Source organism: Solanum dulcamara, chromosome 3 (genome assembly GCF_947179165.1).
Source record: "Solanum dulcamara chromosome 3, daSolDulc1.2, whole genome shotgun sequence".
NCBI lineage: Eukaryota > Viridiplantae > Streptophyta > Magnoliopsida > Solanales > Solanaceae > Solanum > Solanum dulcamara.
In genome coordinates, this window is record NC_077239.1 from 78,202,567 (window position 1) to 78,344,310 (window position 141,744).

At 33.4% G+C, this 141,744-nt stretch overlaps 14 protein-coding genes and 1 non-coding gene across 23 annotated transcripts; 7 read left to right on the forward strand and 8 right to left on the reverse strand.

Annotated features, from left to right (window-relative positions):
* Positions 1–7,296: 7,296 nt before the first annotated feature.
* Positions 7,297–10,572, reverse strand: LOC129883709 (uncharacterized). Its single transcript, XM_055958319.1, has one exon. It carries the CDS (start codon positions 10,570–10,572, stop codon positions 7,297–7,299), a length of 3,276 nt encoding a protein of 1,091 aa, XP_055814294.1.
* A 30,273-nt stretch (positions 10,573–40,845) lies between these two features.
* LOC129883113 (1-aminocyclopropane-1-carboxylate oxidase homolog 1-like) lies at positions 40,846–43,676 on the forward strand. 3 transcript variants are annotated; one of them, XM_055957698.1, is made up of 4 exons: positions 40,846–40,907; positions 41,433–41,963; positions 42,689–43,010; positions 43,101–43,676. In XM_055957698.1, exons 2-4 carry the CDS (start codon positions 41,461–41,463, stop codon positions 43,344–43,346), a joined length of 1,071 nt encoding a protein of 356 aa, XP_055813673.1. In that variant the 5' UTR covers positions 40,846–40,907; positions 41,433–41,460; the 3' UTR covers positions 43,347–43,676. The 3 variants fall into 3 exon arrangements, with proteins under 3 accessions (XP_055813673.1, XP_055813674.1, XP_055813672.1); XM_055957699.1 differs by lacking the exon at positions 40,846–40,907 and having other exon boundaries at positions 41,322–41,963; positions 43,101–43,191; positions 43,307–43,676; XM_055957697.1 differs by lacking the exon at positions 40,846–40,907 and having other exon boundaries at positions 41,324–41,963.
* A 98-nt stretch (positions 43,677–43,774) lies between these two features.
* LOC129883710 (uncharacterized) lies at positions 43,775–44,739 on the forward strand. The gene is made up of 2 exons (XM_055958320.1): positions 43,775–44,144; positions 44,222–44,739. The coding sequence occupies exons 1-2, from the start codon at positions 43,775–43,777 to the stop codon at positions 44,737–44,739; spliced, it is 888 nt and encodes a 295-aa protein (XP_055814295.1).
* A 3,559-nt stretch (positions 44,740–48,298) lies between these two features.
* LOC129883119 (1-aminocyclopropane-1-carboxylate oxidase homolog 1-like) lies at positions 48,299–51,105 on the forward strand. Of its 4 annotated transcripts, none has more exons than XM_055957703.1 (4): positions 48,299–48,360; positions 48,943–49,473; positions 50,202–50,523; positions 50,614–51,105. In XM_055957703.1, the coding sequence occupies exons 2-4, from the start codon at positions 48,971–48,973 to the stop codon at positions 50,857–50,859; spliced, it is 1,071 nt and encodes a 356-aa protein (XP_055813678.1). In that variant the 5' UTR covers positions 48,299–48,360; positions 48,943–48,970; the 3' UTR covers positions 50,860–51,105. The 4 variants fall into 4 exon arrangements, with proteins under 4 accessions (XP_055813678.1, XP_055813677.1, XP_055813680.1 ...); XM_055957705.1 differs by lacking the exon at positions 48,299–48,360 and having other exon boundaries at positions 48,836–49,473; positions 50,614–50,704; positions 50,809–51,105; XM_055957704.1 differs by lacking the exon at positions 48,299–48,360 and having other exon boundaries at positions 48,836–49,473; positions 50,614–50,704; positions 50,820–51,105.
* Positions 51,106–54,953: 3,848 nt separating this feature from the next.
* Positions 54,954–62,315, forward strand: LOC129883120 (1-aminocyclopropane-1-carboxylate oxidase homolog 1-like). Its single transcript, XM_055957706.1, has 3 exons — positions 54,954–55,558; positions 61,510–61,831; positions 61,919–62,315. The coding sequence occupies exons 1-3, from the start codon at positions 55,050–55,052 to the stop codon at positions 62,162–62,164; spliced, it is 1,077 nt and encodes a 358-aa protein (XP_055813681.1). The 5' UTR covers positions 54,954–55,049; the 3' UTR covers positions 62,165–62,315.
* Positions 62,316–65,892: 3,577 nt separating this feature from the next.
* LOC129883122 (CASP-like protein 5B3) lies at positions 65,893–70,908 on the forward strand. 2 transcript variants are annotated; one of them, XM_055957708.1, is made up of 4 exons: positions 65,893–66,083; positions 66,831–66,993; positions 70,268–70,400; positions 70,504–70,908. In XM_055957708.1, exons 2-4 carry the CDS (start codon positions 66,863–66,865, stop codon positions 70,696–70,698), a joined length of 459 nt encoding a protein of 152 aa, XP_055813683.1. In that variant the 5' UTR covers positions 65,893–66,083; positions 66,831–66,862; the 3' UTR covers positions 70,699–70,908. The 2 variants fall into 2 exon arrangements, with proteins under 2 accessions (XP_055813683.1, XP_055813682.1); XM_055957707.1 differs by lacking the exon at positions 65,893–66,083 and having other exon boundaries at positions 66,090–66,993.
* A 1,378-nt stretch (positions 70,909–72,286) lies between these two features.
* LOC129883123 (WAT1-related protein At4g08290-like) lies at positions 72,287–74,392 on the forward strand. Of its 3 annotated transcripts, none has more exons than XM_055957710.1 (7): positions 72,287–72,520; positions 72,619–72,681; positions 72,756–72,872; positions 72,955–73,189; positions 73,385–73,543; positions 73,624–73,775; positions 73,991–74,392. In XM_055957710.1, exons 1-7 carry the CDS (start codon positions 72,321–72,323, stop codon positions 74,028–74,030), a joined length of 966 nt encoding a protein of 321 aa, XP_055813685.1. In that variant the 5' UTR covers positions 72,287–72,320; the 3' UTR covers positions 74,031–74,392. The 3 variants fall into 3 exon arrangements, with proteins under 3 accessions (XP_055813685.1, XP_055813687.1, XP_055813684.1); XM_055957709.1 differs by having other exon boundaries at positions 72,288–72,520; positions 73,954–74,392; XM_055957712.1 differs by lacking the exon at positions 73,624–73,775.
* Positions 74,393–74,646: 254 nt separating this feature from the next.
* On the reverse strand, positions 74,647–79,061 carry LOC129883124 (transcription factor bHLH104-like). Its single transcript, XM_055957713.1, has 5 exons — positions 78,810–79,061; positions 77,085–77,162; positions 75,963–76,040; positions 75,396–75,558; positions 74,647–75,215 (listed from the first exon to the last, which is right to left on the reverse strand). The coding sequence occupies exons 1-5, from the start codon at positions 78,923–78,925 to the stop codon at positions 74,970–74,972; spliced, it is 681 nt and encodes a 226-aa protein (XP_055813688.1). The 5' UTR covers positions 78,926–79,061; the 3' UTR covers positions 74,647–74,969.
* Positions 76,456–76,553, reverse strand: LOC129883770 (U6 spliceosomal RNA). The gene has a single exon (XR_008765922.1). It is a non-coding gene; the product is annotated as a U6 spliceosomal RNA (small nuclear RNA).
* Positions 79,062–80,522: 1,461 nt separating the features above from the next.
* On the reverse strand, positions 80,523–83,923 carry LOC129883125 (electron transfer flavoprotein subunit beta, mitochondrial). Its single transcript, XM_055957714.1, has 5 exons — positions 83,732–83,923; positions 83,290–83,574; positions 82,352–82,432; positions 81,755–81,849; positions 80,523–80,940 (listed from the first exon to the last, which is right to left on the reverse strand). The coding sequence occupies exons 1-5, from the start codon at positions 83,798–83,800 to the stop codon at positions 80,715–80,717; spliced, it is 756 nt and encodes a 251-aa protein (XP_055813689.1). The 5' UTR covers positions 83,801–83,923; the 3' UTR covers positions 80,523–80,714.
* A 5,112-nt stretch (positions 83,924–89,035) lies between these two features.
* Positions 89,036–90,424, reverse strand: LOC129881852 (RING-H2 finger protein ATL16). Its single transcript, XM_055955961.1, has one exon. The coding sequence runs from the start codon at positions 90,271–90,273 to the stop codon at positions 89,221–89,223; it is 1,053 nt and encodes a 350-aa protein (XP_055811936.1). The 5' UTR covers positions 90,274–90,424; the 3' UTR covers positions 89,036–89,220.
* Positions 90,425–109,067: 18,643 nt separating this feature from the next.
* LOC129883711 (ethylene-responsive transcription factor ERF096-like) lies at positions 109,068–110,714 on the forward strand. Its single transcript, XM_055958322.1, has 2 exons — positions 109,068–109,102; positions 109,643–110,714. Exons 1-2 carry the CDS (start codon positions 109,068–109,070, stop codon positions 110,100–110,102), a joined length of 495 nt encoding a protein of 164 aa, XP_055814297.1. The 3' UTR covers positions 110,103–110,714.
* A 4,312-nt stretch (positions 110,715–115,026) lies between these two features.
* On the reverse strand, positions 115,027–115,516 carry LOC129881853 (ethylene-responsive transcription factor ERF098-like). Its single transcript, XM_055955962.1, has one exon. The coding sequence runs from the start codon at positions 115,489–115,491 to the stop codon at positions 115,027–115,029; it is 465 nt and encodes a 154-aa protein (XP_055811937.1). The 5' UTR covers positions 115,492–115,516.
* Positions 115,517–134,444: 18,928 nt separating this feature from the next.
* LOC129883712 (uncharacterized mitochondrial protein AtMg00810-like) lies at positions 134,445–134,975 on the reverse strand. Its single transcript, XM_055958323.1, has one exon. The coding sequence runs from the start codon at positions 134,973–134,975 to the stop codon at positions 134,445–134,447; it is 531 nt and encodes a 176-aa protein (XP_055814298.1).
* Positions 134,976–136,798: 1,823 nt separating this feature from the next.
* LOC129883713 (uncharacterized) lies at positions 136,799–137,458 on the reverse strand. The gene is made up of 2 exons (XM_055958324.1): positions 137,386–137,458; positions 136,799–137,071 (listed from the first exon to the last, which is right to left on the reverse strand). Exons 1-2 carry the CDS (start codon positions 137,419–137,421, stop codon positions 136,799–136,801), a joined length of 309 nt encoding a protein of 102 aa, XP_055814299.1. The 5' UTR covers positions 137,422–137,458.
* Positions 137,459–141,744: the final 4,286 nt, after the last annotated feature.

The window sequence follows — 141,744 nt, forward strand, 5'->3', positions numbered from 1 at the left end:
AGATTAAAATTGAATATAAAAGTAGACTACATTAAAATTTGATTAGGAAATAATTATAAGTAATTGTAAAAATAAAATATCATCTAATTAATTGTCAAATACATGTTGAATAAGTAAAATCATAAATTTATAAATTTATAATATTATATATGTAAAGTAAATATGCATGTACATACAATATAAATATTTGCGTATATACATATAAAATGCCATATGTATATAATACATACAAAAATAGATATGTTAACATAAACAAGTAAAAATATATAATAAACTTAAATAATAGCCCCCTTTTATATACATATGCACATAAGATCTATTAAAATAGATATAATACGTATATATTAATATGAATGAGTAAATAACAAAATAGACTTAGTAAGTAATATATTTTTTATATAAAGAAAATACTCATGTATATATATATATATATATATGATGCATCGTATGCATACTAGAATAGATATGACATACCTATTAACTAAAATTCACAATAAACTTAATTAATAAAAAAAATACTTTATATGCATATGCATATAAGTCGTATTAAAGTAGGTATGCAATATGCACAAATTAATATGAATAAGTAAATTGATAAAATATACTTAATTAAGTAATATTTATACAAAGAAAATACACACACGAATAATATATACTAAATAATGCGGAAAAAAAATATTTGAATGTACAAAGCTTGTTATTTTCAAAAAAAATGATGTTAATAATATTAATAAATAAAAATATTATAAGCTATGAAATCTAAAATATATGATTTTTTATTACTATTATTATTATTATTTTTCTTTTTTTATTTTGGTAAAAACTAAAAATAATTAACTTTATACATATATATACATATATATATATATATATATATAATTCAAGAAAATAATTTTAAAAAAATGTTTATCTATTAAGATAGTAATTCAAAAAATAATTATAGGTCGGCCAAAATTGGGTGTCAACAGCTTGCCCCTTCTTTGCTTGGGAATGAGGGAAGAATTGACGAGCAAAGAAATTTGACGGAGTAGCCGATTTTGTCCGACCGATGAGACAACCTCAGAGGGACCTAATAAAATGAGTGGGAGTTGAAAAAATATTGCAGCCGATACTTCAGTTTCAAGTTGCCTACATATCTCTGGTTATACGAGAATCAGGCCGTGTGTAGTTCTGGATTGTAGAATCAACAACAAATTTTGATCGAATTCAAAATTTGCCCCAGTGTTGGATTATGGTGACACCGAGTTCTTAAGAGGGATGAACGTATGGGGATGTTAGCACGAATAGAATGAATATGATCAACGCTCGAACCGAGGTTATTAGCATATTCTAGTATGTGGGAAATCAGGTTGGAGGTAATTCTAAGAAACAAACTCGGAATGAGAAATGCTCTATAGTAATTTCTACTAAAGACCTATGGTAGAGAAAAGAATGGGAATTTTCAAAATAAATTGCCCCAGTATCGAGTCATGGTGATGCTGAGACATGAAAGAGTTATTCAAATCCAAAACTTGGAGAATCGAGCCCAGTTGAGTTTCGAAAGAGAATCATTGGCGTAGCTAGGGATGCTTGACATTCCACTAGCTTGCTCTAGTTTGTTGCTTAAAAGGAGTTCTATGTTGTAGTGTGGCGTCCTTATAATGTAAAACCGTCGTCTGGCAGAGTGATTTGTAATGTAAACGCCTGTATCCATCGGTGTAGAGCTTGTAAATGTAATGCCTATATCCGGCGATGTAAAACTTGTAAATGTAACGCCTGTATCCGGCGATGTAAAACTTGTAAATGTAACGCCTGTATCCGGCGGTGTAAGACTTGTAAATGTAACGCCTGTATCCGGCGGTGTAAGACTTGTAAAGTAACGCCTGTATCCGGCGATGTAAAACTTGTAATTGTAACGCCTGTATCCGGCGGTGTAAGACTTGTAAAGTAACGCCTGTATCCGGCGGTGTAGAAATTGTAAATGTAACGCCTGTATCCGGCGGTGTAAAACTGTAAAGTAACGCCTGTATCCGGCGATGTAAAACTTGTAAATGTAACGCCTGTATCCGGCGGTGTAAGACTTGTAAAGTAACGCCTGTATCCGGCGGTGTAGAAATTGTAAATGTAACGCCTGTATCCGGCGGTGTAAAACTGTAAAGTAACGCCTGTATCCGGCGGTGTAGAAATTGTAAATGTAACGCCTGTATCCGGCGGTGTAGAGATTGTAAAGTGACGCCTGTATCCGGCGGTGTAAAACTGGTAATGTAAATTTAACTGTAATGTACGACGTTGTAGTATGCATGCTCCTGATCGAAGAAGTTTGATGGGGTTTGCTATGTACACCCTCCAAATGGTAGAATTTGGACTATTTGGTATATACAGCCTCCAGACGTCGAAGTTTGGACGATATTTGTTATATACAGTCTTCAGACGACGGAGTTTGAATGATGTTCGCTATATACAATATTCGGTGGATATATACAATCGAACGGTGATGGATATATACAGCCTCCGGTCAGCGGAGTTTTGAATGGTGTTAGATGGCGTTCTCCAATCGAGGGAGCTTGTTTGACGCAGTTAGACGATATTCTCCGACGGAGGAGTTTGTTGACGAGGTTAGAAGATAAGCTCCAATTGATGGAGTTATATTTGACAAAAGTAAACCATCCTATTTATCATATGGGCCCCCCTTGTCTTCAGTATTTTGATCTGGATCTCGATCGTACCTGCAAAGATTTAAAGGGAAATCCTTTAGACAGCACATCGAAGTATAAAGTATTTCTGATAAATAAAGTAAGGGAAGAATATTTTGGCTTATGATTTTGGAGAAGTCGAATGGCGTCTGCAGTCATCCTCTAGACTTGAGGTTGTCTTCCTCGATCTTCTGTTTTCCTGCGCTCAAAGAAAATTTTAGTTTGGGAGGGGGTGTTGATTTGTATCGACTCGCTGATTCAGGCCTCGTCACTGGGAACCTCCAATACCTCTATAGTCCGTCCGTAGTATCTTAACCTAGAGACTTAGTAGGTGGAATAGTAGAAAAGCAATTTTTTTTTAAAAAAAAAAAAAATATAAATAAATAAGAAAACAAATGAATAAAAATAAATAAATAAAAATAGTAGTTTGTTTTTAGACAAAAGAGTATATCATCATATATATATATATATATATATAGAGAGAGAGAGAGAGAGAGAGAGTAATCCTGGATCATCTTAAGGTTATGACATGATTTGGAGTCCATCATGCTTCTCCATATCCAAATGTAATCTTTCTTGTAGTCTTGTCTTGTGACGATGCTTCTCTTGATTTATTCGCGAGATCCTTCACGTTCTAATGATACCTAACTAAAGGAGAGTTTTCTAAGGTATGACCGAACCCTTAAGGTTGCCTACGTATCCAAGTGGAATCAGGTCAGGACGTAGTTCGAGTACAATAGAAAAGTTAAACTATAAAGGGACCGAATCCGGCAAGGATTGCCTACGTATCCCGCTGAGGGAAGTCAGGTCGAGCGTAGTTCTAAATACATGGAAATGATGTTTTTGGATTTTCTAAAAGAGGACCGAACCCGATGTGGGCTGCCTACGTACCCCACCGTGGGAAGTCAGGTCGAGACGTAGTTCTGTTTATATGGAATGTAAGAGTAAAAAAAAAAAAAAATGAAAGCTAGTCTTGATGTCTTCAGATGTAGTACTTCTTGATGGAGTCTGAGTTGATTGGCTTTGTGCTCACTGTACCGTCCATTTCTGCCAAGATTACTGCTCCTCCAGATAATACTCTATGAACCATGTAAGGACCTTGCCAGTTTGGTGCAAATTTTCCTTTAGCTTCTCCTTGGTGAGGAAATATCTTCTTCAATACTAATTGTCCTGGTGTGAACTGTCGAGGCTTGACCTTCTTGTTAAATGCTTTGGCCATTCTGTTTTGGTAAAGTTGACCATGACAAACTGCATCCATTCTTTTCTCATCAATGAGCATCAACTGTTCAATCCTGCTGCGAATCCATTCTGCATCATCTAAACCGACCTCTTGAATAATCCTTAAAGATGGTATTTCCACTTCAGCAGGTATTACTGCTTCTGAACCATAAACCAACATATAAGGAGTTGCCCCAGTGGAAGTTCTGATTGTGGTACGATAACCGAGCAGAGCATATGGTAACTTCTCATGCCATTGTCTGTGACCATCCACTATTTTCCTCAAAATCTTCTTGATGTTCTTGTTTGCTGCTTCAACTGCTCCATTCATCTGTGGCCGATAAGTCGTGGAATTTCGATGAGTAATCTTGAATCGCTCACAAATTTCCTTCATAAGATCGCTGTTGAGATTTGCCGCATTATCTGTTATAATTGATTCTGGAATCCCGAATCGACAAATGATATTGTTACGAACAAAATCTGCCACGACTTTCTTAGTTACTGCCTTATATGTCGAAGCTTCGACCCATTTTGTAAAATAATCGATAGCCACAAGGATGAAACGATGTCCATTTGATGCAGGAGGCTCTATGGGTCCAATTACATCCATGCCCCAAGAAGAAAATGGCCATGGGGAACCCATAACATTGAGCTCATTTGGTGGAACTCGTATAAAATCTCCATGTACTTGGCATTGATGACACTTCTGCACGTATCGAATGCTATCTCTCTCCATGGTCATCCAAAAATATCCAGCTCTTAAGATCTTCTTAGCTAGAGTGAACCCATTCATATGAGGTCCACATGTTCCTGCATGTATTTCTTCTAAAAGTCTCGTCGCTTCCTTGGCGTCAACACATCTTAGCAATCCTAAATCTGGAGTCCTCCTATACAAAATTTCTCCATTAAGAAAGAAATGATTGGCCATCCTTCTCAGGGTCCCTTTTTGCTTGCTGGTGGCATTTTCGGGATATTCTCGTGCTTCTATCAATCTCTTGATGTCATAGTACCATGGTCTTCCATCCAATTCCTCATCAACATGAAAACAATATGCATGTCGATCATATAACTTTACTTCAATAGGGTCGATGTAATTCTTGTCCGGATGTTGAATCATTGAGGATATTGTTGCCAAAGCATCGGCAAATTCATTTTGAGCTCGAGGGACATGTTTGAAGTCAATCTTTGTGAATCTCCTACTCAACTCCTTTATGCAATGCAAATAAGGAAGGATCTTCACATTCTTAGCAGCCCATTCTCCTTGCACCTGATGAACCAATAAATCAGAATCACCTATGACCAAAAGCTCTTTGACGTTCATGTCTATGGCCATTCTAAGTCCGAGAATACAAGCTTCATACTCTGCCATGTTATTGGTGCAATCAAACCTAATCTTGGCTGAAATTGGGTAATATTGACCCTTTTCTGAAATTAAAACCGCTCCTATTCCAACCCCTTTAGAATTTGATGCTCCATCAAAAAACATTCTCCAACCATCGTATCGTTCTGATACGTCTTCTCCTACAAATAATACTTCTTCATCAGGGAAGTAAGTTTTTAGAGGCTCATAATCTTGATCCACTGGATTTTCTGCGAGGTGGTCAGCCAAGGCTTGTCCTTTGATGGCCTTTTGTGTCACGTACACAATGTCGAACTCGTTCAACAAAATTTGCCATTTTGCCAATTTACCTGTAGGCATTGGTTTTTGAAAGATGTACTTGAGTGGATCCAATCTTGAGATTAAGTACGTGGTGTATGCAGACAGGTAATGCCTAAATTTCTGCGCGATCCAAGTCAAAGCACAACATGTTCGTTCCAACGAGGTATATCTTGCCTCATACGGTGTGAACTTCTTGCTCAAGTAATAAATGGCTTGCTCTCTTCTACCTGTCTGATCATGTTGTCCCAATACGCATCCAAATGCATTATCCATGACAGATAAGTATAGTAGCAACGGCCTCCCAGGCTCAGGTGGGACTAATACTGGCGGGTTGGACAAATATTCTTTGATTTTGTCGAAAGCCCTTTGACATTCCTCCGTCCATTTTGTGGCAGCATCCTTCTTAAGTAATTTGAAAATGGGTTCACAAATTACTGTGGATTGTGCTAGGAACCGACTGATGTAGTTAAGCCTTCCCAAGAAACTCATCACGTCCTTCCTGGTCTTCGGGGGAGGTAATTCTTGAATTGCTTTGATCTTAGAGGGGTCCAACTCTATGCCTCTCCTGCTAATAATGAATCCTAACAGTTTTCCTGCAGGTACTCCAAATGCACACTTTGCTGGATTTAATTTTAGATTATACTTTCGCAACCTCTCAAAGAATTTTCGCAAATCATATAGGTGGTCCAAACTCCTTTTGGATTTGATAATGATATCGTCCACATATACTTCAATCTCCTTGTGGATCATATCATGAAAGAGGGTGGTCATGGCCCTCATATAGGTTGCACCAGCATTTTTTAGGCCAAATGGCATTACTCTATAGCAATACACCCCCCATGGAGTGATAAATGCTGTCTTTTCTGCATCGTCTTCATTCATCAATATCTGGTGATATCCCGCGAAACAATCGACAAATGATTGCAATTCATGTTTTGCACAATTGTCAATGAGTATATGGATATTTGGGAGAGGGAAATCATCCTTAGGACTAGCTCTGTTGAGATCTCGATAGTCCACACATATTCTGATCTTTCCATCCTTTTTTGGCACTGGTACTATATTTGCCAACCAAGTGGGGTAATTTGTGACCCTCACAATGTTCGCCTCAATCTGCTTGGTTACCTCTTTTTTGATCCTTAGACTCAAGTCTGGCTTGAACTTTCTTGTCTTTTGTTTAACGGGCAGGCAGGTGGGATCAATTGGTAGTCTATGTGAAACGATATCGGTGCATAATCCTGGCATATCGTCATAAGACCAAGCAAATATGTCGACATGTTGCCTAAGCAATTCTATTAACTCCTTCTTTCTTTCGGCCTCCAAATGTATGCTAATTCGGGTTTCCTTCACAGTTTCCTCATCTCCTAAATTGACAACCTCTGTTTCATCCATATTAGGTTTCTCCTGACTTTCAAACTTCTCGATCTCCTGTGGTAGATTTTCAGGCATCATGCTTTCATCATATTCTTCTTGATCGTGTTCATTCTTTTCACTTTGCTCGATGGATTCATTACATGTCATAACCGTTGAACTAGGATTTTTAATATGAATGCTGAAACATATAAAAGGCGAGTAAAAATAAATAAGTAGGTAGAAATAATGAGATAATTTATTAAAGAAATTAAAGACTTTTATTTAAAAGCGTTCTAGCTTTTTTTTAGAAAAAGCAACCAAAACAAAGATCAAGCATGATACAAGCCTCAGCTTTGATCATTCAAATTTAAAAATACAAAACTACGTTCCACACTACCAGGACTTTTGTCGAAACAGGGAAGGACTGACGGTCCAATTCTGCAAGCTTTCTCCAGGCTTGGAATCACGGATGCTCAATTTGCGGAGATCTATCTCTTCCTCTTCTCCAATCATGGCCACGAACAAATTTCCTATTCCTTCCACTATATCATCGTCAGATGCGTGATCTAGAATCGGAACTTGCTCTGGTACGAACGTTGTCTTGATGGATAACCTGTTGTGGACTCGTCCCGATGTAGATCCATATCCGAGTCCAGTGGTACCTTTCTGATGCTTCAACTGGATGGGTTCAACTATGCCATTGGCCCTGGGTCCAAGTCCTGTCTTAGGCTGATACCCGTATTTCAACATCTCTGCTGCGACCATCTTCGCTGCCCCTGACAATTTCACACCAACCGACTCTAACTTCTCGTCAATCCTCACAGCTTGCATGATTTCTAAAGTGTGAAAAGTGGCTCCATCTAATTCCTCAGTTACTGGAACAGAATTGACAGAATAAATGGGGTGATTGAGCTCCCCATGAACAGTAACTTCTGTGTGACCCCACTCAAACTTTACACATTGATGAAGAGTTGAAGGGACTGCTTTTGCCATATGGACCCATGGTCTTCCCAGCAGCAGGTTGTAGTTCGATGACACATCCATCACTTGAAATAAAATAGGGAATTCTGCTGGTCCCACTTGCAATGTGAGATGGATTTCTCCAATGACGCTTCTCTGTGCTCCATCAAAAGCTCTCACCTTTACACGACTTTCCTCTATATCTCCCATATTCAAGCCTAAAACTCTCAGAGTTGTGAAAGGGCAGATGTTACATCCAGAACCGCCATCAATCAGAACTCGGGTCACAATCTTATCACGACATTTGACCGCGATATGAAGTGCTTTGTTGTGTCCAGTCCCTTCCGTTGGTAGCTCATTATCATGGAAAGAGATTTTGTTAGATTCCAATACTTGTCCAATTGTTGCAGCTAAGGTTTCACTTGCGGTCTCTTTTGGAATGCAAACCCCATTTAACACCTCCATCAAAGCATTCCTATGAGCCTCAGAACTCATTAGCAAAGACATTATGGATATATGAGCCGAGGTCTTCTTCAGTTGCTCTTCGACTGAATAGTCTTTCGGCTGCATCTTTCTCCAAAATTCTGTGACTTCAGCATCCGTAACATTCTTCTTGGGATTCGGCTCCTTCCCAATAACTCCTTGATCCAGATTCTCGGGAGTATAGCACCTTCCTGATCTAGTCATCCCCTGAGCCACAGCGGTGTCAATCATCTTGCCCTTGGCTTTTGTTTTATAATCCCATGGGACTTCTTTGGTGTCAAACTCAGCCTTTCTAGCAACTGTAGTGGTTACTACAACTCTCGGGAGATATGTTTGGACAGTAAGAGGTTCCTTTAGCTGAACAGTGATAATAGGTTGCACTGGAGATGCAGTGGCAGCTTCTTCGGCGTTCCAGACAGGCGTGATGGTTTCTCCCAAGTTGTACTCTTCTTCTAGAGAAATCATGTTGACTTCTCGATTCTCATGATTTGGCAAAGGGTTGTTGTTCACATTCGGAGGTGTTGGAGTGCATTTTATTATTCCTCTTCTGATCAACGTCTCAACCTGGTTTTTCAAGCCATAACAATCTTCTGTGTCATGCCCTTGGATTCCCGAGTGGTAAGCGCATCGCTTGTTTCCATCAAAATTGTAAGGGATTGGGTCGGGGAGTTTTCCCTCAACTGGCTGTAGTACTCCTGCTATCCTTAACCTTTCAAACAATTGAGCATAAGGTTCAGCAATGGGTGTATAGGTGCGAGTATTTCTGGCTTCGAGATTTGGACGTGGTCTTGGCACATATGCTGGTCTGTTTTGGTGGGTTGGTGCTTGGAGTGGGACATGTGGTCTTGTTGGACTTTGGTATGTTGGTGCTCGAGGTGGATTATAGTGTGGTCGGGTATTATACACTGGATACGAGGTGTATGGAGTATGTGCAACAATTTGGGGATTGTTTGGGTATTGGTGGGATTGTCCTCCATGTTGGTAATTGACGACTGAAACATCCTCCCTTTTCTTCTTGATGCCACCAATGGATCCTGATTGTATGGCCTTACTTGCAGCTTGCAATGCAGCCATGGACTGAATTTTACCTGATTTAATGCCTTCCTCTATAAAATCTCCCATCTTGACCAATTCTGCAAACTTTTGGCCCATCATTGACATCATCTTATCAAAGTAGATACCTTCTTGTGCTCGAATAAAGTATTTTGAGAGCTCACTCTCATCGAGCGGTGGTTGAACCCTTGCAGCCTCGGTTCTCCAACGTCGTGCATACTCCTGGAAGTCCTCCGATGGTTTCTTTTGTATGTTGGCTAATGAGAACCTGTCCGCAGTGATTTCAGTATTAAATCTGAAACGATTCATGAAATCCTCAGCCATTTCCTGCCAGTTATACCATTTGCGAGGATCCTGGCGTGTATACCAGGTCAACGCTTCTCCAGATAGACTTCGAATGAACAACTTCATTCTTAGTTTCTCATTTCTCCCTACACCGACTAACTTGTCACAGTATGCCCTCAGATGTGCGTGAGGATCGCTCTTTCCATCAAATATGTCAAACTTTGGGGGCTTGTATCCTACCGGCATGTCAATATCTGGGTGGATACATAAGTCATCATAATCTAGGCTCTCTGTTCCCCTAGAGACTTGTAGGTTTTTCAACGCCTTTCTTAGACCTCGAAGTTGAGCGTCTATTGACTCATCTTCTTTCAATCGGGCATCCTTCTCCATCTCTGCATATTGGTCCACCTCATGCGAGACCTTGACCCTAACCGGTGTCGTGAAAGTAGGGGCCTCAACAGCATATACAGGTGGGATCTGTGAATCATAAGGAGCGACGGTGTGTGCTCCAAATATCTGGTTTGTCACTGGGTAGGTAGGTGTGACGGGGTCTTGAGTGGGAAGGTCAGGAGCAGTCCTGATTGCAGACGGATGAGCTAATGGTGCTTGACCATGAACGGGAGCACGTTTAGGCATGTTTGGAGAATCTGTAGGAGGCAGGTCAGCTCTAGGGAGGTAGCTGGGCATCTTGAAACTTGGGAAGGTAGTAGCCGAAAGCTTGGCCAAGTCTCGCACTTGACGTAGTTCCTCTCTCAAAATCTCAAGCTCTTGCGCCATGTGAGCCATCTTCTCGTCATTTTGGATGTCGGCTATATTTTGAGAACTTTCAGGATTTTCTACTGGTATCATTATGTTTGCAGCAGCATTAAATTCTTCTCCACCTGTCATCCTTCCCCTTGATCGAAGGTTGTATCGTGAGTCAGCCAGTTCGCAAGTCGACACAAATCAACGTTCTTTTAGGGATTAACAAAACAAAATAAAAGAAAGAAAAAGGAAAGTATGTTAGTTTGGGAAAGATTTAAAAGTACAACAAGTATATAATACACATACATGCCAAGTTAACGACATTCAAATGTGTCCTATTCATAGCCTCTTTTTGCTAGAGGATGACCTATGTTGTAATCAATTTGATGATAAATGATCCATTAAACACATTTCGGATTTGGAATAACATAATTTTATTAATCAAAGATGCCTTGGATCTTTGTAATGAAGTACATGGGCAGAAATCTAAAAAAAAGAAATTACATGGAGGCCATAAGGCGAACAAAAGGATGAGAAAGCACATGATAAGAATGAAACTCTAAGGCCATGTTGGAGCATCGTCATCATCATCATAATCATAATAGGGCCCTGGATAGTACTCCGACAGTTCGTCAATCTGGTTCGATCCTACCTCTTCATCGAACCCTATCGAACCATACTCAGAGTGAGCTTCTTCCTCTGGGTCCTCTTCTGGATCTTCTTCCGGATCTTCCTCTTCCGGCTCCTCAGGATCTTCACTTGGATCCTCTTCAGGGTCTTCCTCTGGATCTTCTTCGATCATTGGTATCAAATGATCTACTGATCCTGGAATTATTTGATTGTACATTGGTGTTGTGAATTCAATGTGAGGGAGTACTCCCTGCTTAACCCAATTAATCCATTGGTTGTCCGCAACACCCACAATCCCCTTCGTACTTGGCCGAGCCAAATGTCTCACAGTGGTACGCCACACATAATATTCTGGCGTGCACCATTTTTCATTTCCTGCCTCTATAGTAATCATGTGATCCCATTCTAATTGCAAATTCCTTATACGCCCTACTGGGACCGAAGTGAGATCATCCTCGTGTAGTGCCATATTTGCCCATAATGGTATGTCTTGGACAACTCCGAATTGTCGTAACACTCGGAGAGGAGCATATGGCTGAATACCTCCTAGCCCGACCAGATTAATGAAATAGAGGTGTTGCGTCCTGACAAAAATCGATCCTCCCGTCCAAAAATACTTCCAGTGGATGGAATCTCCTGTGAGGTTGGTCAAAAATGGACGCCATTCTTCCTCTCCCATAGGTGCATCCCAATACCTAAGACGATCATTGTGGCTTTGGATCAAATTGCGGGCGTCTATTGTGTAGTCCCTTTGTGGTTCTCGGCGATAGAAGTGCTCTATTGCCCAGATCTGTAATAATAAATTACAGCCCCCAAAGAAGTTATTCCCCCTTGTGCATGCTGACAATGATCGAAATACTTCAGCGAGAATTATATGCACCAAGGAATAGTTATGCGGTACCGCAAAAAGTTCCATTACAATTGGCAGAATGTTGATATTTATCGAATGAAACCTCATTGGGAAGACCATAGCCCCCAAAAAGGCCATCGCAAATACCCTTGGTCTCATATGCATCCATTGTCTACGAGTGCATGCAAATTCATCTCGGTGCTTATCGAAGCTCTCGAGACGACCAAATCTTTGGAAAAGATAGTCCAACTTTACCTTCCCATTTTCTGCACGCCTTAGTGATGGCAAGACACGCAGCCCCAACAACCCAAGGAAACCTTCTGTACTTATGGTTGATGGACATATTGGTGTTCTTCCTCTTATTGGTAATTCAAGAAAAATACTAAATTCCTCTAGTGTTGGAGTGATTTCAAAATCCAAGAACTTAAAGGTCACAGTGCTTGGGTCCCAAAACTCCATCAGCAATATAATGAAGATCTTGTTGGCTCGAATTCCCATGAGCGACAACAAAGCACCTAAATGCCTTCTGATCTCAACACCATGCGCCCTACGAATGTTTTGCCACCAATTTTGTATTGTATGGGGGGCCGAAACAACCATCTGAATGTTTGGGAGGTTTTGGTTGATATTCATCTGAAAGAAAGGTAAGGTATGATAAGTATGTTTATTCCAAATCCGTCATGTGTTCTTTTTCTTTGGATCATTCATAACAACTTTCACAAAACAAATATGTCGTTAGGTGTATAACCTTTGACAAAGGGTGGATTTCCTAATTGCGAAGACGGTGCATTGGATCGCCTCGCCTAAGGTGTATGCATCATGGCCTATTTTCTAGAGTAAGATTTTTTCCTAGATATTCAAGAGTGGACTGAATTTTTGCGAGAAGGCACACTAATCTTATTGTGCAAACTCTGAAACTAAAGAATCCAAAAGAAGGTTTGGGGGAGTGTGAGACACTCCCCGCGTGAACCAGTGTGTGTATTGTGTACGGCCAAAGACTCGATAGAAAATGCAAGTGACAGTGTAAGAATATCAATAACATGTAGTGTTTTTCAAGCAAATAAGGAGCGCAAGTTTGGATTTAGCTTGCGTCCTTTCAAATAACAAGTAATATAACAAATCACAATAAATAAATTAAAGCAAATAAATGCAAGTAATAAAATGAATATCCCATAATTCTAAAACTAAATTTTACTAAGGTTAAAACCTAAAATGCTAAGCACATGGGGTTTCCCCAGCGGAGTCGCCAAGCTGTCGCACCCTATTTTCGAGCGGGTCAAAATAGTTCACAACATAAAAAATGGCTATGCCTCTGATTTTGAAATTGTTTGTTTAGAGTCGCCACCTAATTTTAAGGAAAATATTAGGAAAACCATTATAAATGTAAACTCTGTTTTGATTTGCGAAACCTGTGAGATTCTAAGTAAGGGTTTTAGTTACTCGAGGGGAAGGTATTAGGCATCCCTCAGAGCCTATCCGAAGATAGTCCTTAAATTTAGTTTTAGAAAAATGATTAGGGATATTTATTCATTTTTTGTTTTGTTTTAGAAATATTAAGAAGAAAGGTTTTATTAAATTAAAAAAATATAGTGAAAATATAAGGTATGTCATATATATACATCTTATATATGAATGACCCAAATTTAATAATAATATATTTATTGTGTAAATAAATAATAAATAATATACTTAAAATATATAAAAATACAAATGTATATTTTAAAGTCATTTAAATAATTAACTTACTTAATTTATGGTAAAATAAATGTCTAGTATTAGCAAATGGTTATTTTATTTGTAGCCACAATAGAAAGAAAAAAATGAATAAAATAATAGACAAGTGTAGATATATGAATATATAATATGTTGTAAATCTAATTTGGGTGAAATCTCTAATAAGATTAAAGATGCGAAAAATCATTGAGTTTTAAAATATTAAACTACCCCAAATACAAACAAAAATATTTAAAAGTCGACAGGAAATAAAATTATCTACATTCTTATTTTCTTCGGATCAGCGCCGGCTCATTAATCGGAAGACAAAATATATAAAGTTTTTGTCATTTTTCTGCTCGGGTCAACTTCCATCATTTCCGAAGGGCCTAATTACCCCTACCCCTCTTAAGTTTATTTATTATTATAATCCTAAAGCGATCTAAAATAAATAATAACTAACGTCCTAAAGCGTGTCTATCGACCCAACTTAATGTCCAAGAGGCATTGGATATACTATTAGGGTAGGTTTTAGACCAAAGAAAATATAGGCGTCCTAATTAGACCCATCGTCAAAACAAAACAGATAGGACAAGCAGTTAGCACATAAAATCTCAAATAAGCCTCTAAATTAATTAATTAGCATGCTTGAAAACACAGATAAGTTGTGAAGGTCATAATAATTATGTGTGTGCATATAATCAGACGTAGATATTGTAAAATATAAAACTTGAATAAGATAGACGATAAATTTCATTATTTTAATATATGAAGGCAATGTTAATTACAAAGGCGATTGTAATAAAGAAGGCATGCTTGATAATTTTAGTTATTAACTAATAGTATTTATAAATCCTATTAATATGAGTTAGTTAATAACATGCTGAAGATTTATTAAAATACTATAGATATGGTTTCTAAATGAAATGAAAATTTATTAAAATGTAGACATGGCCTCAAAATGGAATAATACAATAAATATTTGTTAGAATCTTATAGACATGATTTTTATACATAATAACGTCACATTACAGGGGATATGATTTTAACCGGCAAAATTAATTTTTTATCTATGAGTATGATTTCTACATGAAACAATGTTCTTAAAATATTTACAATCAAAAGATATGCTGAAATTATTATTTAAACCTATGAACATGATTTCTAAAATATAGAAATATGATGAAATATTTATTAAAGGCGCAGAGACTATAAGCATGATAACTACAATAACTCGTGTGAGTTCTTCCTAATATTTAGAATACATTTTTTACTACTTTGCTGAAAATCTTGGATAAAGTTTATAAATATGGAATAATATGATTTTAAATAAAGAGAATGTTCTAATATAAAATTGATTAATTAACGATTATTCAAATAGTATGAGGATTGGTAACTTTAACTCAAACGAGGCAAGATTTTGGGCATATTATTACTTCATATGTATATTTAAAGGAAGTTCAAAACATTAAACTAGATGACACGTTTTAAATGCATAACAAGGATAGTAAATTAAGATTTGGTCTTTCATCGTCCTAACAAACATAAAATCAAACCTTATTAACAAACTATTGCTTTAAATTAGATCTAAACATGATATTAATGGCATGATTTCTAAATTTTATTAAAATTATAGGTATGATTTATGGATTGACAACACACTACATTAGACATGATTTCTATATGAATCAATATAATGAAAATATTTGACATCTTATAAGCATAACTTAATTCCTATAAAAATACTAAAATATTCATTAAGTCCTATAGACATGATTTGCTATATGATATTCAACATAAAATCTCATGTACATGATTTCCAAATGACTAGCATGTTAAAAATATTAATTAAAATATTTAAATATGATGTAATTAAAATTGTAGATCCAATGAACATAATGTCTACATAAAATGACATTTAAATCTGAATATGATTATTACTACATTCAAAATTATTTAGTAGATCCTACATATATAATGCCTAAATAATTAATATGACAAAGCTATTATTTGAAACTATATTCATGGTTTTAGTCTTAAAGTACAGGTTATAATGTGGAAATATCATCAAAGTAATTATTAAATGAGATTTTTCATAAACAAAGATAACACATAAAAATAAACAAATTATTTTTTAAACATGTATGATGATAAATGATATTTAACGAACTATTCTTAGATCATTTTTATTGTTATTTTTATATATATATAAAGTAAACATCTTGTAAAACATATAAATTTTTATATCGTGAATAAATGGACCTAAGCATGTGGAAATGAGTAGTATAACTAGATCACATGCATTCAAACACATAAATTTATGATAAACTAAAAAATAAATAAATAAAGCAAGTAGCAAGTATATCCCCTCCCCATATATTTTCCCCAATTTTCATTATTTATATAGAGAGTTACTTACAAAATTATTACAAAACCGCATAGAGAAGCAAATAAATAAAGTAACATAAATTATAAATAAAAAAAATCGAAGTAGAGTAATAAAATTTCAGATCTCCGGTCCAGGCGAACTCTTCATGTCTTGAACTTTAAAGTTCAAATCCTGCTTAAAGCATAAGCAAAATACAAGCAATATACAAATATGTAGCGATATATCATGATTATACAATCTTACTACAACAAAGCAAACAAACAAAGCAAGAACATATTTCAAAATAATAAACTAATATATTGAAGAAAATGGGAACTAACCTGGATACTTCATGTATTTATTTTGACAAGATATAATATGTAAGAATCTAAAGTGAAGACAGTACAATGAAATAGGAAAAGAAAGTACTAACCGGTTAATATGAGTTTTATGTCAATGAAAAAGCGGTAGCAATATCCGAGATCCAAACAAGTTGAAGTAGCAAAGAGGCAAAAGAAAGAACTCAAAAGCAATTAAGTATTTTTGTTAAAGCGCTATCTTGTGTTCTAATGTATATTAGATGTAAAAAATGTAAAGTAGAAAACTTATTTTTTCTTCTCTGTTTTTCTCTTTTCTCTCTCTCTGTTCTGTGTCTCTTTTTCTTGTTTTTATCTTCTTCTTTTTTTTGTCTATCTCTCTGTCTGTTGTTCTTTTCTTCTTCTTTTTTTTGTCTATCTCTCTGTCTCTTTATATTGATGATCTCGTGGGTAAAAATGCAATGAAGTCAACAAGGACAACTGGCCAGGATTTTTATTTATTTATTTATTCATTTATTTAAAATTCAAACTTCAAACCAATAAGTCAGTGAGGACAAATTTTTCAAAAGGATAGTAGGATTTTCAAAGTTTTGTCCACAAAATTAAAACAAGATCAAGACTTTCAGCAACCAAATCAAAGTGATGAATAAGTCAAGCTAAAAGACAACTAACTTTGTCCAAAAGTCCCAAAACTCATGCTAAAAAAGGATCTACTACCAATAATTGATAAGAAGCTATTAGAGAACATAATAAGTTAAGATTGCAATTATCAGACCCAAATTCATCAAGTTAAGTCAAGAATTAACAATTTAATTATCAATCAAAACGCACAAAGTCAAGAATCAATAACTTTAATTTCAAAAACGTATCAGATCATAAAGGGGCATATTATATTCAAACGTATAGAAATATATTAAAGGCATAGATAACCTGCAAACAAGTTAATTTTATAAAATACATGTTGATTAAACCTTTTTTTTTTTTACAAAATGTTTTAGAACTAATTCATAGAAGACTGAGTAATAAATAAATTAGATTAACATACCTATGACGGATCTGTATAGATCCGTCTTTAACTGGATTATCATTGTTACAGCACCAACAAATGAAGAGAACAGGAGTTTTCCTAAGGATCCTTCTCAAAAGGCTCAGACCTGTACATAAAATCAAAAAAAAAAAAAAAAAAAGTGAACACCATGGCTGCTCAGATTCGCTGCTGTGGCGGCGTGATGAAGATGGTGCTGCTGCTGTACAGCAGCTTGTCGTGGTGTCGCCGTCGGCGTGTTCGCGTGTTGCCGCTGTTGATGTTCGTCGTCGCTGCGTCGTTGCTGCCGCTGGTTCGCTGTTGTGCGCCATGGCTACTGATGGCAGCGTTGCCATCGCTGCGAGCTCGCTGGAGTGGTTCGTTGTTGCAGCGCTGTGGAGAAGAGGCAGCGTGAGAGAGAGATCGAGGGAGGCGGCGTTGTTGTCTTCTTCTCTTTGGGAAGATGACCAAAAAAATAAAATGAAAAGAAAAAAAAATTCCTTTAGGTTTAGAATTTGGGTAATAATAATAAAAAATGATAGAATTAGTTATGGCCATGGATCAAAAATGTAATGTACGGTTGAGATTAAAATTGAATATAAAAGTAGACTACATTAAAATTTGATTAGGAAATAATTATAAGTAATTGTAAAAATAAAATATCATCTAATTAATTGTCAAATACATGTTGAATAAGTAAAATCATAAATTTATAAATTTATAATATTATATATGTAAAGTAAATATGCATGTACATACAATATAAATATTTGCGTATATACATATAAAATGCCATATGTATATAATACATACAAAAATAGATATGTTAACATAAACAAGTAAAAATATATAATAAACTTAAATAATAGCCCCCTTTTATATACATATGCACATAAGATCTATTAAAATAGATATAATACGTATATATTAATATGAATGAGTAAATAACAAAATAGACTTAGTAAGTAATATATTTTTTATATAAAGAAAATACTCATGTATATATATATATATATATATGATGCATCGTATGCATACTAGAATAGATATGACATACCTATTAACTAAAATTCACAATAAACTTAATTAATAAAAAAAATACTTTATATGCATATGCATATAAGTCGTATTAAAGTAGGTATGCAATATGCACAAATTAATATGAATAAGTAAATTGATAAAATATACTTAATTAAGTAATATTTATACAAAGAAAATACACACACGAATAATATATACTAAATAATGCGGAAAAAAAATATTTGAATGTACAAAGCTTGTTATTTTCAAAAAAAATGATGTTAATAATATTAATAAATAAAAATATTATAAGCTATGAAATCTAAAATATATGATTTTTTATTACTATTATTATTATTATTTTTCTTTTTTTATTTTGGTAAAAACTAAAAATAATTAACTTTATACATATATATACATATATATATATATATATAAATTCAAGAAAATAATTTTAAAAAAATGTTTATCTATTAAGATAGTAATTCAAAAAATAAATTATAGGTCGGCCAAAATTGGGTGTCAACAGCTTGGCGACTAACTGTTATGCCCTATTTTTAACCGAGGTTAGATAAAGCACAACATATTGACTCTAAAAGGATTGATTATTGAATAGAGTCGCCACCTAATTTATTAAGGAAAATAAGGAAAACCTATTTGATGCATGACCTGTATGATTCACGTTTCGATCTACGAAAAACCAGTTTAGATTCTAGGTAAGGGTTTACATTATTCCAAAGGGAAGGTGTTAGGCATCCTTTGAAATCCACAAAATGTAGTACCCGGCTAGACTTAATTTATCAATGAGGGAGGGATAATATTACTATTTTGCAAGTATAACACATATATATGTAAAAAATATTTATTAAAATTATATAAAACATATGTATAAAAAGAATATGAATCAAATAAATAATGTATGTTATTGTCAATTATATGTATAAAAATATGAGAAAATAATATAAATGTATAGAAAAAAACTCTTTTACCATATGAAAAGAAGAACACTATTGAATATTATTTTTTGTAAAATATCTCTGAATACAAACGCTTGACAAAATATTAGTAGAGAATAATTAAAATAATTTTTAAATATATGTATCTTTATATACACTATAAAAAATAGAATTCTATTATATGGTGGGTTCAGATGCGTAACTATAATAACTGTTACATCCCTATATTTTATTTTTTTGCAAATAAGGAGCAATGTCATGGTGATTCGTAAAAAAATCAATTCGATTGTTCAAAAATAGTTTAATTTAATGAGTCAGCATAATTTTAGGATAATTAAAAAAACCAATTAATTATTTTAAAATGCCTGCAAAACCAATGGATTTATTCCGAAGAGAAGGTATTAGCATCCTTCAAAAATCCACAACTGTGAATCCCAACTGAACTCATTTTTTAAATTGAGGAGATAAAAAATATTGCACAAATATATAATGAAATATACATAAGAGTAAATTAAAGCAATAATATAAGGAACGGCCTAATATTTGTCTAACGTCAATAATATACACAATAATAAATTTAAAATATTATTCGAACTTAATTCGAATAGCTTCCTCGGAAAGCAGTTCTGAATACCTGTAAAAGACTTGATAAAGTGTTAGTGAGGGATAAATATTAATAATGATGATGATTATGATAATAATAATAATAATAATAATAATAATAATAACTAAAAATAGCATTCGTCTTATAAACATGGAAGGCCTTGGAAATCGACGGTAATTTCTTCATCGACCGTTTTAACTTGTAAAAATCTAATACATAATGTAAACTTAAACTAAAATTTCCGTCTTTAAATGGGGAGGCCTCAAAAACCGACGGAGAGATCTTTTCATTGGCCACGATGGTGGCTTTGGTCTTGGAAGAAAGCTGAGCGTAGTCATTGATGCAAATGCACTCAGAAAAAAGGACGGGATCAAAAGGGATGGAGTCAGAAGGATGACGGTTGTAAACTGAGCAAAGAGACTGGTAAAGATGTTCTCCAAGAATGAAGTCATTGGAAGTAAAAGAATAGGGAGAAGCAGAGGGCTTGAATCTCAATCTTTTGTTGACTGAAAGGGGGAGAAGGGTGGAATCACTTGCTGGCCTGTGGATTGCAGAGATCAAAGAAGAAGGTTGACAGGACAAGTGGAAAGGTGAGTCCAAGTATGGGAATTGTGAACTGCTGTCATCTCTGTATAGCATTTCCTTGAGATCAGGATCGTGAGCCGGAAGGAAGAAAGCAGCCAGGTTTTCAAAGGTCTCTTCAGGGTAAGATGGAGTAAAGGGAGTGCAGAAGATGGAGTCGCACAAAGAAGCAGAGGCCTCAGAAGGGACCCCGCTGACTAAGTCGGCTTGCAAAACTAGCCGAGTTGGTGGTAAGTGTAGAACGTCCAGGCGACGTTCTTCATGAGAGCCGAAGAGGGGGGAACTGTGGTTGATGACATCACGATCATAGTCAACAGAAATGTGGGGAGGCTTAGCTTTGGATTCCAGGCGAGTGATTTCCTCTTGAGAAGTATCTCCGCCGGTGAGCCTAACTCTGCGGGACTTAATGGGCTCGTAAATCCTGGGGAGAGAATCAAAGAGCCGCGGGAAGCACTGAGACATGCTGATTTCCTGAGAAGCCAGGGCGGCTGAGAACATATAGTTGTTGCCGAAGTTGTTGGAAGCCACGGAAAGATTTCCGAGAAATTCGACTCCCTTTTTGGAGCGGGTGAGGGCAACAAAAGTATTAGAGCAGGAGAGAAGAACAGTGTGGCGGTCGAGGAGAATTGACACTTGTTCTTTGAAGGTCATGCCTTGACTGCTGGAAATAGTGAGGGCGTGATGCCCGAGCTGGTGCATGGTGTTGGCGGTGGAAATGCTATTCACCAAGTTTTTTCCGTTGGGTCGGTGAGAAGTGATGGTGGAAATGAAGCCTTCTTCAGGATTGAATGTCTGCACATTGAAGAGGCGGGCAATTTGTTTTGGGATTCGATATGACCACCAGCAATAGCAGTCGATGAATCGGGAAAGTCTTGAGACCTCAGATTGAAGGCGGTTGTTCGAAGAATGGGGACTGGAGGAATGGTACTCGCCTTGCAAAGGATCGCCAAGGATGACAACAAACTCAATGGATGGATCGGCGATGATGCTGAGATCTAAATACCCTCTTGGGAGTTTGTAGATCTCATCAATGACAAGGATGGGTCCTTTTTTCAGAAGGGAGGACTCCCAAGTGGAAAACTTCCAGAACTCCTCGGGGTTTGGCTTCATATCAGCTTTCCATTCATTGCGGAGCTCTGTGGTGGGACAAGAGACTCGAAAGTTGCTGAATGCCCTAGTTTTAAGCAGTTGCTGCAGTGGATGAGTTTTCCCGCAGCCTGGGACGCCGGCTATGTGAACTAGATCGATGCAGCGAGTCTTGGCGACATCGCAGATTGAATCGAGCGCATAGATTCGCTCGCGAGGTGAGGGTCCAGAAGAAGAACTGGGGGTGTCGATGGTTGAGAGAATTCCATCGAACCCATTTTTCATGTTGGAGATGAGGTTCTTGGCGTGAGAGAGAGAGGGACTGAATTTGTGAATCCGCTTGAATGGAAGGTAGCAATCATTGTACTTGAAGCGGAGCATGAGTCGTCCATAATCAGTGGTGCGATCGGAACTCGATGCACGCGGAGCGCCACCGACAATTCTTCGGTAACACGAGTAGTGAGCTGGGGGGCCAAATTCGTGTTTCAAATAGTAACAAGTGGAGGCGTTGGACAGACCATAGTAAAGCCAACCTGAAGCAGAGAGAATGTGCACTTGGAAGTGCAAATGGTAGGACAGTGCAATAAGGATGTCGGAAGAAAGCCCGAACTGCTCAACTTCAGGATTGGAAAGGAGGGAGTCAGGCAAAATTTCCTGGAGAAAATTCCAGAGCTGATCGACACTGTAGTTGGATGACTCGCTGAGGGCGGTTAGCAGACAGTGTCTGGCTGGCATAGGAAGATGGGAAGAGGGATGAACTCTCAGCCGAGTTTGGAAAGAGGGAGTTTCGTGGAGATATGAGGCTGGAAAGAGCTCTTCAAAAGGAAGTACGGGCCCAGAGCAAGTTGGGTCATTCAAGAGAGAACTCTGTGGGGGCTCAGGGCTGGGAGGCCTGGGATGCACGACTTGCTCATGCATTGTCAGAGAGCCGTCGGGATTGACAGTTGAGACAAAGGGAAGAGAGCCGAAGGCCAAAGAGACTGGGGAAGTCGGCTCTTGGAGTTCGGCCGAAGAAGGGAGCACAATTGCGACTTGTTCAAAAGATGGAAGAGCTTGGGGCTCAGGAGTTGATGAAGGAGAATTTGAACTCTCCAAGTTCAGGGGGAGGAATGGATGAATCTCTTCGACTAGGAAGGATGTGAGCTCCCACTGGAGGCGAAACTGCTGAGGGTGAAGATTGTGATGGTAGAGGTCGTGGTAAGACTGATCTTGAGTTGGACGGGTCAAATGGAGGAATGCAAGTATTGTTTCCGGAATGAGACCCAGACTCAGCATGAATTTCCAGTTTGGGAGAGGAAGACTCCCTTTCTTGAGGCTCATTCGAGGTAGAAGTGGACTTTTGGGGTGCAGGGGAACGCCCAAGAATTCCAGGACCTGAATGATGGGCTTTGGGAGAATAAAAGATTTCCTCTGAAGAACATGAGGAAAGGCTGTGGGTTGGAGAACCGGGATTGTTAAAGAAGGAGGTTCTCGGATGAGGCTGCGTCCGGCGATGGACAGCTTTGAAACGACCGGAATGGGAATTCGGCAGCCTAGGATTTTTGGAAGAAGCAGCAAGGCGGACATCAATGGTGCTGATCGACTGAAGATTAGCATTGAGTGCTGCTTGAGGTAATGAATGATTTTTTGGATCGGGTTGTCCAGGAAAAGATACCTTGTCTTTTGTCGAACGTTTGCGTTCAGAAGAGCGAAGGTTTGGAGATTGTCCCAGGCGCTGGGAGTTACCCAAGAGTATTGGGGCTTGTTGCTTTGAGTGCGAACGAAGCCGGCTGGGTCGGATGTCCGAAGAGTTCGGACGGCTCTTGTGTAGGTGAAGAGGGAGTTGTAAACTTGAACAGGGACAAGGCGATGCCTTAGTGGCTGATTCAGAAAGGAAGCGGAAGGTAACTCGAGAGCTTCCGGGATTCTGAATGAAGCTAGTGCTGTGGGCACAAGCTGGAACCGGTTGAAGAGATCCGAACTGGATGAGATGATGTCCGGGGACGCACGAGCAGGGTGTCGTGAGGGCAGCCCCCGTTGAATCAAGATGGAGTGGAGGGGGCCCCAAGAGTCCAAAATGGTCACGCTGAGAGTAGTGTGAGTGCTGACTATAGAATGAATTTTTAGCCAGCTGAGAGCGCTCAGGGGTTGATTGTAAGAACCGGAGGAGTGATTTTCCGGAACGTAGTGAAGAGTTTGACCTGAGATTTGGTAGGTGTAAATCTCGGGATGGAGAGAGAGGTCCGTGAAGCTGGATTCGGGAGGAATTACTAAGCTGCAGAAGAGCTTCTGGACATTTGGCGACTTGAGGAAGAGGTCGCAGATCTGACTTGGATGGAAGTACATGAGGGCGTCTTGCATGAAGACGGACTCTGTGCTTGGGAGAGTGAGGGAGGTGGTTGGGTACCGAACTGTGTCGGAGGACGTCAGTCGGTAATTTTTCAGCTCCTGGAAATTTGGGTTTTTCCTTTGGAGCTTCTGGAACTTGGAGGGTTTCATGAAAAGAACGGTGGAGGGAGTGACGCAAAGGAAACTCCAGTGTTGGTGAAGGAGAAAGGTCTCCAGAGTCTTGTGAATTGGATGGGGGTGGGGAGTAGTCCCGAAGGATGAAGCCGGAATTCCCTGGCTGTTCAAAAACGGGAGAGCTTCCTTGGGAAGAAGCCACGGATATGTCTCCAGAGAGTCTTGGAGAGGTCGAACAACTGAAGTCAGAATGGGGTGAGAGACCGCATCCCGGTGAGTTGTTGAGTTGAGTGCTTCGAGAGCAGATTGGAAAGACATTTTCCATTAACTGAAGGACCGAAGTGGTTCAGCTTAGAAGGAAGATTTGTTAGGCTCCGAAGAGGGTAACAAGTAGAAGGGAAGAGTGGTAGAGAACAAGGTTGCTGAAGAGCAAGGTATTGTTCTGGATAATTACCACTCTTCCCTTCTACTTGTTACCCTCTTCGGAGCCTAACAAATCTTCCTTCTAAGCTGAACCACTTCGGTCCTTCAGTTAATGGAAAATGTCTTTCCAATCTGCTCTCGAAGCACTCAACTCAACAACTCACCGGGATGCGGTCTCTCACCCCATTCTGACTTCAGTTGTTCGACCTCTCCAAGACTCTCTGGAGACATATCCGTGGCTTCTTCCCAAGGAAGCTCTCCCGTTTTTGAACAGCCAGGGAATTCCGGCTTCATCCTTCGGGACTACTCCCCACCCCCATCCAATTCACAAGACTCTGGAGACCTTTCTCCTTCACCAACACTGGAGTTTCCTTTGCGTCACTCCCTCCACCGTTCTTTTCATGAAACCCTCCAAGTTCCAGAAGCTCCAAAGGAAAAACCCAAATTTCCAGGAGCTGAAAAATTACCGACTGACGTCCTCCGACACAGTTCGGTACCCAACCACCTCCCTCACTCTCCCAAGCACAGAGTCCGTCTTCATGCAAGACGCCCTCATGTACTTCCATCCAAGTCAGATCTGCGACCTCTTCCTCAAGTCGCCAAATGTCCAGAAGCTCTTCTGCAGCTTAGTAATTCCTCCCGAATCCAGCTTCATGGACCTCTCTCTCCATCCCGAGATTTACACCTACCAAATCTCAGGTCAAACTCTTCACTACGTTCCGGAAAATCACTCCTCCGGTTCTTACAATCAACCCCTGAGCGCTCTCAGCTGGCTAAAAATTCATTCTATAGTCAGCACTCACACTACTCTCAGCGTGACCATTTTGGACTCTTGGGGCCCCCTCCACTCCATCTTGATTCAACGGGGGCTGCCCTCACGACACCCTGCTCGTGCGTCCCCGGACATCATCTCATCCAGTTCGGATCTCTTCAACCGGTTCCAGCTTGTGCCCACAGCACTAGCTTCATTCAGAATCCCGGAAGCTCTCGAGTTACCTTCCGCTTCCTTTCTGAATCAGCCACTAAGGCATCGCCTTGTCCCTGTTCAAGTTTACAACTCCCTCTTCACCTACACAAGAGCCGTCCGAACTCTTCGGACATCCGACCCAGCCGGCTTCGTTCGCACTCAAAGCAACAAGCCCCAATACTCTTGGGTAACTCCCAGCGCCTGGGACAATCTCCAAACCTTCGCTCTTCTGAACGCAAACGTTCGACAAAAGACAAGGTATCTTTTCCTGGACAACCCGATCCAAAAAATCATTCATTACCTCAAGCAGCACTCAATGCTAATCTTCAGTCGATCAGCACCATTGATGTCCGCCTTGCTGCTTCTTCCAAAAATCCTAGGCTGCCGAATTCCCATTCCGGTCGTTTCAAAGCTGTCCATCGCCGGACGCAGCCTCATCCGAGAACCTCCTTCTTTAACAATCCCGGTTCTCCAACCCACAGCCTTTCCTCATGTTCTTCAGAGGAAATCTTTTATTCTCCCAAAGCCCATCATTCAGGTCCTGGAATTCTTGGGCGTTCCCCTGCACCCCAAAAGTCCACTTCTACCTCGAATGAGCCTCAAGAAAGGGAGTCTTCCTCTCCCAAACTGGAAATTCATGCTGAGTCTGGGTCTCATTCCGGAAACAATACTTGCATTCCTCCATTTGACCCGTCCAACTCAAGATCAGTCTTACCACGACCTCTACCATCACAATCTTCACCCTCAGCAGTTTCGCCTCCAGTGGGAGCTCACATCCTTCCTAGTCGAAGAGATTCATCCATTCCTCCCCCTGAACTTGGAGAGTTCAAATTCTCCTTCATCAACTCCTGAGCCCCAAGCTCTTCCATCTTTTGAACAAGTCGCAACTGTGCTCCCTTCTTCGGCCGAACTCCAAGAGCCGACTTCCCCAGTCTCTTTGGCCTTCGGCTCTCTTCCCTTTGTCTCAACTGTCAATCCCGACGGCTCTCTGACAATGCATGAGCAAGTCGTGCATCCCAGGCCTCCCAGCCCTGAGCCCCCACAGAGTTCTCTCTTGAATGACCCAACTTGCTCTGGGCCCGTACTTCCTTTTGAAGAGCTCTTTCCAGCCTCATATCTCCACGAAACTCCCTCTTTCCAAACTCGGCTGAGAGTTCATCCCTCTTCCCATCTTCCTATGCCAGCCAGACACTGTCTGCTAACCGCCCTCAGCGAGTCATCCAACTACAGTGTCGATCAGCTCTGGAATTTTCTCCAGGAAATTTTGCCTGACTCCCTCCTTTCCAATCCTGAAGTTGAGCAGTTCGGGCTTTCTTCCGACATCCTTATTGCACTGTCCTACCATTTGCACTTCCAAGTGCACATTCTCTCTGCTTCAGGTTGGCTTTACTATGGTCTGTCCAACGCCTCCACTTGTTACTATTTGAAACACGAATTTGGCCCCCCAGCTCACTACTCGTGTTACCGAAGAATTGTCGGTGGCGCTCCGCGTGCATCGAGTTCCGATCGCACCACTGATTATGGACGACTCATGCTCCGCTTCAAGTACAATGATTGCTACCTTCCATTCAAGCGGATTCACAAATTCAGTCCCTCTCTCTCTCACGCCAAGAACCTCATCTCCAACATGAAAAATGGGTTCGATGGAATTCTCTCAACCATCGACACCCCCAGTTCTTCTTCTGGACCCTCACCTCGCGAGCGAATCTATGCGCTCGATTCAATCTGCGATGTCGCCAAGACTCGCTGCATCGATCTAGTTCACATAGCCGGCTTCCCAGGCTGCGGGAAAACTCATCCACTGCAGCAACTGCTTAAAACTAGGGCATTCAGCAACTTTCGAGTCTCTTGTCCCACCACAGAGCTCCGCAATGAATGGAAAGCTGATATGAAGCCAAACCCCGAGGAGTTCTGGAAGTTTTCCACTTGGGAGTCCTCCCTTCTGAAAAAAGGACCCATCCTTGTCATTGATGAGATCTACAAACTCCCAAGAGGGTATTTAGATCTCAGCATCATCGCCGATCCATCCATTGAGTTTGTTGTCATCCTTGGCGATCCTTTGCAAGGCGAGTACCATTCCTCCAGTCCCCATTCTTCGAACAACCGCCTTCAATCTGAGGTCTCAAGACTTTCCCGATTCATCGACTGCTATTGCTGGTGGTCATATCGAATCCCAAAACAAATTGCCCGCCTCTTCAATGTGCAGACATTCAATCCTGAAGAAGGCTTCATTTCCACCATCACTTCTCACCGACCCAACGGAAAAAACTTGGTGAATAGCATTTCCACCGCCAACACCATGCACCAGCTCGGGCATCACGCCCTCACTATTTCCAGCAGTCAAGGCATGACCTTCAAAGAACAAGTGTCAATTCTCCTCGACCGCCACACTGTTCTTCTCTCCTGCTCTAATACTTTTGTTGCCCTCACCCGCTCCAAAAAGGGAGTCGAATTTCTCGGAAATCTTTCCGTGGCTTCCAACAACTTCGGCAACAACTATATGTTCTCAGCCGCCCTGGCTTCTCAGGAAATCAGCATGTCTCAGTGCTTCCCGCGGCTCTTTGATTCTCTCCCCAGGATTTACGAGCCCATTAAGTCCCGCAGAGTTAGGCTCACCGGCGGAGATACTTCTCAAGAGGAAATCACTCGCCTGGAATCCAAAGCTAAGCCTCCCCACATTTCTGTTGACTATGATCGTGATGTCATCAACCACAGTTCCCCCCTCTTCGGCTCTCATGAAGAACGTCGCCTGGACGTTCTACACTTACCACCAACTCGGCTAGTTTTGCAAGCCGACTTAGTCAGCGGGGTCCCTTCTGAGGCCTCTGCTTCTTTGTGCGACTCCATCTTCTGCACTCCCTTTACTCCATCTTACCCTGAAGAGACCTTTGAAAACCTGGCTGCTTTCTTCCTTCCGGCTCACGATCCTGATCTCAAGGAAATGCTATACAGAGATGACAGCAGTTCACAATTCCCATACTTGGACTCACCTTTCCACTTGTCCTGTCAACCTTCTTCTTTGATCTCTGCAATCCACAGGCCAGCAAGTGATTCCACCCTTCTCCCCCTTTCAGTCAACAAAAGATTGAGATTCAAGCCCTCTGCTTCTCCCTATTCTTTTACTTCCAATGACTTCATTCTTGGAGAACATCTTTACCAGTCTCTTTGCTCAGTTTACAACCGTCATCCTTCTGACTCCATCCCTTTTGATCCCGTCCTTTTTTCTGAGTGCATTTGCATCAATGACTACGCTCAGCTTTCTTCCAAGACCAAAGCCACCATCGTGGCCAATGAAAAGATCTCTCCGTCGGTTTTTGAGGCCTCCCCATTTAAAGACGGAAATTTTAGTTTAAGTTTACATTATGTATTAGATTTTTACAAGTTAAAACGGTCGATGAAGAAATTACCGTCGATTTCCAAGGCCTTCCATGTTTATAAGACGAATGCTATTTTTAGTTATTATTATTATTATTATTATTATTATTATCATAATCATCATCATTATTAATATTTATCCCTCACTAACACTTTATCAAGTCTTTTACAGGTATTCAGAACTGCTTTCCGAGGAAGCTATTCGAATTAAGTTCGAATAATATTTTAAATTTATTATTGTGTATATTATTGACGTTAGACAAATATTAGGCCGTTCCTTATATTATTGCTTTAATTTACTCTTATGTATATTTCATTATATATTTGTGCAATATTTTTTATCTCCTCAATTTAAAAAATGAGTTCAGTTGGGATTCACAGTTGTGGATTTTTGAAGGATGCTAATACCTTCTCTTCGGAATAAATCCATTGGTTTTGCAGGCATTTTAAAATAATTAATTGGTTTTTTTAATTATCCTAAAATTATGCTGACTCATTAAATTAAACTATTTTTGAACAATCGAATTGATTTTTTTACGAATCACCATGACATTGCTCCTTATTTGCAAAAAAATAAAATATAGGGATGTAACAGTTATTATAGTTACGCATCTGAACCCACCATATAATAGAATTCTATTTTTTATAGTGTATATAAAGATACATATATTTAAAAATTATTTTAATTATTCTCTACTAATATTTTGTCAAGCGTTTGTATTCAGAGATATTTTACAAAAAATAATATTCAATAGTGTTCTTCTTTTCATATGGTAAAAGAGTTTTTTTCTATACATTTATATTATTTTCTCATATTTTTATACATATAATTGACAATAACATACATTATTTATTTGATTCATATTCTTTTTATACATATGTTTTATATAATTTTAATAAATATTTTTTACATATATATGTGTTATACTTGCAAAATAGTAATATTATCCCTCCCTCATTGATAAATTAAGTCTAGCCGGGTACTACATTTTGTGGATTTCAAAGGATGCCTAACACCTTCCCTTTGGAATAATGTAAACCCTTACCTAGAATCTAAACTGGTTTTTCGTAGATCGAAACGTGAATCATACAGGTCATGCATCAAATAGGTTTTCCTTATTTTCCTTAATAAATTAGGTGGCGACTCTATTCAATAATCAATCCTTTTAGAGTCAATATGTTGTGCTTTATCTAACCTCGGTTAAAAATAGGGCATAACAGTTTGGCGACTCTGCTGGGGATGGAGGAGGTGCGGCGGTGGCGACGTGAGGGAGAGAAGAAGAGAGTGGCGGAGGGAGAGAGTAGAAGAGGCGGCGGTTCTTTTTCTTCTCCTTTGGAGAAGATGACCCCAAAAATCTAAAACGAAAAGGAAAAAATTAGTTTAGGTTTAGGATTTGGGTAATAATAATAAAAAATGATAGAATTAATTATGGCCATGGATCAAAAATGTAATGTACGGTTGAGATTAAAATTGAGTATAAAAATAGACTATATTAACATTGATTAGGACATAATTATAAATAGTTGTAAAAAAATGTCATCTAATTAATTGTCAAATACATGTTGAATAAGTAAAATTTTAAATTTATCAAGTATTAATATTATATATATAAAATAAATATGCATGTACATACAATATAAATATATGCATATATATACATATATACATAAAACGCCCATATATAATACATACCAAAAATAGATGTGTAATATTTATATATATACATATATATATATATATATATATATATATATATATATATATATAAACAAGTAGAAATATATGATAAACTTAAGTAATAACCCCTTTTATATACATATGCACATAAAATATATTAAAATAGATATGTAATACGTATATACCAATGTGAATAAGTAAAATTATAAAAAGGACTCGGTTAAGTGACATATATATATATACGTGATGCAACATATGTATATAATGCATACTAAAATAGATGTATGACATATATATTAATTAAAATACATAATAAACTTAGTTAAATAACAACTTTATATGGATGTGCATATAAGTCGTATTAAAATAGGTATGCAATATGCACAAATTAATATGAATAAGTAAATTGGTAAAATATACTTAGTTAAGTAATATATTACAAAGAAAACACACACGCGCGTATAATATATACTAAATAATGTGAAAAAATATTTGAATGTACAAAGCTTGTTATTTTCACAAACGATAAGAAATGATGTTAATAATATTAAAAAAATAAAAAAAAAATATTATAAGCTATGAAAATCCAAAATATATGATTTTTATTATTATTATTATTTTTTTGGTACAAACTAAAAAAAAATTAACTTTATAAATATATATATAATACAAGAACATAATTTTTAAAAATGCCTATCTATTAAGATAGTGATTCAAAAAATAATTATAGGTCGGTCAAAATTGGGTGTCAACAGCTTGCCCCTTCTTTGCTTGGGAATGAGGGATGAATTGACGAGCAAAGAAATTTGACGGAGTAGCCGATTTTGTCCGATCGATGGAATAACCTCGGAGGGACCCAATGAAATGAGAGGGAATTGTGAAGATATTGGACCAAAACTTCAGTTTCAAGTTGCCTACATATCTCTGGTTATACGAGAATCAGGCCGTGTGTAGTTCTGGATGGTACAATCACAACAAATTTTGATCGAATTCAAAATTTGCCCCAGTGTTGAGTAGTGATGAAACTGTTTTCTTTTGTGACAATGGTAGAAAACATTTAGGACTAATAGAGGAAAAATGTAATGTAAAGGGCATTCGACTGGCGGGGAAAGCATGTGACGTAAATGATCTTTGATTGGCAGGACAACAAAATGTAAACGCTAGAGTGTAGATACATGCATTAAAAGGTGGGTGCATGTAAAAAGTGTATTGAAAAACCCGTATTAGAAGGTGGGTGCATGTAAAATGTATTGAAATACCCGTATTAAAAGGTGGGCGCCTATAAAATGTAATGAATACCCGTATTAGAAGGTGGGCGCCTGTAAAATGTACTGAAATACCCGTATTAGAAGGTGGGCGCCTGTAAAATGTAATGCAATGCCCGTATTAGAAGGTGGGCGCCTGTAAAATATAATGCAATGCCCGTATTAGAAGGTGGGCGCCTGTAAAAATGTATTGAAATGCCCGCATTAGAAGGTGGGCGCCTGTAAAATGTAATGCAATGCCCGTATTAGAAGGTGGGCGCCTGTAAAATGTAATGTAATGCCCGTATTAGAAGGTGGGCGCCTGTAAAATGTATTGAAATGCCCGCATTAGAAGGTGGGCGCCTGTAAAATGTAATGCAATGCCCGTATTAGAAGGTGGGCGCCTGTAAAATGTAATGTAATGCCCGTATTAGAAGGTGGGCGCCTGTAAAATGTATTGAAATGCCCGCATTAGAAGGTGGGCGCCTGTAAAATGTAATGCAATGCCCGTATTAGAAGGTGGGCGCCTGTATTTGAATTTAAAATGCTTGTATCTTGAGGCAAAAATATGAGGTTTTTTTTTTTTTTTTTTTTTTGTTGTTGTTGTTTTTTTTTTTTTTTTTTTTTTTTAAGAAATGTTGAAAAGTAAACAAGACAGAATCACATCTTGACTTCAGACCAACAATTAGTATTGTGCATAAGAATTTCATCGTCTTTTCTCAGCTAACCGAGATCAACATCAAAGTAATTCCTATAGTTTCAAGTAGTACCTCAAATATTACCTAAGTGTAAACACAATTTGTTCGTCTTGTTTCCAATCAAAATTTCGAACTATATCTGTCCCTCATGTTTCAAGTGCTCTTACCACAAAGAAAGTCCTAATTTTCACATATTTGAATATTATAATTTAGGACATTTTGGGAAGTACGCTCTCGCTCGAAATGATATTCATGCATGCAATTATGATACCATAGGCTTGGCCTTCATGTAAATCTCCACTAATGTGAGAATATTTGAAATAAAATCATGTAGGACTTGTTATTGGCTTGTAATGTAGGCTTAAGGACGGGTAGGATAGTCATTTGGGATAAAAGTGACTTAATTCCTTCTTGAGCATTGCACTGAATTTGTGTTTTCAACGTTTTGTCATGCTTTTACCGCTTAATCCTCATTATTGTACCTTTCCAGTTTGCTTTTGGACTTCTTTTGAAGATTAACTTTTCTGAGTTTTTTTTTTTTTTTCATCTTTTGAAGTTTCTCCTATTTGTTTGGAGTATTTTTCTTCTTTTGTTGCAATTTTGCTTCTCTGGACTTTTTGAGAAATTTTCAACTTTCTTTTCTTTTGAAGTCATTCTTGCATTCTAAACTTTGAAGGACTTCTCAATTTATTTTTTATTTTTTTTTGACAACTGTGAACCTTGAATATTCCTTTGTAATTCACACAACTTCAGTGCGCTCAAAAAGGTTAGGCCAAGAGAGATAGTGCATATAAGCACTCAGAAAGGATATAGGCTAAATGTGGTTGTCCAAAGAAAATACTTAGGCTCAAAGTGGGGCATGCTAAGGATTAATATCATTTGGTAGGCTTTGAAAGGCACAAACGGGTCAAAGAAGGCCTACAATCATTTTTCAAATCAAACATTACTCATGATTTCGCCTCAATAAACAATTAGGCCAAGTTCTAGATCAACATTGCAATGCAATGAATTAATCTAAGGTTCACCACACAAATGCACATGAAACAATGAGGTAGATGTCGTTCTTGTTTTAGATGTATGCAAGAGAATTTTCTCAAATGTCACTAAGGTGCAATTAAGAGGTACCAAAAGAATCTATGGTTTACCATGAAGTTGATCTTCTCCATTATAACAAATATTTCTTCCTTATGCACACTCCTAACTATGTTGGTACCAATCAAGTTCAGACTTTGATTCATTTTGTATATTTTTTTTTTTTTGGAAACAAATAAAAAAATAAAAAATGAGACCGAACCCAAATGAGGGTTGCCTACGTATCTTGAAGAAAACAAGAATCAGGTCTGCGTAGTTCAAGCATACATGGTATAAGACATATGTTTTGAACAACAATATACATTTTGAATGAATAATAAATAAAAATGAAAATCCAATGAGTCATTAAAGGGCGGACTAGCCAAACTAAAATGAGTCACATTAAAGAGCAAACTACCCAAATTTTGAAAAATATCAAATAATTTTTTTTTAAAAAAAATGTAAGAAAAGAAAATCAAAGATATTTACAAAACATAACATTATATACAAAAGTTAATATGAAGAGATAGACAAACTCGGAGCGATGCCTTGCTAGTCAGGTGTCTGAGTGCAGCCTTAGTTGAAATTTTTGAGGATTTTCCTCCAAAATTTTGTCCCTGTTCCAGCTTCAACAAACTCTGGTATTCAATCTTGTGGAAAATGTCTTCTCGTGATTTTTTTTTTTAACTTTTCAAAAATTTTGCCCCAGTTTTCGTTGTAAAATATTAGAAAGCTCATGGGGAACATGACCGAGCTGTGGTGGCGCCTACGTATCCCGTTGAAGCAAGAATCAGGTCAAACGTAGTTCCAACATAAACATACCTATGTATATTTTTTATGGCTATTATGAATTAATGATTATATTTCAAAAAGGTGAGGCTATGAGTTAGAGCTCACCTCTGAACCAATGTATTTTTAGAATGTACAAGGCAATGCGAGAACATGCATTGTAATCTAAACACACTGTCTCTAAAATTAAAGAGTTTTGAAAAGATTACGAAGAAGCGCAAGACACTTCAATCGCATGCTCAGTGTGTGATAGTGTACAATTATGACTCGATAGAAATAAAATAACCAATAGAGTGTTAATAAATATACAACTACGGTCTATAAATAAATATTAAAGTAAAAGATTGATAATAATATGAAGAATTTATGTATGACATACACAATTCACAGGATGCGAAAAGAATCAAAGAGAGAAAAAAAAATATATTAACATGTGAAAAATATGAACAACAATACCTCCCTCAATTGAAAAATTGAGCCTATTATGGTTGAAACCTGGATTTTCCCCAGTGGAGTCGCCAATGTGAATAAGTAATTGATAAGAAGGTATTAGAGAACATAATAAGTTAAGATTGCAATTATCAGACCCAAATTCATCAAGTTAAGTCAAGAATTAACAATTTAATTATCAATCAAAACGCACAAAGTCAAGAATCAATAACTTTAATTTCAAAAACGTATCAGATCATAAAGGGGCATATTATATTCAAACGTATAGAAATATATTAAAGGCATAGATAACCTGCAAACAAGTTAATTTTATAAAATACATGTTGATTAAACCTTTTTTTTTTTTACAAAATGTTTTAGAACTAATTCATAGAAGACTGAGTAATAAATAAATTAGATTAACATACCTATGACGGATCTGTATAGATCCGTCTTTAACTGGATTATCATTGTTACAGCACCAACAAATGAAGAGAACAGGAGTTTTCCTAAGGATCCTTCTCAAAAGGCTCAGACCTGTACATAAAATCAAAAAAAAAAAAAAAAAAAGTGAACACCATGGCTGCTCAGATTCGCTGCTGTGGCGGCGTGATGAAGATGGTGCTGCTGCTGTACAGCAGCTTGTCGTGGTGTCGCCGTCGGCGTGTTCGCGTGTTGCCGCTGTTGATGTTCGTCGTCGCTGCGTCGTTGCTGCCGCTGGTTCGCTGTTGTGCGCCATGGCTACTGATGGCAGCGTTGCCATCGCTGCGAGCTCGCTGGAGTGGTTCGTTGTTGCAGCGCTGTGGAGAAGAGGCAGCGTGAGAGAGAGATCGAGGGAGGCGGCGTTGTTGTCTTCTTCTCTTTGGGAAGATGACCAAAAAAATAAAATGAAAAGAAAAAAAAATTCCTTTAGGTTTAGAATTTGGGTAATAATAATAAAAAATGATAGAATTAGTTATGGCCATGGATCAAAAATGTAATGTACGGTTGAGATTAAAATTGAATATAAAAGTAGACTACATTAAAATTTGATTAGGAAATAATTATAAGTAATTGTAAAAATAAAATATCATCTAATTAATTGTCAAATACATGTTGAATAAGTAAAATCATAAATTTATAAATTTATAATATTATATATGTAAAGTAAATATGCATGTACATACAATATAAATATTTGCGTATATACATATAAAATGCCATATGTATATAATACATACAAAAATAGATATGTTAACATAAACAAGTAAAAATATATAATAAACTTAAATAATAGCCCCCTTTTATATACATATGCACATAAGATCTATTAAAATAGATATAATACGTATATATTAATATGAATGAGTAAATAACAAAATAGACTTAGTAAGTAATATATTTTTTATATAAAGAAAATACTCATGTATATATATATATATATATATGATGCATCGTATGCATACTAGAATAGATATGACATACCTATTAACTAAAATTCACAATAAACTTAATTAATAAAAAAAATACTTTATATGCATATGCATATAAGTCGTATTAAAGTAGGTATGCAATATGCACAAATTAATATGAATAAGTAAATTGATAAAATATACTTAATTAAGTAATATTTATACAAAGAAAATACACACACGAATAATATATACTAAATAATGCGGAAAAAAAATATTTGAATGTACAAAGCTTGTTATTTTCAAAAAAAATGATGTTAATAATATTAATAAATAAAAATATTATAAGCTATGAAATCTAAAATATATGATTTTTTATTACTATTATTATTATTATTTTTCTTTTTTTATTTTGGTAAAAACTAAAAATAATTAACTTTATACATATATATACATATATATATATATATATATATAATTCAAGAAAATAATTTTAAAAAAATGTTTATCTATTAAGATAGTAATTCAAAAAATAATTATAGGTCGGCCAAAATTGGGTGTCAACAATGTGCATTTAAAACTTCCTTGAAGGTATGATTGAGATTGAGCATTGAGATTGAGACTTGATTGTGATAGAGTTGATGAGTTGACAAGGTTGTAATGAGACTTGTTGATATGAGTTGATTGAGTTGATTTGATGGAGTTTTATGAGCATTGAGTCTTGGGAGGAGTATCGAGCACCGAATTGGGCAAGAGTATAGTCCATACTCGAACCCAATACCTGTGTTGCCAAACGTAGGGGGAATTGAACCGTTAAAGTCGGATGCTTCCCCGAGAGCTTTTGTCCTGACATTATAGGACCTGGTTGGATTGGATCCATGAGTGTTCGTCGTTCATGCCCTGGCAAGGTATGAACGGGCGTGGCAACGACGTCGTTTCGTTGTACCTTCACTAGCTCATAAGTGTTGGTTGTCGGTTAAGAGAAACTCTCAAATAGGTGTTGATAGTACTCTGAGTCAGATTGAGTTGAATTGTATATGATTGGTCCAGTCTAAATCATATCCTCGTTTAGACTTAGGACATTTGATTGAGTTGTCATCCCTTTTGAGTTGAGCTCCCGAGTTGATTTATTCTTCCTTGATGTTCGTTGTATTTGGCCATTTTACATACTCGTACATTCCATGTACTGACGCCATTTGGCCTGCATCGTTTCATGATGCAGAGACAGGTACGAGAGATCATCAACCGGCGCTCCGTTGAAGATCCACATACACTTCCAGCCAGTCGGTGAGTCCTCCTAGTTCCCGGAGGATATTGGGCCTTCTTGTACAGTTTTTGACTGTCTTTTCCTTATTTAGATTGTCGGTAGCCATGGGCTTGTCATTGGCACCTTTTTGACATGAGTAGAGGCTTCATAGACTGGAGTGTGGGAGGTCGAGCGGTCATCTTGAGGAGTCCTATTTTTATTGTCTTCTTTTGATTGTAAATGTTTGGCCTTCGGCCCTTATATTATGAAAAGTATTTCTTTAAATTGAGTTCCTGCTAAGAGAATGTGCTTGAATGAAGGAGTGACTGGACCAGGTGGTTCGCTCAAAGGTCAGAAATGGCCTTTGGGTGCCGGTTACGTCTAGGGTACCCTCCCGGGGCGTGACATGCAATCACAGAGCATACTCAGACAAAACCTTGGCTGTGATACCAATTGTTAGCGGAAATGTGAAAATTTAAAGAACAAGAAAGAACAACAATATTTAACGTGGTTCGAATCAGAATGATCCTATGTCCACCAGAGAACAACTGCATTTATATTAACAAGGAGATCCCAAATACAATTAGGAGAATTGCTCTATCAATTCTCTACTCTTCTAATGTATTTTGTAAATGCCTTAGAATATGAGAAGACAAGAGAGAAATATTTTTGAGGTGAATTTCAAATAAATCAAGAGCTGCCTATTTATAGGAATAAATTCTTGCTCTTGATGTCATCCATGACATCACATTTTGTCAAGATGTCAAAGTTTACCAAACTTTCACCTACCAAGTTGCTACATTAAGACTATCTAGAATCTTGTCAATTTTAACACTTTCCTAATTTCATCGACAATCTTCTTACGCCCATCTTCAACTTCAAGCCACTTAGATCCACCACCGGAACCTGTAGAGTTGACTTGGACATAGTCAACTCCTCAGCATGTTCATGAGGTGGCCTAATAAAAATTCTTGGAATCTCAACTATTCCAGAATCAACTAGTCCCTTAACACCAGCCTTTGTATCATCAATAACCTTTTTCTCAATCGATGGATCATAATCCATTTCAATCCGAATTGATGTCTTCTAGCTAGTTCAATGAACAAGATGATTTCACTCCAGAATGGAACGATAGTGGTCAGAAGACAAGCTCGTTCTGGTCTTGAGTAAGTACATAGAAATTCTGAAGTAATATGTAACGTGTTATATAATACATTTATCATTACAATCAAGATGTGAGAACAGAAAAATCAATAACCAATTCCTCATAATTATTACTTGTTTGGTCAAATAAGTATGTATAGTTCAATTTGCATATATAAAAATTTATCGTGGGCCCTTTGGGATATTAATCAACTATGCCGGCCATTTCAAGTTTTCTACAAATTATAGGCGAAGACTAATGGAGTTTGGTTTACTAAGTTAACTTGTCCGCGCGAAGCGGTTATAAAAATATATCAATGAGTTTATTAATAGATCATTTTATGAATTAGTCCATATAAAAAAACATGAAAAATACTCCAAGTAGTACACACATGTCTACTTGTTCTATTTTATACAAATTTAAATGTCCACTTGTGCACACCCAAAATTGGAGGATATAAATATCATATGAAACCAAGTTAAAATGCATATTTATATATTATGCCTTATTATTTTCCTATTTTTTCCTCCACATTCTCCTCAATATTTGTATATAAAAGCTCACAATATGTCTATTTATTAATAAATAAAACTACAACACTGCCCATTTGCTTTCCCCAAATTTTGGAAAGGGCCATCAATTTTTGGATCATATTTGATACTACCTCCGTCCTATATTAGATGGGCACTTTCGACTTTACACGGTGATTAAGAAATCATTAATACATTAAAAGACTTTATCATTTCGTCTTATTTATATCAATGCAATATACATAGAGTATAGAAATATCTAGTATTGAAAATTGTTTACATTCAAAAGACCATATTAATTGTAGGGTAAAATAGAAAAAATTTAATTAATTTTATCTTGATTTAGTAAGTAATCAAGTAATATGGAATAAATATTTTTAGTAAGATGCTCATCTAATATGAGACGAAGGTAGTAATTCAGTTTAGACTAATAATAAAAGAAAGTGTTTCTTTTCAATATTGATTCACATTAAACAACATTATTTATGAGCACTAGTTGACTTTAAGTAACTTATTAATTGCTCCAGAAACTCTACCTTCTTGAAATTAAGAACAAATATGTCCAGAAGTGCAGAGTCTCATGCTGCATTGACAATTAATGGATTTTGATCGCTTGAAGGAGATAAAGGCTTTTGATGATACAAAAACTGGGTTCTTTTGGATATTAATCAATTATGCCAGCCATTTCTAGCTTTCTATAATTATTGCTGAAGATTAATGAAGTTTGATTTTATTAGATATAATGACCTCAATATCTATATATTTGGGTGTACATAAGTAATAGACACTTAAAACTTATGTAAAATTAACATAAATAGATATATTCGTCTTATGTGTCAATTTTGTATTCTATGTGGTGTCTTATGTGTCATACATGTCAATTTTATGTCTTATGTGTATTATACAATATAGAATACGTGTGTCTATTTATTCAATTTTATACAAGTTTAAATGTCTACTTGTGCATACTCAAAATTAGAGGCATAGATGTCAGTTGAAACCAAATTAAAGAACATATTTATATATTAACTTAAATCGTCCGCGCTAAGCGGATATAAAAATATATCAATGAGCTTATTAAATTGATCATTTTATAAGTTAGTCCATATAAAAAAACGTGACAAATACTTTAACAAATTTCCATCGAGAAAAATCATGTCTAAATACTAAACTAATGAAATCTCCTTTTAAGTAAAACTTCTTAGTATTATAAAATAATACTCCCTCCGTCTCTATTTACTTGTTAAATATCTCCTAATTTGATATTCATTTTTACTTGTCCATTTTGACAAATTAAAAAAGGATATTTTTTTTCTTTTTATTATATCCTTAATTTATTAACATTGAGTTAATGTCTTTGAAAAATAGAGTACATATGTTTAAAACTCTATCAATTAATAGATGTAAAATGGTAAACTCATTATATCAATCACTGTTTTGTTAATAAGTGTGTCAAATTAAAATTTAACAAGTAAAAAGGGACAGAGAAAGTAATGCTTGTTGAAATTACTTCTAAAATTATAGTAAATCACGAAATAAACAATTTTGCTCCAAAATCTCTCACTCACCAACATTTTCTTTTATGTTCATAATCATGTTAGATAATATTGATTTATCTAATAAAGTTAGGCACAAAATAAGTGATGTGATCTATCTTCAGAAATTCATATGTATCTTTTTTCCTATTTCTTTTTCCTCTGTATTCTGCTCAATATTTTTCTATTATATAGAAGAGCGAAAAAGGGTAAAAGAGTAATTTCAATTTTTATTTAAGGGCAAATATGTCATATGATAACCTTTCTTCTTTCTTCATACTATCCATATTCAACATCTCTTTTTTTCTCTCTCTCATATTCATATATTTTTCAGTTTTGGTTCTGTCTTCTCTGGCGATATCCACTTGTAAGTTCTTCTTAGCTGATTATTGTCTTGATCTCGATCTCTTTTCATTTCACTTCTGCTCTTGCAAATCCACCATTACTAGAATTAAGCTAGTATTAATTTTTTAAGTGCTTGAATGATCAATTTAAAGATAATTTTGTGCTTAAAATAAGCTTAAAAAATTAATTGAATATGTTTGACTTAGTTTATCTAAAACAGTTTATATAAGTCGAAAACAGTCTATAAACAAAAAAAAAATAAGTTGGGCTATCCAACTCTTTTTTTAAGCTTATAAGCTACTTAAAATAAATCAAGCTAAACGGACACTAAAATAGGTTATATTACAATACAAAATTATCTTATGCCAATTCATCAATTTTTGGGTCATATTCGATACTCGTAGTTCAGAGTACTAATAAAATAGTGTTTCTTTTGAATATTGATTCACATTAGACCATATTATTTATGAGCACTAGTTGACTTTAACTAACTCATTAATTTCTCAACAAACTTTCCCTTCTTGAAATTAAGAACAAATATGTCCAGAATTGCAGGGGCTCAAGTTGAATTAACAATGGATTATGATCGTTTGAAGGAATTAAAGGCTTTTGATGAAACAAAATCTGGTGTTAAAGGACTAGTTGATGCTGGAATTGTGGAAATTCCAAGAATTTTCATTAGACCATCTGATGAACTTGTTGAAGAGTTGACTCAGGGTAATTCAACTCTACATTGTCCTGTGATAGATCTCAGTGGCATAGAAGTTCAAGATCATCGTAAGAAGGTTGTCGATGAAATAAGGGAAGCATCGGAGAAGTGGGGATTTTTCCAACTGATAAATCATGGAGTTCCTTCAAGTGTTTTGGAAGGAATGATTGATGGGATTCGTAAATTTCATGAACAAGATGCTGAGTTAAAGAAAGAGTACTATTCACGTGATTCAAAATCGAGAAGAGTAAGATATGAGAGCAACTTTGATCTTTATCAATCAAAAACTGCAAACTGGAGGGATACATTGAACATTGCCATGCTGCATTCTGGTCATATTGAACCGGAAGAAATACCAGCAGTTTGCAGGTAAGAATATTTTGATCTTCTGTTCTTGAATTTCATTTAGATCAGTTGCTTGGACAGACTTTTCGATAATTGTATGATTATGCTATATAAAATCTTAAGTTGCTAGAGAGGGTATACCTTTATTCACTTAATTGTATCTTCAACATGTCTCCTCACATGCAGGTCGGATCTTTGTTTCATGTGAATTTTCTTGTCTAATAGGTTTTGGTGAGATTTGAACTCAGGGCCTCTACCTGCTCTAGTACTAAATTGAATTTTGTGAACAACTCTTCTAAAAGCTTAAGTTGTTAGAAATGGTACTGTTTTATTCGCTTAATTATTATCTTCAAACATGACATCTTAAGTGTAGGCCAAACTTTTTCATCAGTCAATCACGTAGATTTTTTTCCCTGATGGATGCTCACGAGATTTGAACTCATGATGTCTACCTGCTCTCGTTCCGTATTGAATTGTGTGAATTTCATTTAAAAGCTTGCGAGAAAAGGGGAAAAAAAAGCAGGACAACGGAAGAATTTTTCTTAGATATGTTCCTTCAGCTTTGTCCTCATTTAGTATCTAAGATGGCTGATATGCATACTAAAATCTTTGGATATAGAGAATTCTACTCAATAAAGGTGTCAAGTCTTTTTGCAATATCAAAATTCATCTGTCCTTCAGAATGGTAGTACAATTTTTTGACATGTTAGGCTATATTACATCTCGTAAAGCTTTTTCCTAATATCCAGGAACGTAATCGTTGAGTATATAAATCATGTGACAAAGCTAGGAGAAACTATATTCAGCATACTGTCAGAAGCGCTCGGGCTAAAACCAGATCACTTGAAAGATATGGAATGTGCTAAAGGAAAATCAGTAGTATGCCATTACTATCCAGCATGCCCACAGCCAGAGCTAACTCTTGGCGCTGCGAATCATACAGATCCTGCTTTCCTTACTGTTCTAGTTCAAGATCAAATTGGTGGCCTTCAAGTCCTTCACAATAACCAATGGATCGATGTTGAACCGGTTGCACAAGGATTGGTTGTTAATATTGGTGAAGCACTTCAGGTTTGTAACGGGGAAAAACAACTTTTTCAGTCTCATTTATCTCCAATTTAGACAAATAGTCCAACTTATTTCAGCTTTGTTTCGTAACAGATCCTATCAAATGACAAATTTGTGAGTGCTAATCATAGAGTTTTAGCGAACGGGGTAGGACCAAGAATGTCAGTGGCATGCTTCTTCAATGGTAGTTTTGCAGATCCAAAGATCTATGGTCCAATCAAGGAGCTAATATCAGAAGAAAATCCCGTTTTATATAAAGAATTTACAGTAACTGATTACATTGCTAAGTTTATGTCCAGGCCTCTTGGTACATCTGCCCTTGACCTTTACAGACTGTGAAGAGAGACCAAGAGCTACGTTACCAGGCAGCGACAAACGTCATCAGTATAGCCCTTCATAAAACCTATGATTGCTATTACGTTATAGTCTGTTCTTATCTGTACTATAATGTTTTACACATGTGTTGGAATAAAGAGAAGAGAAGACAAAGAGAAGCAAACTAGTATGGGTTTATTGATAATATAACTAGTATGGGTTTTTATTGTTGTTTATATTCTATGGGTTTTATTGTTATTTTAACTAGTATGGGCTTTTATTGTTGTTTATCTTTTATATTTGTATATATAGACATGAAGGTTGTAGAGGGGAGATCATCAAAGAAAAAATTCAAAAAAATTTGTCTTCATTTTCATATTTTCATCATGGTATCTGAGCAGCAGCAGCAGTAGGATCCAAATCTTTTCTTTATTTTTGTTCTTTCAATCCAAATGGAAAACACATCACAATCATCTGAGGGAAACTCTTCTTCATCTGCAGTAATGGATTCTAGCAGTCCATATTATCTTCATCCCTCAGATTCTCCAGGAATGAATCTTGTGAATTTCGTTTTCGATGGAACTGGTTTTGCTGCGTGGAGAAGGTCCATCATTATTTCTCTATCAGCTAAGAACAAGATGAGTTTTATTGATGGTTCTACCGAAATACCATCTGCTGATACACCTGAGTTCAAGTTTTGGACTAGGTGCAATAACATGGTGATTTCTTGGTTGCTTAACTCTCTTTCAAAAAAAATTGCAGGGAGTGTGATATACTCTAAATCTGCTAAAGATCTCTGGACTGACCTTCATGACACGTTTGGTCAGTCCAATGGAGCTCAACTCTATCACCTTCAAAAAGGCCTCACAGATCTGATGAAGGAACAACTGATGTAGCAGGATATTTCACAAGAATCAAGAGGATTTGGGATGAGCTGGATGCTCTCTCCAACGGAGAAATATGTTCTTGCAACTGCACCTGTGGAGGAAAGAAGAAAGTAGTCAAATCCAAGCAGGACGAAAGATTGATCCAATTTCTAATGGGACTTAATGATGTTTATGCAGCAGTAAGAAGCAACATATTCATGATGTCACCTCTCCCAAATGTGAATCATGCGTACTCTCTCCTCATTCAAGATGAGAAACAGAGAGAGGCATATGTTAATCCTAACTTTCCAGGTGACACATCTTCATTTCTTGCAACACATCAGAATTTCTCAGGTCAGAGGTACAAAAATACTGATTTTAGAGCAAGAAAGAACAACAACAATAACTACAACAACAATCTGTATTGCACAAATTGTAAGAAATTTGGGCACTCAATTGCAAAATGCTACAGAATAATAGGTTATCCACCTGATTTTAAGTTCACCAAGGGGTCAAAATCACAACCAAACAACAAAGGGAGTTATGGCTAATGCAATGACAACAGGTGGATACTCAGGTTACGCAACAAATGGGAAACAAGCAAATGGATCTGTTGCTCAGGAGAACTATGGTGGTTTGGAAGAAGAGTTTCAGAATGCACAGATTGGAGATGTGCCATTTGTAGGAAGTGAGGTTTCAGCTAACATGGTGCACTGTTTTTCTGGTAACACTTTCAGTGATCCAAGACTATATCAAACCCATGCTAGCTCTAGCTACTGGATATTAGATTCAGGAGCTTCTGCTCATATGTCTTTTGACCCTGCTTTCTTTACTACTCTTACACTTTTGTCTTCTCCTATTTATGTCAAGCTCCCAAATTCTTTCAGGGTAAGGGTGACACATGGAGGAACTGTCACTCTCCCTCATAATTTGCTACTAAAGAATGTTTTGCTTGTCCCTTCTTTTAAAATCAACTTGATATCAATTCATCAATTCTGTAAACAATTCTATTGCACACTAAATTTTTCTTCCATTTGTTGTGTTATGCAGGGCCATTCAATGAGGACCCCTCTGGTTATTGGTGAAGCAAAGGATGGGATCTATATCATGAACACTACTTCAGGTCTACAAAGTCTTGTTAAGTCTAGTTCTAAATTTGATGTTTTACTCTCCAGTTGTAGCTCTTTTCCTAGCTTTTTTTCTATTCCAGTAAACAATAGGGATGATGTAAAATTGTGGCACATTAGATTGGGCCACATGCCTTTTGATTTAATGAAAAACATCAGTTCCTCTTCTTCCTTTTCTTATTTTGATCACAAATGTGATATATGCCCTGTTGCTAGACAAACTAAACTGCCATTCCCTTCTAGTTGCATCAAAACTAAAGCAATTTTTGAGTTAATCCATGTGGACACTTGGGGACCCTATAAATCATCTACCTATAATGGATACAAGTATTTTCTTACTATTGTAGATGATTTTAGTAGAGCAACTTGGACTTACCTCTTGACTACTAAAAGCAATGCTTTCCCTACACTAAACAACTACCTAGCTTACACTGAAAGACAATTTGGGGCTAAGATAAAAATGATAAGGTCAGATAATGCTCTTCAGTTAGGCAGTGGAGTGATTCTTTCAGAATATTTTCTCTCAAGAGGAATCATCCACCAAACTTCTTGCACTGCCTCTCCACAACAGAATGGAGTTGTGGAAAGGAAACACAGACACCTTTTAGAGACTTCTAGAGCTTTGTTACACCAATCTAAAGTGCCTATTTGCTACTGGGGTGATTGTTTATTGACCGCAACTTTTCTAATAAATAGGTTTCCCTCATCTGTGCTCAAAGGAAAAACACCTTTTGAATTAATTTTTGGAACTTATCCTTCATACAAGTTTTTGAGAAGTTTTGGATGTTTGTGTTTTGTTTCAATCCCTTCACATAACAGACCCAAATTTGCTCCTAGGGCAGTCCCTTGTATATTTCTTGGATATCCTATAGGGAAGAAAGGGTATAAAGTCATTGAAATGAATTCTAAGAAAATCATCGTTTCAAGGAATGTAGTTTTTCATGAAACTACATTTCCTTTTCACACTCAAACTCCTTCTCCTCCTATTTTCACTACAACCACAGCTGATTCAGGACCATCTATTTCTTCTTCTCATACACTATCTCCATTGGTTTCTACCCTTGATGAATCTGATTCCTTAGGGTCCATTCCTAGTGATTCTAGATCACTTCCTTCATCTAGCTCATCTATTGATGTTCCTCCACCTTCCCCAAGTCTATCTTCCTCATCTAATAGTCTTCCAATTCATGATGTGGATCCCGTCTCTGTTTCACCTGAAAGAAGATCAGAGAGGGTTCCTAAAAGGCCTGTGTATCTAGATGAGTATGTTTGCAACTCGGTTTATCTCACTGATCTTTCCACTTCATGTTTTATTGATCCCATTGATCCTCCTATTTTCTCTTTTGATGCTTTATCTATCTCTAATCAGCAGGTCTTGAATGCAATTTCAAGTATACCTCCAAATAAGAAAGCTTTACCCTGTAAATGGGATTACAAAGTAAAGCACAAAGCAAATGGTTCTATAGAGAGATTAAAGGCAAGATTGGTGGTAAGAGGAGACATCCAAAGAGAAGTCATCGACTTCAATAAAACGTATTCTCCTGTTGTCAAAATGACAATAATAAGATGCTTACTTGCAGTAGCAGTCAAGAAAGGTTGGAATATATCTCAACTAGATGTCAATAATGCCTTCTTGCATGGTGAATTGCAAGAAGAGGTGTATATGAAATTTCCTCCAGGTATGGAATCTTCTAATCCTAACTTAGTTTGCAAACTAAACAAATCTTTGTATGGATTGAGACAAGCCTCAAGACAATGGTATGCAAAATTAGGGGCTGCTCTTAATTTCAAAGGGTATGTTTCATCTCTGAATGATTACTCTTTATTCTACAAGCATTCAGGTCACTCAGTTTCTTTAGTTGCAGTCTATGTTGACGATATAATTATTACTGAGAATGATTCTACAGAGTTGTCTAACCTCAAGCAATTTTTGGACACTGAATTAAGATAAAAGACCTAGGAAGCTTACATTATTTCCTTGGATTGGAGGTGGTACGAGAAGACCATGGTCTGATAGTGAATCAGAGGAAATTCACTCTTGAACTTCTGTCTGAGTACAACTGTGATGACTTAGCTGAAGTACCTTCTCCACTTGATCCTTCGCAAAAACTCTCTGCTGATGAAGGGACACCACTCACAGATCCTTTTTCCTATCGAAGATTGATTGGAAAACTCAACTATTTAACTCACACTCGTCCAGATTTAGCCTTTGCGGTTCAGCATTTATCACAGTATATGCAGTCCCCAAGGTTACCTCATTACGATGCTGCAATTCGTGTTCTTCAATATCTTCAAAAATCTCCAGGTCAAGGATTGTTCTTCAGTAGCAATCCTTCTTTTTCCATTCTTGCTTTCTGTGACGCCGATTGGGCCTCGTGTTTGGATACGAGAAGATCTGTCAGCTGGTATTTTATAAGCATGGGTGGCTCTCTGATTTCTTTGAAATCCAAGAAATAAATTTCAGTATCACTTTCATCTACGGAAGCAGAATATAGATCAATGCAACGAGTTGTTGCTGAAGTCACATGGTTGAATCGTCTTCTTCGAGATCTATCAGCTAAGCTACCAATCCCGGTCCATTCTGATAGTCAATCGGCACTCCACATTGCTAGAAACCCTGTGTTTCATGAACGCACAAAGCACGTCGAACTTGACTGCCACTTTGTGCGTCAACAGTTCACCGCAGGTCTCATTTCTCTAAATTTCGTTCCATCTGCATCTCAAGTTGCAGATATCTTCACAAAGCCTTTATCAGGACCAACTCACAATACCATTCTTCGCAAGTTGGGGGTTAATTCTCTCCTGCCAAACTTGAGGGGGGATGTTGGTATTCTGCTCAATATTTTTCTATTATATAGAAGAGCGACAAAGGGTAAAAAAGTAATTTCAATTTTTATTTAAGGGCAAATATGTCATATGATAACCTTTCTTCTTTCTTGATATCTGTACTTTCTACTATCCATATTCAACATCTCTTTTTTTCTCTCTCTCTCATATTCATATATTTTTCAGTTTTGGTTCTGTCTTCTCTGGCGATATCCACTTGTAAGTTCTTCTTAGCTGATTATTGTCTTGCTCTCGATCTCTTTTCATTTCACTTCTGCTCTTGCAAATCCACCATTACTAGAATTGAGCTAGTATTAGATTTATAAGTTGATTATAAGATGTTTTTAAATTTTTTAAGTGCTTGAATGATCAATTTAAAGGTAATTTTGTGCTTAAAATAAGCTTAAAAAATTAATTGAATATGTTTGACTTAGTTTATCTAAAACAATTTATATAAGTCGAAAACAGTCTATAAACAAGAAAAAAAAAGTTGGGCTACCCCAATTATTTTTTTTAAGCTTATAAGCTGCTTAAAATAAATCAAGCTCAACGGCACTAAAATAGGTTATATTACAATACAAAATTATCTTATGCCAATCCATAAAATTTTGGGCGGATTATGGGGCCATCAATTTTGGGTCATATTCGATACTCGTAGTTCAGAGTACTAATAAAATAGTGTTTCTTTTGAATATTGATTCACATTAGACCATATTATTTATGAGCACTAGTTGACTTTAACTAACTCATTAATTTCTCAACAAACTTTCCCTTCTTGAAATTAAGAACAAATATGTCCAGAATTGCAGGGGCTCAAGTTGAATTAACAATGGATTATGATCGTTTGAAGGAATTAAAGGCTTTTGATGAAACAAAATCTGGTGTTAAAGGACTAGTTGATGCTGGAATTGTGGAAATTCCAAGAATTTTCATTAGACCATCTGATGAACTTGTTGAAGAGTTGACTCAGGGTAATTCAACTCTACATTGTCCTGTGATAGATCTCAGTGGCATAGAAGTTCAAGATCATCGTAAGAAGGTTGTCGATGAAATAAGGGAAGCATCGGAGAAGTGGGGATTTTTCCAACTGATAAATCATGGAGTTCCTTCAAGTGTTTTGGAAGGAATGATTGATGGGATTCGTAAATTTCATGAACAAGATGCTGAGTTAAAGAAAGAGTACTATTCACGTGATTCAAAATCGAGAAGAGTAAGATATGAGAGCAACTTTGATCTTTATCAATCAAAAACTGCAAACTGGAGGGATACATTGAACATTTCTATGCTGCATTCTGGTCATATTGAACCGGAAGAAATACCAGCAGTTTGCAGGTAAGAATATTTTGATCTTCTGCTCTTGAATTTCATTTAGATCAGTTGCTTGGACAGACTTTTCGATAATTGTATGATTATGCTATATAAAATCTTAAGTTGCTAGAGAGGGTATACCTTTATTCACTTAATTGTATCTTCAACATGTCTCCTCACATGCAGGTCGGATCTTTGTTTCATGTCAATTTTCTTGTCTAATAGGTTTTGGTGAGATTTGAACTCAGGGCCTCTACCTACTCTAGTACTAAATTGAATTTTGTGAACAACTCTTCTAAAATCTTAAGTTGTTAGAAATGGTACTGTTTTATTCGCTTAATTATTATCTTCAAACATGACATCTTAAGTGTAGGCCAAACTTTTTTCATCAGTCAATCACCTAGATTTTTTTCCCTAATGGATGCTCACGAGATTTGAACTCATGATGTCTACCTGCTCTCGTTCCGTATTGAATTGTGTGAATTTCATTTAAAAGCTTGCGAGAAAAGGAAAAAAAAAATAGCAGGACAACGGAAGAATTTTTCTTAGATATGTTCCTTCAGCTTTGTCCTCATTTAGTATCTAAGATGGCTGATATGCATACTAAAATCTTTGGATATAGAGAATTCTACTCAATAAAGGTGTCAAGTCTTTTTGCAATATCAAAATTCTTCTGTCCTTCAGTATGGTAGTACAATTTTTTGACATGTTAGGCTATATTACATCTCGTAAAGCTTTTTCCTAATATCCAGGAACGTAATCGTTGAGTATATAAATCATGTGACAAAGCTAGGAGAAACTATATTCAGCATACTGTCAGAAGCGCTCGGGCTAAAACCAGATCACTTGAAAGATATGGAATGTGCTAAAGGAAAATCAGTAGTATGCCATTACTATCCAGCATGCCCACAGCCAGAGCTAACTCTTGGCGCTGCGAATCATACAGATCCTGCTTTCCTTACTGTTCTAGTTCAAGATCAAATTGGTGGCCTTCAAGTCCTTCACAATAACCAATGGATCGATGTTGAACCGGTTGCACAAGGATTGGTTGTTAATATTGGTGAAGCACTTCAGGTTTGTAACGGGGAAAAACAACTTTTTCAGTCTCATTTATCTCCAATTTAGACAAATAGTCCAACTTATTTCAGCTTTGTTTCGTAACAGATCCTATCAAATGACAAATTTGTGAGTGCTAATCATAGAGTTTTAGCGAACGGGGTAGGACCAAGAATGTCAGTGGCATGCTTCTTCAAAGGTAGTTTTGCAGATCCAAAGATCTATGGTCCAATCAAGGAGCTAATATCAGAAGAAAATCCCGTTTTATATAAAGAATTTACAGTAACTGACTACATTTCTAAGTTTATGTCCAGGCCTCTTGGTACATCTGCCCTTGACCTCTACAGACTGTGAAGAGAGACCAAGAGCTACGTTACCAGGCAGCGACAAACGTCATCAGTATAGTCCTTCATAAAACCTATGATTGTTATTACATTATAGTCTGTTCTTATCTGTACAATAATGTTTTACACATGAGTACTGGATTAGCCAAGAGCATCTTTGTTATTCCTGTTTTTATCTTCAAATGGATAGGATCTATATCAAGAACAGACCCTTATGTATCGTTCAAAATAAATCTAATGTAGTATCATCAGGTCATGTTTCCGTTCCTATTAACCTAAAACTTTTCTAATTTTCTAAAGAATATCGTAAGACTTATTTCTACTGAGCGATTTCTTATTTAATAATTTTGTTCCTTTTTTAGAGAAAAAATCAATTTTAGAAAAAAAGAGTAGCCTCTTAATTTTTAAAAAAAATTAAGAAAACTTAATTTAAAAGACCTTAACAGATTTAAGTCTTAAAAATTCAGAGAAAAAGGTACGAGATTCTTATTTCCACTTTAAGAAGGTGTTGAGCATTCAAAGTGGATGCTAACCCACGATTATCCGGCGTTTTGAAAACTCTGATTTAACTAATTTTGGGAAAATACTTGTAAATAGTAAACGTAAATAAATTTATTTGAGTAATAAATCAACTTGAAATAATTTATCAAAAGATATACTCTATTAAAATGACTAAGTAAAGGAATTTTAAATATATTTAAAGGGAGGTAGTATATCTAATGTAAAATAAGAAAAATTACTTGAGTTATTCAGGACAAATCAATTTAGAAGAAGACACTTTAAACTAATTGATTTGAAAGAACATCAACTTGAAACTTTTAAGATAATTTGAAAGAAAATTATATTTGTTAAAATGTTTAAGTAAAGAAAACACTTAAATGAAATCAATTTAAAGAGTGAATTAACAAAAAAATGGATTCTCTTTTAGGGGAGTTCAATTAAGTTAAACCAAACTAAATTAACATCTTAAGTAAGTATAAATAAACGTAAATAAATAAATAAATTATTACAACCCGAATTAAATATAAATGAATAAAGTATGAAAATTTGACCCAATACTTAGTTTCTGTACACCTGGACTAAATTGTTGGGCCACCTGCATTTTGGGCCTTAGGCCCAATTTCCATGTTTATCACAGTTGTGTATACATTGTATATCAATGCATACATTGACTGTATACCAGTGTAATATGAAATGTCCTAGTAATTGGTAGTAGGGGTGTTCATGGTTCGGTTTGGGTCGGTTATTGATTAAAACTATAACCAAACCAATTTAATCGGTTATTAAATGTCTAAAACCATAACCAAACCAAGTAAAATAATAACCACGGGTTTGGTTATTGTCGGTTTGGTTCGGTTTGATTCGGTTATTCGGTTTATGACTAGCCGAGATAATTCAAATATTCTCTCTCTACATTCTTCAAATTCTTATGAAGCTCTTTTTTCCTCACGACCCACAGAGGTTCAAAAAAGAAAAGGAAACAACTTAAACATTCGGAAAAAAAAAGAAAACAACTTAAAATCAATTTAAAATTTGAAAAACTCCTTACAAACCTTCTCAAAATTTGACAATCTTATACTTGGGGTTGAGGAGTTGAGGTTGCTCTTGAGCCTTCACTGTTAGTCTATGACTGTGAGTCTGTGACTTTGTGAGAAACCAACGTGAGAGGAACAAAAATGTAAAAGGAAAACAGATACTAGGGTTTTAAAGTTTTAACTTTTACTTTATGTTGCTGCCTGCTGATCAAGTGCTTAGTGCTTATTAGAAATTTAGGATTTAGAATTTAGGATTTAGAATTGGGCTTGAGAGTTGGGCTAATGGGCTTGGATTGTTGGACTTGGACCGTTGTTTAGTGTTTATTAGAATTTATAATTGGGCTTGAGAGTTGAGTTCGAATTGTTGGGCCTTAAAAATAAGTATATTAATATTAAATTAATAATTAAAAGGTATAAAATATCTTTAATTATTTATGAAAAACTAATATTATACATATAAATAATTATAAATTTTAAGTATATAATTATCGGTTTGGTTCGGTTATTTATTCGGTTATTTTTTTCTATAACCATAACCAAACTAAATATTATCGGTTATTCAAATTTAAAACCAAACCAAACCAAACCAAACTGAATGTCGGTTTTTTTATTCGGTTTGGTTAAATTTTCGGTTTGGTTTTGATTTTAACCAAAACTGTGAACAGCCCTAATTGGTAGATATGATTAAGGAATTGGAAGATTACAGTCCCAAGATGAAGGTAACAAGAGTATTGTGGGATTTTTCACCGATAGGCTGGCTAAAATACAATACAAATGGGGCTTCGAAGGGAAATTCAAGTATAAGCTCTTATGTCTTTTGTCTGAGGAATGAAAAAGGAGATTTACTGTATGCAGAGGGAGCTACTATTGAAAACACCACTAACACTGTAGCACAGGCGAAGGCGATTCTAGAAGCATGTAAACATAGCAGGTAGGAACATCACAATAATATAATCATTCAAATAGACTCTATGCTATTGTACAAGATTCTAGAAGGAAAATGGTCATATCCCTGGATAATCATAGAGATGGTGACAGAAATCAAAACATCCTTACAGGACAAACAACAAACATTCCAGCACATTCTCAAAGAAGGAAATCAACTAGCAGACTACTTGGCAAATATTGCAATCGATAAAGGAGGGTGCAACTACCAAGATTTCAGCAGTTTGAAAGTAGTAGGACGAAAGATGATTAACAATGATAAACTAAAATGTCCCTATTTGAGAGTAACTCCAGCAAAGGGATAGAGGGGACAGGGAGATTCAAAGTGTTAGATGTTTTATTTTTGGTTGTTTGTTTATTTCTTTCCTAGTCGATTGAGTCATGTGGGGAATGAGCTTTGCCCGAGGTGATGTAAGGTGGTGTTTATACTTATTACTTCATCAATAAAATATCAAAATTTACCAAAAAAACAAAAAATGATGCCTCTTGGAGGAATATGCAGCTTATCCCTTTATATAGAACCAAGACATATTCAATAAAATAGTAGAGATTTGGTTTGGATATTTTAGGTTAATGTTGAACAATTATTTATTCTGCGCTCTCTCTGTTTCCAAATGGCTATTAAAGACAATGTGCCTATAAATTATAAAATATAGAGAAATTGTTTTAAATCATATGTGGATCATTAATGATTTCTTTGCAACATGTCCACTAGGGGTGCTCGGTTTGGATCGGTTTTTATTTAAAAAATAACCAAATTAATTGAGTCGGTTATTCAAATTGTCAAACCAAACCAAACCAAACTATATCGGTTTTTGTCGGTTTTTATCGGTTTTTTTTGGTTTTTGTCGATTTTTAAAACACCTTGTAGTCACTATTTAAATTTAAACTTAGTTGAAATAGTATTGTCAAGAATAGTCCATCAAAATATTTTGACCCAATCTAGTATAATTCAAAAGCATGGCCCAAGATCAAGAGTATAAAAACCCAATATAAATTATAATTTTTTCATAAAAAAATTAAAATACACACACATATATATATAAATTTAATTTTTAAAATATGTATATATAAAGTCGGTTTGGTTCGGTTTTTTTCGGTTTTTTATGACTTGAAATCAAAACCAAACCAAATATAGTCGGTTTTTAAATTTAAAAACCAAACTAAATCAAACTAAATAAATGTCGGGTTTTTTTTCCGATTTGATTTGATTACCGATTTGATTTGATTTTTTGGTTTTTCGTGTTCAGCCCTAATGTCCACCTAACTTCATTAGTTTATAACAAAAAAATTAAATGAAAGTAGTATCTTACAGAATTCAAGGACAAAGTGATACCCCAGATCTGCCGTCTTAACTTCAAACTAATTTAGAGCCCGTTTGAATTGGTTTATAAGCTGTTTTCAGTTTTTTTTTAGTATTTGGTTGGTCAACTTAAAGTCATTTTGTGCTTAAAATAAGTCCAATAAATAGTTGAGTTTATTTGAATAAACTTATTTTAAGCAATTTATAAATTAAAAATAGTTTATAAATAAAAAAATAAAAAAAGTTAAACTGCATCTACTTTAAAAAAAAAAAAACTTATAAGCATTTGTTTTCAACTTATAAGTTAGAATCGGAGAAAATTCAAATAGGATATTAAAAGAGATATTCAAAAGTTGGCCTTGTTGAAGATAAGAAAGAAATATATCCGGCACTGAAGAGTCTCAGGCTGAATTAGAAATGGATTATGATAGATCGGATGAGATAAAGGCTATTGATGATACAAAGGCTGGTATTAAGGGACTTGTTGATTCTGGAATAGTCCAGATTCCAAGAATTTTTATTAGGCCACCTCATGAACTTGCTGAGGAGCTGAATCTGTGCAAGTCAACTCTACAGGTTCCGGTGGTGGATCTAAGTGGCATAGAAGTTGAAGATCGTCGTAAGAAGATTGTTGATGAAATAAGGGAAGCATGTGAGAAATGGGGCCTTTTCCAACTGATAAATCATGGGGTTCCTTCAAGTGTTTTGGAAGGAATGATCGATGGGACTCGTAAATTTCATGAACAAGATGTTGAAGTAAAGAAAGAGTACTATTCGTCTGATGCAAAAACCAGACCTGTTACATATAATAGCAATCTTCATCTGTACAAAACAAAAGGAAGGACTGCAAACTGGAGAGATTCATTATACATCTCTGGGCTAGTTTCTGATCACAATGTACCGGAAGAAATACCTCCAATTTGCAGGTAACTCTCTATTTTATATCTGTCCTGTTTGATGCGTACAGGGTGTTGAATTTTTTGCATTAAACTAAGGATTTATTGAGTAGAGGTCACTGCCTAAGTACAGTGGTCTATCTTCATTTCTAGTTGATATTTGGATACGTGTTGCCAGTGGCGGATCTAGAGTATAACTTAAGGGGTCCCGGGAACCTAGTACCTTTTGCCCAAACCTTGTATATAAATATTTATTAAGAAATCCACTAAATAGCTACTGATATTTGACTGTGAATCCAATTATTAGTGCTGATAAAATGTGAGCTTTGAGAGCTCAAAAACTCCATTACAAGCTAGAGAGAAAACATGGAGGAAGAAAGAAGAGAAGAACATTATTGAGATCAATGCTTCATTTATTTCGAATGAAGCTACATCAGGCTTTATAGCCAAGGATTACAAAATATCTCCAACAAACTAACTAACTACTCTTGCCAGCTGGATGCCAGATCACACTGATCAGTGAGTGCACTTGCACTGTGCACTGTCCTAACTAACTAACTGCCGGAATAGTAACAACCAGCTAACTACCTAACTACTCACACTAAGCACATTATAACAGACCGCACAATGCATACAATGCATTCATACTTCATACATTTGAATACACCCCCTCAAGCTGAAGGTTGCAGGATATTAAGCACACCAAGCTTGCCTAAAAGATACAAGTGTTGTGCTTGGCTTAACCCTTTGGTTAACAGATCTGCTAGTTGCTGTTGAGTATGAACATACACAGTATCAACCACCCCTGCTTTAATCCTATCTCTGATAAAATGACAGTCTATCTCAATGTGTTTTGTTATCTCATGAAACATTGGATTAACAGCTAGTTGGATTGCTGATTTACTATCAGTTAGGATGGTGATAGGTACCTGGATAGATTCTCCCAGATCAGTAAACCAACCTAATAGCCAAGTGACTTCAGAGACAGCTGAAGCCATAGAGCTTCAGCTGAGCTCCTAGAGACAGTCTGCTGCTTTTTTTAACTTCCAAGAGACTAGTGATTCACCAAACTTAACAACATAGCCTCTAATAGATCTCCTGGTGTTGGGACAAGATGCCCAATCAAAATCACACCAACAAGTGAGCATGGTAGTAGGTTTAGAGTGCAACCAATCCCTTGACCAACTGTTCCTTTTAGGTATCTCACCACTCTTGTAGCTGCTTCCTAATGTGACTTCTTAGGAGACTGCATAAATTGGCTAAGCGTTTGCACTGCATAGCTGATGTCTGGTCTAGTTATGGTGGCATAAAGAAGCTTGCCAGTCAGCCTTTGATAGGAAGTAATATCATGGAGTATGTCATCTCCAGTGAAAGCAGTTACTTGATCATGGTCTACTGAGGTCAATCTCAGGTTAGTTTCAAGAGGAGTAGGTGCAGGTTTGGCACCTGTGAGGCCTACATCAGAGATCAATTATAAAATGTATTTTCTTTGATTTAAAATAACACCCTCTGAATCTCTTAGTACTTCAATGCCTAGAAAATACTTGAGTTCCCCTAGGTCCTTCAACTTAAACTGTTTATGTAAGCTATCCTTAGCAGCAGTGATCATTTGAGCATAGCTGCCTGTAATAAGCAAGTCATCTACATAGACCAACACAATTACCATGTCTGTTCCCTTTTTGAGTGTGAATAAGGAGTAGTCATGAGTACTCTGAGTAAAACCAGAACCCAGTAGGGCATTAGTAAGTTTTAAATTCCACTGACTAGATGCATGTTTAAGGCCATATAAATATTTAAGCAGCCTGCACACTTTGTTGGTACCTGGTGTTTTGAAACCTTCAAGCATCTTCATGTATACTTCCTCATCTAGATCATCTTGGAGGAAGGCATTGTAAACATCCATCTGAAACAATGACCAGCCTTTAGACACAGCCAAGGCAATAACATACCTTAGTGTCACCATCATAGCTACAGGAGAAAAGGTGTCATGATAATCCAACCCTTCTTGCTGACTATACCCCTTAGCTACTAGCCTGGCCTTGAACCTTTCTACTTCACCATTTGCCTTATACTTCACTTTATATACCCACTTGGAGCCAACCATGTTCATCCCTCTGGGTAAGTAAACTACCATCCAGGTTTTGTTCTTTTCAAGAGCTTGTATCTCTTGTTGCATGGCTTGAATCCACCTATCATCTTTAACAGCTTGTCTAAAAGTTTTAGGCTCCACAATCAGAAAACTTGCTTAAGTATCCCTTATAACGGGAGTAACCTTGTCATAGCTAAGAGAATTGGCCAAAGGGTGTCTGGTACTGCTGTGCTTCTTAGTATTAATAGCATAATCCTTCATCCAGGTAGGTTCCTTGAGACTTCTGGAAGTTCTTCTGATAGGAGGATCTACAGAAGGAGATATTTCATCAACAATGTTTGGTTTTTGAGTGATCTCAGTGGCTATATCATGAGTCTCATCAGCAACATTACTAGTGTCAAACTCTGCAGCATCTTCACCATAGTGTCAAGCACATCATCAACAACTTCATCCAAGGAAGAACTTTAAAACACTTCTAAAGGAGAACCATAAGAGTCTGTTGAAGCATCATTGTGGGGTAATGCATGAGCAAAAGGGAAAACAGTCTCATGAAAAACCACATCTCTATTTACAAAAAACTTCTTTGAGTTGATGTCCAATAATATGTTTCCCTTCTGTGGCTCTGAATAGCTTATTAGAATGGCAGGAATGGCCCTCTCTGAGAACTTATCACCCTTTGGTACCACAGAAGCATAACATAAGCATCCTATGACCCTTAAATGAGACAGGTTAGGTTGTTTGGAATAGAACAATTCATAAGGACTTTTGTTGGCAAGTGCTGTGGAAGGTAGCCTATTCATCAAATGTACTACAGCCTTGATACAATATCTCCAGTATCTAATAGGCCATTGTGATTGAAATCTAATAGCTCTAGCTATATTAAGAATGTGTCTATGCTTCCTCTCCACCACACCATTTTGTTATCGTGTGTGAGGGCAACTACTCTGAGGCAGTATTCCTAGTGTTTGAAATAGTTCAGTACATTGAGAATTGAAGAACTCTATCCCATTATCATATCTAACAACTTTAATATGAGAATCAAATTGAGTTTTGACCATTTGAAGGAAAATTTTGACAGCCACAAGAGTCTCAGACATCAGCTGTAACAACTGAATCCACACAAATCTACTATAGTCATCTACTATTGTCAAGAAATAATCCTTCTTGTCTAAAGTGGGGGTCTTATAAGGTCCCCAAAGGTCCATATGGACTACATCAAATCTCATGGATGCTCTAGAGCTACTGATAGGAAAAGTAAGTCTTGTTTGCTTAGCCAATGGGCAAACAGGACAGTTAGCTAATACTTCGCCACGTTTATTGCTGTGAACTAGATTTAAAGACCTCAAGGTCTGTTGTGAGGGATGTCCAAGTCTCCTATGCCATAGATTGGTGTCTTGTACTGTTTCTCCTGCAACTACCATTTTCTGAGTGCATTGCACAGCTTTCTTTTGTTTATTGTAAGAGCTCCTTTGAATATGTATAAACCTCCTTCTTCCTTACCAATCCCCTTCACCTTTCCACTGAAGAGGTCCTGAAAAACAAAGAAATCAGGGTAAAATGATACAAAACAGGGCAACTCCCTTGTGACCTTGGATACTGACAACTAACTGAACTTGTAGTCTGGCACATATAGCACATTCTTCACCACTTCATTGTCAAATAAAGATGCTTCACCAACATGACTAATCTCTACTTTATCTCCTATAGGTAGATGTACTTGATTCTTCTGTGACTTAGTCAGATTATGACTCCTTGTCAATAAGTGTTTGTTTGATGTGATATGATGAGATGCACCAGAGTCTACTATCCAATCCTGAGAAAAAATATTTGACATAAAACAAGTAGCAATACCTGTCATGTTAAGTCTAGGCTCCTGCACATCTCTATTCAGCATATCCAGTATCTGCTTGTACTCCTTGTCAGTGAATGCTTGTCCTTTGGCTAAGATTGCAGTATTCTCCATTTGACTGGTTGATGCCATCTGAGAATGATCATGTTGGCTACTGGAAATATTGCTTACTGAGTGTTCCTGCCCTCCATGACTACCAGTGTTTGAGGAATTGACTGAGTTTCTTAGATTATTTGTTGAGAACTGTCCTCCTCCATAGCTACCAGAATTGTTCCTCACTCCACCATTTCCATAACCTGATTTCTTCCTTTGCTTCCAATCAGTTGGATAACCAATCAACTTGTAGCAATTCTCTTTGGTGTGACCAGTGAAGTGACAATATTCACACTTCCTTCCTTTGTAATACTCCTTTCCTTGGTTCTTGATCACATTCATTACTACTAGATCTGATTTTTCAACTACATTAGAAATGCAAGCTGTGTTGAATCTCATCTTCTATGATCATAGCATAGGCTTGATTGATGGATGGTGTAGAAATCTATCTGCGAGCCTGATCATATGATTCATTTAGACTACTCAGAAACTGAATCAATCTTAGTTGTTGTAGGTTATCCACATACTCTTTCGATTGAGAACATGTGCAATCTCTTTGGTGTGACCAGTGAAGTGACAATATTCACACTTCCTTCCTTTGTAATACTCCTTTCCTTGGTTCTTGATCACATTCATTACTACTAGATCTGATTTTTCAACTACATTAGTAATGCAAGCTGTGTTGAATCTCATCTTCTATGATCATAGCATAGGCTTGATTGATGGATGGTGCAGAAATCTATCTGCGAGCCTGATCATATGATTCATTTAGACTACTCAGAAACTGAATCAATCTTAGTTGTTGTAGGTTATCCACATACTCTTTCGATTGAGAACATGTGCAACAAGGACTTGGTATCACTGCATCATACTCACCCCACAATGCCTTCAGCTTGGTAAAGTAATGAGATAAAGAATCTGTACCTTGTGCAAGTGTAGTGATCTCCCTATGCAATTGATATATTCTCATACGATTTACTTTGTCAAATCTCTCTTTCAGATCTGCCCAAACTGAGAAAGCAGTTGTGGCATATACAATACCACTGAGAAGCTCTTCACTGACTGTGTTCATCAGCCATGAAAGAACAATGGCATTACATGTCTCCCATTGCTCGTGAAGTTCATCTCTGTATAGTCCTTTAGTGCAGGCACCTGTCACAAAGCCATATTTCCTCTTTCCCAACAATGCAATCCTCATTGACCTGCTCCAGATTCCATAGTTTTCAATTCCAATCAGCTTAATTGGAATCAGCACCGCACCAGAAGTATCTGAAGAGCCAATGTACAGAGGATCATTCTGATCAATCTTCATAATTGCCATTTCTGCAGAATCTAGTGATGAAGCAAACTAGAAAACAACTATCTAGTAGAGATCTAAACTCTATCAATCTCACTCTAATCAGCCAGCATCGACTGCTCTGATACCATGATAAAATGTGAGCTTTGAGAGCTCAAAAACTCCATTACAAGCTAGAGAGAGAACATGGAGGAAGAAAGAAGAGAAGAACTTTATTGAGATCAATGCTTCATTTATTTCGAATGAAGCTACATCGGGCTTTATAGCCAAGAATTACAAAATATCTCCAACAAACTAACTAACTACTCTTGCCAGCTGGATGCCAGCTCACACTGATCAGTGAGTGCACTTGCACTGTGCACTGTCCTAACTAACTAACTGCCGGAATAGTAACAACCAGCTAACTAACTAACTACTTGCACTAAGAACATTATAACAGACCTCACAATGCATACAATCATTCATACTTCATACATTTGAATAAGTGCATATCAACCGTCCTAACGTAGTAGCTAAAGAAGTGCTACTGCATTCTAAAATCATTAGGTACAGGGGATTCTAACTCCATCTATAAGCACACAATTGTTTTGACATGTTTGATCTTTATGTTTTTTTTGTAACTTAGTAATCTCTGATCTTTTCCTAATGTCCAGGAAAACATCCCTTTTGTACATAAATCATATCAGAAAGCTAGAAGACATTCTTCTTGGCTTACTATCTGAAGCTCTCGGGCTAAAGTTAAACCACTTGAAAGCTACCGAATGTGACAAAGTACAAACGTTCGCATGCCATTACTACCCGGCATGCCCACAGCCAGAGCTATGTCTTGGTATTGGTAAGCATACAGATCCTGTTTTCCTTACCATTCTGCTTCAAGATCAGAATGCTGGGCTCCAAGTCATGCGTGATAACCAATGGGCTGATGTTGAACCGATTGAGCATGGTTTGATTGTTAATATTGGTGACCTTCTTCAGGTTTGCAACAAAACACGACATTTTTGTCTCATTTTTTTTAGCAAATTGTTACTTACCTCAATCTGATTTATTTATTTTTTGTAACAGATGCTATCAAATGACAAGTTTGTGAGTGCAATTCATAGAGTTGTCGCAAAAAATGTAGCACCAAGGATTTCAGTGGGATGCTTCTTCAATGGTCATTTAGAACCTCCAAAGATGTATGGTCCAATCAAAGAGCTCATATCAGAAGAAAACCCCCCAATATATAAAGACTTTCTGGTAGCTGATTATCTCGCTAAGTATTTCTCCAAGCCTCCTGATAAGACTGGTCTTGATCTTTTCAGACTATGAAGAGAGACCGAGAACCACGTCGCCTAACAGCAGCAAAAACCATCAGAAAAGATTTATCATCATTCAGAAAGAACAATGTCAGAGTTTGTGATACGATAATGTCTTTCTTATTCTGCTGTTTATTTTCAAATGAAGAAATAAATCTCAAGAACATGCTCCCTTATGTATTCTTCATTTTGTTCCTCTAATAAGTAACGGATAATACACAAGTATACCCTCACGCCTCAACTATAACCGAAATCGATAGGACACACCTTAACTATGCATGAGTCATATTATCCCCTGAATTATTTTAAAGGGTAATGAACACACCCTAAAACCTATATAATCACTTACATGAAGGGAGATGCTTTACACTCGCCTCCACATCAGCGCCACATCAGCATATCGTCAGATCTTAAAAAAAATAGTCAAATCTAAAAAAAAATCATTAGATCTAAAAAAAATTAAAAATTGTTATTTTTTTAAAGAAAGGGAATTTAATTTAAATTGTGATCATCATATATTGCCTAAACTAAATTTCTAATATGCAAAAAAAATATCAAATTTCATGTTAAGTGTTTGAGTAAAAAAGAAAAAGAAAAAGAAAAATTCTTCCGATATTATACAAATTGATGAAATATCTGGATAAAGATCACCGGCAATTTAAGTATGTTGTGAAAAAAATATTTATATTTTTAAAAATGATAAAACTGGGCTCTCTTTCATAATGAAAAAAGGAAATTTTAATTAAAAAGATATCAACTTAAGTTTTAATGTTAACTACTTATGTGTATTAATTAATAATGAAAATGTCCAATTAAAAACGAACATGTGTCCAAATTAGTCAGATTTTATACTTTTTTTCCGTCTCTCACTTGCCTCAAAGAGAGTGAACACACTCTCTATGTCACCTCAGCATTGAAGAGTGTGTTTATTACACTTTAAAATAATTCAGGGGGTAATAGGACACATGTATAGTTAAGGTGTGTCCTAGCGATTTCGTTATAGTTGAGAGCAGGGGCGGACCCACATGCTGTTCAGGGGGTTCATTCGAACCCCCTTCGTTAAAAAATTACACTGTATATATAAGATAATTTTTTAATTTATGTGTATATAGATTTAACATTAAACCCCTTGAGCATAAGCTAAAGGACTAGCTCAGTGGCAAAGAGGGTTCAATATTTTGCCTTAGCTTGTCACAGCTCGCGGGTTCGAATTCGAATAAATACATTTTTTTTCTGATTTTAGGTACGTTTTTAGGCTTAGTTTTTGACGTTTTTTAAATTAAATGTAAATTAAAAAATGACTTCTCAACATATTAATTTTTTAAAATTTTCAATCTTTAATTGAAAAGTCAACAAATAAAAAACCCCTATTTTTCTTTTTCTAGGGATTTCATTATTTCATTTTCTCTCCCAACTCTTCTCTTCTCTTTCAAATTTGCTGATGAGTGCCCTGCTGCTCTTTGATGCTGGCTGCTGACCTGCTGTCCATTCTCCGCCGTTGCCCGTCGCTGCCCGCTGCTAGCGCCTGCCGCTGTCCGTTTCTCTCAGCCACTGCCTGTAAGTTCTTAGTTCTTCTTCATTTTTTTTGTTCTTAAAATTTTCAAAAAAAAAATTAGAAATCTATATGGCTTTGGCTTTGGTATAATGATATTTATTGTCTTATTTATTTGCTCGTAGTCTTTACGATTCAGTCTCAAGTTTCAATGAAGAAGTATTTCACCAAAGTTTCGAAATCAAGTTTAGCCTCTCAAAGTCATAGTCAATCTAACCAAGAAGAAAAAGCTAATCATTCGGAAGTATCATTACATTCTTCTCAAGGAGGAGGTTCAAGCAGAAGTTTCATTCTGGTGGAATAGCAAGTGGAGCCTGATTCCGGTGGAGTTTGCTATTCTGTTGGAGCTGCTTTGGGGTACTTGTATATTTGGTAATAGTGGAATAAGTAGAATCTAAAGAGGTTCTAGCTTAGGAAATACTTGGTACTCAAGTGTATCCGTTGTGATCCACCTCTCTTTCGTGGGAACTAATTTAATGGGTACTTTTCATTGTTATTGTTCATTCATTAGTACTAATAAGCAATATGGGGATAAAATTTAAGATTGAGAAATTTGATGGGAGAATTAATTTTGGCTTGTGACAAGTGAAAGTCAAGGATGTTACACAAGGCATTGAAAGAGAGACCAACTAGCGGAAAAAATGACAAGGGTTCAGAAAAATATGAAATCAGTGGAGACTCAAAAAAATCCAAAATTAGTGATGAAGAATGGGAAGAGCTAAACATGAAAGCGGCAAATCAGATTCACTTGTGTTTAGCTAAAAATGTTCTTGCTAATGTGATTTGCTTGTCTATAACAAAGTAGTTGTGGGAGAAACTTGAAGAATTGTACCAAACTAAAATTATTTCAAATAAGCTATATTTGAAGGAGCAATTTCATAAATTGCAAATAGATGAAGGTGCAACTATTTCTGATCATCTGAGTGTCTTGAATAAGATTGTTTCTGAATTGAAATCTATTTTAGTGAAAATTGATGATGAAGACAAGGCGCTTCGACTTATCTAGTCTCTCCCATCTTTTTATAAGTACATGCAACTCATTTTAATGTATGGAAAGAAAATTGTGATTTTCTCGAAAGTGACGAGCAAATTCATTTCTGAGGAAAAAAGATTGAAGAATGGAGACGAAAAATCTCAACAAAATTCAGCTCTTGTTGTTAAGAGAAAATGAAAGCAAAATAAAAGCTCCAAGAAGAAGGTCGTTTGCTGGGATTGTGGTCAACCGAACATGTTAAGAATAAATGCCCAAATAATTGGGCTAGTTCGGCTAGAAGCTCCAAAGAAAATGCTATCAATGTTGTCTCCCTAGAAGAGGGGGTGATATTCTTTTGTAAGAAAGATGAAAATCCTCATGGAATGAATGCTACCTATAGAATTGTCATGGAAGATGATGTTTAATTGATAGTTGGTCCATAAGTTTGCACATAGGCATTGGTTGATAGGTGATGCAAGGTGTGTGGTGGAAACAATATCGATGACAAATGAACTCTCAAGAAATCAACAAGAGGGTCGCAACATAAGTTATTAGCAAGTTTTTAGAAACTTGCCGAAATTGAATTCTTGAAATTATGAAGTGATTTCAAGTGAAAATTCTTGGATTGATTTTTTAATCTGAGTGGATGTATTCTTTATGGTGGGGTATGATAATTCTTGATATTAGAATTATGATTGTCGATAGCAGACAATGTGAAATCTTGTATAGTTGTTATTCTCTTTAAATTTCTCTCTGTTATTATTTTTTGTTTGAAGGTGGTCCGAAAGAGACGAAAATTAGTCGATGCTTTTTTCCAACATTTTTTTCTTTATATATAGTAATTTTTATCTCTTGACTATATTTGAATTTTAAATATTACAATAAATATTCTTAAATTCATAGACAAACTTGAATATGTTATAATGAGTAATTCTCACGACAATGAAAGGAACGAAAAAGAGTTCCAATGAAACAAACGAGACAAGGAAAAGTCAGCGTTTTCCTTTCCTATTTGATAATAATTTTATAAAGCTTTATATATTTTTTATAAATAAAATTATTTAACTGATTAGAGAAAAAAATGATTCAATATATAAACTCATAGGAAGAAGGAAAAGCTATTGAATTGGAAGTAACAATTCTTTAAAGAATGCGTAAGAACTCATTAGTCTAGATTTGTTTCATTAAATATTTATCAAGATTCAAATAATTCACTATAAAATTTATGCCGATAGAAAATAACATGTACTTATAAAATTGATTTGGGTGAAAAAACAAAAGAAATGAAGACAATGGAAAAGTCAAGAGCTTTGCTTTACTATTTTTTGCTAACCACATCTACCCACACACCCCACCACACCACACCAGAAAAAAATGGTTCCAAATTCCAATAACAATTATCTCAAGGTATGAAATTAAAGTTGATGTGAACAAAGTCTCTATCTATTATTTTTTAAAATTTCTTTAATTGGGAAAGTGCCATGTAACATTTGACAAAATTGTGGTTTGTGGCTGTACTCTACAAATCAATTTAGAAAATTCTAGTGCTATGCATAAACCAATTTCCAGCTAGCTGTTTTTTCTTCTTTCGTCCACCAAATCCCCACCCCCACCCTTTTCTTTGTCATCATACCTTTTCCCAATAATAGGCAAATTCTCATTAGATTTTTGGATTTTAGCATCTGGGGTATCAAAATCTTTCAAGTAACTTGCTGTTCTTGTTTTCTTCTTGCTCAAAAAGGGTACCTTTTTGGGGCTTTTTCCTAAAAAAGGGGTTGTGTAGCAAGTAGCTGGTGATTTCTTGATTCTTCAGTTTTTTTGTTGAAAAATCATAGTAATTGGTATTTGCTTAATCAAGAATACAGCTTTATGTTTGATTTTGCTTGAGAAATGGTTAAAGAAAGTTTCTTTGGATAGTTTTTTCTTAGTTGGGTGTTGTTGTTTTCTTCTTGTTCAAAAAGGTACATTCCTTTGGTAATTCTTGAAGGGGGGATTGTAGCATTTCTTCAGTTTCTTGTTGAAAAGTTGCTGTAATTGGTAGTTGCTTAATCAAGAATGTAAATTTGTACTTGATTTTGCTTTAAAAATGGTTAAAGAAAGGTTCTTTGGATAATTTTTCTTAGTTGGGTTTTTTTCTTTAAACCTATCAAGAAGGATAAAAAGTTGATTCAGTTTGAGGAGATACAATGAAAGATTTTGCTGGCACACCTGGTACTTTAACTGGGCTTTTTCTGAGAATAGCTCAGTCCTTTTTTGCTGCTGGTGCAATTGCTTCAATGGTTACTTCTAAAGGTTTCTTCAATGTCACAGCTTTTTGGTACTTCTTCCTTTCATTCTCTCAATTCTGCATTTATTTTTGTTAGTGTAATTTACTGGTATTGATTAACTATTTTGAGGTTTCTGGGATGAATGAAGTTCAAGATTTGAGCTTTATTCTGTTGTTGGGAATGGATTGTGGTGTGGCATTTCTCTGTTATCTGATTTCTTTATTTGGTGCTGAAAATAACATATGCATCTAGAAGCAAATTACTGAACAATGAGTCCTCAAAATTCTTTTATCATACTTATTGTTGTGCCAGCAACTGTTTGTAATGCTTTCCTACATGAATATGATATTTGGCTTTAGGGTCTAAGCTGAACAAAAAAACATGTGTAATGCGTTAAGTTTTCCTGCTTGGACCTAGGATTTGGTGAGGAATGCATGTTTGGATCAGTTTATGAATGTAAAATCAACCAAGCCAATTCTAGTTTCTTTCAAATCTTGATGCAGTTCTTGTCGTTGGTTTGCTATTTTGTAAGGTGCACAAAGAGTCTTTACCTTCTTAATCTTTATGAAGTCCAGCGTAGCATAAGGAAGTCTAGCGCCAGGAAACATTTCTTGCGTTTCAAATGCTTCATGATCACCAAGGTCTAAAACCTTTGAAAGATCAGCTCTGTCCTTGCTATTTCTTTCCTCAAGGACAATTAACCAAGCTTCATATATCGATCAACTAGACCTCGATCCTAAATTTTATTGTGGCTGTCACTACTGTATTCATTCTGCTCTATTCAAGGATTCACTTTAGTTTGACCATATTTACAATGAGCGTCAACCTAGCTTTCCTCAGTTGTCCAAGCTTTGGACGGACTATGTTTTGCAAAGCTCACGTAAGTAAAATTAACAGAGAATAGAAATAAGAGGCATAATTGAAGCACTCATACAACCCTAATGATTTGCACTCATACATTTTATCTTGGAGAGATGATTTTATCTCGATAGATCTTTTCTTCGAACTTCTCATCTTAAAATCCTTACAAGAGTATGATACATATGGTCGAGGCATCTAACCATGAAAGTCACCTCTGGAGCTAGAAGTTCAAGCGATAATGTACTCATCAAAGCATTCACTCCATGTTTCATTATTTGAGCTTGTGTGCAATCAATTATTACATGCCAAAATTATCTCAACTCTCAACCATCTTTTCTTCTCATCTTCCAAATGGTCCAATGGGATCAAGAATTTCCAGGGTGGGAATTCTAAAGATTCCCTGGGGGAAAAGTTACTGGAACACTGAATCTTTTTCTTTACTTATCAGTAAGACAATAGTCTGTGAAGCCAGCAAAATTTTCTTGGCCTACTGTTGAGAATATCAACCTGGTTTTAATAATATTACTAGCTACTTCTCAAGGATTTACACCTGTCTTAGTCTGAACATTAACTCGATGATCTATATCATAGCCTAAATACTTTCATGAATATTCATGACAAGAAGGTTATATCAGAACTTTCAACATTTTCTCCATAGCTCCTAAGGATGATTCTAGTCTTGATTAACATAACAACGACTATTCAATTTCCTTATCCCAATTCCCAGAATACAAGATGATAATTGGTTTATATCTCTTTTCTTATGGGTTCAAATGAAAAGGAGTTCTCCTCCTAAATAGCTCTTTTGCCATTAGGTTCAGCAAATAACCATTTTTCTTTTAAATTCTTTTTTTGTTTTTGGCGTGTTTGATCTTTATCTGAAAAATATATAAATAGCATTTTCCTGGGCATATTGGTAGCCGGAACTGCATTATCTGTTGAAAGAGCATTGAGGGGAATGTAATTCAATGTATCAGGTGATTCTAGAGATTCATAAGATTTAACATTGTAATGTTTTACCTATATCTAACGAGTAAAGGAAATTGAACTTGTAATCATATCTTCTGTGTCTTAATCCAGTTTAAAATGTCCTTGTTTGATCCAACAAGGAAGAATAGCCTAGTGGAAAGGGCATTCCACTTGCAACCATGAGGTTTGGGGGTTCAAGTAACCATGGGGAAAACTGGGAAAAGCCACTCTTTGGATCCTCAGTAGTGAGTTTTGAGGATGGGGTTCACCGTATTGGAAGAAAAAAGTTTTTTTTTTTGATCCAACTGACTACTAGCTGTATAGCCTTATAAATGGCCAAACTGATGCCCAAACTGTTATTAGAGACTTATCAGGCCTTTTAAAATTCACTTACTACCCATGTATATCCAATGAAATGAAATATGGCTTGACCTTTTCTGGCATAATGTCCTCGGCGGACCTAATGCCTGAATTCTTGCTGTCATACTTCTGGTTTTTCTATCTGACAATGTAGGTCAGAGTATAAGCCCAGTTTAACTCCTTTGATCTCATTTTCTAAATAATTTAATGGATACCTAGACCTTATAAACTTTTTTTTTGATAAAGTAAGGTATTTCATTCACAAAAGGGCATCAAGAAGATGCATAGTTCCAACTTACAATGATAAAAAAAATTGACAAAAGAAACTGGAATGAAGAAAAAGGCAATCCCTTTACAGTTAGTCAATCTAAGACAAGGGAACTAATAAACTCCAAAAATTGCTCAGTGCTAGATACATTAGCCAATTTAGACCAGCAAAAAAGTAAGAGTAGGCATCTAGTTTTGAGAGAGTGATTTGGAGTTGAGGTTCCATCAAAACACCTCCCATTCCTCTCATTCCAAATACTCCAGAAGATAGCAGCAGTTGATGGTTTCATCAACTCTCAGCATGCTCCAGTTCATATGTGCCTCTTTGATGGTCTGTGGCATGACCCATTTCAAGCCAAAAATGCAGAAGAGCATTCCAAAGATCAGAAAGCACCCATACGTGAATAAATAGTGAAGGGATAAAAGCTTCTAAAATGTCTTTTTGACGTGTAGAAGGCTTGACATGGATTATTCGATCATGTCTTTAGCCTCTACTCTTTAACCAATATTTTTTAGTGAAAACACTATACAAAAAGAGGAAAACAAAGAAACAACCACAAGTAGGGAAAATATATAAATGACCCTTCGTAAAGCACCAATGGCCATTTTATAACCTTGGGACTCGTTATGTCTTCCAGCAAGTGTTCTCCCGTGAACTATGAACTAGATTCTCATTAGTTTTGAAAGTTACGAAATTCATTCATTTTGCGTGTTATAGCATATTATAAGACACCAGTGCCTCATGTATGTCTTGCATTCTGTCAACATGTTGAATTGATTACTCTGTCATTTTCCAAGATTTTACTGATCTTATAAAAGTAAATCATTAAAATTTGATGGCTTTTCATATACATGTCATTATTGCAGCTACTTAATAGCCTCAATGGCTTTGCAAGTCATCTGGAGCTTTGGACTTGCCTTTTTGGATGCCTATTTCTTGGCAAAGAAGAAGTCTTTCCACAATCATGTTTTACTTAGCCTCTTCGTAGTTGGAGATTGGGTTAGTCTCTGCTGCATGACAATATTCTTTAATAAGTATACAACAAACATATCGTTTTACTAATTATATGTTATCGATCTCTTTGGAATGAATTTACTTGCAGTGTACAGGAATACTGTCACTCGCTGCAGCTGCATCTTCAGCTGGCGTAACAGTGTTGTACTTTCATGACTTGGGAGGTTGCAGTTTCGGCGAGGAATGCACCAAGTTTCAGTTATCCGTTGCGCTTGCTTTCCTCAGTTGGATATCGATTTTTATATCTTTTCTAATTATGTTTTGGATATGGGCTGCTGGTTAGATGATTCTGCAGGGTGCTGCATTCCTCTGTTGCCGCGGTATTTCGTCACTGTCCAATTTTTGAAGTGTGAATAGGGGGAAAAAATAGGGAAAAAGAGTGTTCATTTTGTATACTGATACTCCAGAATATTTGTTTTACTTTCGTCATCCGTACAGAAGAAACTGTAATCGATCACTTGAAGTTAATTGAAGAAGATGTTTTTGTCCTGCATCTCTACTCAACAATGTTCATGGATCATGGTTATGTTGTTTGGCTTTTTAACTATCTGAGTAGTGTCTACGGGGGCGGGTGTAGCGTTATGAGTACTGGTTATATTTGTTAAAAAAATTATTTTATAAGTACAAATAGTTGTCTCGAGTTCGATAATGAAATGAGTTATGGTAGAATTGTAAACTTGAACCCAAAGTTCAAATTCGGGTCAGTTTGTGCGGCTCTCAACTAACTTTGTTCGGATAGATTGGAAGATATCAGCTAGAGTTTTTGCTTCCGTTGAGATTTGTTTACTGGAAGACTTGCGGAAGAGCAACATTCTTGCGTGCATGCTCTGTCTTGATATCTTAAATTCTTATTAAGATGAATCATTTGAAAAGCAAAATGGATACAAGTATTTTATAACCAATCTCTGCTAATTTGACACTGCCATATTTGACTAAATGATTGCTTATAATGTTTGATTAAAAAGAAATTGTGTCTTGATGTCAATTCCAAGTGCCACAATTGCATAGTGAGCATTTCTCATTCACAATGTTATTATGTCCACCAAGGTTTTACCATATATATTGATCAAATGAGTGACAAATGATTTTGAGCTAACCTTATTGGTCAAAGGTTAAATAGATTTGTCCTAAGTGATAGTAAACTTCATTACTTGTATAGTAAAACTATGTCAAAGGTTGAAAGAGAAAGAAACCAATGTTTTATGTGAAATTGCGGCCAATTGGAAAGAGAAGTGTCTAGATCAGCTTGAGCGCACCTCAACTATTTTATCGGGTTGCTGCTGTTTGCTCTCTGCCACCAGCAGCATAAGTACTAAATAACATATTTGTAATATATTATAGTTAGGATAGTCTAGTTTTTATAATGCATTAAGAGTACACTTTAAATCCTAGACCAACATTTTATTGACTAGGCGGACTTAAAATCTAGCATACAAACTTGATTGGAACTGAAATGTAGTTGTTATTGTTGTTGGACAATATATTGATCACCAAGAAGGATATTTCTTGCTGCTAGGAATATAATTGATGTTAGCATCAAATACATCTCCAATTGGCATCTTTGGAAACAATATTTCTCTCCTTTTTTTTAGGACACGGTGGGAATCTAAGTTATGTGGATTTTTCACGTTTGATACTGCACTCATCTCGGATTTTTCAAAAATATACTATTATTAGAGAATTTTACATATACTATTTACATTTTTTAAGAGTCCGAGCAACATAGGGTACAATGAAAGTGAATAGGAATATATCTTTCAGTGTTGAGGAAGTTTTCCATAAATAATGTGATAAGAACAAGATACTATGAACAATTATTTTGGTATCTAATCCTACTGTTCTATAGTAGCCTCTATATGAACAGCTTAATGTTGGAGTTAAAGGCATAGAAGAGCACAAGTGTTGATGGCTATGGGGACTAGCATAGACACTTCCAAGAGGTTCAAACCTCACATCCTTATGATTTTGGCTCAAATTGCTTACACATTGTTGTACTTCATAACTGAAGCTTCCTTCAATAATGGAATGAATCCTCATGTCTACATAACTTATCGGCATATTGTTGCCGGTTTTTCCATGCTACCCTTTGCCTATTTTCTTGAAAGGTAAATCACAAAGTCATCTCCAATCCAAAATTATGCAGAAATGCAGGTACCCTTAGCTTCAAAGGACTATTTTCTGATGTTTCTGTTGCTTACCGCAGAAAGACGAGGCCAAAGTTAACTATAGCTTTGCTGTTGGAAATATTTGTACTCTCTCTACTGGGGTAAGATCAGTCAAACATCAAATTTTCATATGCTGTTTGATGAGGAATATTTACAAGTCTATCCTTCATAACAGAGTGAGTTTAACACTGAACATGTACTTTGTGAGCTTGAACTACACCTCTCCGACACTTCTTGCCTCGATGGTCAACACTATAGCTTCCTTAACATTTGTACTAGCAGTCATTCTCAGGTAACACATACAGTTCCATCAGGAAAACAATGAAGAGGAGATGACTGCAATCACAGTTCATAGATGTTCTCTCTTGGTGTAGGTTGGAAGATGCAAACATTCGAGATCCTAGAGGAATAGCAAAAATCATAGGAACCTTGGTTTCCTTGGCTGGGGTTATGACCATGACATTATACAAAGGACCTGTTGTGAAAAGCTTAGGGCATCCTCTCATCTACATCCACAGAGGGAATGGTGTTGTCCACGAGAACTGGTTAAAAGGCTCGATTCTCACTGCTGCTAGCTGCATTACGTGGTCAATATGGTACATCATGCAGGTCTTTCAACAAAACTCTTCCTATACAACATTAGCTATCATGAATCATGAAATTGTGTTCTCAACAAAATAAACTTTCAAACGTAAGACTTGCATGAATTATGCAGACTCCTCTAGTAATCTATATAGGAACTAACTACTGTTTCTGAGGAGAGATCTCCTCCTAACACACACAAGCTTACACTGGAATCTACAGGCTTACACTTTGAAAAGATATCCAGCACAACTATCACTGTCTACATGGATGAGTTTTGTTGGTGCAGCACAATCAGCTTTCTACACAGTAATTGTACAGCACAAACGAACAGCTTGGACCATGGATTTCAACATTGATTTCTGGTCTACTCTGTATGGGGTAAGAAGGGTCCAATAGTTTCTCTCTAAAACAATTTAGTAACTTGCACATTTTAATAAGAATCTTTGTAACTGGAATAGGGCATAGTGATCTCTGGTTTAGTAGTGTACATACAACTCTGGTGCACTGAGCAAAAGGGACCAGTTTTCGTAACTGTGTTCAACCCACTCTCAACTGTACTAGTTGCAGTTCTAGCATATTTCGTCCTTGGTGAAAAGCTCTACACGGGCAGGTAAGCAATCTCACCATCTTTTCCTTCAAACAGGAAGGAGGGGAAAATCCAAAGCATTTTCACCCCTTCATTTTGTTCTTTGGGAAAGATGGAAATCAAATTCATGCACTTTAAGGGAGGATAGAAGAGGAGATCTACAATATTTTATCATTTAAATACCCTCCTTTAACATTTTCAGCATCATTGGAGCGGTAATTGTCATTATTGGACTGCAGTTACTTTTGTGGGGAAAAGAAGATCCACAACCAGAAATGAATGAGAAAGAACAATGCTGCAAAACTAATGAAGTGCATCACGAAGATCCTAGGATGCAGAAATTCACATCAGATGCAGACAAATCTAATGCAGAACCTTGATAGTCTCTGCCCCTTTATGCAGTGAGAAAACAAGATGACTTCCAACCCTTATCTGAAGTAGTATGCTAAAAGTAAAAAATAATAGGAAAAATTCGAGTATAGTCAAACAGAGATTTATCTGCAACCTGAATGTGTTAGAAATAGCAGACATTGATTCATCTCAAGAACAAGGCAAAAGAAGAAGACACCTCCTAAGAGAAAGATCAATAAGGGCTATATGTTCACCTCCAAAGTACGGAAGAGATGAATTTATTTATTTTCCTTTGTTTGGATGTACAATCAGTTATGCAAGATGTGGCAGATTAAAATAGCAGCCGATATCATTCATATTTCTGTCCAGTCCAGAGAGACTAGATAAATCACACATAATTTCATCTGACTAGCATCAAGATGTTCACCCATCCTGACCAGTAAATGGAGCTCTCCATGACAAAATCAAAGTCCTACGCACAGTTAATTAGTTCTAAGCATCACTAAAATACCCCTGGAAATCCTGGGATTGATATTCCCTCGGCTGCAGCATCATAAAAGAATCCATAAAAGCTCATAAATCAGTACTATCACATAGTTTGGATACACAAAAACTAGAATGTCTACCTATTGCAAGAGACAAATAAAAATGCAGGAGCTAAATGGGAAAAAGTAGCAGATGTCAATCAAATCCAATTCCATCTAGAGAAATTATCTGCCATCCATGCTCCTCCCTCAAATTAAATATCGAGAAAATGAGGAAACCCAAAGGAGGCAGAGATGACTAAGAGAGTAAAAACTAGATTAATTTGTTGCCACTATTTACATGAATGGAGGGGAAGATGTCATACATCATCTTGCAAGATTCTCAAGCAGCAGGAGGCCTGAGCTCATGATCTTGAGATGTGTCCCGTGAAGATGGTTGTAGATACTGCCACATTGGCACATAACCATAACTAGGGAAAACCGCTATCTTATTTACTGCCGGCTGATATGCTGCTGGATGAGGTGGAATAAAACTTGCTGGAGCAGTCGTAGCTTTCAAGTCTTGCTCCATCCTCTCTTTTTCAGCCTTTAGTGCAAGTTTCTCTTCACGAAGCTCATTCTTCTCTGCCTGTTTATAAGAAAAGATTGTCTGTGAGATTGTACCTTAGGCATTAGAGATAGGATTTCAAGTAATCAAGGGTACCAAGTCAAGATTTCTTCTAATTCCATTCCAGAGTTAGTACTCAAGACTGCCAGTCACAGTAAATTTTATAAGCTACTTTAACCTTTCAACAAAACCATTTCTAACCTTCAAAGTCTTAATCTCTTCCATAAGCTTTTGGTTCATCTCTTTGTATTCCTCAGATTCAGTTTTCAGCTGGTCTAGAATACGAATGGCATCACCAAGTATGGCCATTTTGTCTGTTTTTACAGGTCTCCCGGGTTCCAGAACAGAGCATAAGTCTGAAAACCTGTGTCAACAAGGTTCAAGTAGATTGATTTAGAACACCTAATTTTCATTTGGAGGAGATAATATAACTAATAGTAAAGTGATTTAAGTGCCACTTAAAAAATGATACTTCTGTTTGTAAGAGAGCCTCTCGTCCTTCTTCAGTAATAATGGCTACCCTACTCACAGAATAATGGCCTTTTTTGGATACTCTTAGCTATACTTAGAAGAACTTATACCAATGGCAGCTCCAAGTCTTGTAAGACTTCCCAAACCAGCAGAGAACAAGACAGGTATAAAATTGCAATGAAATACATCCATTCTTTATCTACAATATCGCTGTTACTGGATCTAGTAGAAAATAGTAGACAAAACCTAATTTTGAATGCTGAGAGAAAATACGAGTTCATATGAGCATGACAATACCTTTCGTTCAATTTTTCCCTTCTTAATCTCTCACGGCAAGCTTTGTTCCCTTGTTTGTTGCAAGACTCATTACGACCTCTGTTAAAAAAAAAAAACGAAGACTTGGTAAGAGAATTGCAAATAGAAATCACTTCATCTTTCATGACCTGATAAACTATAAAGCAGTACTAAAATGTACATAAAAATATCAAACCAAGAAACCCGCTCCCTCCCATTTCTATAATGAATTGTTTCACAGGTCCATCATCCACTCCAAATAGAAGAAATCTCCAGCACATGCATGAATCAGGATAATCGAGTCCATATAAAGTCAATGCTCACATAAAATCATGACCAAAACTATGCAAATCTACAAGGGGGTAAAGTGCAAAGCAAGCTTTTTCTGCAAATTCAGACATCAAGGAAGTAGCCGATATCCATTTATCTAAAAAGAAGGTAGCCGAATACCTACAAATTGAAAATGTTACTTAAAAAACTTTTTCTTTAAAAGGTGAAATTTTTTAACCATTTCCTGATTAGTGCTTGTCATCCTCGCGCCATGCTAATCTTTTCCATATCTTTCCAATTTTATTGGATGCACCCCGAAGGAACACCAAGCAAGCAAATACATTTAAAACCTTTCTTTATAAGATAAAGAAATGATGCAGTATGTATTCGCAAAAGAAGCATATAAGCTGGGCAAGACTTTAACGAAGCTCTCTCTCTCTCTCTCTCTCTCTCTCTCTCCAGTAACTACTTATGGCTAATAAGCAAGATTTAACAGTTTTCTTCAAAACAGAGATAAATGGACTTCACTAAAATCATTAAGAGGCAGAATATGTGGAAAAAAGTTACCTATTTGAATAAATCTGTTCAATTTCACAAATGATGTGCCAGAAATATCAAAGACAAAACTAGAAGATAATTGAAAGCTAGAGCAAGTTCATCTATAATGAAGATGAGGAATTTCTTTCACCTATCACTAAATTATCGCATATGATTTTTAACACATCAGCGTATTAATTCCATTAATGTGATCATGGAAAAGCTAGTCATTCTCATGAATTATTCCAAGCTTATGCATAATTTTCCACCTTTTAAGGAAGACACTGATATATTTAGAAGTTTCTACTTTGCAAATACCTTTTCCGAGGGCATTCTGTTTCTATGCACTCCTGAAATGCAGCACTGCTGAGAGGTCCCTCGAGTTCTGCTACAGTTCTGCAACCCAAGAACCAATCAGATACAAACAAGCTTATCAGTCTGAACACAACAAATTGATGTAAGAGAAAAATCACCAGCCTTTGTGTGTGTGGGGTGGGGGGGGCAAGAAAGACAAGACAGTAAGAGGAAAAAAAGGAAATTCAGGAAGTCCAAGATTCAGCTCTGATCTAATAGGACAAAGGATTTAAGAAGCACAATGAGATTATTATGGAAACGATTGAATGTTTCCTCTCGCAACAAGATAAATGTGAACAATAAACTTCCATACTTTTTTTCTAACAACGATGCAAATAATCTTATGATCTAATCAAGTTTTTCCTTCGAGCAGTTTCCAAAGTAAAAAAGCTTTTCTAGTTCTTCACGTCAAGATTAAACGGAAAGCTACCTGATATGATTGTGCAATTTTAAAGGGAAAATAAAAAGAGGACAAGTATAAGTTCATGCATTAATCCAGTATTTTTACCTACATCCTGAAGCATTCTAGAGAACCTTAATTTTAACCAAAAAAAATAAATCACTTCTCTCTTCCTGCTTCCTTATCTAACATAGACAATAGAAATGCATCGGATCATACTGAACAAACACTCTTTATAATTTAACCAAACTAAAGAGGGAAAGGAATGCAATCCTATCAGAAAAGCAGAGCAGAGTGAGCTCGTCAGTTACACCTAAATGACATTAAATCAAGCATATGAAAACATAAGAAATTAAACCCTCAATGAGCAAACAATCTGGCATCTCGAGATAATATGAATTATCATAACATGCAAAAAAGGGCAGCCCGGCAAGATTGATTAACATGCATGAAAGGTTCTTTTGAATAACATTAAAGAAAAACCCTCCAAAATTAAGCTGTAGTAAGTGATAAACTGAATTAACAAGAGGACTTACCAGCATAAAAGCATATGAAAAAATCAGGACAGATTATTGAGCCATATAAAAGTCAAATCAAAAATGCCCCACCACAATCAAGCTTGTATTAAGAGATAAATTGAATAAACATATCTTGAATCCTACAAAAAAGATCAAATATTTTACACGATAAACTTGAGAATTACACTTTTGAGCCGTGGTCTATTAGAAACAGCCCTCTCTACCCATAAAGGTAGGGTAATAACTGCATACATTCTACCCTCTTCAAACTCCACTTATAGAATTACTAGGTATGATGTTGTTGTATAAACTTGAAAATTACAATTTTGAGTTAAAGAGTCTATTAGAAACAGTCTCTCTATCCGTAAAGGCAGGGCTAAATCTGCGTACATCCTACCCTTACCAGACCCCCACATATAGAATTCCACTGGGTATGTTGTTGTATAAACTTGAAAATTATAGTTTTGCCAGACCCTCACATATAGAATTACACCGGTTATGTTGTTGTATAAACTTGAAAATTATAGTTTTGAGCCGAGAGTTTATTAGAAACGGTCCGTGTCATCCTACCCTCCTCAGACCCACTTGTAGCATTACAATGGTATTTTGTTATTGTTGCATAAAATTGAAAATTAAGCCGTATAAAAAAAATCCAACAAGATTAATCTGCACTAAGATTAAATTAAACAAGCATAGCTTAAAAACAGATAAAAAGATTAGTTTTTTACAATCAAATTGTAAAAACGAAGCTTTAGATATGAATAAAAATACCTCAGATTCTGGGTTTGATCATTCCAGAAGAAATCTGACGGCACTTCTTCATCTATGAAGCTGTTGATATCAATTAGGTCCCAATTGGCATCTCGAAATGAATCAAATTGATCCATTTCGATAAATCGAATCAACAAAAAATGGGAAATTGGAAAAATCGAATCAAAACTAAACCGAATTTGGATAAATGTAGGAATTAAAATTCAATAGAAAATTATGAAATCTTTTCTGGGTGAAAAAGTTTTCAACGATTGAGATGAGGATGACGGCAGAGGGAAAAAGAGGAGTCACAAGTCAACATTCCGAGGCGGAAGAGCCACCCAATAATTGTTGTACACGTGTAACTATGGATCGTCCAATTATTGGTGGCGCCGCATTTTTCTACTGTAGTGTAATATGATGGCCAGGTAATTTCATCAATGGCAAAAATGATAAAACAGTTTGTTTTTTTAAAACTTACAAAAATTTCATTAGTTTACAAATTAATTATTTATATATATTTTAATTTATAATATTATGAATTTTATCAAGTTTTAATATGTATCTCAAGATATATAAAGACAAAATTAGATGTAATTTATTCTAAATACATTGCATCGAAGTAGATTCGCATGTATCTGAAAATTATAGATAAATCTTGCTCACTTCCCTCCCATCTTACTCTTCACTCTCCTTTGTATCTGGTTATCTAGATACATGCAAATCACATCAAACACATGTATCAAATATGATTTACATATATCTAGAATATATGACTATTTTACTCGCTTTTCTCTCCATTTTAGTATATATGATAATAAAAGTGCATGTATTTAGGTGTATTTTCCTTGATATATAGTAGAAAATTCTTAATTAATGATAAAATACATAATTATTTTGAAAGTATATATTGTATGGACAAAAATACCCTAATTCATGTGAAATTGGACAAAAGTATCCTCCAATAATAACTTGCTTCCATCGCTTAGATTTAGGGCGATAGGGAGCAAAGTTAAAATTGAGTCAAAACGCATTTTTTTTTCTAATAGATGTATATTATTTCTTTTCTATTTAAACACATTGTCTCTAGGAAAATATTTTTAAATATTTTTAAATTTTCTCATGTATATTATTTCAAAAAAATTAAAATTTTTTTAGGGATAATTATGTCACATGGCCATTCGACAAAAATAATTACCAAAAAAATGGTCATTCACTGTATAGGCATTTATAGCCAGTGTATATTTCATGTATAGTCAAATTATATTCAATTTTTGAATGTATCATAATGTATATTCAGTGTATAACTCATATATAAGTAATGTAAATAAAACATGATTATATTTGCTGTAAACTAATTGATTTATTGTATATATTTAAAATTGTCCCCTTTTTTTATCTAGAAATACAAATTCCTTGAAAATGTAAAAAAGGACTTTCTTGATGAAGTAGAAAAAAACAAGTTCCACTAAAATTGTGTCCTCTACACCCTCCCGCGCATTACATTTTGACCCCACCCTTTTATAGTATTTGTATATAAAATGCTTTTAGAATAATATGTTTTATTGCATACCAAATACAAGAAATTAAGCAAAAAAACTAATTATTTTCCGGAAAAACATATTCCTGCGTACCAACACCCCAATAGCAACAAATATTCCCCAGATCAGAGCATAAGAATCTCTAGCTTTACGATAAAAGGGAGGTTGTGGGTGCAGATATATGTATTCGTAATGAAAGAAAGTAGGAGATATTTTCCATTATGTGATCATTGTTATAAACATAGTACAATGTTGTAAGTTTGCAAAGAGAAACATATGGTGTAAAGAGATGAAATTTGCAGCTAACTGTTAGCACACTCAAATTACGCGTGCTTCATTCTTCTTCAGCTCGTCAATCAGCTCAGCAAATATTAGTTAAGTGTACTCAAATTACGCGTGCTTCATTCTTCAGCTTGTCAATCAGCTCATCTACAGATGAAAGGATGACACCAGATTTCCTTTTGGGAGGTTCGGTTACTTCAACTACTTCCAAATCAGATTTGATCTCAATGTTCAAGTCTTGCAGTGTGAATTTCTTTATTGGCTTCGACTTTGCTTTCATTATGTTGGGGAGTGTTGCATATCTTGGCTGGTTCAGCCTCAAATCGGTGCTGTTTCAACAATGGAGAAGTCATAAGTACACAGATCTAATATCTAACTACTAAGGTAACACAAGCAACTTGAGCAGATAGGACACAAAGACGATCTATACATAAGTTCATAGCATAGTATTGATCACCTGTCAGTGGCTACGATTTAGATTTATCGACCTATGGTACAATATTATCACTGGTTGAGCCTCGAATGCCACATACCACTTAGAAAACAATGAAATTAGTCTTTTGGAATTTCATTACATGGCTTATATTGGACATGGATTTAGAAAGCCCATTATCAAGAGATCTGCTTCTCAAATCTCCTGGAAAACTAAGTCGATTAATTCTATTGATACTTCAATATTGGATGGTAACATGCATATAGTTTTTCTCAGTATTAAGAATGTTATTGATGTCATAAGCATATTGAATAGCTTGGGACAAGGTCAAAGGTTTAAGGACTACTTCGGGCTTGCTTATGCTATCTAAGTTCTAACCATTAACTGCGAAATAAACTATGTAAGAGTAAACTGTATTCTTATAATCAAGCTGACTAAACAGTTTGACAGTACACATTTCCAAGCTAAGGCAGATTTGTTTCTGGGCAGAAAAAATTTGGAAACTGAAAAAAAGGGAAAATAGGGAGGCAGATAATACATTTATTTTGGTGGAAGCTTGTGCATTTTAATTTGATATTAAATTCGTTAAAATCCTATTTGTTTTAAGATGGGCTCCAAAGGACCTACTTTCACTTCCTTTTTCTTATTCAGAAGACACATGTTTCCTTCGCGAACATACAAGTCTTTGGAATAACTTGATTGAAACTTACGTGATTACTGCAGGCAAATCCAAACACAATGTCTCGATACCACCATCAACTTCTCTGTCTACTGTAGCTACCTGTTTTTCTTTGTTCAGCACAACCTAACAGAAATATCATAGTGAGATTGCAGCCCTAAACAAGCCAACTGAACATGATGGCAAAGAAACCATAATTGAAACAGTAATATGGACTTTGGAAGATTGCCGATTGTTTCAAAATTCTTTTGGGATGAAAAAAAGTACAGATTGCATGAGATCAGGCAATCCTATTGTAAGATTAAAATTGATTTGAAGATTACATGTTTTATAAAGAAAACAGCTAAATGATAGAGATAGTGAGGTAAATAGAGATAGTATTGTATCTGATTAGATTTAATATGAGCACACGGGTTAAAAACGTGCTCAAGAGGAAGGTATATAGAAGCAAACAAAAGAATCAGTTTGAAAGCCTTGGATATTTGGACGCAAAGTCCAAGAGGTAATCAAAATAGGCATACCGAAGTAGAAGTGATATAAACCAACTTAGACCAATTAGAGATTGCAGAATCACAATCTTTGGATCACTTTCATTTGTTTGCACACCTTCCGCAGAAATGATACCAACCTTAGAGGCAAACGTTCCCTGCGACCACTTGAGAAGTCCTGCAACCATTTGGCCCGTCTGGTTTTGATCATTGTCAATTGCCTACACAAAAATAACAACATTAGACAAACAAACTGACAGAAACTCAAGAAGGATAGTTTGAATAACTGAAGCAGAATGAAGAAAATAACCAACAAAACAAGGAGAATAGCAAATGGCTAGCAACTCCACTAAAATCAAGAAATATTCCATTTATACCTTATCATGCAAACCCTAAGGACATGCTTGGTAGGGCCAAAACTATATTCTTTTCTTAATAAACTCAATTTTCAGTCTTTGATTGCCCTAATTGATGAAATTTTGCATCAAAAGAGATATTTTACACCAAAAAACAGAAATGACTTATCCGCAGAAATCATTTTCTATTACAGATATCTCTAGCTCTTACTTCATATCAGTAGCTTCAAACAACTCTTAGAGATTATGTCAATCTTTAATACCATAGAATATCATCAAAACACTAACATCGTACCTCATCTTTCACCTTGTACGATTGGCATATGCCACTCACTTTTACACCTAACCAAACACGAGAAATGATCCAAAACATACATCCCTAAGAGAAAAAATCTTCACATATGTCGACGAGAATCAGTTTTTGTTATAACAAACACACAACTAAGTCAGATTAACCAATCACATAACTTGAATGCAATACGGATTGATCCAAAACCCGCAATGGGATTTTTAAGTAATTTGACATACAAGAACTTGCCCACAACAACAACATACCAAGTGTAATCTGACAAGTAGAGTATGGAAAGGATAAAGATGTACACAAACCTTATCCCTACATTTGCACGGTAGAGAGCCTGTAGACCTCGGCTCTAACAGAAAGTTATTCAGATCACAACATACAAAAGCAGAATAAAAGCTCAAATCTTTAGATTAAAGCAAACCTGTTTGCCAAGAAAAAGAAGACCAGGCTTTTCAACATCAACAAGAGCTTTAAGAATCTTAGCAATTGTAAGTGGATAAATATTCTCAGGCGCTTCTACATGGATTGCCCTATCTGCTCCCATAGCTAGCCCGGTTCGTAAAGTCTCCGAAAACTGAGCTGGCCCAACACTAACAGCCACCACTTCTGAAGCCAAACCCGATTCTTTGACCCGCAAGGCTTCTTCCAAAGCAATTTCACAAAATGGGTTCATCGACATCTTCACATTTTTCGTCTCCACACCACTCTGAGTTCAAAAAAAATCAATCAATTCACTACACCTTAACCCTAATCCAAATTCTGCTTTTTAAACTAGTACTATTACTAGTACTCCTAATCAATTCAGTGTTCAATTTTTGTGAAATTTAACCCAAAAAAATAAATAAGATTGTGTGAAGATGTACCTTGTCGGGTTTAACTCGAATTTTGACGGCGTAATCAACACCACGTTTGATGGCTACCATGATCTTCATCGTTGATCGGAAACTGATCGGAGAAAATGGCCGACTAATTTGAGCAACCCACTGTTGGAGAAACTGAAATACTTAGTAGTATAAAAAAATTGAAGCCCATTTTAACACTTAATGTGTACTAATTTGGAAATTGAACATTTAAATTCATTTTATTTAATGAGATAATGTTGGCGTTTAATTTCGGGGAAGAAAAATGATCTCCTAGTTATAATTTAAAAAATATTATACATTTAAACCTCTTTGTAACTATTTATCCCCTCGATTCGTTTTTATCTCCTTCAATTTTGGATGTGCATAAATAAATACTTAAATTTATATAAAATTGAATAAATAACGGACACATGCATCCTATGTGGCATCCTACATGACAATTTAAGTCCTACATGGTGTCCTACGTGTATTATGACATATAGGACTCATGTGTCTATTAATTTAACTTTATACAAGTTTAAGTATTTATGTATACCAAATTTAGAATGCATAAATATGAAATGAGACCAAGTTAAAGGGCACATTTATGTATTATTCTTTTTAAACAATATTTGATTGTTATAGACAAAAGAAAAGACTGAGATGGTTTGGAAATACGAAAAGAAGGTGTGTAGACGCTCCATTGAGGAGGTGTGAGAGGCTGGTTATAGGAGTAGAGGTAGGGCGAAAAAGTATTGGGGAGAGGTAATTAGACATGACATAGCGCAACTTCATATTACCAAGGACATGACTCTTGATAGGAATGAGTGGAGGTCGCATATTAGGTAGAAAGTTAGTAATGGTAGAGTTTTTTCTTTTCTGCGAGGGTTTAGGCTTGCTAGTGCACGTCGCAGTACTAGTCGTACACTTGTAGTTCTTGCTTTTGGTGTTTTATATTATCGCCTTATGTTGTTTATTGTGTTTCGATTACTATATTATTTTGTTGTTGTTATTGTTTCTTTCGTCGATTGTTCATTAATTTTCTTTTTTAACTGTTATGCTTTCTTCTTCTTTCACTTAGCTTTGACGTTCTTGAGCCGGTGGTCTTTCGAAAACAACCGTTTTACCTCTATGAGATAGTGATAAAGTCTGTGTACACTCTACCTTCCTCAAACCTCACTTAATAAAATTTCACTGAATAGTTGGTTCTGTTGTATGGACAAAAAATTTGTAGAACTAATTTTTTATTCTTTAATATTATTAAAAAGGGGAAAAGGCTCAAATATGTTATCTAACTTTGAGAAAAAGCTCATTTATATCATTCGTTAAAAGTTTGGCTCATGTATGTCATTGCTGTTTGAGAAAAGGCTCATCTATGACATTAATTTTTAACTCCGATTTTGCAAAACCACACAAACAACTTTTAACACGTTTCTATTGGAGTTTTGAATCAAATGTACTCTTTTTACTTCTTCTTCTTCAAGAACACCAAGAATACATGAACCAAGAACTCCAAATTTCCAACTTATTCAATTTATCACGAAATCACCTCAAATTTCAATAGTAGCATCCTTCTAGGCTAGATATCAAAATTCAATATCTTTTAAACTCGAATCTAACTTAACCCAACAAGACACACTTAAAATTTCTTCAAAACTTTAACTTCTTTTAATGATAGAATTTTTTCTACAATTCCAAATCACTTGAAATTTTGAACATAGATATAGTGAACTTTAACATATTATTTTTTGAGTCTATGATCAAAATTTCAAGTAATTTGGAATTGTAGTGAAAATTCTACTATTAAAGGAGGTTAAAGTTTGAAACTTTAAAAAAATTTTAAGTGTGTCGTGTTAGGTTAGGTGAACTTAAATGATATTGAATTTTGACATTTGGCTCGGAGAAATGCTATTATTAAAATTTGAGGTGATTTCGTGAAAAATTAAAGAAGTTGGAAATTTAGAGTTCTTGGTGTTCTTCACGTGTTCTTGTTGTTCTTGAAGCAAAAAGAGTAAATTTGATTCAAAACTCCAATAGAAAAGTATTAAAAATTATTTGAGTGGTTTTGCAAAACCAGAGTTAAAAACTAATGACATAAATGAACTTTTTCTCAAACGTCAATGACATAGATAAGCCAAACTTTTAACGAATGTCATAAAAAAAAAAATCTCAAAATTTGATGATATATTTAAGCTTTAACTATTTTAATGTAATGAAGTCTTTTAATAATATATAATACATAATATTTTTTGACGTGTTTAGTAGACTAAAGTATCAGAATAACTTAGCCCCTACTCCTATAAAGTCCAGTGGAAAAAATTCTCTGCTTATCTTTCTTACGGCACGTTATCGCGGCGTTCATTAACTCCTTATGCTTCTTTCATTAAAAAAAAAGGTAGTATTTTGTTGATGAATAGTGTCTTGATGTGAAGCATAGGATTGGGTAGGAAATATAATCAGTCTGTCTCAGCAGAAAATGCATTTGCTATATGATTTCATTCTATAAATGTTTTTTCTATCTCTAAAGAGTCTTTGGGCCACTTTACAATAGAAAAAAGGGTTCGACTATATTATTGAAGGAATCCTTTAGCTACTACTTTAGCATTGTCTCTATTTATATTAAGTCATCTACTTTATATTTGATCTTATAAATCCACTTACAGCCAATAGCTTCTTTCCTGCCGACAATAAAACTAAATGTTATTAATTTTTTTTTTTGGACATTAACTTTTTTCTTGTATAATATCTCTTCGGCAAGAGTGATTGGAGGCTTTAATAAATGATTCAGATTCATTTTTGATTTTTAATTTACTTCTAAACTTTTATCTAAAAAATATACTTAAAAACATTCTTTCTCTTTCTCAATCACCTTCAAAAAAAAATTAAAAATAATAACTTAAAAATAAAAAATTACTTAAAATAAATCAATTCAAATATGCTCTAAAAAAAGGCTAAAGATCATGTCTAATTCAATCGATAAATTATGACTAACTGAAAAAATAAGCCAATAGAGAATTAAGAGCCCATTTGGATTGATTTATAAATTTCTGAAAACGGTTTATAAGTTGTTTTCAATTTTTATGAGTGTTTGACTGACCAATTTAAAATTATTTTATACTTAAAATAAATCTAAAGAAAATAATTGAACCTGTTTGACTTAACTTATCTAAAACAGCTTATAAACTGTTTTAAATAACCAAAAATCATACTAAAAAAGCCACGTGATTTTTAGATAATTACATACTCATCTAAAATAATAGATATTACGCTATGCAAACGCGTTCACAAACATAAGTCTTATCGTTATCATTATCATTAATTTGGTCAAAGATTTTTCTTCTTCTTCTTTTGTTTATTTTGAAGTTCAAAAAATTCGTAAAACTTTTTTTTTCTATTTTCCATTACTGCATAGATTGAATTAAGAAGAGTAAAGAGAGAGGGGATAAGTCCAACGACTGAGAATTTATAGTCAAAATTTTGACGATCACTATAAGTGTCTGTTTGGATTAACTTATTTAAATAGTTTATAAATTAAAAATAACTTATAAGTTAAAAGAAATAAGTTAGGGTAGCCCAACGTATTTTTTTCAGTTTATAAGCTGTTTTAGATAAGCTAAGCCAAACAAATTCAATTATTTTGTTGGGTTTATTTTAAGCACAAAATGATTTTAAATTGACTAGCCAAACACTCAATATAGCTAAAATAGCTTATAAGCAATTTATAAGTCTATTTAAATGGGCTCTAAGTTGCTAAGAATAATCTTGTGATTAAAATCTTGATGATTCGTTAGGATTTGATGACCAAAATTTTGAGGATTATCATTCAAATAAAAAATTTTAGTGACTCTTCAAAATTTTGGTGACACAGTTATCATTATCCTATTTTTTATCAGGTCAAAATTTAATTTGATATTTGAAAAATTAGAACCAAGTCGATTTGTACACCTTATCTGAAGATCCTCTTTATGCAAATGACCCCTTAACTGACATTGATCCAATTTTCAAAATGGTTTGGGCCAACAAAATCCATTTATCAACAACGATTTTTTTTTCTTGATAGGTATTTAGGCAGTCAATTTTTTTCTTTTTTTAATATATATATTTTTAATTTGCTAAAATGCAGTGATTTGTTGACTATAGACACTGTAGAAAATGGAAAGTTTGTCATCCCTAAATAATTTCTAATCAATGACTTTGGATTCTTCAATTTTCTATTTTCAATCGACAGCAGTGATGGAGCCATGGTCCATGGTCCATTATTTCACTATTCATGTTTAGGAATCTAAGTTACTTCAATTTTGAAAAAAAACAATTGCAAGTGAAGATTGGAGTACCATTTTTTAATTATTATATTTTTTGCCAATTTCACTCAACATCACTTAGGTGCATGACTCAATTTTTTATTATTTTTTTTCAAGAAATTGTGGTGTCTAGGTTAGCTTGTACGCAACTTGATTAATTTTATGAGATATCTGTTACTTCAGACTAGCATATGTATCTAGCAACTCTATCCATCAAAATTAGGACAAAAGTCTTAATGTTCACAAATTCAATGTATCGATATTGAATTCATCTGAATTCTGAATTCAATACTTTTGACGTGAAAAATAGATTTATGTGTAAAAATTTATTAAAATTTCAATAAATACTAGATATAAATTCATAACTTTAAAAATATAATGAACTCAATGCTAAAAATCCTTAAATATTGAACTCGTAAACCTTGAATCTTGTATCCACCTGTGACTTCTCCTTGATTTTTTTTCTTTAAAATAAAGAAGAAAAAGATTGAATCTTGGTTATTAATTAGGTATAACTTAATGTTCTAAATTTTACACCTATACCAGACATGACATTGACCCAAAGAGAGAGGAAAAAGCAATTTGGTGGTTATAGTTGTGACCTTGCACCAAGGGACCCCCCCCACACACACCCCACCACCCCAAATGAAAGGGAATAAAGAAAACAACTTAAGGGTGCTGTCCTTGTTCAATTTCATCTGAATAAATTTGATTCTTCATGTAAATTATTTTCCATATATTAAGGGAAGAGACATTTTAGTTAGCTGTCATTGGGAAAAAACTCCAAATCAAAAAGGGGAAGAAAGCAAAAAGAAGAATTGTTGTTATAAGTAATGATGTCTATAATCATAACAATGAGTCATATTGCATGAGTGGTCCTGCCTTGTGAATCTTATACGATAGGGTCGTTTCGAACGCGAGATAGAATAAGTAAAGATATTTTATAAAATTAGCATATGATGCTATAAAATAATCTCAGAATTATCTAATATTTTATTTCAAACATATTTAGATTTAACCTGCATACCAAACGATCCTACATGAATAATCCAAAAAAAATTCTAAAATATAGAAAGTTGAACTTCACAAGAGGGGTTGCCCACGTTCAATGCTGAGATTGTAGATTCGAGTTCTATTAAAGCTACTTTAATATACACAACTATTTTTCTACACTCAAAAAATTACAATAAAAATTCAATCTTTTTCTCATTATGGCTCTAAATGAATAGGTAAAACAACATTTCTTGATCCTCTTCCATGTCCAAAAGAAAAAAATGATCTTTTTACTCTGCTACTGCTACTTTCAAAGAGACTAACATCAGTAACTTGCCTTTGCTGCTGCATTATAATCTCTTGAACTGCTGCGTAAAGTTGTCGATCCGTCGCTGAATCCATTGAAAATGATCTTCTTATAGGCTGAATTCCACCAAATTCATCATTTTTCTTCCTCATGTTAATACACTCATCTCCCATACTTGTTACATTTTTACATTTTCTTGATGGAACTTTTTGTTGTTCTGTTTTTCTTGGTGATGGACTAATCGAAAAATGCCCTGTTATTTCCCCTGCAGTCAACAACCTTTCTTGATGATTGTTTGATATTTCTATGACAACATAATCTTCATCTCTAAAATTTTCAAGATTTGGATCTTGATGAGGTGTGGAACTTGGAGCAATGATTGGATCCAAAGGGAACAACAACAATTTTGTGTTAATTGTTGTAGATGATGAAATGCTATTCCTACAAAGTGGACAATTTGCATTGTTTTGAAGCCAAACATCAATACAATCAATATGAAAAATATGTGCACAATTTGGTATAACTCTTAACTTCTCATTTTCTTCAAACTCATTCAAACAAACAGCACATTCACAATGAATTCTTGAATTTTCTTCCCTTTTCTTGTACTTAAATACGGGGATTGAACGAATCACGGATTCATCTAATCCCCGATTTTCTACTGCTGGTGAGTAAACCATTAAAGGGTCTTCAATACGTCGATTTCTTGAGAACGAAAATCGTCTCAAGAGATCAATTCTGTGCCAATTCAAACAACATTTGATCACAAAAATGTAGTAACTAACTAGTAAAATACCAGTTGCCAATATTCCAATAATGGCAACTGCTATAATAGGAAAGCCAGCATGATTAGATGAAGAATGTATAGGTGAACCAAAGATTGAAACAGAAGTTGGAGGACTAATTGGATGATTTTTCATGTGTGCAAAAGATTCAAAGTATTTTAGTCTCATCAGATCCATGAGATTAAAAAAAAACTTATGTAAAGATAAAAGAGGGACAAATGGTTATGTTTGGATCCTGAATGCACATGAACATGTCATGGAGAAAAATGTCAAAAAAGATTGAATTAGGAACATAGGTCCTATGAGAAAATGGGCAAAATTATGGAGAAATTTAGTCTAGAGAAAGTCTAGTAGAATGGAAGAGTGAACACATTTATAAGGTTTTATTTTAAGGTTTAAAATATAATTTATTAAAAAAAATTATTTATTTTTTAAAAGAAGAAAGTCTGACATTTGAGGTACGTAGTTGGTGAATGTTGTCTCTCTGCCTTCATTAATAAGAAAAACTATAGTTGGCAAGAAAATATATTAAGAGTGGTTCGGATCGAAGATAAGTTATGTTAGGATAAATTATAATAACATTAGTTATTTTGATATTATTTTTTATTGAATGTTTGATTTGTTATATTAAAAATAACATACATCTCATAATTTTTAAGAAGAAATTATTTGTTTATAAAAATACCTCCATTTTATTTAGTAAAAAAAGGGTTTGAGGGGCCTCAAAGTATTTTTATCATTTTTATTATTTTATCTCAGAGTAATCGAGTCAAGTATTATTATTTAACTTTCTGTTAGGAATAATTTACTATGATACTAATTAGTAATCTTGATATAACTTATTTTAGAATTAATAATCAAACAAGAAATAATGCAATACTAAATTTTTAATTTAGAATTATCTATACTTATTCAATATACCAACAACTACCACTAAATATTTTATTTTACTTGATTATAGAAAATGACGGATCCAAAAAAAATTATTGACAAAATTTGAAATTTACCTATCGATGTAGTATATTTTTTGATAAAAAAAATGTCAATAGACTCCCTTTGAACAAAGGGCAGCTTTGCCTCTACTCGTAAGGTGGCAACAGTCCACCGTCCAAGACTGTATGACTGGTGATGTGGTTTTTATATTGTTTTTTGAATACTTGATCTTGTCGTCCATCCTAATTTCTGCAAATTATGATTAATTGACAACTATTTTATTTATCAAACGTACACAGAAAAGTATTTTTTAGAAAAATAAATGAGTTCTTTTTAATTTTTGATATGTAATTTAAAAAATATTATTTTAAAAATATTTGTATATAATTTAGATGAATTCTGAAAGGTAAGGAGGTGGGGCAGGAGTGATGCAGATGGGGATTACGAGGGTGGAGTAAGATGAAGCGTGTTGGAAGGTGAAGATGACACAATTCAGGTAGAATATCACTTATGAAACTTGTTTTATTCTATTTCAATAACGAAAGACATTTTTCTCATTTTTAAAAAACTTATTTTTCTACAAAAAAATATATTTTTCAGAACATTCAATAATTGATCAATCGAACATGAAAAAATTAAAAAATATTTTTCACTCGTACCAACTACACCCTACATGTGTAATTTTCTTACACTAATAAAAACATCAAAATAGTTTAACTTATTATAGTAAGTTAATTACTACCATATTTATCTAAGTTTGACATTATGTGCATTGAACTTTAAATATTATATTACTGCCCAATGATCAATAAAAATCTTTGATGTTTTGATTTCTGCATGTAATATAGTAATTTCTTTGATTGAAAATAAGATAGGAAAATAATATTTTACTTCTAATATTTTGACTAGCTAGACTAGTCACTCTGTAACCTTTTTACCCCCCTTTTTTTTATAGAAAAAATAATCTATGAACCTTTGGATGTACTTCCAGAAAGAACATCAATGACTTTAAACCAGTAAAAGGCTTACATTTTTGTTTTTTTCTACACTCTCCGTTTCAATTTATTTATCTGTTTTTTATTTTAATATAAAATTTTTAAAAAAAATAAAATTGAATCTTACAATTTTAAACTAAAGAAATGTAGAATGTACATACTAAAATATTTGTTAATTTTATAATTTTAAACATCTCAAGTGAAAAGTTTAAATTAAAAAAATTATCAAAATAATAATAATATTTTTTAAAAAAAACCGACTAAAAAAAAAGAAACTATTTGAAGCTAAGAAAGTATTATTTTAGGCAGTTGATGTTGACATCAATAGTATATTTAATTCTTGAATTCCAATAGGATCAATACTAGGTTATTAATTGAACAATGACAGAGGTATTAGGTTTGTAGCCATTATTTAAGAATAGAAACTTTAGTTTTGTATATTTGTAGAAGATTTCTCCATCTTTAACTAGATTAAGTCTAGGATTTAAGCGCTTGAGAATGAAAAAAAATACTATTGGAAGCACTATCTCTAAAAATATCCTGTAATACGAAATTTGGATTTAATCAGACTCTAATATAAATATCATATCGAGTGGAAAACAAAAAGATGGAATAAGATGATGATGATGATTTCTCCAGGTTCAATGATCAAAATGTATATCTGTTGGTGATTGAGTTTTCTTTTATTTACTTATAACCTACAGATAGATTTGATGTGTCAAAATTGTTTGGTAAACCTAACAGTTCAAGTTCTTACAAGTTATCATCAAACACTTTGATCATATTCTATAATGACAAACCAATTAGGTAGAATGTTTTAGAAATCAACTAAAAGATGAAATGACAATTATAAGATGCCACTTGGATGAGGAAGCTTCACTTACACACAAAGTGTGGATAATTAATATAACAAAAAAAAAAGAATTGATTGCAGGTTGGAAAATTACTACTACTATTCTACCTATCTTGAAAAAAAAAGATTTTTTTCCATTTACAACATAATTGTTCTAGTACAAGATTGCTTACTAATTTTTTTTTAGTTCAACTTCTATACACCAAAAGTATAAAAGAATTATAATATTGTCGAATCACTTAACATTACAAGTAAACCTACGGAAAAACTGAGTTTATAAATCTAGAAAATTATGTAGTTTATCTACAATAGTATGTTAAAATAAATAAATAAATAGGGAGAATTTTTTCTTTTTACAATCAAAAAGATTGTCTAGATCCGACCTTTTTGACCTAGCCATAACCTTTAAAACTCGGGGATGATGAATCAATTCCTCTTAGGATGGCAAATGGGGAGGAGAGGAACTTTCTCTCACTTTCTCTTCTCCACTTAAATAGCAGAATCAATACATTTGACGCAGAGCTCAAGCTTGTGACTTTATCAATGAGCTAACCCCAAGAAGCAATAGGGAAAAAATTGATTATACATTGGGTGTGTTCGGTATGGAGTCGGAGACATTTTCTCTTGAAATTAAGTTTATTAAAAAAGAGAAAAATGTCTTTTCTAATGAAATTAGAGAAAACAAGTTATATAAATAATATTTCACATTAATCCACATTAATTATGTTATTTTACCTTTCAACACGCCTCATTTTCACGTTCACCCATACTCCATCTTGATTATACTTAAATACATTTACAATAATATTATTTGTTTACATATACCGTATAAGAAAATTATTTATTTTTTTGAAAAATATTTTGCATCGCACCAATTACCAAACACACCTAATTTGTCAGTATTCATTTTCCTTTTCGTCCAATTATTATACCCTTAATAATTGGGAAAAGACTATGCAAGATTAGAATTTTTAGGCTATTCTTGAAAAATGATTACTCCCCAAAAAGGTTAAACCTTTTTGATTAGCTCATCCGAGTCCGTTTGGATTGTCTTATAAGTTATTCATAAGTTGTTTTCAGTTTTTTTGAGTGTTTGACTGACTTACTTAAAATTATTTTTGTGCTTAAAAGAAGCCCCAATAAATAATTGGGTTTGTTTGGATAAATTTATTTTAAGCAACTTATAAGTTGAAAATAGCTTATAAGTCAAAAAAAAAAAAAAGTTAGACTGCACCTACTTATTTTTTTAACTTATAAGTAATTTTCAACTTATAATTTATTTAAAATAAATTCATCTCTCTTAATCATGAACGATGAAAATAATAATTTTCCATTGCACATGCAACCCACAAAAATAATTAATTAACTAGCCACCCAAACGTGGGGTTGGAGGTATCTCTTAAGCTTCTATTCACATCAAAATAATGACCACTCTGTCCCATACCCTTTAAATCCAAATTTAAAATCTTGAAAGAAACTTTAGCCAAGAAAGTTATAGTACATTACATATTTTAGTACAATGAATTAATTAAAATAAAATTGGGACCCAATTCATAAACCCCAGAAAGCAAATTGTCAAGAAAAAAGGTTAGATATCACACACAAAAAAGTCAAATCTGTAATATGAAACAAGAAGGAGAATCCTAGAAAGTGTTGAGAGGATCTAACAGAGAAAGGGAAAAAAATTTAAACACAGGCTCGCGTGTTTACATTAAATTATATAATTTTTTATGATTAAATAATAAATTTGAGGTAAAAAAATGATATTTATTAGCTATGATTAAACCATAAAAATGTATATAAAAGATGTATGTTATAATGGGGGGTAAAAAAAAAAAAAAAAGATGTATGTTATATGGTAAAAGCTTATCCATAATGAATGTTTACACCAATCAATAAATATATGATATGTGTTATATATAAACTTCTAATAATTATATTCACTTTTTAAAATTATTTAATTAATAAATATATGATATGTATTTACATATAAATTTCTGATACTTAATCATAATTAATTAATACTTATATCATTTTTTAATAAATTTTACTTAACACAAATTTAAATTAATCAATATTTCAATATAAGTATCAAACACCGTATTCGAAAAGAATTTGGTTGTCACCTAGTCAAAGAGCAATGCCCTCGCTGCTAAGAAACTTCTAACTTTTCCTAATTATACAAGCATGTACTATTTTCAAAGATTTTATAATATATTATGGCCCAATAAATCAACACATTCCGAACAATATAAAGCCAAAAATAACGGCCTCTCTCTCCATATATAATTATCACATACTTTTTCTTTTTTAAAGAACAAAGAAACATAAAGTAATGGATTTTATTAAATAAAAATCTTTGAAAATTTGGCACAATCAATTCTTGACTTTCTTGCTTTTAGAAAATTGAGAAAATTCTGGACATTCTTGGACGTGACTTTAAGATGATCTTTGTTTGCTGAGAATTATTAGCAATTTTACATACGAGTGCATATTGTCGATTAAATTTAATTTTGATTTGTGTGATATCTGATTAAGTTGTTTTCACTATTCAATTTATGTGTATTTTTGCTTGCTTTACCTATAAGCGTTCACAAATTTATCATAATTATCAAATATTCAACAATGTAGTCCCTTATGCGTTATGCTAAATTTGTACGGTTAGTCTGTTACTCTGCGTTTGAAGATAATACAGTTTCCAAAATCTCGATTATAACGCATAAATAAATAACTGTTGGTAAAAATATCATAAATTATAGTTGAAAATAAAATGAATAAATAATGCACAAATATCTCATTTTCTTTAAGAAGATTTAAGCACGCAATCTTCACTTGTCCAATAATATAATTGTTGACTTGTCCCTCCGGAATATAACAGTCCGACGACGTCGTGTGACTCAAACAAATCCGAACTAGTTGACAAGCCCCAAATTCCACCAATAAATACACCTTTCTTTAACATAAAATTACTTTCTTTTGTATAATAAATAAGTTGAAAGTTTAAAATATTTTTCTTTCTCTTAACTTTCTCTTTCACTACACTAACCTTAAAATATAAATATAATACACTATTCCTTTTTATCTCCAACATAATAAGTCTCGTCAATTTCTCATATACAGCACACAAGAAAAAAGAAAATCTTTTATATAAGCTTAGAATTTCTTCTACATAGTAACTGTCAAAATAATGGATAATAATTTGAGGTAGGGTGGGTAGGAGGAAGTGGGGAGGACATGTCTTAGGTGCTGTTTGGCTCCAAGTTCTCAATTTTTTTTAGCAAGTTATTTTTGAAAAAAAATTGGTGAAATCTTACCATATATTTGGCTACAAATTTTCTCAAGTTTTGGTGAAATTTCAAACAATAATACTTTATACCTTTAAGTTCTGAAAATTATTAAAAATATTCTTAAGTTTGTGTTATTATTTTGTAATGAACAAGTTCAGTTAAATTTTTTTTATAACATAATTAATACCCCCTCCGTCCCATATTAGATGAACACTTTCTATTTTACACGGTGATTAAAAAATTATTAATAGATTGGACATCTTTATTATTTTGCCCTTTGTTCATATCAATGCAATACACATAGAGTACATAAATAGCTAGTATTGAGAATTGTTCACATTCGAACGACCATATTAATTGTAGGGATAAAATAATAAAAAATTAATTAGTTCTATTTTGATTTAGTAAGTGATCAAGTAATATGGACAAACATTTTTAGTAAAATGTTTATCTAATATGGGACAGAGGAAGTAACAATCAACAACAAAAAAAAAATATAGGCAATAGCAATACATTAATCGGATTAAAAATAAATATTTTTTTCAATCTTGTTATTTAAATTATTCTTTTCCGGAGGAGGTAATAACAAATTATTCTTTTATAAAATCTTTCACATTCTACGAACAATCTCTTTCCGGCAAGTTTTCATTTCTAGATCGGATCGATAACTGAGAAGACGAAACAATATTGTTATTCTGAGTCAATTATTCATCATTTTTATCAACGATCATATCATCACTTTCATATTCAGTGAATATTCCATCACTACTTTGATTTTGACACAAAACATTATATAATACGGTACAAGCAATTACTATTTTCATCTGCATGTCTAAGTCGTAGTTGTTTGTACCTTGTCGTAGTTGTTCTGAATCTTCTTTTCCACCCTCAAATGTTCTTACAATTATATTACACAAAGAGGCATGTGTATGGTAAAAATAACTCTTTGCCATTCTTAGGCTATCTTTTATTTCCTCCCATTAGTCTTGCAAATGATATCACATTCCTTTAATAGAAATATGGTTGTTGGCTCATTGAGAGAAGTTTTATTAAAGAAGGTCGATGAACATTTTTATATAACTTTTATTTAAGAAGGATTAATGGTATTGGTTGATCATATTAATGGAGTAAGTTGGTAGATAAATTTTTAGTTGGAACTAATAAATGTTAGTGTTTTTATAAAATATAAAAATTTGGGGCTATTTTAAATTTTTAAAACTTTTCAAGTTCTAGTTTTTTTTAAAACCTAAAAATTTGGGGATTTTGCCAAATATATTTGTCATGTAATGACAAATTGTATGGACAAATACAAATTTCCAAATATTTTTCGAATTTTTCTCGAAAATCACTTGAGGCAAAACGCTCACTTAGTGATTACAAGAACAAATGACCACCTTTTGCTATTTTATGCCCACTAATATATCATGTATAATAGTAAATATTTAATAAAGAGAAATTATATCTTAAGATATAGTGTAAAAATAAAATAATACAACACTTCTTCTTATTAAAGAGACTTATAATAAAAAATATGTTGTGTATTTGTCGTGATTTTCCTAGTGAGTGTTTCTTTTCTTAAAAGAAAAACACAAAATCTCTATATTTGGCTAGTCCTTTTTCTTGTAGGAAAATGTTTACGACTCTATAAATAGAGACTCATTCTTTTTAACTCCTTAGCATTCACAATGTAGTCTTAGGGGCTTTAAGAATTTTGTGTAGGAGAAAATTTGTGAGACACATGTGTTACATTAACACTTGTATATACATCTTTTTATTATGATTGAATTGTGTGTGGTTATTTCTTTTGATATTTTGTATTCTCATATTTATATAGTAAATTTTTTATTTCCTCTTGTGGACATAAATCAATTGACCAAGCCACATTAAATATTTATGTCATTTTTAATATATTTTTTATTTATCTTTTTACTCATAATTTTTCAACAAAATAAAGTTTATTTTAATAGTTTTCACATAACATCTAATTATTTTCAATCACAACAAAATACAATAAATATTTTGAGACTAAGGACTGCTAGCAATAAAGACTTTGCTGACTAAATGTCAACGAATATCAAAGATGTATACTACGTAGAAAGAAAAAGGTTAAATTATGTAAGATTTCAATGTAATAAGTTTTTCAAAGGCTACTGAAGACGCTACATTCATTTAATTAAACATTGTACTACCAAAAATGGAATCTTTTATTTCTCCAAAAAAATAATAATACTTAGATTAAACAAATTAAACAATTTCAAATCTTGGCCTTCAAGTTAGTTGACTGGCAGAGGAGCTTTCTGTGCTCCTTGACTGATAGCATTTACTGTTCCCCAACACGTGCATCAATTAATGAGCTAAATAGTAAATTATATTTCTCCATTTTAATTTATTTGATTTGATTGGAGAACGTAAAAAATATCTATCAATATTCTAAATAATAAGTAAAATAAATAAATTGAAATGGAGGGAGTAATAATATCAGATGAATAATGTCTGAAAAATGTTTTGCTAAACAAACATTATTCATCTTACATTTTTATTTTCTCCGTTTCAATTACTTAGCAGATGTGAAATTAGTTAAACAAATATGATCGACGAAGATTGAAACAACTTTAATTTGTTTGAAATTGAAATGTAATTACATATTGTTGTTGTATTGTTATGTGTGTATTTGTCTATTTGTTTGTAAAAGAGTGGACTCATGGGAGCTCAAGTGATTTTAGGAAATTTATTTTGATCCTTAGTGATTGTCTTCATGAATTTAATTGTATTTTTATAAATTCTTGCTGATATTTTAGATAGGGAAGCATAATTGTTTAGGAGAAGAAAAAAAAGTACTGTGGGGATAAATAAATGCCCATAAAGTTAAAGTGTTAAATAGAGTATTTTTATGTATATATTTTCAAAAGTATAATATTATATGGTGGAATCCATGCTACAAAAACCTAAATAGTGTATTAATTGAATATTGAATTGTTTATTTAAAAACTTAAAGGATCAATGTAAAATTTTTAGATTCGCCTCTAAATTTAAATTCACACAGAGGAATGAACTTTGGGCCTAGGACTTGTAGAGGTATACTTCTCTCTTAGACCCTAAATATGTTAGAAATAGCACGGTTCTATCTTTAAGAAATAGTCATTTTCCTATAATAACAACACATGAGATATATTTTCATAAGTAAAGTTTAGGAAAAATGAGATATACACAGATTTTACGTCTATCTTTGTCTTCGACAAATCTTTTGCTCAAGATTTATTATTATTTTCTTCAGAAAATGATTTGAAATAAATATAAAAGTAAAAAGCCATTAGCAAAAATAGCGTCTTCATACAATTTTTAAAAGTGTATGATAAGGACTTCATCCAATTTGATCACTCTATTTTTGAAGGTGAATTTTAAATGAAGCAAATTAGCTCCGATTATCTCTTTAGTGTTCGTATATCAAAGGCTCACTAACCTGTTTAGTTTGATCACTTGCTAAGACTATGACTTAATTATCTTCAATAAAATTTTTAGTGATTAATATAATCCAACTAAGTATGCATTGATTTATTTAGGACTAACCATATTTCTTAAATGGAAAGTCAATTTTGTGTCCTTATAAATATATAACATATAATTTAAGTACTAATTATGTCTATCTTACTAATTTCAAAAAGCAATTTATGTTAAAACAAGTGTATCATCTTGTCAAATTAATGTCATTCACTACTTAATTACTGATTAATTTATTACTGCAAAAAATTATTTTACTTTGCTGAGTTAAGAAGTTCAACTCCTTAATCGAATACTTAATTCGTCTCAATTTTGCCTCATTTGGATTTAATTTGACTAGCTTATCTAAAATATGATTGCAATTCAAACAAAAAGGCTAATTAGTTTTATCCAATTTTAAAAGCTTTTCCCTCCTCATTTCTCACCTTTCCAAACCCTAGAAGCTTCTCACTCCACGCCGCAACCTTTTTATCCTCAAAATCTTCGAACAGTTTGATCATTTTTTATTTAAATCTCTAAGACTTTCATTATTTATTGTCATGATTCACTCATTCTGGATTTTTTCATATCTAGACTCAAATTTGAAATTTTTGATTAAGGGAAGAGCAATCCCGTCCACTGCACCACATTTGTTGGTGGTATCCCCTCATTTTTTATTTATTTATTATGTTTTCAACATTTACCTCAAGTTTTCAGTTTAGGTTAGTTAAGGTTTGATTTCATTTCAACATTTACTTCATGTTTTTAGTTGGAAATTTGAACTTCTTTGTAAAATGATTTGAGTCATTTAACTTTCAGCTGCCTTACTTTTCAATTGTGTGCTGAGATTAAGACAAATTATATGAGTTGTTCACTCCAAATTATAGTGTCTAACACATGAATCTTTCTTAGTTTCTTTTCTTTTAAAGGAGTTTAGTTTTACTTCAAGCTAATTAACATGATTTTTCATTCTTTGTGTTATTTAAATTTTATCTTTTACTACTTGTGAATTCAACACATATTTATTTCTATGTCAATGAATGAAAAAATTACCACATACTAAATAAAAGACATAAATTTTATTTCATTTCATATTATGATAAACATACTGAAATGTAAAATTAAAATCATAGATATGATAAATTTAACAAGATCGAGTTGGTTCAACATCAGAACTTGACGATTTTACTCATCCCTTAAAGGAGCCATTGCACTTCCTAGGACTTCATATGGATACACAACACCACGCTCTATTTGTTTCTTCGCCACAGCTTCAATTTCTTTCAGTTTTGCTTCCATGAGCTCACTCAGTTGTTGAAGCTCATGTTTCTCCAATTTTTCAATAGGAGTTTTTAGCAGCCTTTCGATATTGGTACGCTCCATCACACCCGGATTCAGATTGTGACACGGCTAAACGTCTACTTTACGAAGAAATAAGAAAATGTGATGTAGGATAGCGATACCACGAGTGTATTTATAGTGCTAAATCATCATATTTTTTGTAAAAATAAACTCCTGTATAATAATTATGTTGCCATAAGCGGTAGTAGAATATATATCTTGGATTCCTTCTTAATTGTTTTTTATTAAATCTAAGAACCATAGCCCAAATTTATGTATAGATACATTCCAATATCCCAAATTTATGTATAGATACATTCCAAGTTTAGATCCTTTGTATAAGTTATTTGACTTTCAATTTTCGACCTTCATATTTTTAATTAATTGGTCAAACTTTTTGAATTCGAAACATAGAAAAATAAGTATTAAAGTCAAAAAATAAATTTAAATCGTGTTGACTTTATTTTTTCATTTTTTAACATAATATCCCAATATATATTAGATGTATTTAATATATAATTTTAAGTATTAATTATGTCTATGTTACTAATTGGAAAAATCAGTTTATGTTCAAAACAAGTGTTTCATCTTGTCAAATTAATGTCATTCACTACTTAATTATTGATTAGTCCATCGTCGAAAATAATTATTGTATCTTGTTGAGTCAAGAAGTTTAACTCATTAATTGAATATTTAATTCGTCTCAATTCTACATCAATTTAAATTTAATTTGGCTAGTTATCTAAAAAATGGTTACAATTGAAATTAAAAGACTATTTGTTATATTCAATTTTATAAGTTTTTCCCTCATTTAATTTCTCCTCTATTCAAACCCTAGAAACTTCTTTCTCCTTGACGCACCCCATTCTTTCTAAAATTCCTAGCACGATTTGATCATTCTTGATTGAAATCTTGAAGACTTTCATCGTTTATAGTCATGATTTGCCCATTTCGGACAAGATCTTTAAGGTGTTTGTCTTGTTCACCAGTTAAACGATAACTTTTTCTTCTTTTCTTTTCACTTTTTGGTTACTAGATCATTAATATTGGTCTTGATCAATAAAAAAATTGCTACTTCCTCAATTCCATTTATTTAAGATTTGGTATTAGTTTGAAAAATTAGTTTTGTTTATATCACGATTCAAATGGTTGTGAGTTACATGACCCTAACGAATCTTTGGTGGGAAAATCATCAAACTCATGAAGACTTAAACAACTTAAGACCATTTAAAAATAAAATAAAATTTAAATCCAATTAAGTTTTTTTAATAAATAAATGCCAAAGTAGAAAAAGAAAATTAAATCAACATCTAACTAACTCCCTCAAGAACTAAATGTTATCGTACATGAACTTCTAAGTAAAACAAGTCTAATAAAAATGTCCAATATATAACTAAGATAGGGTGTCTCAATGTCCAAAAGAATGGCCAAGGATAGCTAAGATGATCCACGGTAGCCTACTCACTCTTGGATCAAAACGGCTTCCCATCCTAGATTTGAGGTTTCAAAGGAATTTCTGGAGCATGATTTGCAATCAACAAAAAAGAGTACAAGGTAGTATTAGTACAAGTCACTATGTACTGGTAGGCATCATAAGCCGCCTCAAATTATAAACAAGCAGCATATAAGCCAATAACAAGTAGACCAGACTTCAGCATAAAAAACAATTCACAATCAACAAGTATAAACCAATAGGTAAATCATTTAATAACAGGACAGATAGTCATGCAATCACCCAAATGCATCATGAACCTGCAGGGGATCAACTTTGTCCATATACCGTACCAATGTGGTATATGGTACCTATTTAACATTTACTAGTTTTTCCTTTCAACTGTGTGTGGAGATTAAGACAAATTGTATGAGTTGTTCACTCCATATCGCTTTTATTTTGTTTCTCTTTCTCCAAATGTGGTCTGTTTAATTAAGTGATGAGTAGTAAATCATAATTTAGTTTTGGTCTAAGAGAATGAGCATTTGTTAGCACACTTATCATTAGTCCTTTCTTTCCATTGTTATGATCCTCGTTACAAAACTTAAAACTACAAGATGTCTTGATAAATTTAACATTTTAATTTTTATGTTATGCAGATTAAACTATATACTAATTACTAGAAGTGATATATGAGATTGAAATTACATTAGATTGTGTCTAAAGTTTGGAAAACTTTATATATTGAGAAAAAGGGTAAAAAAATAAATTTACCTCTCTACTTTTATTATTAGTGATTAAGTTTTTTCTAGTTATACTATGGAAAAATCATATTCCCATCGTTGCTAAACTTAACAAAATTGCCCTCAATTGGACTGATTCTCCCAAATTGTTCAAAATTACCAGATTTTTCTTTAATAACCCATTTTCTCTTAAAATTTGACCCGACCCACCAAATTAAAATAAAAAAAAATAGATAAAATATCTTTGAATCAAAATTTTCAAAATAACTCAATTATCACTTATAACTCAATCTAGACATTTGTGCACTATTTGCTTTTGATAAACAATGTGAACAATTGATATTTTTAATAAATAACCACAAATCACAACCTAAAGAACACCTAGTAAAAGTAGGCCTTAGGCAAACAAACACAACAACTAATTACATTTTTAATTTGTGTATAAAGCCTCTACATCTAATGGCTTTCTTGGATCCACTAAGTAAATCCACTTAGTCTCCCCAAAATACATTCCGCAATTACTAAGAAATATATTGCTTAATCTAAAATTTATCGAATCCAATGAATGATAAAAAAATAATTCTTTTTATCAAAAACGTGAATTCTTTCAAGTGAATAATATATCAAAATACTTGAAACATCAAAAGGATCTAATGATATATAAACTTTAGGATTGATTAAAGAAGTTTTAGGTTGGTCGGAATTGAAAAGAAAATCAGATCGTTGAGGGAGATGAACTGTCGTAGTGTATAAATATTACTATCCCTATCCCATTTTATGTGGTACCGTTTGACTTCACACGGCATTTAAGAAAAAAAGGAACACTTTTAAAACTTGTGGTCTAAAACAATCATTTGATATTTGTGTAGTTGAAAATCATTTCATTAAGGGTAAAAGGAGAATTTTGAAATTAAATTATTTCTAATTATAGTAAGGTGACATTCTTTTTGGGATAGACTAAAAATGAAAGGACGAACGGAGTATATAAACAATGTATATGAATGTTTATACATCTCTGATATATAATTATACATCATATCTACATGGTTATACACCATTTATACAATATCTATACATTACTTATACATATGGCCTATTTTGTTGAGTTTTTTTTATCGCCTATACAATTACGTAAAAAGCCCTTAAAATAACCCATACTAAATATACCCCAAATAGCCAAATTATTCACCCCCAACCCATTCTTCCTAATTCGTACCGAACACACCCCGTAGGTTAAGAATTTGAGTCACGTAATATCCTGGAAAGGTAAGAGAAAAATATAAATAATTTGCAAGCTTGATTCTATTTCTAGAATGGATTATATGAAAATATTATTGATGGGTAGGTTGATCCCAAACTAATCTTATAACACGTTTAATTTAATTTATAATTAAACTTTTTCAATGTAAACGATTTCAATATACATCCACTAAATAGTCCTAAAAAGGCACACAATGCTGATATAATGAAACAAGATTAGCTAAGAATATAAGATTAGGTTAGATGATCAATTCAATGTAATGAGTTAAAATAAATTATAGGAATGATTATTCCGTCAATGGGATTCTACTTGGTGATTGAAAAATATTTTAATGAAGTGAAGTACATTACTATAAGTACGTTTAATTAAATCACCCTATAGACTCCACTAGTCTTTTGGATAATTTATCTAAGCAAGTTTTGTAATCTGAATTCTTAACAAAACAAAAAAAAAGAGAGAGGAGAATAGAATCTTAATATTTTGATCACTTATGGGGCCATTGATAATTATTAAATGGTTCAGAAAAGTATGTAATTTTTATTTTTTTTGAGAGTCAATCTAATTAATCTTTAGGAATAAATTAAATTCAATTAATTTACTATTTTGAAATTTAAATATTCAAAATTTGTGCAAAAAATATTGTAGGTTACAATTCTTCTGATCATATTAATATGATGAAAAATGCATCTTAAAATATTAGTCAAAATTCATGTAATTTAACTCTCATTTTAAACATTCTTGTGTATTAAAATGTAAAATCCAACACTCCACTAGTAGAAATTAAAAATTCAACCGCATTAATAATATTTTGAATTATGATAGTTCATTATTAATAATTCAATGAATATATACCCTACAAATAAATTTGACTGTGTGGGAAAAGACTAGTTTTTATTATTTCGTTATACGTAGAGACAAGTGCATAAGCAAATGACCTCATATCAACTCAATAGACACTACAAACCTTCATGTGCCCCCACAAACTTAAAATCATATATATTTTTTCAAATTTATGTTTTATTAATTTCATCTAAAATAGAAAAAGAGTTAGGATCTTCTCTGTTATATATTGTGAAACTTAAATAATTTAACTGAAAATTCGATATGACTTAAAAATTGTGGAACTTATTCATAATTTTCATTACTTTAATCAAGAAACATATTTGATTGATATGACCGTGAAATACATTTGTGAGATGACCAATTTCTTAAGGCTACTCTATATTTCAATTACCCATAGAATAGATGTATATAACTAAGATGTTTATTTCTTTTATGTAACAATTAAGTCATAATGTGCTATTATAGATAGAGGATGATATTGCACAAGCATGACACAAGTACGATGTAGGCGTGTCACGATCCAATTCATCGGGTCGTGCGGGCACCCACTCTACACCCTAAGTAGAAGGATCCTTAATCATTCTAAGAAAACATTGCGGAACTAAAGTCAAACTTAAATATTTAAGCCAAAATTCAACAAAAAGTTATTTTTAAAACTAGCTTATATAATTATACCAAATTCCCCAAGGATATTAGTCTAAACAGATATAAGAGCTCTACAGAAACATGATACAATACAAGTGAAAGACACAACTCCAATCACAGGAAAGAAAAAGTAGGAGTTGTCGGAAGATCAACTTCGCCTTCGCCTAGGAAACTCTACTGACCCTGCAATCAGACTATGCCAAGTGGCATAGAAAGAGTAGTATCAGTACAAACAACACGTATTGATAGGCATCATCGTACAATCTGATACCTACCGCATAGTATATGAATAGAAAAATAAGAGAGATCATAATAATTAAACGTTATTATCTTATCCACCCTATTCAATAGGTAAACTCCTTACTTTCACACTTAAGGTATGCCAAGTGACATAGAAATAGTAGTATCAGTACAAACAACACGTATTGATAGGCATCATCGTACAATCTGATACCTACCGCATAGTATATGAATAGAAAAATAAGAGAGATCATAATAATTAAACGTTATTATCTTATCCACCCTATTCAATAGGTAAACTCCTTACTTTCACACTTAAGGTATTTACCATTCTAAGCTCCAAAGATTCGCTACTCATTCTAATTACAATTTACGATATGTGGGTTATGGGCACACCTTACTATGGTTTTATCACCCCAACAATTCTCACCTAACAACCTTAACCGCTCAATGATTTCACCCAACCACCACTAGTTCTGGTCCAATTGTCTCACCACATAAGGCCTAGCCATTCCACAACCACACTTCCACACTAACCCATTCATAGGCAACCACTACTACTATCACTGTTACTCGTGGACACCTCAATGATAAAACTGTCTCTGAACAAGTAACTTCCACCTCTAAGCCTATGATCATAGAATACTTCATATAACACATATGTCACACCAAATCTAATACGGCCCATCCTCTTACCACAATAAATTTATACATACTCGCATATTTTTATAACTAACAAATCTCAACTCAAAGGTCCCTTCACAGGTCCTTCATCCATGGCTCATTTACCCCTAACATTATTATTATATGGAAATACAGTTATAATCAGGTCCTCTCATGGGACCATCCACACACAGATACTTGGCACTCTCAGGGGACCCAATCCATTCATATGTATGTCGGAATGTGACACCCAATTCAAGAATGTGTCGGAATGTGATATCCGATCCAAATATGTGTCGCAACGTTACACCCGATTCAATTATGCAAACCAACCACAACTATCAACAATGGATCACATTATATCAACAGAACAGGTTCATCACAAACAAGTCAGGAAGTGATCATTTATATAAAGACTAACATGTTTCCCTTATCTATATACATCTAGACATATCATAAGTAACTCAAATACAAACATAAGACAATTCCGGGAAACAACCGTCACCTACACTACCAAAACCTTAAGGTTTATCTTCAATGCATGCCTGCTTTATATCTCTGTACACAATATTATGTCCATTATAAAATAATTGTCTATATGTAATAATATCATCACAAATACACTTCCCCAAATCATTTCAGTACCTTTTAACCCAACTAACATTTGAGTTAGACCCTAACACAACCGAATTTATACCCGTGTCCATGACCACAACTTAGTTATACGATTTCTCACTAAATTTCCTTCTATACTACACAATAGGTATAGATTTACTACTAAAAAAAGATAAGCCTAACGTACCTGGGAGCCAAGCAACTGTGGAGGGACAATGCTGCTGAAATCCTTGGTTCTAGATGTTCTACGGGCAAGATAAGATTTGAATTTCACCGGTTAAACGTCTTCTGGTGCTGAGATTCCTTCCCCTCTTTTTTCCTAGTTAGGAGCATCATTTGAAGGATTTTTGCAGTAATCCTCGCATCTAACTTACACTTGGAAAAGTGGAAGAAATAAAAAAATCGCGACTTAAATTTAGACCCACGTCCTCCCGCTCTGGCGGCCACATTCCCTCGCTGGCGGCGTCGTTCAGGCGGTACCATCCTGCTATGACGGGATGGTGGGATTCAGTCGAATAAAATTTTTGCGTATTTTTCCAATCTTATCTAACTCCGAGTCGAATCGTTACAAGGCATGACACGTGTCACAAATGCCAACCTTCTCTCATTCATGTGCAACATGCGTCACGTGTCACGCTAACTAATCACACGCAACAAAATTAAAAACATGTCATGTGTCTTGGTCACTTTATCATACTTGAATACCTCTAATCATGAAATAGCCATTTAATTCTTCACTTTTCATCAAAGTAAAAAATTGCTCAATTACCTTCAAAAGATGACCTTTAAAAAGATCACCTTAAAGATTACTTAATTAACTTTTTATTCATTAAATCAAACTTTAATTACTTGAAACATGGATTAAAATTAGTTGCACCTCCAAATTTTATTTTAAAAATCAAACTTCCTCATCAACTTTGAGAAATAATCATTCTTTGTCTATTCTACTCTTACAATATCAATCTTTATTTTTTTATACTTCTTTTAAAGTCATAATATTTTTATTTTTTAATCAATATAATAAACCTTTTTATTAAAAAATATTAATTCACTCCAAAAAAGAAAAAGGAAAAATATTGATTGAGTATATAATTTAATGTCGTTGACTAATAAAACAAATAAACAGATAAACATAATAAAAAAATAATGTTATTGATTTTAAATAAATCTCTAATGTGATAACCTTATAAACATATTTTGATGCAAGTAATAAAAAATAATTCATAAAAATAATGATATTTCATAATTATTTCTTAAAATATTATCTATTTATATTGTAAAAAATTTAAATTATAATTTTAAAAAATATTTCAATAATGACAAGCAACATTTGTTTACATAGATAATAGAGAATAAGAGATATGCATAATTACATAAACGTGTCTTTTTAACTTGACTTCAGTTGTCATCTATGTTCCTCAATTTTAGGTGTGTACAAATAGACATTTAAATTTTTATAAAGTTGAACAAGTAGACACACGTGTTCTACATGACAATTCGCGTTAGATACACTCGAATTGATGGTGTTATGTCATGTAGAAAATATATTATATATGTTATATGTAGGACACTTGTGTCTATTTGTTTAACTTTATACTAATTTAAATGTCTATTTGTGTCCATCCATAAGTTGTAGGACATAGATGTCAACTGTTGATAAGTTAAAGAGCATGTTAATGTACTATGCCTAATAGATAAGTAAAAATTAATTAAATATATATGTACATAATACATTCATACATGTGTACTTAATGTATATATAAAAAGATATTATATAGATGGATGGTTAAAAATGATAAGAATAAAATAGACTTTGCATAAAATAAGAAAAAAAGATTAATTATTTTTTAAAGTTAAGGGCAGAATTTAATTTTCAAATCAAAAGTTTGGAGGTATAAATGATTTTGACCCCTTGAAACATATATCTTACCAAAAGGAGGTCAATACACATGCATGCAAAAATTAAAAGCTGATGAAAAGAAGAAAGAAGACTTGAATTCTTTTTCAATAGCCATCGTTTGACCAATCCAGATACACTGCATCAAAACTTTGGTCTACATAGAAGGTTCTTTAATTTTCTCCACGTGAGAACATGATTTATGGTCCCTAGGATATTCCACGTGTCTTAATCTCCACCTTCCATTTTTTAAAACCAAGACCAAATTTTTTTACCCCTTTATAAGCGCCAACATCACTTAGCAACCTTATATATATATAGTCCATTAATAAGCCATGAAATAAAATTAAACATGGAACAAGAGCCTTTTAGCCATGGAAGAAAAACGAATGGTGGTGGTGGTGGTGGAGGAGGAGAAATCAAATACCGAGGCGTACGGAGGCGTCCATGGGGGAAATTTGCAGCAGAGATACGTGACTCAGCGCGACAAGGGGCACGTGTATGGCTAGGAACATTTAACACCGCTGAAGAAGCAGCAAGAGCTTATGATAGGGCGGCTTATTCAATGAGGGGTCATTTAGCTATACTTAATTTCCCTGAGGAGTATAATTTGCCTTGTAGCTCTTCACATTTTTATAGTCATGCTGCTACTTCTTCTTCTTCTTCATCATCAATGGCTTCATCATCGTCATCAAGGCAAGTTCTTGAATTTGAATACTTGGATGATAAGTTGTTGGAGGAACTTCTTGATTTTGATGAAGAGACAAACAAGAGGAAATAAAGATCATTTCAAAATATCAGTGGCGGAAGCAAGACGTTTTTTACTAAAGGAAGTTCACCATCTATTAATTATATTTACCTAATAAAAAAAAGGAAATCTTTTCATTTTATATATACAATATGATTTTTACGAAAAAAGGGGTTCGACTTAACCCCCTTCCGTCCCTCTAGCTCCATCCACTAATTTGAATAATGTTCTTGGTCTGAACCCCTTCCGCCCCTCTAGCTGCGTCCACTAATTTGAATAATGTTCTCGGTCTGAACCTCTTCTGCCCCTCTAGCTCCGCCCACTTTTGAATAATGTTTTTGGTCTGAACCCTTTCTGTGCCTCTAGCTCCGCCTACTAATTTGAATAATGTTTTTGGTATGAATCCTTCTGTCCCTCTAGCTCTACCCACTAATTTGAATAATGTTTTTGGTCTATTTATCCTATACTCTATTTTCACTATGAAAATTTTATCCTTTTTTTTTTTGGTGTTTGAATGTAGCAATTAAGTTGATGTTGCAATGCTTGTAACACATCAATTGTACTGTTAGCTAATGCAAATGCTGAAATATCAACACAAGAAAGTCCTTGTGATATAAATACTAATTGTCATTTCTCTGAACAATTTTTTAGCAGTGTTTTTTCCATTTATATTTTTTGTCAGGTATATCACTGACAAAAAGAAACCAAGTTGATAAAAACTTGCGGCCCTCGATAATTTCTTCATGAGGTTGACTATTATTTGCTGACACCTAATAAAATTGAGTCCATGTCAAAATATTTTTGATACCTGTCATATTCGTGCTGCATAAATTGGGACACAATTTCTCCTAATAGTAAGGGATCATTAATCTGTCTCTAGCTATATAGTACTCCCCCGTTTTAATTTAGTTGTTATGTTACATTTTTTAAAAGTTAATTTGATTAATTTTTAAAATTAAATTATATTATTTTAACTCAATATTAGAAAATAAAAAAATTAGATATTCAAAAATTATATGAAAAGTACTATAAGTTATAAATTTTTTCATATGAATATGATAAAAAAATATATCTTAAAATATCAATCAAAATTCATATAGTTTGACTCTCAAAAAAGAAATCATTACAACTAAAATGGGACGGAAGGAGTATATGTTAATTTGTTTTTTCCATTTATATCGGGAAACAATACTGAAGGGACAGCGGGAATTGAACTTATACCTATGCTTATCCGTTCTATTAGATTGTATATCGGGAAACATGTCCAAACTCATGAAGTAATGAATTAATATTTTCATTAGGTTTGGACATGATTTCATAGTGTAATAAAAGAACGGTAATTACTAGTTTTAGAAGCTAATTACTTAGATATACATTACTTTGTCATATTACGAATCTTATCAGATTTTGGTGCTTCTAAATACATTCAAATAAATGTATCTCGGGATATATGAGGTCAAAATTAGGTGTAATTTGTTCTAGATACACTATATTCAAGTGGATTCGCATGTATCTGGATACAAAGACAAATCTCGCTCACATCTCGCTCGCGTATTTAGTATCTTAGATATGTGCGAATCACAGTAGAACATGTATCTAATGTGTATTCTAGTGTGTATCTAATGTGATTCGCATGTATCTGAGATACATAAATCAATCTCGCTCGCCTTCCTCCTATTCTTGCTCACCTCTCTCCCTATTTTTATGTATTTGATAGCAAAAAAAAATGTATCTAGATGTATCTAATTTGAAATCTGGTATGAAATTATTAATTAGTGATATAAAATGTAATTATTTTAAACTACAGAGAGAATTAGTGAATATGATAGGCATGTTTGTATGATTAGGTAGTTTAGGGACATTTACATTATCATTCATGCCAAATAAATAACTATTTATAAAATTCACATATTAAAAAAATTCTTATATACAATTTGCAGGTTGTATACCTTTAAACTATACAATTTACATAATTATATACTCGAAAAGTATGCTACAATGAGAATAGTTGAATCACACACTTACATACTTTTAAGACATAATATGTGAATTGTATATCCTGAAGGTATAAATCGTACATAGCTACTGCGTAGTATTTAGGATAATGTTTTTAAAACGTATATTTTTTTGGCTAATCTTCTTATGCGTCATGAGCACACATCTTAAATTTTCCAGAACAAGACAAAAAAAGAATATATAAAAGTCTAATCACAATGTTTATTTAGGAAAGTAACACAAAATGTCAAAATTAATTGATAAATATTAAAGGTAGCGTTGTATCGTTTCCTTAATCAATTAATTAATTAGTCGTACCTAGATACCATTCGAAATTCATTTTTGGAATAGCTACCTTATCTTATATTGTGTCACCATATATGTTCCCCATGCACGTAATCTTAAAAGAAGATTCAGAATTTATTAAAGAAAATCATATATTCGAAATTTTCCTTGTGGTCAGTCTTTTCTCAGACCCCGCGCATAGTGAGGACTTTAGTGTATCGGACTACCCTTTGTTATATTTGAAATTTCCAATGTTATCATCATCAGCATATAAGTTTCTAACAAATTAAATTAATGGCTACTATAGAATGATAGTATATAGACAGAGACAAAGGGAGTGTTATTTGGTACGAAATATTTTTCGGGAAAAAATAGATTTTTACTTATTTTCTGTGTTTGATATTTAAGCAATAAATATTAACACCCAAATTCCACTAGAAAAGTCATTTTCTAGTGGAACTTATTTTCTTGTGTTCAGAAACTCGTTGTTTCAACTTCCACTAGAAAAAATAAATTAAAACAAAAAATAAAAATAAAATTTCCACTGAAAAGTCATTTTCCCTGTTTTTAAGTGTTCTAAAAAATATTTTCCTCCATACCGAACATATCCAAATTGCTTACTTTTAATCTTGAACATTTTTAGACAATAATCCCTTTTTACCATTGAAATGGCATCTCCTTACTATTGTGTTCATTTTGAACTTTATTCTTTACCTGTTGATTCTTCATTTGAATGAGTCAAAGGGGAATAATCATAAAGTGATTCAATCTTCAATGTCACAGTGATTTCACTAGATAAAGGAACAGTTAATTTTCCTTATTTTGCAAAAGAAATAGGCACTTTTAGTGCAAAACAAGGAAGTCTAATGAAATTTTATTAGACTTTCTTGTGCCAAAATTAACCCACATGAAGGCAGTTTTTGGCCTATTTTCTAGCTTTCACACACTACAAAGAGAGTAAGATCACTCTCAATGTCACTTGATATTATAGAGACAAGAAAGGGTTATAGGTCCGAAAGTAACAATACTCCCCCTTCCCCTGCCGTCTAGCTATAAGTAATTCTTTTTTTTATGGGGGGGGGGGGGGGGGGGGGGCGAGGGCCGAGGGGGTAAAGATAATGGAAATGAAGAGTAATTTGGTCAGAGCATAGGAGTTGATGGAGTCGATTCATGAATTTTCTTTCTTTTCTGCATTTCACTCAAAAGGTAAAAGGAAGATAGTTCATTTAGTTGCTCTCAAGGTTCCATAGAGATCTCAGATATGGAAACTCTAAGAGAGTCGTCGATCCAACTGTTGTGGCCAACTGGCCATGTACTATCTATACTAAATCTGATCAATTGCTTATCTTTAACCTCCAATATGTTCTTCCCATACCTCCCGTATGTTCTTGATAACTCATCTTTGCCTTGGTAGAGTTGTTTTTCAGTGGCAATTCTATCTTTTTTTTCATTACTTATAAAATGTGAACCATCAGTTCAGAATTCAGATAGTAAATACTATCCTTAATGCTTTGACAATCAAATATATATCCAACCCTAATCATAACGACTCAATTGCAAGAGTGGAGCTCTAAGAATTAAGTTATCTCCCTAAGCCAAATTAATGGAGCGTACATATAGTATAAATGCTTTCTTTATTCTTTTCCCCAGCACAATTAAGCCATCTTACCTACACTTGAACCAAAGGTCTCAACCATGAACTAAATCATCGCACCTAAATTAAATCGATTGGGTATGTTTAAGATTGGATTTCAACTAGGCTCCCTTCAAATTGTTGTGTTTGAACCAACTTTTGGTTGGTCAAAATCAACATTTTTTGGGGTGGAAAAAAAAATACTCACCTGTTTACGGTAAATGAAATGACAAATGTATCCAATTATTTCAAATTTTCCACACTATTTTTATTTTTTTTCAAGTAATTATCTGATTATACCATCTTTATCTTATCCTATTTCTTTCTGACTTATTCGAGGAATAAATTAAAGATTGTTTTTATTCCTTCATATGTCAAAAGTAAACAATAGACGACATATCAAACTTACTATTTGAGCATTTCACATTCTTAACAAAGATACCATAACAACAATTCTTATCAAATATCAAGAAATGTTTAGAAATCATAATAAGAAAATAAATCGTCTCAGATTATCCATCATATATGTTTTTAACAGGATATGGAAAAAAAAATGTGTCTTATGCAGAATAAAAAATTTCGGTGAAAAGGTATTCATCAATTTTTTGGGGTTTTTCCACTTGGTGTCCAGAGTCCGCATTGGAGCTCCAATTAAATCCAGATCGTGCATTGCAAGGCCCATTCTGGGGGGCAGTACTCCCAATAAGATTTTCTCTATACCCAAGACTCGAACCTGAAACCTTTAGTTAAGGGTGGAGCAGTCCCATCACGGCACCACAATTCATGTTGTTAGGTATTCATCAATTGATCACCTTTTAATTTATATAGCTTAGTCATTTGCTTTTCCAAAAGGATCTAATAAATACAAAGTTATGCATGTTGATGATGATTGATAAGCTTAAACTAAAAAATAAATTGCATGAAACTAAAATTAATAATAATGATAATAATAATAGATCTCCTTCTAAATCGAAAGAAGAATATATAATTTATGATAATGAGCATAAAGAAACTAAGATATAATAAAGTTTACAATACTTAACCTTATTTTCTTTTTGTAATTTTTGGATCTTCTACACCAAGAAGTTCTTCAAGAACACTATTATCAAGACACTCAAGTTCAATAATTTCCCTAGCTTTATAATTTGTTGTTGTTGATGATGATGATGAACTTCCTTTTCCTCTTGGAATATTATTTGTAGTAACATTTGTTGATGAAGAAATTGAGCTACCATAATATAAAGGAGGACAAGAGAGTTGATTATAATACTCATTAGGAAAATTTAGAGTAGCAAGATGTCCTCTTAGGCTAAATGCTGCCTTATCATAAGCCCTAGCTGCCTCCTCCGCCGTGTCGAACGTCCCGAGCCACTGTCGGGAACCGGGCCTCGTAGTCGGATCACGTATCTCCGCCGCGAATTTCCCCCACGGCCGCCTACGAACGCCGCGGTATTTCACTTCCTCCTTCTCTTGCATGGTTTTTTTCCCTCTAGATGAATTTCCCTCCATGCTATATAAAATATATTTGTTGATTTATTTTTCCTTATTTGACAACCTATAAAGACACAAGGATATCTATTTATATAGAGCTCTTTGGGATAGTGACACATAAGAAATTAATTGTAGTTTATATTCCAAACTTTTATATATGGAAATACTCCACGTTTTTATTTTATATGATTTAGTTTGACTGAACATAAAAATAATTTAAATTTTATAATATTAAATTTGTCATGTTATTTTTATAAGCATCGGCAGAACCAAAATTTCTTATCAAGGAAAGTCAAAATTAAAAAAAAAAAGAAAAAGAAAAAAGAAAAATTAAGAGGATTCTACTAATAATATATGTATATAAATATTTTCTTCTCCATCAGTGCCCATAAAGGAGTATCATTATAGCTAAATTTAATAAGAATACTTGGATTAATTTTTTTAATATAGAAATAGATATACATTTTTTGAAATAAATTATAAAAGCAAAGTAAGACACATGAATTAGAATAGGAATAAGATAAGTTTCTTTATAATTATGATAAAGTTCAATTGTTCGAGCGGATTCTAATATGTGATATTCAAGAGAGATTTAAAATTGCTTTTTACAGCTAATACTTTATATCCATATAGTGTTTTTGATTGGAATTGTTTTATTCGAAATATATTGGATTTAAAACTAATACCGATATCGGAAATTCAGAAATATCGAAGTTTTTTCTTTAAAAATAAATCATTTAAACATATTTGATCAATGTATATTCTTACTTTAATTTATGAATTCAAATTAAATTATATTTGTTTAGTGTCAAACTCGAGTTTCCGTGATTGTATTATAAAAAAATTATAGGAGATTAGTAATTTAATTACATGAACTTAGATAAGATTCCAAAATCTTACAAGATCTAATTACTGTGGGAAGATTTACGTTAGTATTGTTTAAAACTTTTGTTGAGAATGTAATTACATTACGTGTAATTTAATCTGCACATATATATTCCTTAGATCTGTAAAAATCCCGTTTATTAAATATTAATTTTAATTCCAATAAATTAGATTAAAAAAATTATATTAAAAAATTATTTAACATAGTTGAAATAACTGAATTCGGTTAATTATAGAGAAGGGATAAGGCATTAAAACACATTAAACTATATTTAAATTGTTAATTACATATCTAAATTATGCGGGGTCCTATTTACCCTCTTCACTAATTATATGATAAAGAAAAGAAGTTAAAACATAACATATCCATACGCACGTCTATACAAGACCAAAAGAGAAGGATTTTAATGTCGTATTTAATTTGATTCTTTTAAATCAAAACCGATGGGAATGTGTCTTTTGAGCTGAGGGTATTTCGGAAACAGCCTCTCTATCTCTATGAGGTAGTAGTAAGGTATGCATACACTCTACCCTTCCCAGACCCCACTTGTGAAATCCCACGGGATATGTTGTTGTTGTTAAATCAAAACCGATTGAACCTCCTCATCTTTGAAATCTCAGGCACAACAAAGTACAAATTCTAGAATTTCTAAGTAATAATCAACATCTCTTTAAGCTAATCAAAGATTATGCATAAAGAATAAAGTCAGGCCTAAGCATTTTGCCTAGAACATATTATAACAAATGAGACCACGCCTTGGTATATTAAATACAAAGAATATTTTTCAACTATAAAAAGCTAAGAACCAAAAACTCATGATTCATTAAAGTACATGGTATTGATAATAAAGTGTAAATCCAACAATCGATAAATTGAAGGCTGAAAATGATAGATCCGATCGGTTTGGGTTTGAAAAAATCATAAAAATAAGAGAAAATTATTAAAAACTGTCCAATCTTTTATTGAATTCTCAATTACATACTTTAACTTCATGGGAGTCTTATCACCCTTCTTGAACGGTTTAAAATTGTAATTAATTTCACCCTAAATACTTATGTGGCAAAGTGAGTATCTTTCACTCTTCCCCCTCCCCCCTGCCCCCCACCTACCCACCCACCCACCCAATGCTTCATCGTTTTCTTCATATTCTACTCTGTACTTTTCTTCACATTCCTCTCTTCATCAATTCTAACCGTTAAATTTATTTAGTTATCACTTTTCAATTAAAGTTCTAAAAAAAAATCTTTCCGTAAGAATCCTTATCAAAGAAAAATAAATCCCCATTTTTCAACATCAGCACATACTCTTCTCTCAAATGTGAACTCCAACAAACATGAGAAACAAATCCATCCTTAAACAAGTTTTTATCGGTACATAATCTCAAGTAACATTTTCATCTCCTTTAACAACTAAATTCATATTATATCAATGGACAATATATAAAATACAAATTAAAATCCAAAAGTAATATAATTAGATGAACAAGTATCATTAATTTTACTAACTGTGTTCACTAATAACCTCCATATTCTAAAATTCAATTTGTGATTATGCTCTAGAAAAAATGCATCATTCTTAAATTTCTTAATCATAAGTTGATATCTTCAGAACGGAGCATAAAAAAATCAACTAGATCATAATTTTTCACAATTGGAGAAAATTCTAATTAATTGAATGAGATTTGCTATTTTCACCAACATTAGAAAGAGGAAAAAATTGAATTGTATTAAAATTGTGAATTGATTCAGAATATATGGAGTAAATTGTGCAACAATAGAAGAAGCAATAGAAAAATTCAATTGAAGTATCAATATGACGGCGTTTGGGAGAGGATTCTTTAATTCTAGCCATAAAGAGTACTTTCACTCATCGAAAAAAATTCATTGTTCTTTCTCTTGCGGTAGGTTAACAACGATGAGGAGTTTATGGGTCGGATTTGGCGATGATGATGCCATCAGTTATAATAGAGGCTTTGTAATGGATATAAAATAAAAGAAAAGAGAACAAAGAATTAGTAAAAATAATTATAAATTTATTGTATTTATTATGTGGCGTTGACGTGGTGTTGATGTGGCGTGCACGTGTATTACACCACAAGATACATAACTAATTATGCCATTTTAGGGTGAATTTAATTACCATTTTAAATAGTTCAGGGGGTTGATAAGATCTCCATGAAGATAAATACATAGTTGAAAATCCGACAATAGATTGAAGAGCTATTTGACTATATTTATATAAAATAAAACCCATTTTCGCCTAGATTATGCGCGTGTATACACATGATATGCTTTAACTTATTTTCTTTACAAGATAATTAGTGAAAGAGGTAAATAATACAAAAAAAGAGTAAGTTTAAGGGGTAATAAAATCCCTGCCTAGTTTAGAAGTGTAATTGACAATTTCATCATAGTTTAAGCGTATTTTTATATCTTATCTCTACGTAAAATTGAATGAAATTCATATCTCAATTTAATGTGGTAAGTTTTGCATAAATAATTTGAAGTATTAGTTATTTTTTAAAAAAATATTGTATTACTATTAATTTGAACCAGAAAAGTCAGTACGAATGTAATTATACATGCGTGGATCCGTTCTCATCAATTAGGAGCCACAAATTAAAAATCTCAAGTTCTTTTTGTGCTATCTTTGAAAGTGGAATGGTCAAATCATTCAAAAGAAGTTCTATTTGGTTTTATTCACATGTTCAAAGAAAAAGTTGGAGCCATAATTTAATTGCTTAAAAATACTTTATAATTGATACTAAAAATTTAGAACCAAGAGAATTAGGGAAAAGCTTTCCAGGTATGGAAATGATGAGAATATATTTCTAAGGATATTACTTTTCTCTTGTATCACAAGAATGGAAAAGTTTGTGGAATTTTATATACAGTTAAATTTCTTTATAATAATATCATTTTATAACTTTATTCAAATATTTTTTAGTTGTTATAACAAAATGATGTTATAGAGAACATATAATATAACATGAAAAATTGATTTTAAGAAAAATATAATTATAGTGAAATGTTATTATAGAGGATGATTGTTATAAAGAAATGTGTGTATATTTGTAAAATATTATGACTAACTTTATTAATGAATTACCTCATTTGTGGGTATGTTGGTAGTCTATTGCTGTACAGGACAAACCGATAAACCGCACCAAATCGACAAACCGAACCAAACCGGGAAAAAAACCCGACTAGTGGTTTGGTTTGACTTGGTTTGGTGTTTGGGAAAAAAACCCGACCATTATAGGGTTGGTTTGGTTTTAACTAAAAAAAGTCAAACCGAACTCAAACCGACCCGATTATAGATATACTATTTTTAAATTATGTTATACATAAAAATATTTATTAAAATGTAATTTATAAATATTTTTAAAAAAATTTTTCATAATTTTTGTTTTCTTTCTTACATTTAGATTTGGACTTGAAAAGCCCATTTAAATAATATACAAAAAAAGCTCATTTTATAAAGTTATATTATAAAGTTAAAACTTCAAACAGTGTTCTGCCTCCATCTTATATGTTGATATTTTGTACTAGAACACTTTTTAAGAAGCACTGCTCTGTGCTTTTTATTAGATACTATGAAAAACCCGAGAAATCCGAAAAAACCCAAAAAACCCGAAAAACCCGAAAAAACCCGAAAAACCCTAGAAAAATTGATATCGAAAAACCCGACTTTTATTGGTTTCGTTTGGTTTATAGATTTAATAACCCGACACAAATGGTTTGGTTTGGTTTGTAAAAAATCCGAACCAACCCGGTACATGTACACCCCTAGTTGGTACCAGTTTTTAATTAATCTCTCACTTTTATGGGTGAAAAAGAATAATAGAAGTGCTCATTAGTTTATGGAAATGAAATGACAGATATAATTTAATTTTTTCATATTATTATAAGGAAAACTAAAATATAAATAATAGCCCATAAAAATTGATATATATATATATATATAAATACAAAATATATGTATATAGTATATATTAACTAATGGATATTAAATAATTTTGGCTGTGGGGCCAAATGTTTAACTTTCCCATTATTTAAATGCTTCAAAATTCAAATTAGATTATTCGATCATTTCTTCTTTATTATCTTATCATATTTCTTTCCGACTAACTCAAGGAATAATTGAAATTATGTCTTCTTTTATTTTTCAGAACTAAATAATAAATATTTTACACTGCTGAATATTTATACATTGAAAATAGCCTCTGACAGAAATACAAAGTAAGACTACGTACAATAGACTCTTGTGATCAGGTCCTTTCCCGAATTTCGCGCATAGCGAAAGCTTTAGTACACCGAACTCTTTTTTATTTATGTATTTAGTGATGATATTATAATATTATTATGAAGCGTTGTCCGAAGCTAAATTCAGACACCATGCATGTGGCAGGAACGACTCAAAGTATGGCCAGTAAAGCTTTTATTTTGTGTAAGATTTTGGGTTCCCAATTTTTTTTATAATGAATTTTAAGTATTATTTTCACTTAGATAATATTGAAATTTTTTGATAAAAGAAAAAAGTACAAAATTCTTATAAAGAAAATAAAAGAAAGATTATCTATTTTTTAAGAGTAGAAATGTTTTAGAGCTTTAAATTAAACTATTTAAATCTTTATATTATTAAATAAGATTTCTTATAACAATATCCACGTAATTTATTATAAATAAATGACTAACATTTTTTTAATTTAACATATAATAATAATGTTACTATCTAAGGTTGAAAATTCTTCTTAACATGCGCGGCTTGGTAGTATATGAATTCATTTCATCTTGCAATTTCAGAATTAAAATTATATTATATTGTTCTAGAAATTGCTAACTTTTCATTTTTAATAAATGAGAAAGATCTTTAAGAGTTTCGGTACTATATTTCTCCTACTAATTTCTTAATTTGTTCTTTTTTTCATATCCTTTTTCAGTGATTGATTAATAATTCTAAATACAAAATACATAAAAAGACGTCAAAAGAGAAATACTATTTTTTTATACTTGAAAATGATATATTATATATTCTTAATATGCATATTTACAAACTAAAATAGTAAAAGAAGCAAGTTTACAGGGAATCAATAGAGATTCATAATTTGGGTAGTAGAGTAAGTATATTTCCAAAGGATTCACAACCATCTATAGGTAGATTTGCATATCAATTATACACACAAAAAAAATTCCTTGTTAATCAACAAAATTTCTTGTTTACCTAAACCATCGTTCACCCTATTTTATTTTCAGAAGCATTGATTTTTTTCAAAAGGAAAAATATTTTCCCTTTTCTAGACGTTGTCATTGATGTTGGACCCTTTTTTATAGCTTAACTTAGATAATATTAGTTTCACTAGCACACTCGAATGTCCTTCAATTGTTGTGTGAATTTTAATCTGTCACGATTACTTCCCAAACTACCACAAAGACGGTTCCAAGCCTACTTGCAAAAGCAAAACCCTCAATCACCCGAAACAAATTCACAAGGCACCACTAGTTAGTTGCATCGCACTTTACTCACCGTACATCTCAAGTTCTCAAGTTTATGGATTAATCCGCGAGTCGCCGCCATGAAATTTCATAATTAACAAATTGTGCTAATATGTTTAACAAAGAACTATATTTTAAGAGGAAAAGTTAGTCATATATCTTTTTGATAAAGATTTCACTGATACAGTCAAAATGTGTGTTATTAGATTTTTATAATCTTTTCACTTTACTGAAATTCTTTTCACTGTTTTTTTTTCCAACAAGAATTTAAAGAGATATTATTTATCAAATAAACACTCAAAAATGAGTGTTATAGAAAAACATTATATATATTAATTTTTTCTATTATAAATAGAGGAGTTCTCATTCATTATACATCATCAAATAATAATCTTCCTCTCTTCTCTCTACGTTTTTCTACAATATTCTTCTCCTTGGTTTATTATTTTATAACAAAATTTTCTTTTTTGATAACATATTAAATTTCCTTTGGGCTTAACAGAAAAGCCTCCTTAAGTATTGGACTTTCCTTAGAGGTTAGCCCAAGTGATAAGGCCCAAATACAGATTAAACTTGTCTATCTAACTCATGGGTCTATATTATTTACAAAATGACCCTTTTCTGATATGCAAGTTTGACTCTACAATCCCTTTCAAAGCACTGTTTGGATACACGTGAAAACATATTAATATCACACACAAAAAAAATTAATTAAAAATGAAAAAAGTAAAAAAAGTTAATTATTTCGTGCCATTATGTACCTTTCTTTCATTTTTATTATAAGAATTTTAAAATTCAAATTTTTATGTTTGTGCTCATTCTATTATATATTTTTGTTTCGTAACTCCTAAAACGCCTCGTGAATCATGTAAAGGCTATGAATATGCTTTACTAAGTCATTATCGATGATCCTACTGAATTAGAATTAGAAAGATTGAAACATAAAATCCTTGTCAAATCCACATACACGAGCAAAACATAAAGTAAAAAAACAAGGATATATTCACCTATGAAATCAACCTAGTTAAATGCTTAAGGATTTAAACTTATTATAATGTAAATAAGGCTAAATATGCATCGTGGCAACTAAATTTTACGTCTAATTACTATGAATCTCTAGAGCTTGTGTTTGAATACATTGAACATGTACAAAATACTAATTAAGATTAATCACTGACACATATCTTAAAATATTTTAAGGGTCTAATCATGTCTAAATATTCAATAATTCTACCAAATATAAGTCTTGTAAGAGAGACTCAACCTAGCAGCTCCAAATTAAATAGTCTAAAGTAATCATTTTAATTAATCTGGACAATGTTTTGAAGCATCCTGCCACTGCTTATTGATATGATTAAAATAAAATTAGGTTAATAATTATCATATATCTGCACTAATCTTGTGGGACCCACGTATAGATTAATACACTTAATCGTCAAATCATATGTAAATTGAAGCATCTAATTACACGTTCAATCCATACAAAACAAATTTTCTTTTGATTTTTCCTTATGGAAAGATGGAAATATTATGGATATATATATATATATTAAAATTGCGTTTGAGCTATGGGTTCAGTCAAATTCAATATCTAAAAATTGAATGTGTATGCATATTAAATTTTGAACTCAATATCTTAAACCGTCACTTAAAATTTAATCAAACTTAGAAAGTTCAAATTCTGAATTCAGCCTACTTTTACAATTAATTTTTTTTTTGTAAAATGCTTAAGAGATGAATTAATCAAGTACTTCATTGGCAAATTTGATAGTTTGACAATTCCAATAGGTGATAAGTTCTTTATCTTTTGAAAATTATTAATAATAGAGTCATTAGGGTAAGGAAAAGTAGAATAGAATAAATAATTATATATCTAAAATATTAGTATCCGATTAGTTTATAACATAATGGTGCAGGTGATTGTGATGAGGTCATGACATCATAGATTCTTATTATATTACTCCTAATGGGTATATATAAGTCCAATTTAGTTGTCACTGTTGATTATACTAGATGGATGATGAATAATGTAACGATCCATTTCATTATTTTGAGAATTAGAACTTTTTATTTCATAAAAAACTCATATTATAAATTTTAATGGGTATTTTGGACTATTCGATAACTACGATTATTTAGTTTAGGGGTAACTTTAGATAACTAATTTAATTAATAGGCTAAAGTGATAATTTATTTAATACCTTATACCACTTGGCTATATATATATTTAAAAATAGGTTAGTGAATTTGTCACTTTTAGTTCATATTATTTTTTTAGAAAAGAAAAAAAAGAATAACCTCCGAAAAGCAGTTCTCAGATACGGCATAACCAAAGCGGGGTCGAAAGAACGAGCAGGTACCAAACTTTTTTTCAAGTGAACAATGCATTACATATTGGGAAATCATGTCATCATTAGTGCTTGGATGAATTTAAAGGAAATTCCAAGTGTTGCAATATGAGTTTAAGTAATGATGCAACGATTGAGGTTAATAAATAATAATTGGGTAATGATTGTTTGGAAGTAATATAGAGAAATATAGGGTGAATGGATTGAGTTGGGGTTGTTCCAGCGAACTGATGTACTATTTTGTATTTTGGCTTTGATAAGTCTTTTTAATTTTCTTACAATTATCACATTATGATTCATATTTTGATATATTGAGGTAGATAATTAAATATTAAGTGTATTAATATCATTAAATTTATGATATTGGAGTAATTGAGACTTAACCCTCACTTAAAATTTAGGAATTTGATTATAGATTTGGATGGGCTATTGAGTTTACGCTCGATATATAGTAATATGAGTGTCTACAAACTCGTGTACTTATGAATATTATATATTTGATAGATTGGAAAAGTTTCGAGGCATCGAAGAAAGGAAAGACATTGGTGAATTAGCTTGCTTGACTTCGATTCTTCGGTTGTGGTAGGTTATGGTTTATTTTATATCATAGATAGACTCTTAATAGTGATTGAGTAATGTGTGAAGTTTACTATGTATTTAATTATTGTGATTTGGATGGTTGATATATTGTTGTGATTGGTCTGAAATCCCAAGATCGTGAAATCCATAATTTTGAACTTGCCCTATCAAAAATGGTGCCTTGAATAAAGAAGGCTTGATGAAATATTGTTAATGAAGTGGAATGTAATAATAAAGAATTATAAATTAATTATATTTGGATCGGATGTCACGAGCCGACACGGTATATTTGGATAGGGTGTCACATTCCTACACGGTATATTTGGATCGGATGACATATTTTGACACAGTATATTTGGATTGGGTGTTACGTTCCGGCACAGTATATTTAAATCGGATATCACATTCCGACACGGTATATTTGGATCGGGTGTCACGTTTCTGCATATTAATATTAAAAAAAATAATTTAAAATGACTTAATGCTACCCAATAACTCATTTCCAAAAAGAGCGTGATGTGGAGACCTGATTCATCATGTGTGATCTTGATATTGTTGACTGGTTATGTAATTGTTCATTGTGTTGTCACTTGATCTTGATCTTGTTGGTTGCCACCTGTTAAGTGCTATGGTTGATTTTCCGCTATTACTTTATGCATATTGATTTTATTCTGAGTCGGCCGATGATACTTATTCAGTACATGTTGTCCTGTACTGGCCCCTACTTGTATTTTTCTTTATTTTATTTTGTGGAGTGCAGCGAGTGTTCCATCGACTTCGACTCGACCTCAGCTCTAGCCAGTGTCCAGCACATCAGGTTCTAGGGTGAGCTATTCCTTCTAGCTCGTGTTGGATTCTCTCGTGCATGGCATGATGTCCTTAGTTTTCGGACACATTAAGTTATTTATTTATTTTGGTGTTTGATATTTTTAGACTTAGTATTTTAGAATTAGATGTTCTTAAAGCGATGACTTTCAGGTTTTGGGAAAATGTATCTAATAGACTTTAGTGGTTTTATTATTTCTTACTCTCATAAATTGAGCTTCCGCGTTATTATCATATTTTATAAGTTGGGGTTTGCATCGTTGGTTCTCCACCTAGGAGGTTAAGTGTGGGTGCCACTCATGGCCCATTTTGAATCGTGACAAATAAACATTACAAAGACATCACTATTGCTTGAGAAAAAAAAGAGTACATTCTTTTCGTACTTCGATAATACATTAGTGGCTTGTATACGTGACAACCAGTCTTGGGGGATTTTGAGATTATTTATTTATTTTTGACTAAGTTAAACCTTGCTTTATCTCAATTACTTCCGCATCTACTTTCCGTTGGTTATTAGGCTGACTTATCTCGGTGGGTTGAGATGAGTGCCATCATACCCGGATTTGGATCGTGACAAAAATGGTATCGACCTATTATGTCGTTTTGAGAAATAGAGCTTTTTAGTTTATAAAAGACGCATTCCGTATATTTTTATGAGTACGTTAGACTATTCAATAACCATATTTATTTAGTTGAGGGGTAAATTTAAATAACTAATTTAATTAGTGGGCTAAGTTGGTATTTTACTTAACATTCTATACCAATTATTAAAGGAAAAGGATAGGGTTTATTAATTTTGATTCAGAAAAGAAAAAGAAGAAAATAAATAATAATAATAAAAAAAACAAATATATATATATATATATATATATATATATATAAATCTGATGGCATTAAGCCATCAGATGTAACGACGGCGTAAACACGAAAACAAGCGCAGAAACTCGGAGAAAAAAAATACGGAGGAAGAAAGAAAAGAAAAGGGAAAAGAAAAATAAAGGAGAAGAGAAAAATAAGAATTTTCATTCCAAAGCATCAAGGTAATTATTCTCATCCTTTCCATTAAATTTTTATGCGATTATGAACATATTTTTGGGGTATATTGGTGGAGAAATAATGCTAAAATAAGAAAATATGACCCTAGGGTTCTTCACATAAATCTTGATTTAGGGGTCGAATAACGATCCGTTTTAGCTGAAATTTGACATGTGAATTTATTTTATCATGAGTGAACATAATCGGAAAGAAAATTTCAGATTTGACTTCAATGACTCGGAATGACTTTTTGATCTAATTATTTATCCGAAAATAAATATAGCTATATGGGTGTCATTGGATTCGTATTCTTATGAAGATTATGTATTTGAACATATTTTGATAATTCGGAAGCGTTACGAGAGGCTCAAGTTTTAAAGTGATTATTTAATTTAATTAAGGTTTAACCCTAGTTTTGAAATTAATAAAATATGGGAGTTGACATGTTAAGTGACATCAAGATTAGAAACGTGTTTATAGAATTGAGTGAGTTATTGGGGCTAGGTTAAACATATATATAATATTGGTGTTTACGGATTAGTTACTTATAAATATTATATATTTGATAGATTGAGATTGGTCTGAGGCATTGAAGAAGGGGAAAGACATTGGTGGATTAGCTTGTTTACTTCGGTTCTTCGATTGAAGTAGGTTATGGTTTTATTCTATATCATAGATAGACTCTTAATAGTGATTGATAGTCATTGAGTAATGCGTGAAGTTTACTATGCATTTAATTATTGTGGTTTGGATGATTGATATGTTGTTGTGATTGGTCTGAAATCCCGAGGCCATGAAATCCATAATCCTGAACTTGCCCTATCAAAAATGGTACCTTGAATAAAGAAGTCTTGATAAAATATTGTTAATGAAGTGGAATGTAATCATGAAGAATGATAAATTAATTATATTTGGATCGGGTGTCACGTTCCGACACGGTATATTTGGATCGGGTGTCACGCTCCGACACGGTATATTTGGATCGGGTGCCACATTCCGACACGGTAATATTAAAGAAAAATAAATTAAAATGACTTAATACTACCCAATCTCCAATAACTCATTTTCCAAAAGAGTGTGATATGGAGGCTTGAGTCCTCATGTGTGATCTTAATATTGTTGATTGGTTATGAAATTGTTCATTGTGTTGTCACTTGATCTTGATCTTGCTGGTTGCCACCTGTTAAGTGCTACGGTTGATTTTCCGCTATTACTTATTGCATATTGATTCCTATTTTGAGTCGGCCAATGATACCTACTCAGTACATGTTGTTCTATACTGACCCCTACTTGTATCTTTTCTTGTTTTATTTTGTGGGGTGCAGCGAGTGTTCCACTGACTTCGACTCGACCTCAGCTCTAGTCAGTCTCACGTTCATAAGATTTCAGGGTGAGTTATCCTTCTAGCTGGCGATGGGATCTCTTGTCATGGCATGGTGTCCTTAGTTTACGGATACGTTATGTTATTTATTTGGTGTTTGATAATTCGAGACTTAGTTTTAGAATTTAGATGTCCTTCATGTGATGACTTTCAGATTTTGGGGAAACGTATTTATTTGAGCTTCCGCGTTATTGTTATTAGTTGGGGTTTGTATCGTTGGTTCTCCCACCCAGGAGGTTAAGTGTGGGTGCCACTCATGGCCCATTTTGGGTCGTGACATTTTATTATCTTTACACCTTGTTTGGATGGTTGTTATATGTTGTATTGTATGATTGTATCGTATTGTTAGTTTAGATGTAATGTTTGTTTTGACTGTTACTTAAATTTCATTATATCACATTGTTTAAATCCATCGTTAGATAACAACGAGAAGTCCCATTTTGTGTAATGATCGATTTAGTCTGATCGCATCGTTACCTTAACATTCTCTTCTTATTTTGTCTTTACTTATTATTTAATAATCGTATTTTATTCTTTACTCTACCTTTTCACAGTAGTTCTACCTTGTATCTCATTTTTCTTGTAGGTTTACATTCAAAGTGTTTATGTGTGACATTATATAACGACGGACACAATACAATATGATACGTTATGAAACAATACTTAACAACTATCCAAATAAAGTGCTAAGGGTCGGAAAACAATATGTTTTGTATATTTTGAATGGAAATGATAACCTTCTTGTAAATAATACTCTATTCATCTTTTGAATGGAAACGACAGCCTCTTGAATAATATTTTTTGATTCGTAGGTAAAAAATATTTATTTTAAAAAAATATTAAAAACTGGAACAACCCTTTTTTGGAGAAAATATTTTTGGTGCTACATTTTTTTTTTGTATAATTTGATTAGCACAATCACAGTAATTTATATGAAAGTTTGATTTTAAAATTTGAACAAAATCGTCTAAAAATCAGACTTTATTATAATTACTTTCATATTTCAAAGTGCACAATGATTTACTTCCCTTTTCTTTCTTGCTTACTTTTCTTACGAAATAAAGTGATTTTTATACGAATAAGGATTGTGGTGTAGTGGTAAATATTCTTTTATTTTTAATTAGAGATTTTGGATTTGAGTCCCCCAATATAAAAAGTCACCTCTATTTAGAGAGCATTCTATCCTCTAATATGAAACTTTCCGACGTGATCGAGTCTAAATTTAATTAGACTCTAATACGAATATCAGACACCATTTCAGAAACCAAAATCCAACAGAAGATGATTTATGTTGCATTGATTAAATATTACTTTCTTTCTCTTAAAAATCATCATTCCAATAAAATAGGGTCCAAAATATCACATATCATATTCATATAGCTAATCAAATTGTTGAAGCCGTAAACAACAATCAACGTGATTAACATGCTTTTGGAGATTGGCCACTTTGGATTAAAAAGAATCTTTAAAAACATTTTTTTTCTTTTTATTAAAATTCTAACTCTTGCTCAAAGGTATTATCATTCTCATTCAAAAAGTGGAGAGCGTATTATTTTCTTACTTTTAAAGGTTAAGGCCTTAGGGGGGTAAAATAGAATTTACTCATATAGAAAAATAATTTTCTGTTCGTCCCATTTTATGTGGCACCCTTATTTTTATCCATTAAAAAAGAAAGTTATCTTACTATAATTAGAAACAATTTACTTTTAAAATTCTTTTTTTACCTTTAATGAAATAATTTAAACCACAAGTTTCAAAAGTCAATTTTTTAAAATATCGTGTCAAATCAAACAGTGTTACATAAAATAGGACGAGAGAGTACAAATAAAGATAAGATAGGTTTAACTAAAGAGAAAATGACAAAAATAGTCTCTTATGTTTGATAGTAGATTCAAAATAGTTCCTTAAATATATTTTAGAATAGTTTTTGTTCTTATAGTGTCTAAAATGAGCACGTTTGGTTTCTATGAAATATTTTAACTAACTTAAGTTTAAATTGATCAAAAAAATATTTAACCCAAAAAAAAAGAAGGAGGAGAAAATGCTAAAAACTGGAGCACAAAAAGATGCACTAGGCACTAAAATAGACAACAAATAACAACATAACTTGCGTCTCAAAAAATTGCACCAAACTCTACAAATAGATCACAAATAAGAAAATCATAAAAACTGTATGTCCAAATGTGAGTTTTCTTATTTATTCTTTTATTTCGATTTAACGTGATCTTCATATTAGTGAGTAAACGTAAAAGTGAAAATTGATACTTTCTCCGTTTCTTTTTAGTTGTTATGTTGCGCTTTTTAAGAGTAAATTTAACTAATTTTCAAAACTAAATTAATATTTTTAAAATAACAAATATTTTAAATAAACTATTTTTAATAATCATGACGGATAAAATAAATCTGCGGAACACCTAAATTGGTAGCAATAAAGGACAACTTAAGAGGCAAGTTGTATGCTATGTTGTGGGGTTTTATTGGCCCTCCAAAGCTTGTTTCTATCATTTGATAAACAAAACAATATATAACATGTCATTATTATTCATTATCTCCTTATGTTCCAGATTCAATTTATCTCGTGGACAATATCTTTTATGAGAATAACGTGAATATTCAACCCTCTCATTTGATCATAATAAATAAATAAATAATGTTTTATTGCACTTTTTAACTTTTTTGTTTTATTCCTTGTGTGTTGCTGCAACAACTGTGGCCACAATCACTACTCTCCACTTAAATTATAGTATCACTGAATAATATTTTGAAAAATATTTATTTAACAAAGTGAAAAAAAGTGAAAACTAATTTTTTTAAAATCCATCATAATGTTTGTGAGATCATAAAATTTTTACAACTTGTAATATTAAATATGTCATAACATTTATTAAATTATAAAAATTTGTAGTCAAGCCTATCATTTTTTTTTAAAAAAAAACAAATCAAAAAAAAATGTTGTCACATAAAATAGAATGAAATGAGCGAATACTTTAGACAGTCTTGATCCTGACTAATCTGGATTTTTAGAGAATAAGACTCATTTAAGGCTCAAACTTGAAAGATGGCTATTTTCTTCAAAACACTTTTTTCCTCTTCAAAACACTTTTACAAGCTCACCTCTACTTTAAAAAGGAATTAAAGTAGGACAAAGAAATTAAAATAGCGGGAGTAACTTTTTTTCCTTATGTTGTCTACATTTTTACAAGCTCACCTCTATTTCAAAAATTCTCAAATATGGCTATTTTCTTGAGATATCTACTGCAACTACAAATTACAATACTCTCAAATAGTCTACATAGAGTTCAACAAGATCCATAATTTGTCCAAATTACATCACAAAGGGTTTTTTCGGTGGGAAGGAAAATGTTTTTTATGAAAAACAATTTCTCGAAAATGTTTTTTTAAGAAAATATTTGGGTTTCTTACTTATTTTTCTGTCTTTAGTACGTAAGTAAAAAAAATATTACTTTAAAAACACTAGTATATAATCTTGACAAATACTATGGAAGGTAATGAATCGAAGGGGTAGGGGTGGTGGAGATGGGTGGTACAAGTGAAGATGAGAGTTCGAAGGACATATATAATCAACATGAAATGTCACTTGCAAAACCTATTATTGCAGCTTCTATTAGAAAAATCATTTTCCTTCCGACCAAACACACGTATGTGGCGATTTTTCTACAAATTTAACCAAAACTTACACAAGATTCCAATATTATAGAAGGGACCAAATCCAAAACCTCAAATAAAAGTGTGAAATAGAATCAATACATTGATGGAAAATTTTGTCATTATAAATATAGATTGAAAGTGACCATAGTAAGTTGGTGTTACCATAAAACTAGGATAATAACAGTAGCCACTTGTTACAACTGTTGACCATTAAATGGGGGACCAAAATAGTGTAATAATTTCATAGGAATATAATACGTGGAAAAAACATTATAGTTATCGACTATGTACCATGAATCTGTTACCATCATATCTTGCCTAACCAAACTTAGCATTTTCTTCATCATCAAGACTTTTTATACCATTTTTTTCTTACTCTTTATTATATTATTGTCAGTTATCGTTATCTGGCGGCGCTATATTTTAACGGATTTTGTGATGTAATAATAATCTCCATTTTAAGTTGTTTGTCTGAAAAATAATTATGATTTTAAATTTAAAATATTTTTAAATTTGAAGTTTTAAATTAAAGTTAATTGTCTGGAAAATAATTATGATTTTAAATTAAAAATATATTGAAATTTTTTTAATTTTGAGGTTTTAAATTAAACATGTCATGTGATAAGTTAGAATTAATAAGTTATTAAAAAAAAGACACTCATTTTAAAATAGATTAAAAAAAAAAAAAAAAACTTAAAATGGAGGGAATAGTATTTCTATACTTTATATATCAAATGGATGGACCAACATGAAGTTAAAAAAACATTTGTACTTCGGTTGTGAATCTCAAGAGTTATCATTTATCTGTTCCTTTCTTTTAAAATATTTCCACTTGAAGACTTCCTACTTGGCAAAACTCAAAAGGTCATATGGGAGTTAAAAGAAAAAGAAAGTATTACTCAAATTTTATAGTGTTAAGAGTTAATTATATTTTATTTTTATTTTTTTTAAAATTATATTTTTTTTTAAAATTTGATGGAATTTGAATACATCCCAAAATATCCTAATACATCGCGTAAAGTGATGTATCCGATCAACACATCGTGTAAAGTGATGTATTCGACCGATACATCACGTATAGTGATTTATCCGAGAATAGAAGAGAATAGGAATATTTATAATTTTTTCAAATGATAGGATATTTTAGAAAAATATAATAAAATAGGTTGTGTATTTCCGAACTAAGAAAAAACTAGAACATTGTAGATAGAACTTGAAGTTTATTTTTCTTTTAGAATGGGGATGCTTATATCGAATACATGAAGTTCATTTTTCTTTTAGAATGGGGATGTTTACATCGAATACATGAATATTACGCAAATTATTTTCATAGAAACATTGTTATAATTAATTAGTTAATATATATTTTAGCCGATTAAGAAGTTTTAGATGTATTAGCACTGTATATTTGATGTAGTCATCGATTGTTCTAAGACGTCATCTTAATTGATGATCAATGTTTAAAAGGTAATTTTTTCAGGAATTTCAAATTCTGGGTATGGAGAAAATCATGTTGAGAGCGTCACCTTCGAATAGGTCCTACAGTGCGCAATCCAAATTTAGTCGAGGTTCGCGAGCTTCGGACACCGAATGAAAAAACAGAAAGATACTTTCAAATGGTATTGAATTGAAAAGGGTGGACATATATTCAACTTCTTTTTTTTCTTTCCTTTTTTGGTATTGATTCCTTGTTTACTAGACAATCATAAAAAAGGAATGTAGTTTTAAATTTCCTTGGTGGGTATAACCATATTCCACCTTGAATAATTAAAGTTATATTCCACCAAGAAAATTAAGCTATATCCTATACAATGTCATTCTCAATATTGTTGAAAAATAAGCTCTATATATATTGTTGAATACTTAATTAATTAACTAATTAATTCGAAATGCTAATACTTTAAATATAGAATTTTCCATCACTTGTGAGATTCCTAAAGCAAGAGCAAGTATAAAGAAAAGTTTCGAATGAGCTTCCTATAAATTTCAAATTGACCCCCCCCCCCCCAAAAAAAAAAAAAAGTTTATTCAACTTGAGCTAAATGGGACTACTTATGATCTGAATTAATTAATAACACAAATAATTATTATTTGAAAGTAATTGCAGAAAAACAGAAACAATGAAATGAAGAAGAAGAGAAAACTATTCTTAGAGAACTTTCATCCTTCATTGATTGAATGAATGTGAATTATACAGGGGCATGCTGCATAAATAGCTCTTACTTCTTAGTTTGTAACTAATTCTTTCTAACTAACTAACTGAAGGTTACGTTGTTATAGGTTGTTGTAACTAACTATCACAACTGACCATTCTATCCTCACACTCTAACTAACTCTTAACAACATCTTTATATCACAACACTCCCCTTCAAGCTAGGAGGTGCAAAAATATTTAAAACTCTTAGCTTGGATAAAAGATGTTCATGTTATGGTCTCGACAACCCTTTTATCAATATATCAGCTGGCTGTTCTATGGTAGAAAGATAATTCACTTTGATTAGCCCTTGTTGTATTATTTCTCTTATAAAATGACAATGTATTTCTATGTGTTTGGTCCAGTCATGGAACACTGAATTTGCTGTAATCTTGATAGCAGCCTTGCTATCACAATATACTTGAACTTGCACTTGTATTTTAGTATCATCCTCTTTTAGCATCCCTAGAAGCCATACTAATTCAGATACAGTCGACGCAAGACTTCTATATTCAGCCTCTGCTGAATTCCTTGACACAATTGTCTGTTTTTTTGCTTTTCAAGACACTATAGAACCACCAAGCTTTATCATGTATCCTGTTACAGATCTTCTGGTAAGTAGACATGAAGCCCAGTCAACATCACAAAAAGCAGTAACCACATTATTTGAACCATTTGACCGTAACAGCCCTTGCCCAGGTTGCCTCTTTAGATATCTAACTACTCTTAACACAGCATTCATATGAGATATCTTAGGCTGCTGTAAGAACTGACTCAATGTTTGAGTACTAAAGGATATATCAAGTCTTGTCATCTGTAGATACAATAGCTTTTCTATCAACCTTTGATATATTATTTGATCTACCAAAGGATCATCTGAGACTTTCTTGTTTCTGTTCACTTTTTCATCATACTTCTTAGAGGTTAGTTTGATATTGGTATTAATGAGAGTTCCTACAGGCTTGGTTGTTGACATTCCAACTTCAACTATAAGTTCAAGAGTGTATTTCCTTTGGTGCATTAGTATACCCTCTAATGATCTGGTGAACTCAATGCCTAAGAAGTACTTTAAGTCACCTAGATCTTTCATCTTAAATGCTTATTGTATGACCTTCTTTGTTTCTTTTATTAGCTTCAAACTGCTGCCAGTTACTAACATATCATCTATATATACAAGTACAATGATGATCCCTTCCTCTGACTTGTTGATGAATAAAGAATAATCCTATTGACTTTGCCTAAACTTCAGTTTGATGAAAGCTTCAGCAAGCTTATGATTCCATTGTCTTGGTGCCTGTTTCAATCCATATAAGGACTTTGTCAGTCTACATACCTTCTCTCCTTGACTGACAAAGCCTTGAGGTAGTTGCATGTAGATATCATCCTCTAGATCACCTTGTAGAAAGGCATTAAACACATCCATCTAATGAATATGTCATTTTCTAGAAGCTGCAAGTGCCACTATAGATCTCATTGTAACTATCTTAACCACTGGTGAGAATGTTTCATTATAATCTATGCCTTCTTGTTGACTATAGCCTTTAGCAACTAACCTGGCCTTGAATCTCTCTATTTCCCCTATTGACTTATACTTAACTTTATAGATCTATCTAACATCAATAGATTTCTTACCCTGTGGAAACTCAATAACCTCTCATGTCTTATTGCTTTCAAGAGCTTGAATTTCAGCTTGCATAGCATCCACCCATCTTTTGTCCTTCACTGCCTCTGCATAAGTGGTAGGTTCCTTAATAATGGAAGTTGTTACAATATAACACTGATAAGCAGAAAATAAGTATGCATAGCTCATGTGGTTTTTCATTGGATATTGAACTTTCTTATCAATGTTAAGAGACACAAAGTCTTTCAACCAAGTAGGAGTGTGCTTTGTCCCGGTAGACCTTCTGATAGACGGTGGATTTGAACCTTCTTGAGCAGTGGGAACTAATGCTTCAAGTAGAAATTCAACATTTGAATGATTAGGCTCAGAATCATCTTCAATCCAGTTAGTCTCCAAATCAACACCAGTAGGCTCATTTGATGTAGTATCCACTGATACACTTAGTGCTTGAGCAAGAATGCTAGACTCAGAAACTGATTGAGTAAATTTTGGAAACAGTACCTCTAAACCTGGCAATGTGTCTATAAACATTGGTTGTAACATAGAACTGTATGGCTGAGAGAAATGAAATAAGCCCTCTATGAATATAACACCCCTACTAACAAAAAATGATCTAGTAGATAGATCAAAAAAAATATAACCTTCTGCACCTCTGAGTATCCCATATGGACTGCTGACTTGAATCTGGGCATTAGTTTATTATGGTCATTAAAATTTGTGGCAAAGCACAAACATCCAATGGTTCGTAAGTGAGTCACAACAGGTTTGAAACCATAAAGTCTCTCATAAGGAATTTGATAAAGTACACTACTAGGTAATCTATTAATGAGGTAGGTTGTTATAAGTACACAGTGACCCCAAAACTTCAAAGGAATTTTAGCTTGAAACCTTAGTGCTCTTGTTACCTAAAGCAAATGTCTATGTTTTGTCTTAGCCACTTCATTCTACTGTGGAGTGTATAGACAAGTTCTTTGATGAATGATTCCCAACTCCTTGAATATAGTGTCACACACTGAATTGATAAATTATGTACCATTATCAAACCTAATTACCTTGACAGACTTCTCAAATTGAGTTTTGACATAGTGAAGAAACACTTTAAGAGAGACGTACACATCAGACTTATTTTTCAGCAAAAACAACCAAGTCATTCTTGAAAAATCATCCACAACTGTAAGAAAATATTTGTTGCCATCAAGAGTAGGAGTATGATAAGGACCCCACAAATCAACATGTATCAAATCAAAGCATTCACAACTTTTGATACTACTAGAATAAAATACAAGTCTTGTCTATTTAGCATAGGGACAGACTAAGCACTTAAAAACCTTACACATGCTTTGTTTGTTCATAGCAAATATCCTAGTGAGTATTATAGGAGACACATGGCCTAATCTTTGATACCACAATTTTATATCTAGTTCTTTAACACCTGAATGTACTTGATTAACAGCTGCTGCAGTATTCTCTTCATCATAATCAACCTTGTGAATCAACCTTTTCAACAGCAAATATAGTCCACCTTCTTTTTTACCAACTGCATTCACCTTCCAACTGTAAAGCTCCTGAAAAATACAAAAATCAGGGAAGAAGGAGACTGAGCATCCTAATTTCTTTGTAATTTTGCTTACAAACGTCAAGTTATACTTGAAATCCAGTAAATGAAATACATTTGTAATGACACTTTCATCTGAAAAGTTACAAGAACCAATATGTGTGACTTGAGTAGTACCACCATTTAGTAAGAATACACCTTTGGGAATATCAAGTTTTTTTATAGAATTTTTGGCCAACATATCCAATCTAGACACCATATGATTTATTTCTCCAGTATTTATAATCCAAACCTCACTGTTTTCAGATACAAATAAAGCTTTACCTGCTGTTTGATTAAGCATGATAACAATATGATCATATTGCTCCTTTGAGAATGTCCATTCCTGAAGCAGTTGTTTCACCTCCCTTTCAGTTTGACTCACCTGTTTGTTTTTGAATATCTCAGTTGTCTCAACTGCATTCCCAGCACTATTAGTATGATAAGCATGGTTTTCTTTACCTACAGGTACTGGAATATTAGTATTCATCCCATAAAAAAATTAGCTTGTCCAGACTGAGTTTGAATTTGACAGCTGGTATCATTACATTGTAGGCTGAGTTTCCATTAGAAATTTTCTTTTTAGACTTAAAATCTGGAGGATATCCTACTATCTTGTAACAGAATTTCTTGTTATGTCCTTTGTATTTACAAATGTCACACACTAATATAGAGTTATTTTTGAACCCTTAAGATACCCCCGAATTGCTACCAACTCCTGAGCTATTACTAATCTTTGAGTACATAGCAAGAGGATCCATATTTCCTGAGTTTAATCCAATATTATTACCCACAGTAGTCATTCCTAAACTGTTAGAGCTAGTAACAACAGCCTTCTAACTTTCATCTCCTACTATCAAGGCATATGTATGATTGATAGTTGGCAAGGGATCCATCATTAGAATTTGACTCCTGGGTTGTTGATATGATTCATTTATGCCCATTAAGAACTGATAAAGCTTCTGTCTATTCATGTGATCTACAAAGCCTTCGGATTTTTCACAGTTACAACAAGGAGATGGAACCAAAACTTCAAACTTATCCCACAAGGTTTTAAGCTTGGTGTAATAAGCAGAAACTGAAGTTGTACCCTGCTGCAGATATGCAATATCTTTGTGTAGACTATATGTTCGAGATCCATCTACCCTATCAAATCTCTCTTTCAAATCATTCCAAACATCCAATGCATTAGATGCAAATGCAATACCACTCAACAAACTTTTAGAAACTGAATTCATCAACCAAGTTAAAACAATTGCATTCACTCTTTCCCATTGTCCCCATAGTTCTTCACCGTACAACTCTTTTTTGCATGAATCATCGACTAATTCAAACTTATTTCTTCCTAGTAAGGCTAGTTTAATAGATCGATTCCACAAAATATAGTTCTCAATTCCAAGCAACTAAAAAGAGATAAGACTAACTCCACTCACATTAGTAGGATTAAGGAAAAGAGGATGATTATAGTCAATACATTGGCCTGGCATAGAATTGCAATTTAGAGATGATGATGAACCAGTACCTTATCCATTGTTAGGCATCTCCCCTGCTATGTTTGCCATTGCTGGAACTTCACAGAAATCACGGAAGCAACATATAATTTTAAAACTCAACTCTCCTTTGTTGTTGAAGGCAGATTCAACTTCTTTGATCTGCTAATCAACTTTTTTGGAATACCACTGAATCGATGAATTAACTACTTGATTCTTTGATCCTTTAATCAAATTGCCTTTCACAGTAATCACTGTGATGGCGTGATACCATGAAAGTAACTACAGAAAAATAGAAACAATGAAATGAAGAGAAGAGAAAACTATTTTTAGAGAACTTTCATCATTCATTGATTGAATGAATGCGAATTATACAAGGGCATGCTGCATATATAGCTCTTACTTCTTAGTTTGTAATTAATTCTTTCTAACTAACTAACTAACTGAAGGTTGTTACAGGTTGTTGTAACTAACTATCACAATTGACCATTCTACCTTCACACTCTAACTAACTAACTAACTGAAGGTTGTTACAGGTTGTTGTAACTAACTATCACAACTGACCATTCTACCCTCACACTCTAACTAACTCTTAACAACATCTTCATATCACAACAATTTCTATCAATTTTCTATGAGATTAATTATTAAACGTATGAGAATTAATTATTTCTACCAATTTTCTACCTAATTAATCACACAAATAATTAGTTGGTGGTTTATGAGTCTCTTCATGTATTCCACCCACAGATTTGTGGACATTTTTAGTAGAACACAAATTAAACTTTCCTTGTTAAGTAAAATTACTAATTAATGCCAAATTTATTATCTCAAGTTTTATTTTGTTTATCTGATTTATTCTTGTAACAAAAGAATAAATTAATATTAATAATGTGATCAGAATATTATTTGTTCGAATTATTCCTCTTAATCTTTGTTCTTTTGTTTTGATAATGCAATGAATTACAAAAGTCCCTCATCGATTAGAAAAATAATTTTTTTTTGTAAATGAAAAAAGTTTAAATTGTATATATAATTAATATATTTTTTCCTAATACAATCAAATCACTCAAACTATATTTATACAATTAAGATTTATAATTTTTAAAAATAAGACGTTCTATAAATATACAATAAATTATTTTTGTACACGAATACTAAGTGTTGGACCTTACAATCAATTAGCCTTTTTTTTGTCTGTTGTGATAAATATGGGTAAGTGACAATATTTTCGAAGAAAACTTTATGTCATACATTATTATCACGTTGATATTAAATGTTAAGAAAGAGATAGATAATTATTTAAAAATTTAAATAAATCAATCGGTTTAGAGAAGTCTGAAATGTTACGATAGTGGCTTCTATTGTCTCTTTGCAAGGTTGAGGGACTAAACAATGAATAAGTTTAGACCAAACAGACTCAATTTGATAAAATATATTAAAAATTAACTCTATTAATAATGTTGAATGTTGAAATATACATATTGACACTGAAGTTTCTGTATACTCGTATAGTTGGGTGTTTATCCTGATCCCCCCCCCCCCTCCCAAGTCCAACCCCCCATATATAGGTTTTCTTTTTCCTAAAAAAAAAAACACAAAACTTTTATATTTGGCTAACTAGTCCTTTTTCTCACAAAAAAAAGTTTATAACTTTATAAATATAGACTCATTCGTTTTAACTTGACAACATTTACAATATAGTCTTAAAGGCTTCGAGAGTTTTGTTTATGAGTGAACCTCTTTTATTATGAATGAATTGTGAGGTTATTTCTCTTAATATTTTATATTCTCTTATATATAGTAGATTTCTCATCTCCTCTTGTGGATTAGGTCGATTGATCGAGCCATGTTAATATTTGTGTCTTTTTTGGTGTATTTCTCGTTTGTCTTCTTACTCATTGTCTTTTGAGCTTTGCTTTCCTAGCTTTCAAGTGGCACTTAATTATTTGGATCCTAACAAATAATTTACTCATACTTTAATTTATAAAATAAGAGTATAACTGTATAAGGCTAAGCGACGTGAAAATAATTTTAAATGGGATGGAAAATGAAGACTGTTTTTTCACACAAAGTTTGTAAATATGTAATTGTTTATTAATGAGCAAGTAATATCCGTCCTTATACTAGCAGGATGGATTAATGCATAATTCATTTGATGTTTTATTTTATGAATATTAATTAAATATTATTAGTAAATTGCTCCCAATTTTGTATGTGTATTAAAAAGTTTAATAAATATATAAATATCTTATTATAAATGCAATTAATATTGTATATTGTATTTCCTTTTCATATTGCTTTATATATGTGTGTTACTTGGGTTTAGGATTCATCGAAAATAATATCTTCATTTTTACAAAATAGGAGTAAATCTATATATATATATATAACCTTTCTCGAATTCCTATTTGTGAGATGACAATAGATATGTTATTATTGTAATATTAATTTAAAATAACTATAGAAATTCATAAATTTCGAATTATGAATATGTCATCCGATTTCACTATTGGTCAAATAATCCTAGAAAGTGGAAACATATTTTGTAGACAAAAAAGAGAGCATAATATGTTTCACAATATAGAATAATGCCAAAAGTAGAGGGAAAAAAAAAGAATTGGTTTCCAGGAAGTTGCTAAGGAGAATTAAAGATTATAGTAGCCAAGTGGGAATTCACTCTTGATGATTACAGTATCCTTTCTTTTAGGAGGACTTTCAAACCTCAACAATATATCCAAGTTTCAATGACTTCTTTTGATGACATTTCAGAGGGTATGTATTTGGACATTTCAATTTCCATATCCTTTTCATATTTTGTTTCTTTATTAAAATTGACAAATGCCACTTTCTTAAGAGTGAATCAACCCTTTTATTTTCAGAAATGTATTCAAGATTTAAATTTTGATCATTTGTAATATTTTTAATTAAAATTGAATTTATTGTACTTTTAAAATTATGAATTTAAATGGTTTTTTCTCATATAAATCTACATTCCGTGTTGAATATGTTGGGTTCCAATAGCCTTTTTCTCCGATAGGTTCGTTGCATTTGTCAGGGGACCTAGATACGAATTCAGGATTTGGAGTTTGTAAATTTTTATAGTAATCTCAAATTAATTTATATTGATAATTGATTCACAATCAAATATTTA

Bases quoted from the DNA above. Each gene is read 5' to 3' on its own strand.
- LOC129883125 (XM_055957714.1), bottom strand. From the start codon at position 83,800: ATGAAGATCATGGTAGCCATCAAACGTGGTGTTGATTACGCCGTCAAA. The intron at 82,433-83,289 runs GTTTGCTTTAAT...ATTTTTGTGTAG, and splicing joins TTCTTTTTCTTGGCAAACAG to GCAATTGACAATGATCAAAA. The intron at 81,850-82,351 runs GTTGGTATCATT...TATTTCTGTTAG, and splicing joins AGGGAACGTTTGCCTCTAAG to GTTGTGCTGAACAAAGAAAA.
- LOC129883122 (XM_055957708.1), top strand. From the start codon at position 66,863: ATGAAAGATTTTGCTGGCACACCTGGTACTTTAACTGGGCTTTTTCTG. The intron at 66,994-70,267 runs GTACTTCTTCCT...TCATTATTGCAG, and splicing joins TTCAATGTCACAGCTTTTTG to CTACTTAATAGCCTCAATGG. The intron at 70,401-70,503 runs GTTAGTCTCTGC...ATTTACTTGCAG, and splicing joins TCTTCGTAGTTGGAGATTGG to TGTACAGGAATACTGTCACT.
- LOC129883124 (XM_055957713.1), bottom strand. From the start codon at position 78,925: ATGGATCAATTTGATTCATTTCGAGATGCCAATTGGGACCTAATTGAT. The intron at 75,559-75,962 runs GTATTGTCATGC...TTGTTGACACAG, and splicing joins AGGGAAAAATTGAACGAAAG to GTTTTCAGACTTATGCTCTG. The intron at 75,216-75,395 runs GTTAGAAATGGT...TCTTATAAACAG, and splicing joins AAGAGATTAAGACTTTGAAG to GCAGAGAAGAATGAGCTTCG.
- LOC129883123 (XM_055957709.1), top strand. From the start codon at position 72,321: ATGGCTATGGGGACTAGCATAGACACTTCCAAGAGGTTCAAACCTCAC. The intron at 72,682-72,755 runs GTAAGATCAGTC...CCTTCATAACAG, and splicing joins TTTGTACTCTCTCTACTGGG to AGTGAGTTTAACACTGAACA. The intron at 73,190-73,384 runs GTCTTTCAACAA...TGGAATCTACAG, and splicing joins CAATATGGTACATCATGCAG to GCTTACACTTTGAAAAGATA.
- LOC129883113 (XM_055957697.1), top strand. From the start codon at position 41,425: ATGTCCAGAATTGCAGGGGCTCAAGTTGAATTAACAATGGATTATGAT. The intron at 41,964-42,688 runs GTAAGAATATTT...CCTAATATCCAG, and splicing joins GAAATACCAGCAGTTTGCAG to GAACGTAATCGTTGAGTATA. The intron at 43,011-43,100 runs GTTTGTAACGGG...GTTTCGTAACAG, and splicing joins ATATTGGTGAAGCACTTCAG to ATCCTATCAAATGACAAATT.
- LOC129883119 (XM_055957702.1), top strand. From the start codon at position 48,935: ATGTCCAGAATTGCAGGGGCTCAAGTTGAATTAACAATGGATTATGAT. The intron at 49,474-50,201 runs GTAAGAATATTT...CCTAATATCCAG, and splicing joins GAAATACCAGCAGTTTGCAG to GAACGTAATCGTTGAGTATA. The intron at 50,524-50,613 runs GTTTGTAACGGG...GTTTCGTAACAG, and splicing joins ATATTGGTGAAGCACTTCAG to ATCCTATCAAATGACAAATT.
- LOC129881853 (XM_055955962.1), bottom strand. From the start codon at position 115,491: ATGGAGGGAAATTCATCTAGAGGGAAAAAAACCATGCAAGAGAAGGAG.
- LOC129883711 (XM_055958322.1), top strand. From the start codon at position 109,068: ATGTCAACTGTTGATAAGTTAAAGAGCATGTTAAT. The intron at 109,103-109,642 runs GTACTATGCCTA...ATATATATATAG, and splicing joins AAGTTAAAGAGCATGTTAAT to TCCATTAATAAGCCATGAAA.
- LOC129883709 (XM_055958319.1), bottom strand. From the start codon at position 10,572: ATGACAGGTGGAGAAGAATTTAATGCTGCTGCAAACATAATGATACCA.
- LOC129883713 (XM_055958324.1), bottom strand. From the start codon at position 137,421: ATGATCATATTGTTATCATGCTTAATCAAACAGCAG. The intron at 137,072-137,385 runs GTAAAGCTTTAT...TGTATTTTTCAG, and splicing joins CATGCTTAATCAAACAGCAG to GAGCTTTACAGTTGGAAGGT.
- LOC129881852 (XM_055955961.1), bottom strand. From the start codon at position 90,273: ATGGATCTGATGAGACTAAAATACTTTGAATCTTTTGCACACATGAAA.
- LOC129883120 (XM_055957706.1), top strand. From the start codon at position 55,050: ATGGATTATGATAGATCGGATGAGATAAAGGCTATTGATGATACAAAG. The intron at 55,559-61,509 runs GTAACTCTCTAT...CCTAATGTCCAG, and splicing joins GAAATACCTCCAATTTGCAG to GAAAACATCCCTTTTGTACA. The intron at 61,832-61,918 runs GTTTGCAACAAA...TTTTTGTAACAG, and splicing joins ATATTGGTGACCTTCTTCAG to ATGCTATCAAATGACAAGTT.
- LOC129883712 (XM_055958323.1), bottom strand. From the start codon at position 134,975: ATGAAAGATCTAGGTGACTTAAAGTACTTCTTAGGCATTGAGTTCACC.
- LOC129883710 (XM_055958320.1), top strand. From the start codon at position 43,775: ATGGAAAACACATCACAATCATCTGAGGGAAACTCTTCTTCATCTGCA. The intron at 44,145-44,221 runs GTCAGTCCAATG...CTGATGTAGCAG, and splicing joins TGACCTTCATGACACGTTTG to GATATTTCACAAGAATCAAG.